Genomic DNA, 115,878 nt, shown 5'->3' on the forward strand with positions numbered 1-115,878 from the left:
AAAATATCTACAACCGAAAGAGAAATTGAGGGACAAAATTAATTCATTTACATAAAACAACCAAGAAAGTTAAAAGTATGCAGTCTGTAATCTAGATCAATTTAAGTTCAACATTAAAGCTTCTGCATAAAAATTCCTTTGTAGTAAGATGACTTTTAATTTTCAGAGGCTTTGTAGCCATTCTTGTAATCATTCAAGGTCAAATGGAAAAAGATAAAGTGAAACAAAGCTTGCCCATCTTTGCAATAAGGTGACAAATTCTCTTTCAATCTTTTCCCTACCTCAATGCACTGAAACCAAGTTTTTGTCTGTTTATTTATTTGTTTGTTTGTTTTGAGACAGAGTCTCCCTCTGTCGCCCATGCTGGAGTGCAGTGGTGCTAACTCAGCTCACTGCAACCTCTGCCTCCCAGGTTCAAGTGATTCTCCTACCTCAGCCTCCCGAGTAGCTGGGATTACAGGCATGTGCCACCATGCCCAGCTAATTTTTGTATTTTTAATAGAGAAGGGGTTTCACCATGTTGGGCAGGCTGGTCTCGAACTCCTGACCTCAAGTGATCCGCCCTCCTCGGCCTCCCAAAGTGCTAGGATTACAGGCGTGAATCATGGCGCTCAGCCTGAAACCAAGTTTTTTTCAACCTAGTTCTATGTAACTATAGCCACTCTTATTTGCCTACCATTAGATTTATTGCAGCTTCAAATAATTTATTGTAGCATTTGAACCCAAAGCAACATCCATTTTATAACAGGTGAAGTTACTTAGTGGTAAAATCTGAGGGACATTAGAATAACTTCCCTTTTATAATCTGAGGGACATTAGAATAACTTCCGTTTGTCACCGATATACTGAAATTCATATGTTAGTGTCCCCAGGCTCATATCCTTACCCACCCCTGCCCATAGAACCTGCTCTAAGTCAGCTGTGGCATCTCACCAGATCTGCAGGGCTAACATATACTAAGTTATCAAAGCTTGGTTCCCAGGCAAAGAGCATCAGTGTTACCTGGAAACTTGTTAGAAATGCAGATTTTGGGCCCTTCTCAGGAAGAATTTTCTTTTTCTTTCTTTCTTTCTTTCCTTCTTTCTTTCTTTCCTTTCTCTCTTTCTCTCTCTTTCCTCTTTTCCTTTCTTTCCTTCCTTCCTTTCTTTCTTTCTCTTTCTTTTCTTTCTCTCTTTCTCTCTCTTTCCTCTTTTCTTTTCTTTTCTTTCTTTCTTTCTTCTCAGTTTCAATTTCTCCTGCCTAATTGTTGGGTGAGACTCTCCTTGAATCTTCACTTTTCCAAAAAACACAATTATTTCTAGGGAAAAATCATTTAAGTTCTCACATTTTTCCTTTGTATTTATTTCCAGAGCCTCTCAGGTGTCAAGAAAGAGTTACTTTTTATTTTTCTCTTTCTTTTTTTTTTTTTAGCCTCTGATCTTATTAAAAGGGAAGAAATATCTAAATAGTATTACAACAAATTACATAAATGTTAGCTTCAGCAAAGTAATGTTTTTAACTGTTCCCATCACCATCACCACCAACACTGAAAGCTGGTGAGAAAATCTACTGAAAGGGGTGAGATTTCAGTAGATCTCACACACGTAATACAATATTACATCTGACCCCTTTCAGTAGGTTTTCTCACAACACAATGTAATATGCACACAACACAATGTAATATTCACAAGATAATTGCAGGATTTATCCTAAAATATTAATTCATGGTGATATAATTCAGTAATAAAAATGCACGTTTCAAGTCACAGAATGCATCCTATCACTGAAACTCTATGTATGACTGTATTTGGCGATGGCACATGTAAATCCAAATTTTACATCATTTGCAAATATAGCTACTCCTACCTATGATAAGACCTTATTCCCTTATTCACTAGCAAATAGATATAGATATAGATATAGATATAGATATAGATATAGGATGTACTTTCTTTTAGAACAAGGAAGAAAAAGATAGATTTCTCCTTTGATCATTCAAACCTCAGAAAAGGGATCTTGAGTCTGAGTTTCTTTGAAAGCGTCATCTCATCAGAAAGAATTTATTAAGTATGCAGTTATTTCTCCCATTCTGTCCAATCGAACAATTTAAGCCCTGAAAACAAAGGAAGAAGCCTTTCCCATGCCAGCCATATCAATGGCAGAGCATAAAAACACATTCATGTTATTCATTCATCTAATGTTACAATAGTAGCAACACAAAGACTTAATTTAATAACCTAACGGATCATCTTTCTTAATTTATTAAAATACCATATAAGGATGATTTAAACTGTCTATGAGGCAATTTTCTAAGAGGAAAAAGTTTGGCAGACTTTTATGGCTCCAGATGATGTCTCATTCTAGCTCTAATGTCAGAGTTAACCTATCACCATATTTCTTTATCTGTTTACAAAATCTATGGTTCATTTTTCCTCAATGTTTCAACTTTGCTAGAAATGCTGGGCAACAGGAAAGAATGAGGTCATGACTCACCAGCTTATTAGGTGACTCTTTGCAGTGACTATAAATGCTACCATCAGTCTCATTTTTATGGTGCTGATAAAGGAGGATAACCTGCATAAAGGAGTTAGTTAAATGACCCAAAATGTCATTGCTCAACACTGGAGATGCATTGATTTGTAGTCCTATAATTGGAAAACAGGATATGAAGTCTTTAGGGGCTGGCTGGCCAGCTGGTCAACCAAAGAGTATATCATTATAACAGCAGAAGGAAATGTCATACAGCTTTTCTCTAAGTGCATCATAGAATTTATTTTGCAAATGCTTTTCTTTTATTTTTTACTGGTTCATTTGCAGCTTTTATTTGCTTTTGCTTCTAGCTCAAACATGCTTTATGATGGTTCTTTCTGAAAATTATCTGTACTCCCTTCCAAAGAACAGTTTCTCTGCTTAGCAATATGAACAAACGTTGTGAACACTTTGAAAAGCAACACAGTTAATGAGCTTACTGTTAATAGCACGATGAAATGCAAGAAGACTCTAGTTCTATGTATTTTCTTCTTGTGACATCATTTGACATCCTATGATCATACCATTTCAAATAGTTATATAAAGCACAAAATGTAAATAAAATACAGAAATTGGGATGTATAAGTATAGAAAACGAAATGCTTTGGAGAATCAAAATCTATCTTATTTTACCTTATTTTTTATTTTTATTTATTTATTTTTTTGAGACGGAGTCTCGTTCTGTCACCCAGGCTCGAGTGCAGTGGTGCGATCTCGGCTCACTGCAAGCTCCACCTCCCGGGTTCACGCCATTCTCCTGCCTCAGCCTCCCAAGTAGCTGGGACTACAGGCGCCTGCCACCACGCCTGGCTAATTTTTTTGTATTTTTAGTAGAGACGGGGTTTCACCATATTAGCCAGGATGGTCTCGATCTCCTGACCTCGTGATCTGCCAAAAGTGGATTCGGCTTTCCAAAGTGCTGGGATTACAGGCATGAGCCACCACGCCCAGCCAATCTATCTTTAGGGGTTTAGGGAAATAAAAATATTGGTAAAATTACAAAAATGATGTCGAATCATGATTTAACAGAGGTACTGGTCAGTGAAGCATTCTTATGCATTTAATGATCATATCAACTACAAATATACCATGGGAAATATTTGATAGAATGAAAGTTCATTAGATTCTCTAATAAGAGGAGTGAAAGAATGTATATATAACTTCATTCAGACCTAAAAATAAATAAACACATATTATTACATAGAAAATCACAGGATGAAAGGGTAAATTTGATTATCCTTGAAAATGAGAGAAACTTTGTTTTTTTTTTTTTTTTTTTTTTGAGACAGAGTCTTGCTCTGTCACCCATGCTGGAGTGCAGTGGCGCCATCTCAGCTCATTGCAGCCTCTATCTCCCAGATTCAAGTGATTCTCCTGTCTCAGCCTTCCTAGTAGCCGGGCATGTGTCACCACGCCCAGCTAATTTTTGTATTTTTAGTGGAAATGGGATTTCACCATGGTGGCCAGGCTGGTCATGAACTCCTGACCTCAAGTGATCCACCCGCCTTGGCCTCCACAGGCATGAGCCACTGTGCCCAGCCTGAAACCTTGATTTTTAAAAGCCTAGGCAGGGCACGGTGGCTCACGTCTGTAATCCTAGCACTTTGGGAGGCCGAGGCGGGTGGGTCACCTGAGGTCAAGAGTTTGGGACCAGCCTGGCCAACATGGTGAAACCCCATCTCTACTAAAAATACAAAAATTAGCCAGGCATGGTGGCACACTCCTGTAATCCCTGCTACTCGGGAGGCTGAGGCAGGAGAATTGCTTGAATCTGGGGGGCGGAGGTTGCAGTGAGCTGAGATCATGCTGTTTCACCCCTGCTTGGGCAAAAGAGTGAAACTCCATCCCCTCAAAACAAAACAAAACAAAAAAACAACTAACTTTGAGTAAGATAGTGTATTAAACTAAAGAAAGGTGGGGGCAAAACATATTTTAGTCATCTTGTGACCACAAGTATAAAGAAAGGTAGGACCAACCTGAGCAAGATTAAAAAAAAAAAAAAACAAGGAAAGGATTATGATAAGAAGATTTCTGAAATGAAATATCAAAAGATTTTCACAGTCAACAAAACCTGGCCGGGCGCAGTGGCTCACGCCTGTAATCCCAGCACTTTGGGAGGCCGAGGCGGGCGGATCACGAAGTCAGAGGATCGAGACCATCCTGGCTAACGTGGTGAAACCCCATCTCTAGTAAAAATACAAAAAGTTAGCCGGGCATGGTGGCAGACGCCTGTAGTCCCAGCTACTCGGGAGGCTGAGGCAGGAGAGTGGCGTGAACCCGGGAGGCAGAGCTTGCAGTGAGCCGATATTGGGCCACTGCACTCCAGCCTGGGCGACAGAGCAAGACTCCGTCACAAAAAAAAAAAAAAAAAAAAAAAAACCTGGGCCCTCCCTGTGATAACTCAGAAACACTGTTTGTCGAAACCAAATTATCCTGTGCTTCACGTGAGAGGCCTTTAATTTCTTTTCTTTTTTTTTGAGACAGTCTCACTCTGTCGCCCAGGCTGGAGTGCAGTGGTGCGATCTCGGCTCACTGCAAGCTCTGCCTCTGGGGTTCATGCCATTCTCCTGCCTCAGCCTCCCGAGTAGCTGGGACTACAGGTGGCCACCACCAAGCCTGGGTAATTTTTTTGTATTTTTTTAGTAGACATGGGGTTTCACCATGTCAGCCAGGATGGTCTTGATCTCCTGACCTCGTGATCTGCCCGCCTTGGCCTCCCAAAGTGCTAGGATTACACGCGTGAGCCACCACGCTCAGCTGAGAGACCTTCAATTTCAAGTAGACGTGTGCAATGGATAAATCTAACTTGCTAAAGTAAATTCTAACAATTGAGCTGTGAAATACTGAAGCCTCTTCACATTCAAGAAATGATTTCTCCATTTCTTTTTTTTTCTTTCTTTTTTTTTTTTTTGAGATGGAGTCTCACTCTGTCACCCAGGCTGGAGTGCAGTGGCGCGATCTCAGCTCACTGCAAGCTCCATCTCCCGGGTTCACGCCATTCTTCTGCCTCATCCTTCCGAGTAGCTGGGACTACAGGCGCCTGCCACCACGCCCAGCTAATTTTTTGTATTTTTAGTAGAGACGGGGTTTCACCGTGTTAGCCAGGATGGTCTGGGTCTCCTGACCTCGTGATCTGCCCGCCTCGGCCTCCCAAAGTGCTGGGATTACAGGCGTGAGCCACCGCGCCCCTGATATGATTGTGAGATTCCTCTAATGATACTCTTTCAGAACACACACTCACTTTATAACTCATGACTCTCCAAGAAGCTTTCCCAAATGTGACTCCCACAATCTCAATCAATTCCTGGTGGAATTCTTGATTCTGCCTCTTAACAACTACATTCAGCCATAATTGGGAAAAAGCTCATGAAAATAATCCTACAGCCTTGTTCCTGACAATCATGAGTGCCTTGATCTTCAGGACAGTGCTATCTAAAAGCCTTTCCAGATATGCAAGGGGTAGGGACCATCCTCCTCACCCTTCTAGATTACCGCCGACTTCCCACCTACCTGGGATTTAGTTTACTGGCAAGATTCACCCCACCCAAGGCCTACCCTACCCAACCTACTTCAAGCCACTAGAAACTACAGTACAGGAGTACTTTGGCCCAACTCCATAAAAAGGGAAACACCTGTGCAAAAATAAACATGGTGATTTTCTTACTGACCACATCCCAACTCAAGAGCACTTTAATATCCACTTCATAATGCTGTTTCCACAAAGGAGGCAGGTATGTAATACCAACTGAAACCCAATCAAATCCAGAAAAGAACCATGAAGTTGTATTGCAACTAATCTTTAAATTCACATGTAATAGATTTAATGTTGTTGGGTTTGCTTGTTTGTTTTTGAGACAGAGTCATGCTCTATCACTCAGGCTAAAGTGCTGTGGCTTCATCATAGCTCACTACAACCTCGAACTCCAAGGTTCAAGGGATCCTCCCACCTCAGCCTCCCGGGTAGCTAAAACTACAGATATGTGCCACCACGCTGAGCTATCTTTTCTACTTTTTGTAGAGAGAGGGTCTCACTATGTTGCCAAGGTTAGTCTCAAACTCCTGGGCTCATGCAAGCCTCCCAAAGTGCCAGAATTACAGGCATGAACCACTGTGCCCAACCCTAATATTGTTATTTTTTAAGTTTTCTATTTCTCAGTTTTCATTTTGAGAATGATAAACATTGATATATATAATCTATATAAACACAAGCTCTTTGGGGCCCCAATTATTTTTAAGAGTTTAAACAATCCTGAGACCAAATGTTTGAGAACCATTTTCCTAGGGAAAAACAAAACAGATTTCAGAAAGAGGGATCTGCTCACTACCCCCAGTGCCCTCCAGTCTTGCTTTCTCTGCTCCCTTCTACATAAGCCCCACCCAAGCAGTCTTTAGAAATGTCAGTCTAGGCCAGGCACAGTAGCTCATGCCTATAATCTCAGCACTTTGAAAGGCCGAAGCGGGGGATCACCTGAGGTCAGAAGTTTGAGACCAGCCTGGCCAACATGGCGAAATTCCATCTCTACTAAAAAAACAAAAATTAGCCAGGCGTGGTGGCTGGCACCTGTAATCCCAGGTATTCGGGAGGCTGAGGCAGGAGAACCACTTGAACCTGGGAGGAGGAGGTTGCAATGAACGGATACTACGCCACTGCACTCTAGCCTGAGCCACAGATAGAGATTCTGTCTCAAAAAACAAACAAAAAAAAAGGCCAGGCGTGGTGGCTTACGCCTGTAATCCCAGCACTTTGGGAGGCTGAGGCGGGCGGATCACCTGAGGTTGGGAGTTCTAGACCAGCCTGACCAACATGGAGAAATCCCATCTCTACTAAAAATATAAAATTAGCTGAGCATGTTGGAGCATGCCTGTAACAGCTACTCGGCAGGCTGAGGCAGGAGAATCGCTTGAATCCAGGAGGCAGAGGTTGCAGTGAGCCGAGATCGCACCATTGCACTTTAGCCTCGATCTGTGCAACAAGATCGAAATTCCGTCTCAAAAAAAAAAAAAAAAAAAAAAACGGCCGGGCGCGGTGGCTCACGCCTGTAATCCCAGCACTTTGGGAGGCCGAGGCAGGTGGATCACGAGGTCAGGAGATCGAGACCATCCTGGCTAACATGGCGAAACCCCGTCTCTACTAAAAATACAAAAAATTAGCCAGGTGTGTTGGCGGGCGCCTGTAGTCCCAGCTACTCGGGAGGCTGAGGCTGGAGAATGGCGTGAACCTGGGAGGCGGAGCTTGCAGTGAGCCGAGATCATGCCACTGCACTCTAGCCTGGGCGACAGAGCAAGACTCCGTCTCAAAAAAAAAGAAATGTCAGTCTAATTCTTCCAGCCATTGACCATCTTCGTCTAGTTTCCCAATACACATCAATCAGTGAGAAGTCATGGTACTGTAGCCACAGGAAGTTCTGCATTATCAGGTTGGAAGTCTGCCCTTCTCAGAAAGTGATCTGACCTGTAACAACAAAACCATCTTCTCACACTAATGAATATATTTTATTTTCCACAATTTTTAAAAAATAATTAAGAACCATGGTTATTTTTCTATGACTCTAACCCATTCTTATTTTTGAATGCCTTATGTTTTGTTAGCTAAGCTGCTCAAGTAGAAGGACGAATATTGAGAACTCTCCTAGTCAATAAAACTTCAGATCACCTCTATGCACATGTTGAACTTTAATTATTGTGGTTTTGTCATGGTGTATAAATACATTAAAGTGAGTGAGTTATTCTAGTCCTGATCAATGGAAGCAAACAGAAAATTTTTTATATGAGCAAATAATATTCTTAATGAAACATCCACCTGCCTAACTTGGCATGCTAGTGCAAACGTATTAACTTAATAGCATGCTGCAGATATGTGTACAAGCATGTTTTCTATATTTCCTGACTCTTCAGTCAATCCACAGTTAAGTTAAATGAATTCCCTCTGCCTTGATTATATTATGCCACGTTGAAATAATTTCATTTCTAAGACATGTTGGCAGTATTTGGGGGCCTCAAATAGCACATTCCATTTCATAGGTACAATTAACATTCATTCTGGCAGATATTATGGATTGGCACATGCAATATCTATGTCAACATGCTTCTAGCAGAGGTTTCAAAGATGAAAGCTATATTTTTTACCCTCCCTTGAAGCTAGGGTTCTGGGTTGATGGAGGTTCTATCAATCAAATGCAATCATGTGGGACTGGGTTTCGAATGGAGTTAAGTTGGGTAAGAAAGAGCAGGAGGCACCATTTTGCTGGTGTGGATCAGGCTGGATCTGATTGAGACTGCAGCACTGTGAACTCTGGAGTCAAGACCCTGAGCAAGACTCCTGGTTTAACAGACAGCTTCTTGATCATGGCAGGAGCCACAGCACAATTCTGTGGGGACTTTGAGAGTTATCTATGGAAGCTCAGCCTAGGGGCTCTTTCTTCTGCTCCCTGTCCCCAGTGATTCTGCAAGCCATACTAAATCTTGCAAGGCATCCCTTTCTGCTTCTGCTAGCTACAGTTGATGCTGTCCTCTCAGTGATAACCAAGATTCCCATGAAAACATTAGCCATCAGACAGAATTTAAAATTTATTTCTTTACCCATATCACAGTTACAGTACATGTAGCTGGCATCATTTAATGATCTGGTGACACAACAGTTTAATCTCCATCTAAATTTAGAAAATACATTATCAGAGGTTGCTAAGTCAATATAGAGATGGGGATTGCTTCTCGGCTTGGGGTTTTATGAGTAACTAGTTTACTGAGAGATCTACTGAACAGACCCTTCTCTGATCACAGCTCCCATGTATCCTGAAGAAACAAAATACCTTGCATTTATGCAATGCTTTTATACTTTTAAAAGTGCTTTCATATGCATTGCTTCAATTATAGTTCACAACAATTGAAAAGCTGAAAGGAAAAGAATTATCACATCCACATTAAAAATGAAAGAACTAAACTTCAAAGAAGCTAAATAGTTTGCTCAAAGTGTGGTAGATAAAAGGTAGAGGTGGGACTAGGACCTAAGGCAACTGTCTGCTAGTCCAGTGCTATTTTTTGAGTACTTCTGTGAAGCATGTGTGTGCTTAATTAAACTTTCCCTGTATATACTGTCACAGGGACCATAACTTGCTACCCAATATCCACTTCCTTTTCCTCTTTAGACATAGAACCCCAGTTTTTTGTTTTTTCAGAGGCAACAGTTTACACATAATTATGAGATTACATTCCCATTCTCCCTTAAACTAGGTAGCACCTTGTGACTAAGTTCTGGTCAAGGAAATACAAGCAGAAGTATCAAATGGGACCTACTAAGAAGGCTGCTAAAAAGAGGCCAACTCAGCTGCAAAAAGAGTGCTTTTATCCTTCTGGGGTTTCTCCTTCCTGCTACTTGGAATGCAGATGTGATGGCAAGAGCTCAATCAGCCATACTGACTCATGAGGCAACTTAAAGACAAATGTCACCGGTTAAGGATGGATAGCAGAAAGAAGGAAACTGGGTCGGTGACTTTACAGAGATATCATAATACTCTTGGACTTCTTACATCAGGCTTTTTATTTTTACATAAGAGAAAATAAATATACATCTTGTTAAGCTACTGTGATTTAGAGTTTCCAATTACATGCAGCAGATCTTAATCCTAACTGATACACATAATTTTCCCAAATTATTTCTATTTTAAGGTTATGCATTTTAAAATAAATGCTTTCACCAATGAGTAATCAGAGAATGCAGTGATTAGCTCAAGATAATAGCAGTCCCAAGACACAGTCAACCTCTGGATACACTATTAGATCCACATTAAATTTTGAAGAGTAGAAGCTAGATTCTCCTGTATACATATTTCAGAATAAAGACTAAAGTTGTGTCAGTGTTTTACATATTAAATATTACTAAGTATCCCCCTAAAACTGAGTACAGAGTGAGCAAAATAGTAATGAGCAACATAGTAACCTTGTGCAGAAATCATATGAGTAGTTACGTGGCATCGTCCATGGAAACACTCCAGTCTACCTGGGCTCATGCCTGATATACTATGGATAGAAGCACCATTGGCCATTGGCCCTTGGGACCTACTCACACTTCTGGCTATGGGTTGGCTAGTTTTCTTTACATTCCAAGATTTCTGATTCAGGAATCTGTTTTCAGTTTCTCTAAAAATTCCCCATAAACATTAAGCTCTGTTAGATTGAGGAATAGGCATCCTTGCTGAAAGCTGGAAGGGCAGATGAGGCTCTCTCTTTCTTTCATAAGATTCCCTGGATCTCACACACAGAGTTTGACTTGGAGACTGCATTTGACCAGAGTTCCCTTGCTCCACACACCTTTGTGCCAACTTTTTAGGGGTTCTTTTTTTTTTTTGGAGACAGAGTCTCACTCTGTCGCCCAGGCTGAAGTGCAGTGGCACGAACTCAGCTTGCTGCAACCTCCACTTCCTGGGTTCAAGCAATTCTCCTGCCTCAGCCTCCCAAGTAGCTGGGATTACAGGCACATGCCTCCACACCTGGCTAATTTTTTGTATTTTAGTAGAGACGGGGTTTCATCATGTTGCCCAGGCTGGTCTTGAACTCCTGAGCTCAGGCAATCCGCCCACCTCAGCCTCCCAAAGTGCTAGGATTACAGGCGTGAGCCACCGCACCTGGCCTCTTTAGGGGTTCTTAACCTATTTTGTTCCATGTACTGCTGTCCGGTGGACCCCTTTCTGAAAATGTTTTTAAATCTATAAGACACAAGATAGCAAACCGATTATATTGAAATTCAGTTATCAAAATATTTGAATTTAATTTTGTTAATATGTTTCTTTATTAAGATACCACATTTCAAGATGTCACAGTACATCTAATAACTACCACAATCTTAGAGAGGAGGATAAATAATATTTTGAGATATCAGTAACCACTGTAATGTAAAAGGAAAATACATGTGATTTCTATTAGTGACTGAATCACAGCTAAAGTTAATTCTGTCGTGGTTTGTGTCCTACATTCACAATGGAAAAAAATACTAAATTTCAGGTAGAGATTATGAAAATAAATATGAGATTTTTTTTTTTCCATCAGATTCATGGGCCCCTCAAGTCCAAGCACAGATACGTTGGGAATCTATGGATCCCAGGTTAGAACACTGCTTTAAATCATGAAAGAGTCTGCATGACTCCTGCATTCCATCAGAGACCATGTAAGAGTTCTGGTTTGTGGTATAATTAGATACTGGCAAGATGGGTCCTCAATTTTAGCACCTTTCACAGTTCAGGAACCTGGTGAAAGCTATAATATATAGATAACTGATTCTAGTCATTGTCATCCAGAAAGGCCTGTGTTGTAAAATGTTAACTCCACTGCAAATGACAAAGGACGTTAGACTGCAGTTACTGGTCAATGCATGGATTAAAGGAAAAATGAACTATCAGTGGGCCCCTTGAGCATCTCCTTTGTAAAGAACTGAGACCCAGGAAAATAGCTATGCATTTACTGTGTACATAGTATGTTTTGGCCAATCTGCAGATAAAAGACATCAGTCTCGAAGGCCTTATTTGGGACATCCCTCTCAACAATAAAATCAAATATGAAACTAAGAAAAATAATAAAAATCAAATTCCTTTGAAAGTTCTCTATAAACATTAAGCTCAAAGCTCTCCCCAAAATCCAATTTAGCAAAAGACATTTCTACAATAAAGTGGTGCTTGACAAGAATAATTTAAGGAAATAGTTCTGGTGTCTTTATTTACTATTAAAGAGACATACACAAATAAAATATGATGAAGTACTTATCACAAATAATACATTTTGAATTATTTTCAAAGCCACAGGAGATTTTAAAAGACAACCTCAGAGTTATTCATGACAATGGACTATAACCCAGTCCTGGAATCATTTCTGAAGCTTAACTTCAAATCAGTTTAGTGAAATTAAGAAAAATCAAAAGAAAGTCTTTCTGAATTCAAAAGATACTTATAAGTGAAGCAAAATTTGAGGGTAAAATTATCTTTTTACAAAAAGACACATTCCATTGAGACAGTTTATTATCATAAATTTCATTAGCAATTGCAGATATTGTATGACAGTTTATAAATGCATCTTGGCAATTTGGGTTTTTTTTGTTCTTTTTTTTTGAGACGGAGTCTCTGTTGCCCAGGCTGGAGTGCAATGGCACAATCTCAGCTCACTGCAACCTCTGCTTTCCAGGTTTAAGTGATTCTCCTGTTTCAGCCTCCAAAGCAGCTAAGATTACAGGTGGCCGTCACCACATCCAGCTAATTTTTGTATTTTTAGTAGAAATGGGGTTTCACCATGTTTACCAGGCTGGTCTTGAACTCCTGGCCTCAAGCGATCCACCCACCTTGGCCTCCAAAGTGCTGGGATTACAGGTGTGAGCCACTGCTCCCAGCCAATTTTTTTTTTTTTTTTTTTTTTTAAGAGACAGGATCTTGCTCTGTCACCCAGGCTGGAGTGCAGTGGCACAGTCATAGTTCACTGTAAACTTGAACTCCTGGGCTCAAGCTATTCTCCTACCTCAGCCTCCCGAGAAGCTAGGAGTACAGGTGTGCGCCATCACACCCAGCTAATTTTTTACTTTTAATAGAGATGGGTCTGGCTATGTTGCCCAGCTGGTCTCAAACTCCTGGGCTCAAGAGACCCTCCCGTCTCAGCCTCCCAAAGTGCTGGGATTACAGGCATGAGCCACCGTGCCCAGCTGAAATTTTGAACACACAAATATACCACATAATACCAGATTTAGAGTCAGAGAAACCTATTTTAAATCTTTGCTCTGCCACATGTTTAACTGTGTGAGCATGGGCAAGTTACTTAGCCACTCTGATCTTCAATTTCCTCATCCATGGGAATAACAATTATACCTGTCTCTTATGGTTGTACTGAGGATTAAGTAAATAACTGTAAAGCACCTAGAACACTTATTGATATACATTAAGCACTTTATAATTTATCATCAAATGATTCTTGTGAGGATTAAATGTAATGCTATCTATAAAGTTCTTGGCATACTGTCTGGCATACACTTAATACTCAATAAATGGTAATTAGTATCAGAAATAGTAGAAGTATTAGTATTATCATTTAATGATATTAGAATTTATGTTGGTATTAGCATTAATATAGTATTGCTGCACTTTGGGAGGCCAAGTGAGGAGGACTGCTTGAGTCCAGGAGTTTGAGACTAACCTGGACAACATAGCAAGACCTCATCTCTACAAAAAAATAAAACATTTAACTGAGTGTGATGGTGCATGCCTATACTCCTAGCTATTAGGAAAGCTGAGGCAGGAGGATCACTTGAGCCCAGGAGTTCAAGGCTGCAGTGAGCTATGATTGCGCCACTGCACTCTGCCTGGGAGACAGAGTGAGATCCCATCTCCAACAAAAAACAATACACACACACACACACACACACACACACACACAGAGTATTGCTGTAAGTATTGGCATTGGTATTGGTTTAGATATCAATAATGGCATTAGTATAGTATGATGTTATCCTGAAATGCATGCCAAAATAAGGAGTTCCTCCTCAAGATGCTGTTGCTCTGAGGAACTCCTTTCCTGCCATGTCTTAAAGAAGGTAAGGGCTGGGACCCACCATCTTTCTTTGGGTATACGACAATCTTAGAAATGGACCCCAACCCAACAATTCCATGGCTATGTACAGTCATGCATGTGGGAAGAATATCTTTGAGCCAAGAACCTTTCCCTCAATCACAACTTTGATCTGGTCTCCCTGACAGAGTATAGAAAAAGGGAGTTCTCACCCTCTCCTGTTGGCAGCAAAAGAAGAAGGAATTGGAAAACTGGGATACTCTCTAAAGACCACAGAGGGAATTATGCAGCCAAGTGTCCCCACTTGGCTGGGGTGGGGGATGCTCCATGACCCAGGTGTTCTTTGAGGACTTCAGTATCAAAGAACCACAAAGTATCGGGAATCAGAACACAATGATAATCAACAGGGTGACTATAGTTAACATTAATCAATTATACATTTCAGCTAGCTAGAAGAGAATAATCAGAATGTTCCCAGCATAAAGAAAAGAGATATATTTAAGGTGATGGATATCCCAATTACCTTAATATGATTATAGGAATGTATCAAATTATCACATGTATCCCAAAAATATGTGCATCTAATATGTATCAATTAAAAATTCTCTAATTTTTAAAAAAAGAATATAATGATCATGTTAAATATGCGAAAAGCAAAGTTATTCTATCAACATGTTCAGGGAATTACCTCTGGCATTGACTGCTAAGGATTGGATTCTGGTAGCTTACACTTCCAGATCCAAGCAAGAAGTTGATGGAGAAAGAGGAGAATACTGGCTGATGCTTCCATTAGTAGGGGAGGAGGTGAGTGTTAACAACCCCTTGTCCCTCCTCCCTCCAAAACCACTTCTCAGGCCACCTGTGGTGGCTCACATCTGTAATCCCAGTGCTTTGGGTGGCCAAAGCATGAGAGGATCCCTTGAGGCCAGGAGTTGGAAGCTGCAGTGAGCAATGATCACACTACTGCACTCTAGCCTGGGCACCAAAGTGGGACCCTGTCTCTAAGTAAACGAATGAGTGCTTTTCTTAAGTGTCTGCTTTTCAGTTAACAGTTTCTGTCTCTAAAAAAAATAATAATAACAACAAAAAATAGCAAAACCACTTCTAAGCCCTTTATCTTTTGCCAGAAAAACACAGCTACCTAGGCCCCCTGGGTAACAGATGCCAGAGCCTTTGAAGAGGCCCTCAGAGTAGTTTCCTACTCTTCTTAATTTTATTTTTCCTTTTTTTGGTTTGGTTGCACAAAATAATTACAATGACACTTGTTAATATGAACTACTTATCATTTATGCCTTGTTATCATGCACTACAATAATAATTACAGCTATCATTAAATGTATGTCTAACTTTATTATAAGTGTTAGTTGATTAGAATTCTAAATTCTGTTCACTGACATTCATATTTCATAATTTATTGCTCAAGTGGCATGATCGTTCACTCATAAGTTTTTTAAAATTAAGAGAAGCATTAATTAAGAGGCCAGGTTCTAGTCCCAACCTGATTATAATTAGCTGTGTGATTTGAGGCAATTCACTTAGTCTTTTTGAGTCTCAGTTTCTTCAAATATAAGATGAAATGATTGAGTTAGAAGGCCATGCATCTCTAAAATTCCACGGTGTTATAATTACACTACTATTGAGCATTCTTTAATGTTATTAAGGCCCATTTTAACCTTATACAACCTCAGAAAACTACTATAAAAGCTGATTATGCTTTGTTCACTCAGCACCATATCTGTCCTAAACACCATTCCCGGCATTTCAGAAACAGTCCCATTTACTCTTCTTAACAAACCTATGAAGTAGATACAATTGTCCGTAAGAAAACTGTGGCTTAGAGCTCCCTAACTCAGCAATGCTGGAATCCAGATAGCTGCACTCTACTGGATTCCGAAGTCTGTGTACTTCAAACTACGTCGCGATGCCCCCAAAGCAATTCTGAATGATGTGATTGAGTTAAGAGTGATGTCAACCTGCCCCACATTTGAAATACACCTTCCAATGTGTGTGTATTGTTCATCCTCCTTCCCCTCCTCCTTTTTCTCCTAATTCTCTTCCTTCTTCTTCTTTAGCTAAATTTCCTTACAATTTGATTTTTAATTATCTGCTTCTTTCTCATAAAATAAAAATGTAGAGTGGCTACAAATATTTCTGTTACTAGAATTAATTGGTTGTTGGAATACCCAATAAATTCAAATTTTCTGATTTGTCCTATATGTTAAAGTATTCTATAATGACTTATAATCTGTATGCAGACAGAGAACTCAGTATAGTGTGGTACATGGGCTTAAGAGCTAGACAAATGGTGCATGTCTGTGGTCCCAGTTACCTGGGAGGCTGAGGCAGGAGGATTGCTTGAGCTCAGGAGTTGGAGTCAGCTTGAGCAATGCAGTAAAATCCTATCTCTAAAAACGAAAAACAAAGAAAAAGAAAGTTCAAATAATAGAGCTTTTCTGCTGGTGAAGAGCTCAGTGGCTTGGCTGTTAGTTACTAAACTTTTCTGGTTAAATTTACTCAGCAGGTAAATAGATGCAACAGTGCCTGCCTTAAAGAGAAAAATAATAAGTCCTGAAGGTAAGCAACAATATCAACAACAGGGGCCGGGCGCGGTGGCTCATGCCTATAATCCCAGCACTTTGGGAGGCCAAGGTAGGCAGATCATTTGAGGTCAGGAGTTTGAGACCAGTCTGGCCAACATGGTGAAACTCCGTCTCTACTAAAAATACAAAAATTAGCTGGGCGTGGTGGTACAAGCCTGTAGTCCCAGCTACTAGGGAGGCTGAGGTGGGAGGATTGCTTGAACCTGGGAGATGGAGGTTGCAGTGAGCCGAGATTTCACCACGGCACTCCAGCCTGGGCAACAGAGTGAGACTCTGTCTCAAAAAAAAAAAAGATATCTACAACAATCAGAGCTGACATTTATTCATTAAGAACCAGGCAGTGTAGGCCGGACGCGGTGGCTCACGCCTGTAATCCCAGCACTTTGGGAGGCTGAGGCAGGCGGATCACCTGAGGTCAGGAGTTTGAGACCAGCCTGACCAACATGGAGAAACCCCGTCTCTACTAAAAATACAAAATTAGCCAGGTGTGGTGGCGCATGCCTGTAATCCCAGCTACTCGGGAGGCTGAGGCAGGAGAATCACTTGAACCCAGGAGGCAGAGGTTGCGGTGAGCCAAGATAGTGCCATTGCACTCCAAACTGGGCAACAAGAGCGAAACTCGGCTGGGCGCGGTGGCTTACACCTGTAATCCCAGCACTTTGGGAGGCCGAGGCGGGTGGATCACGAGGTCAGGAGATCGAGACTATCCTGGCTAACACGGTGAAACCCCGTCTCTACTAAAAATACAAAAAAAAAAATTAGCCGGGCGCAGTGGTAGGCGCCTGTAGTCCCAGCTACTCAGGAGGCTGAGGCAGGAGAACGGGGTGAACCCAGGAGGCGGAGCTTGCAGTGAGCCGAGATCTCGCCACTGCACTCCAGCCTGGGTGACAGAGTGAGACTCCGTCTCAAAAAAAAAAAAAAAAAAAAAGAGCGAAACTCTGTCTCAAAAAAAAAAAAAGAATCAGGCAGTGTGCCAAATATTTTATTGTATTATCTAATAAATCTTCACAACTACATATAAACTGAGTCTTAGTTTATATAAGCTGAGTCATATATTCTACATATAAACTGAGTTATTGGTCCCATTTTTACAAATAGATGACAAAACTAAGACACAGCATAATTAAGTTACTTGCCTAGGTCATGCGGGTAGAGAGTGGCAGGGCCCAGATTTCCACCTAGGCAGTCTCTCTTCAGGACCTAAACTCAAAGAATGGCACCTGACACAGAAGCAAACTTCAATAAAAATTTATTTCCTTCACTTTTATAAATGTTTTAAGAGATTTGTAGTAAGAAACTGGTTAACACATTGTTTACTGAGGTGAACTTGATTCCCAACCTTAAAAGTCCTACATTCTGTAGGGAATATTGTATCCGAATGTTAGAAAGTATAGAATGACCCACTTCAAGTAAAAAAGCTTTAAATAAGGTCTGTTTTAAATAGCATGCCCTAGAGTATTCACCACAAAAATTGCCAACAATTTATCAAGTGGGCTATGAGTGTGTGTGTGAGTGTGTGTGTGTATGAGAGAGACAGACAGAGAGAGAGCATCTCACCCACTGATTTGTTCTTCTGACATTTGGTAAATAAACTCTTGCTGTTACCTTTGTCTTTTATACCAAATAATTAAATAATTTAGTTTGAAATTAATTCTTGAGCTTGAAAGCCGTCAGGGTTAGTCACATTTTTAGGGGAAAATATTTAGGCATCTGAGAACCTTATTAGATTTCTAATTTTTTTTTTTTTTTTTTTTTTTTGAGACAGAGTCTCGCTCTTTTGCCCAGGCTGGAGTGCAGTGCTCGATCTCAGACTCCACCTCCCACGTTCAAGTGATTCTCCTGCCTCTGCCTCCCAAGTAGCTGGTATTACAGACGTGTGCCACCACACTCGGAAATTTTTTTGTATTTTTAGTGGAGACAGGGTTCGCCATGTTGGCCAAATGGGTCTCAAACCCCTGACCTCAAGTGATCCACCTGCCTTGGCCTCCCAAAGTGCTGGGATTACAGGCGTGAGCCACCGCATCCGTCCAAGATTTCTAATTTTTTTGTTGTTACTTGATTTATGTCAAGTGATATTAATCCCACAAAGGGGGGAAAAAAAAGAAAGATAGGAAAGGGAAGGGAGGAAAAGGAAAGGAAGTGAGGAGGGAGAGAGAGGGTAGAGAGGTAGAGAAGGGAAGGACTTGAAAATGAGAGGAAGAAGGAAAAAAGCTTCAAGCTAAGGCAAAAGGATCTAGCCACATATATCCAAGACAATAAGGAGAATATCTGTCTTAAAGATGTCTATCAAATACTTTAAAGATAAAAAGAAATGAAACACCTTACTGAGACAAGAACACAGTGTTCATCTATTTATTATATATATTAAAATTCATGTCTATATTCTGTAGCTCTGAGGATGAAAGAACAAACCAATCTATTCCTGCAAATGAGAAGGGAAAGTAAGTTGTCTTATTGGAAATAAAACGCATTGCTTCAGTAGGAATTGGGGAGGAAGTCCGCAGGCTTGTGGATGCGGAACACTGGACAAGCAATGTTATGAATATGTGACGGCGCAAGTAGTAGGGCAAAGGGTGCTCCTTCTAGTCAGAAATCACTGGTTCTTGGCTTTGGCTCAGCCCTGCTATTTAAGTTTCTATGTGCTTCAGGGTAAATTATTCTTTTAATTCAGTAGAAATGATGATACAACCACAATTAGGCTACACTGTGCATTTAAGATTCTTAATTAGGCCAGGCACAGTGGCTCAGGCCTGTAATCCCAGCACTTTAGGAGGCCTAGGTAGGAGGATCCCTTGAGCCCAGGAGTTTGTGACCAGCCTGGGCAACATAGGGAGACCCCTATCTCTACAAAAAAAAAAAAAAAATTAGCTGGTCAAGTTTCTTCAAGTGTTGTATCAAAAAAAAATAAAATTTAAAAATTTTTTTAAATTAAAAGATTAGCTGGATGTACACGCCTATACTGTTTGCTGATAGCACAAGCCTAGAGTCTCAGCTTCTCAGGAGGCTGAGGCGGGAAGACTGCTTGAGCCTGGGAGGTTGAGACTGCCGTGAGCAATGATCACACCACTGCACTCCAGCCCAAGTGACAGAGCAGGACCTGTCTCAAAAATAAAATAATTAATTTAGAAAAACAATGCAAATAAAATATCAGCCACGTAATTTCTTTCCATTTCTATCTGACTTTGTCATCAGTATATCCAAGATGAAATGAGGCTAAACATATATATTTCAAGTATGATAATTTGCTCTATGTTTGAGGCAAATAAGAAAAGATGCAGGCCAGGCACGGTGGCTCATGCCTGTAATCCCAGCACTTTGGGAGGCTGAGGCAGGCAGATCACTTGAGGTCAGGAGTTCGAGACCAGCCTGGACAACATGGCAAAACCCCATCTGTACTAAAAATACAAAAATTAGCTGGGTGTGGTGACACACACCTGTAGTTCCAGCTACTTGGGAGGATAAGGTGGGTGAATCGTTTGAACCCGGGAGGCAGAGGTTGCAGTGAGCCAAGATCACACCACTGCACTCCAGCCTGGGTGACAGAGACTCCATCTCAAACAAAAAAATAACAAATAATAATTTTTAAAAAAGAAGAGATGTAGATAGTGAATTACTTGCTAATTGGTCTTTTCTCTTGGAGTTATTCCTCATGTTCTAGAAAAAAAGTATGTATAAAATTGTGGAAATACGGAAGTTCATCGGATGGGGGAGTGTATTAGTAGAGAACAAAATAAAAATTCTCAAAAATTACACAGGTTACATTCTCAATTTCATCTTCTTGACTAAAGTTAGATACTAAAAAATTAAAATGCTAATTACAGTGGGATTCAACAGCAGGGAGGAGGAGAAAGTAACCAAAACTGATCACAATTTTATTTTCATTTAAATCACTTTGTTAATTGGGTTAGACTCCTACCGCTAAAAGGAGAAGGACTACAGAAGATTAGTTTATTTTTAGCTTGTTGCTATAAAACTCTCCTGTGCTTCTTTCAGCTCAGAGTCAAAAGAAGAGTAAATGTTTTCAAAAGTAACAGAACGTTAAGGTTGCACATTGGCATCTTTGTTCTAATGAACAGAGTGTGATTTGAAGATGACAGACTTGGGTTTTGTACCATAACTAGCTCCAAAGCTTCTGGCTTATATAGGAGCAAGTTTTGCCTTTCCCATTGGTAATGTGTTGTGGTTGAGCTGTTAACAATACTAAAGCATATACTACATCCTTATATATATATCAGTTTCAAACTATTTACTAGCTCACTGTGTTTTTTTCTTCCATAAATAATGCACAAGAGAGTAAAGTATATGGAAGCCTTTTATTTTTCCATTAACACAAACAAAAAGGTGGGTGAGGTGGGTGATCCGCCCACCTCAGCCTCCCAAAGTGCTGGGATTACAGGCGTGAGCCACCACGCCCAGTCCTTTTATGTTGTTCTTATTGTTCTCCTTGTCTCTATTGTGTGTGATAAGGTCCTCGAAGGTGCTGTCTATCCTGATTCCATCCTTGATTACTCCCCAGGACCAACCTTCAATGTCTTCCACACAGTATACGTTCAATAAATTTTGCTGTCATTTTTCTTTTTAAAAAAAAAAAAGAAATTACACTACCTTACAGATAAGGAAATAGAAAAATAGCAAGACTTGTCCAAGGTCACACAGGTAATAAAGGAGAAAGTGGCAATTTGCAATGCTGTATTATGGTCTTTGTCATTTCATTAAATGGGCCAATAAAATTATCTCCACCATTAAGTGACTTTATCAGATCTTTAAGTGGAAGTTCCTACATTTGGCTGGCTACACATTTGACCTCAGGCCATTCATTGTAAAGCCACAAATCTCATAGTCTCTGAGGTCACTAAGAGCTTTATTTCCTCGCCGGGCGCGGTGGCTCACGCCTGTAATCCCAGCACTTTGGGAGGCCGAGGCGGGGGGATCACTAAGTCAGGAGATCGCGACCATCCTGGCTAACACGGTGAAACCCCGTCTCTACTAAAAAAAAAAAAAAAAATACAAAAAATTAGCTGGGCTCCGTGCGGGTGCCTGTAGTCCCAGCTACTCGGGAGGCTGAGGCAGGAGAATGGCGTGAACCCGGGAGGCGGAGCTTGCAGTGAGCCGAGCTCGCGCCACTGCACTCCAGCCTGCGCAAAAGAGCGAGACTCCGTCTCAAAAAAAAAAAAAAAAAAAAAAAAGCAAAGCTTGATTTCCGTTTTCACTAGAAATGATCAGCACAGGGATTTACTATTTACTCAGATTTGCTTCAAGCAGGATGTCAGTTGTCACAGGTGGATGGGGCTGGGCTGCTCTAACCAGTATTTGGTGGAAGACTTCCAAAAAGTCCAGGTAATGCAGGAAGAGGCAGGTGAATCACTATTAGTAGCCCGCACTAGGAAAGAGACCAAGCTGGAGTATCCTGATCCCAGGGAATTGCAAAACAAGCCAAATTTGGCTTTTGCTCTCATCTACTCTTCTCTGTGCTGCCTCCCTGGTCCTGCTCCTCAAACTGCAGACCTGGTCATCACCATTCTTAGCTTCCTCATGCTCAAACTCTCTCTCCTGATTCTTCAGGCCCAGATATTAAACTGATTTTAAAAATTAAAACAAAAAAGCTCTTATTCTTGGCAAGTCAGTTTCTTCTTTGCTGGGTAACATATATTCATTTCACTTTATTTATTTATTCATTTGAGACAGGGTCTTTCTTTGCCACCCAGGCTGGAGTGCAGTGGCACAATCACAGCTCACTGCAGCCTCAACCTCTTGGACTCAAGTGATCCTATGGCCTCAGCCTTCCAACTGGCTGGGACTACAAGGACACACCAACATGCCTAGCTAAATTTTTATTTTTTGTAGAAATGGGTTTTCTCTCTTGCCCAGGCTGGTTTTGAACTCCCAGGCTCAAGCAATCCTCCCACCTTAGCCTCTGTAAGTGCTGGGATTACAGGCATGAGCCACCATGCCCAGCCTCACTTCTCTATAAGCTTTAGAGCTAATGCCCCTGTTTTAATTCCCTAATCCAAAAATACCAAATAGAGTTCATCTCCTGTTAATTTCCAACCGATTGGTAGTGGGCCCTAGAATGGTGAGCTGATAAGGATTCTGAGGCCATGCATGGGCTCAGTGGTAAAGAGTGCTGGGGCCAGGAGCGGTGGCTCATGCCTGTAATCCCAGCACTTTGGGTGGCTGAGGTGGGCAGATCACCTGAGGTCAGGAGTTCCAGACCAGCCTGGCCAACATGGGGAAACCCCGTCCCTACTAAAAATACAAAAATTAGCCAGCATGGTGGCAGGTGCCTGTAATCCCAGCTACTTGGGAGGCTGAAGCAGGAGAATTGCTTAAACCTGGGAGGCGGAGGTTGCAGTGAGCAGAGGTCATGCCACTGTACTCCAGCATGGATGACAAGAGCGAAACTCTGTCTCAAAAGAAAAAAAAAGAGTGCTGGAATGGATGAGTGGTGGTCCTCTGGGCATAGACATGTCTGCTATACATTTGTCATTTCTGACCTCATAGGAAGTGCTTGCAATGGTAGGAATCTCCCAGACAGGCAGAAGAAAAGGATCTACCATAGCAGTCCCCCATGACTGATGCAGTAAAGGAAGTCAGACTATGTGGCATTCTGCAAATTGTGTAACTTAAGAAGCTTTAAACTCTACCATGTGCAGAGACAGTTTAGGCCAAAAATGCTATACAGCATATACAATGTTCTTATGAGGGTTTTTCATTGTTGCTGTTTTTTGAGATGGAGTTTTTTGCTCTTATTGCCCAGGCTGGAGTGCAAGGGTGCGGTCTTGGCTCACTGCAACCTCTGCCTCCCGGGTTGAAACGATTCTCCTGCCTCAGCCTCCTGAGTAGCTGGGATTACAGGCATCCACCACCACGCCCAGCTAATTTTTTTGTATTTTTAATAGAGATGGGGTTTCATCATGTTGGTCAGGCTGGTCTCGAACTCCTGACCTCAGGTGATCCACCCACCTTGTCCTCCCAAAATGCTGGGATTACAGGAGTGAGCCACTGTGCCTGGCCGAGGTTTCAACTCACTTATATTGCCTAAAAAGTACTGTTCTATTTTTATATTATTTCATTGTTTTGTTCAAAAGTAAAGGTTGGAGCTGTATCTTTTGCTCCTAGTTATAAATTGGCTAATTACTTACTGTCTTCTTTTCTCTGTAGAGTCCCAACTAGACACACTATTTTTAATTTCCCTTTATAAAAACAATGTTATCTAATGTCATCACCTAGCTACCACATACCACCAAGCTGAAAATATCAGAAGAATTGAAAAGCAGCTGGGCGCGGTGGTTCACGCCTGTAATCCCAGCACTTTGGGAGGCGGAGGCGGGTGGATCACGAGGTCAGGAGATAGAGACCATCTTGGCTAACACGGTGAAACCCCGTCTCTACTAAAAAATACAAAAAATTAGCTGGGCGTGGTGGTGGGCGCCTGTAGTCCCAGCTACTAGGGAAGATGAGGCAGGAGAATGGGGTGAACCGGAAGGCGGAGCTTGCAGTGAGCCGAGATTACACCAGTGCATTCCAGCCTGGGAGACAGTGAGACTCCATCTCAAAAAAAAAAACAAAGAAAAAAAGCAAAGAATTGAAAAGCAATCTTGATTTACCATGTAGTTACAGAAATAGTAAATATTTGACAAACAAATGACATCATTTCTTGAGAAAATTAGGGTATAAAAGTGCTCTATTTTACAGAACTGATGTGTTTCCAAGCAAGACCAGGAGCTACATTTTCATAAAAAGACATAAAATTTGCATTTGTTTTCTATTTAGTTTGCAGTGGTGCTGGAGAGACCACTGACAATGGCAGAGCAGCTACTATTGCCAATGTTCTTGTGGCCACTGCTGAGACTTTTGTCCTTGTCGTTAAAGAGGAAGCTGCTTCCAAGACTGTTGCTCTAGAGCTTGACTAAGTAACCACTGTCAGTGTATTAAAACCACATTACCAGCACAGGGGAGCTCCCTGCCTCCACTGTCAGAGCTACCACAGTCACCATGTGATATAGTTTGGATCTGTGTCCCCGCCCACATTTCATGTCAAATTGTAATCCCCAATGTTGAAGATGGAGCCTGGTGGGAGGTCATTGGATCACCGGGATGGTCCTTCTTGAATGGTTTAGCACCATCCCTCTGGTGCTGTTCTCATGATAGAGTTCTCATGAGATCTGGCTGTTTAAAAGTGTGTGGCACCTCCCCTCTCTCGCTGTTGGTCCTACTCCTGCCATGTAAGATGCCTGCTCCCACTTTGCCCTCTGGCACCATGATTGTAAGTTTCTTGAGGCCTCCCCAGAAGCAGATGCTGCCTTGCTTCCTGTATAGCCTGTGAAACCATGAGCCAATTAAACCTCTTTTCGTTACAGATTAACCAGTCTCAGGTATTTCTTTTTTTTTCTCTCTTTTTTTTTTTTGAGATGGAGTCTCACTCTTGTCACCCAGGCTGGAATGCAGTGGTGCAATCTCAGCTCACTGCAACCTCCACCTCCCGGGTTCAAGTGATTCTCCTGCCTCAGTCTCCCAAGTAGCTAGGATTACAGGCGCCTGCCACCACACTCAGCTAATTTTTGTATTTTTAGTAGAGACGGGGTTTTACCATGTTGGCCAGGCTAGTCTCGAAGTCCTGACCTCAGGTGATCCACCCACCTCGGCCTCCCAAAGTGCTGGGATTACAAGCGTGAGCCACCGCACCCAGGTTTTTGGTTTTTTTTCTTCTTCTTAGGCATAGTTTCACTCTTGTCATCCAAGCTGGAGTGCAATAGTGTGATCACGGCTCACTCCAACATCTGCCTCCCAGGTTCAAGTGATTCTCCTACCTCAGCCTCCCAAGTAGCTGGGATTACAGGCATGCAGCATCATGCCCAGCTAATTTTTTTATTTTTAGTAGAGACAGGGTTTTGCCATGTTGGCCAGGCTGGTCTCGAACTCTTGACCTCAAGTGATCCACTCACCTTGGCCTCTCAAAGTGCTGGGATTACAGGCATAAGCCACTGTGCCCAGCTCAAGTATTTTTTTTTTTAAGCCTCGCTTTGTCACCAGGCTGGAGTGCAGTGGCACCATCTCAACTCACTGCAACCTCCACCTCCCAGGTTCAAGCGATTCTCCTGCCTCAGCCTCCCAAGTAGTTAGGACTACAGACGCATGCCACCATGTCCAGCTAATTTTTGTATTTTTAGTAGAGATGGGGTTTCACCATGTTGACCAGGATGGTCTCAATCTCTTGACCTCATGATCCACCCGCCTCAGCCTCCCAAAGTGCTGGGATTACAGGCGTGAGCCACCATGCCTGGCCCAGCTCAAGTATTTCTTTATAGCGATGTGAGAATGGACTAATACAGAAAAGTGGTACTGAGGAGTAGGACATTGCTATAAAGATACCTAAAAATGTGGAAATGGCTTTGGGACTGGGTAATGGGAAGAGGTTGGAAGAGTGTGGAGGGCTCGGAAGAAGACAGGGAGGTGAGAGAAAGTTTGGAACTTACTGGAGACTTGTTGAATGATTGTGACCAAAATGCTGATAGTGATATGAACAGAGATGGCCAAGCTGATGAGTTCATGAGTTCTCAGATGGAGATGAGGAACTTATTGGGAACTGGGGCAAAGGTCACTTTTGTTACACGGTGGCAAAGAGCTTGGTTGGATTGTGCCCCCGTCTAGGGATCTGTGGAACATTGAACTTGAGAGTGATGATTTAGAGTATCAGACAGAAGAAATTCCTAAGCAGCAAAGTGTTCAAGATATGGCCTGGCTGCTTCTAACAATCTATGCTCATATGCATAAGCAAAGAAATGACATAAACTCAAACTTACATTTCAAAGCAAGGCAGAACATAAAAATGAAAAATTTGCCTCTGAGCCATGTGGTAGAGAAGAAAAGCCCATTCTCAGGGGAAGAATTCAAGCCAGCTGCAGAAATTTACATAAGTAAAAAGAAGCCAAGGCCGGGCACAGTGACTCACACCTGTAATCCCAGCACTTTGGGAGGCTGAGGTGGGCAGATCACATGGTCAGGAGTTTGAGACCAGTCTGGCCAGCATGGTGAAACCCCATCTCTACTAAAAATACAAAAAATTAGCCGGGCGTGGTGGCACATGCCTGTAGTCCCAGCTACTTAGGAGGCTGAGGCAAGAGAATTGCTTGATCCCGGGAGACGGAGGTTGCAGTGAGCTGGGATTGTGCCACTGCACTCCAGCCTGGGTAACAGAGCGAGACTCTGTCTCAAAAAAAAAAAAAAAAAAAAAAAAGGAGCCAAATGCTAATATCCAAGACAATGGGGAAAAGGTCTCAAAGGCATTTCAGAGACCTTCACCATAGCCCCTCCCATCACAGTCCCAGAGGCCTAGGAAGGAAGAATGGTTTCCATGGGCCAGGCCCAGTGCCCTGCTGCCCTGAGCAGCCTCACAGCCTCGGGACACTGCTCCCTGTATCCTGGCTGCTCTGGCTCCCACAGTGGCTAACAGGGAACCAGGTTAAGCTCACACTGCTGCTTCAGAGGGTGCAAGCTGTAAGTCTTGGTGGATTCCACATGGTGTTAAGCCTGCAGGTATACATAATGCAAGAGTTGAGGCTTGGGAGCCTCTGCCTAGATTCCAGAGGATGTATGGAAAAGCCTGCATGTCCAGGCAGAAGCTTGCTGCAGGGGTGGACCCCTCATAGAGAACCTCTGCTAGGGCAGTGTGGAGGGGAAATGTGGTGTTGGACCTCACACACAGAGTTCCCATTGGGGCACTGCCTCATGGAGCTGTGAGAAGTGGACTGCCATCCTCCAGACCACAGAATGGTGGATCCACCAGCAACTTGCACTGTGCACCTGGAAAAACAAGGCACCCAGTGCCAACTCATGAGAGAAGCCATGGGGGCTGAACTTTCTATTTTAAGTAGAGACGGGGCTTCACCATGTTGGCCAGGCTGGTTTCAAAGTCCTGACCTTGGGTGATCCACCCACCTCGGCCTCTCAAAGTACTGGCATCACAGGCATGAGCCACTGTGCCTGGCTCAGGTATTACTTTATAACAACGTGAAAATGGACTAATATAGAAAAGTGGTACTGAGGAGTAGGGCACAAAGCCTTGGGCATAGCTGTCAAGGCTTTAGCAGCCCACCCCTTGTACCACTGTGCTCTTCATGTGAGACATGGAGTCAAAAGAGATTATTTTGGAGCTTTAAGATTTAATGACTGCCCTGTTGTGTTTTGGGCTTGCATGGTGCCTGTAGCCCCTTTCTTTTGACCAATTTATCCCTTTTGGAATGGGAGTATTTACCCAATACCTATATCTGCATTGTATCTTGAAGGTAACTAACTTGTTTTTTATTTTACAGTTTCATAGGCAGAAGGGAGTTGCCTTGTCTCAGATGAAACTTTGGACTTTTGAGTTAATGCTGAAATGAGTTAAAATTGGGGGACTGTTGGGAAGGCATGATTGTATTTTGCAATGTGACAAGGACATGAGATTTGGGAATGGCCAGGGGTGGAATGATATGGTTCGACGCTGCATCCATATCCATAGGCAAGTCTCATGTCAAATTGTAATCCCCAGTGTTGGAGGTGGAGCCTGGTAGGAGGTGATTGGACCATGGAGATGGTCCTTCCTGAATGGTTTAGCACCATCCCTTTGGTGCTGTTCTCATGATAGAGTTCTCATGAGATCTGGCTGTTTACAAGTTTGGGGCACCTCCTCTCTCTCTCTCTTGTTCCTGTTCTTACCATGTAAGATGCCTGCTCCCACTTTGCCTTCTGCCATGATTGTAAGTTTCTTGAGGCCTCCCCAGAAGCAGATGCTGCCATGCTTCCTGTACAGCCTGTGGAACCATGAGCCAATTAAACCTCTTTTCTTTATGGATTACCCAGTCTCAGGTATTTCCTTTATAGCAATGCAAGAGCAAACTAATACACCATGTCACCTGAAATGTCACCAGTACAGCCACTAAAGGAGCCAAGGCCAGCACAAGAAAATTTGGAAAGTAGAAAAATGTGTCTTCACTACCGACCTTTATTATCTAAAAAAAAGACTAATTTCTGTGAGACTGGAAACCATGTCATTCTTACTCATTGTTGCATCCTTAATTTGGGTATGTATAGTATATGCAAGAATGCAAGAGTTGGGATTACAATTTGACATGAGATTTGGGTATGTATGTGTATTGCACGAATGCAAGAGTTGAGGCTTCAAAGTCTCATAGTACATAGTAGGTACTCAAGAAACCATTGTTGAATGTGTAGATGATAGATGCATAGCTGGATAGCTAGATATGTAAACAAGTGGATGTTGTTCCCTCCAGGTGCCTTATGTTAACATGTTGGCATAAAACAAACAACAAACCTCCAGATGGCTGCATTCAAGGGGAACATCTGATAGTTTGACACAGGAAGTAACTATCAAGTGAATGAAATTTTTTTTTTTAGTAACAGGAGAAGCCTTTTTGATGTGGCACTCAACCTGAAAGTTGTTTTCTTCCTGTCAGGGTGAGGGTAGTATGGCACTTTGAAGACAAAGAAAATAAATTCCTGGGTATTAGCCAGCAGCTCTAGAAATCAGCACTGGTGAATTTTCCTTGGAGAATGGTTTCTCACATTTCAGTAAAATTTGGATCTGCCCAGTATCAAATAGAAAGGGAATAGCTAAACCTATACAAACACAGTTCATAAAGAATCTCAACCTAAAGTCTCAGGGTAGAGATGAGGGGTTGAACCACAGGGTTCAGCCCCCGCAGCTGCTCTCATAGGTTGACATTGGGTGCCTGTGGCTTTTCCAGATGCATTTTTTTTTTTTAAATATCAATAAAGAAACACTGGAACCTAAAGTCTTATTATGAAATCATGTTAGACTCCATTGTCTATACATGATTTAGCAACCCTGATAAAGTTAGTACTCTAGGATGGATAAGTGAGATGGGAGATGGGGTGGAACTGGGTATAAAACATTTTGAAGCAAAAACAAAGTTTCAGCAAATAGTGTTGAACTAAAAGAGTTCTTTCATAAGTGTTTTTAGCTATGGTTTTTACCGGTATGTCAGACTGAAATATAGGACAGAAGCAGCTTTCTTGAGGTATAATCTACATACCATATAATTCACCTATTAAGTGTACACCTCAATGATTTTAGTAAGTTTATGCAGTTGTGCAACCATCACTACAATCCAATTTTCAAACATTTCTATCACCCCCAAAATTTCTCTTGCACACATTTGCAGTCAATTCCCAGTCTCATCCTAAGCCCCAGGCAATTACTGTTCTGCTTTTTGTCTCTGTGGATTTACATTTTCTAGAAATTTCACATAAATAGAATCATGCAAGATATAGTCTTTTGTGTCTGTCTCCTTTCATTTCTCATACTGTTTTTGAAGTTCACCTGTGTGAACAAACTACTGATGTGTGTGTATATATATACATATGTATATAGATGTGTGTGTATATATATATATAGATGTGTGTATATACATCTATATATATATATACAGCTTTTTTGCTGTTGTTGTTTTTAAGACGGAGTTTTCTCTTGCTGCCCAGGCTGGAGTGCAATGGCATGATCTTGGCTCAATGCAACCTCTGCCTCCTGGGTTCAAGCAATTCTCCTGCCTCAGCCTCCCAAATAGCTGGGATTACAGGTGCCTGCCACCTTGCCTGGCTAATTTTTGTATTTTTAGTAGAGACAGGATTTCACCATGTTGGCCAGGCTGGTCTCGAACACCTGACCTCAGGTGATCAGCCTGCCTTGGCCTCTCAAAGTGCTGGGATTACAGCCATGAGCCACCATGCCCGGCCTTTTAGCTATTTTAAATAATGCTTTTATAAACATTTTTATACAAGTGTTAGCATGAGTATATATACATTTCTTTATTTTCTCAGGTAGACATGTAGGAAATAAATTGCTGGGTCACATGCCAAATTTATGTTTAACTTTTTAAGATATTGTCAAAGTGGCTGCACCTTTTCACATTCTTGTGGTAATGTGCATTCCAGTTCCCCCATACATATGCATTCCAGTTTCTCCACATCTCCTATATTGCTATAGTCAGTCAAACAGTGATATTTCATTATGACTTTTAATTTGCATTTCCCAAACCAAAGATGTTGAGGATCTTTTCATATGTTCATTAGCCATTCATATAGCTTTTTTGTGTGAAATATCTGTCAAATCTTCTGCCCATTTGTTAATAGGGTAATTTGTCTTATTAGTTATAAGTGTTTTTTTGTTACTCTTGATACAAGTGTTTCATCAGATATATGATTTGCAAATATCTTCTTTTAGTCTGTAGCTTGTTTTGTTTTTTGTTATTGTTGTTCATTTTTTGTTTGTTTGTTTTGTTTTTTTAAGACAGAATCTTGCTCTGTCCCCCAGGCTGGAGTGCAGTGGCTCAATCTCGGCTCACTGCAACCTCCGCCTCCCAGCTTCAAGCAATTCTTGTGCCTCAGCCTCCTAGGTAATTAGGATTACCACCACGCCTGGGTAATTTTTCGTATTTTTGGTAGAGACAAGGTTTCGCCATGTTGGTCAAGCTGGTCTCAAATTCCTGGCCTTGAGTGACCCACCCACCTCAGCCTTCCAAAGTGCTGGGATTACAGGTGTGAGCCACCATGTCTGGCCATCTTTTCCTTCTGTTGTTGAGATGGAGTCTCACTCTGGTGCCCAGGCTGGAGTGCAGTGATGCTATCTCAGCTCACTGCAACCTCCACCTCCCAGGTTCAAGCGATTCTCCTGCCCCAGCCTCCCGAGTAGCTGGTATTACAGGTGCACACCACCACATCTGTCTAATTTTTGTATTTTTTTTTTAATAGAGATAGGGTTTCACCACAAGTGATCTGCCCGCTTCAGCCTCCCAAAGTGCTGGGATTACAGGCATGAACCACAGCCCCGGCCTTGTTTTTTTATTCTCTTAATCGTACCTTTTGAAAAGCAAAGGTTTTTAATTTTGATGAATTCACATTTATCAGTTTTTCTTTTATAAATTTTGCTTTTGATGTTGTAACCCTTTTTGTTCTTTTTCTTTTTCTTTTTTTGCTTTATGTTTTTTCTTAATAGTTTTATACCGTCATTTTTTTATTTCTTGCATCTATATTTATGCCTAAGTTAAACTAAATCCACATTTCAAAACAAAATGTTTATCTGATTGTTCCCCTCTTTCATAAAATTACTTGTAAAAAGAACCTCACTAGGTATTTTTTAAGTGAGGTGGACCCATTTAATGGTTTCAGTAAATATTATGTTGCCCCATAGGCCAAGATAATAATAGCTATTTATCAAGGGCATACTGTTTTTCAGGCACTGTTTTAAACTCTTTGCTGGTATTAATTCATTTTGTTCTTTTTTTTTTTTTTTTTTTGAGATGGAGTCAGGCTCAGTTGCCCAGGCTGGAGTGCAGTGGTGCGATCTCGGCTCACTGCAACCTCCGCCTCCTAAGTTCAAGCGATTTCCTGCCTCAACTTCCCGAGTAGCTGGGATTACAGGCACACGCCACCATGCCCAGCTAATTTTTGTATTTTTAGTAGAGACAGCGTTTCACTATGCTGGCCAGGCTGGTCTCAAACTCCTACTTCGTGATCCAACCACCTCCGCCTCCCAAAGTACTGGGATTACAGGCGTGGGCCACTGCACCCGGCATAATTCACTTAGTTCTAATGCTCTCAGGTAGTAGGTACTATTATTATCACTACTCTAGAGGTATGCAAACAGATACACAAAATACTTCAGTAGATTGCCCAGGAAGTAGCAGAGCTGGTATTTGAACTCAGGCAATCTAGCTCTAAAGTATGCATACTCTTAGCCACTATGCTAGACTATGCCAAAGCAATTTCCCCTACAAAATAACTCCCCAGAGAAGATCTGTTTCTGTGAAGGTATGTGGCGGGTGTCCCGTAGTGTCACCCCAGCCCCTCTTCTCTGAAACTGCCTAGTTTGCCCACAAGGAAGGTTCCTGTTTCTTTTGTGTGAACTTCCCATGGGACCTCACCCTGCCCCTCCCCATAACACAGCCATTGCTGAGTAAGCCAACAGTGAACAATAATCTAAGATGAACATATCATATTCTCATTCTTACTTGAGGTTTGAGAAACACTGGGATTGGAAATCAAGTCGGATCATTGGATGGTCAGAGGCTGGGGCCTCCATCAACTGCCACTGCAGTCCCAGGACTTTCCTTGGTTCCATCCTTCCTGAGGCCTGGCCATTCAATAATTCCATCATTTCCTGAGATACCTCTGCATTTTTCTTTTTTTTTTTTTTTTTCTTTTTATTATTATTATTATTATTATTATTATACTTTAGGCTCTATGGTACATGTGCGCAACGTGCAGGTAAGTTACATATGTATACATGGGCCATGCTGGTGCGCTGCACCCACCAACTCGTCATCTAGCATTAGGTATATCTCCCAATGCTATCCCTCCCCCCTCCCCTCATCCCACAACAGTCCCCGAAGTGTGATGTTCCCCTTCCTGTGACCATGTGTTCTCATTGTTCAATTCCCACCTATGAGTGACAATATGCGGTGTTTGGTTTTTTGTTCTTGCGATAGTTTACTGAGAATGATGATTTCCAATTTCATCCATGTCCCTACAAAGGACATGAACTCATCATTTTTTATGGCTGCATAGTATTCCATGGTGTATATGTGCCACATTTTCTTAATCCAGTCTATCATTGTTGGACATTTGGGTTGGTTCCAAGTCTTTGCTATTGTGAATAATGCCGCAATAAACATACGTGTGCATGTGTCTTTATAGCAGCATGATTTATAGTCCTTTGGGTATATACCCAGTAATGGGATGGCTGGGTCGAATGGAATTTCTAGTTCTAGATCCCTGAGGAATCGCCACACTGACTTCCACAAGGGTTGAACTAGTTTACAGTCCCACCAACAGTGTAAAAGTGTTCCTATTTCTCCACATCCTCTCCAGCACCTGTTGTTTCCTGACTTTTTAATGATTGCCATTCTAACTGGTGTGAGATGGTATCTCATTGTGGTTTTGATTTGCATTTCTCTGCTGGCCAGTGATGGTGAGCATTTTTTCATGTGTTTTTTGGCTGCATAAATGTCTTCTTTTGAGAAGTGTCTGTTCATGTCCTTCGCCCACTTTTTGATGGGGTTGTTTGTTTTTTTCTTGTAAATTTGTTGGAGTTCATTGTAGATTCTGGATATTAGCCCTTTGTCAGATGAGTAGGTTGCGAAAATTTTCTCCCATTTTGTAGGTTGCCTGTTCACTCTGATGGTAGTTTCCTTTGCTATGCAGAAGCTCTTTAGTTTAATTAGATCCCATTTGTCAATTTTGGCTTTTGTTGCCATTGCTTTTGGTGTTTTAGACATGAAGTCCTTGCCCATGCCTATGTCCTGAATGGTAATGCCTAGGTGTTTTTCTAGGGTTTTTATGGTTTTAGGGCTAACATTTAAGTCTTTAATCCATCTTGAATTGATTTTTGTATAAGGTGTAAGGAAGGGATCCAGTTTCAGCTTTCTACATATGGCTAGCCAGTTTTCCCAGCACCATTTATTGAATAGGGAATCCTTTCCCCATTTCTTGTTTTTGTCAGGTTTGTCAAAGATCAGATAGTTGTAGATATATGGCATTATTTCTGACGGCTCTGTTCTGTTCCATTGATCTATATCTCTGTTTTGGTACCAGTACCATGCTGTTTTGGTTACTGTAGCCTTGTAGTATAGTTTGAAGTCAGGTAGTGTGATGCCTCCAGCTTTGTTCTTTCGGCTTAGGATTGACTTGGCGATGCGGGCTCTTTTTTGGTTCCATATAAACTTTAAAGTAGTTTTTTCCAATTCTGTGAAGAAAGTCATTGGTAACTTGATGGGGATGGCATTGAATCTGTAAATTACCTTGGGAAGGATGGCCATTTTCATGATATTGATTCTTCCTACCCATGAGCATGGAATGTTCTTCCATTTGTTTGTATCCTCTTTTATTTCCTTGAGCAGTGGTTTGTAGTTCTCCTTGAAGAGGTCCTTCACATCCCTTGTAAGTTGGATTCCTAGGTATTTTATTCTCTTTGAAGCAATTGTGAATGGGAGTTCACTCATGATTTGGCTCTCTGTTTGTCTGTTATTGATGTATAAGAATGCTTGTGATTTTTGTACATTGATTTTGTATCCTGAGACTTTGCTGAAGTTGCTTATCAGCTTAAGGAGATTTTGGGCTGAGACAATGGGGTTTTCTAGATATACTATCATGTCATCTGCAAACAGGGACAATTTGACTTCCTCTTTTCCTACTTGAATACCCTTGATTTCCTTCTCCTGCCTAATTGCCCTGGCCAGAACTTCCAACACTATGTTGAATAGAAGTGGTGAGAGAGGGCATCCCTGTCTTGTGCCAGTTTTCAAAGGGAATGCTTCCAGTTTTTGCCCATTCAGTATGATATTGGCTGTGGGTTTGTCATAAATAGCTCTTATTATTTTGAGATACGTCCCATCAATACCTAATTTATTGAGAGTTTTTAGCATGAAGGGTTTTTGAATTTTGTCAAAGGCCTTTTCTGCATCTATTGAGATAATCATGTGGTTTTTGTCTTTGGTTCTGTTTATATGCTGGATTACATTTATTGATTTGCGTATATTGAACCAGCCTTGCATCCCAGGGATGAAGCCCACTTGATCATGGTGGATAAGCTTTTTGATGTGCTGCTGGATTCTGTTTGCCAGTATTTTATTGAGGATTTTTGCATTAATGTTCATCAGGGATATTGGTCTAAAATTCTCTTTTTTTGTTGTGTCTCTGCCAGGCTTTGGTATCAGGAGGATGCTGGCCTCATAAAATGAGTTAGGGAGGATTCCCTCTTTTTCTATTGATTGGAATAGTTTCAGAAGGAATGGTACCAGCTCCTCCTTGTACCTCTGGTAGAATTCGGCTGTGAACCCATCTGGTCCTGGACTTTTTTTGGTTGGTAAGCTATTGATTATTGACACAATTTCAGATCCTGTTATTGGTCTATTCAGAGATTCAACTTCTTCCTGGTTTAGTCTTGGGAGGGTGTATGTGTTGAGGAATTTATCCATTTCTTCTAGATTTTCTAGTTTATTTCCTTCAGTTCTGCTCTGATTTTAGTTATTTCTTGCCTTCTGCTAGCTTTTGAATGTGTTTGCTCTTGCTTTTCTAGTTCTTTTAATTGTGATATTAGGGTGTCAATTTTGGATCTTTCCTGCTTTCTCTTGTGGGCATTTAGTGCTATAAATTTCCCTCTACACACTGCTTTGAATGCATCCCAGAGATTCTGGTATGTTGTGTCTTGGTTCTCGTTGGTTTCAAAGAACATCTTTATTTCTGCCTTCATTTCGTGACGTACCCAGTAGTCATTCAGGAGCAGGTTGTTCAGTTTCCACGTAGTTGAGCGGTTTTGAGTGAGATTCTTAATCCTAAGTTCTAGCTTGATTGCACTGTGATCTGAGAGATAGTTTGTTATAATTTCTGTTCTTTTACATTTATTGAGGAGAGCTTTACTTCCAAGTATATGGTCAATTTTGGAATAGGTGTGGTGTGGTGCTGAAAAAAATGTATATTCTGTTGACTTGGGGTGGAGAGTTCTGTAGATGTCTATTAGGTCCGCTTGGTGCAGAGCTGAGTTCAATTCCTGGGTATCCTTTTTGACTTTCTGTCTTGTTGATCTGTCTAATGTTGACAGTGGGGTGTTAAAGTCTCCCATTATTAATGTGTGGGAGTCTAAGTCTCTTTGTAGGTCACTCAGGACTTGCTTTATGAATCTGGGTGCTCCTGTATTGGGTGCATATATATTTAGGATAGTTAGCTCTTCTTGTTGAATTAATCCCTTTACCATTATGTAATGGCCTTCTTTGTCTCTTTTGATCTTTGTTGGTTTAAAGTCTGTTTTATCAGAGACTAGGATTGCAACCCCTGCCTTTTTTTGTTTTCCATTTGCTTGGTAGATCTTCCTCCATCCTTTTATTTTGAGCCTATGTGTGTCTCTGCACGTGAGATGGGTTTCCTGAATACAGCACACTGATGGGTCTTGAGTCTTTATCCAATTTGCCAGTCTGTGTCTTTTAATTGGAGCATTTAGTCCATTTACATTTAAAGTTAATATTGTTATGTGTGAATCTGATCCTGTCATTATGATGTTAGCTGGTTATTTTGCTCGTTAGTTGATGCAGTCTGTTCCTAGTCTCGATGGTCTTTACTTTTCGTTATGATTTTGCAGTGGCTGGTACCGGTTGTGCCTTTCCATGTTTAGCGCTTCCTTCAGGAGCTCTTTTAGGGCAGGCCTGGTGGTGACAAAATCTCTCAGCATTTGCTTGTCTGTAAAGTATTTTATTTCTCCTTCACTTACGAAGCTTAGTTTGGCAGGATATGAAATTCTGGGTTGAAAATTCTTTTCTTTAAGAATGTTGAATATTGGCCCCCACTCTCTTCTGGCTTGTAGGGTTTCTGCCGAGAGATCCGCTGTTAGTCTGATGGGCTTCCCTTTGATGGTAATCCGACCTTTCTCTCTGGCTGCCCTTAACATTTTTTCCTTCATTTCAACTTTGGTGAATCTGACAATTATGTGTCTTGGAGTTGCTCTTCTCAAGGAGTATCTTTGTGGCGTTCTCTGTATTTCCTGAATCTGAATGTTGGCCTGCCTTGCTAGATTGGGGAAGTTCTCCTGGATAATATCCTGCAGAGTGTTTTCCAACTTGGTTCCATTCTCCCCGTCACTTTCAGGTACACCAATCAGACGTAGATTTGGTCTTTTCACATAGTCCCACATTTCTTGGAGGCTTTGCTCGTTTCTTTTTATTCTTTTTTCTCTAAACTTCCCTTCTTGCTTCATTTCATTCATTTCGTCTTCCAGGGCTGATACCCTTTCTTCCATTTGATCGCATCGGCTCCTGAGGCTTCTGCATTCTTCACGTAATTCTCGAGCCTTGGTTTTCAGCTCCATCAGCTCCTTTAAGCACTTCTCTGTATTGGTTATTCTAGTTATACATTCTTCTAAATTTTTTTCAAAGTTTTCAACTTCTTTGCCTTTGGTTTGAATATCCTCCCGTAGCTCGGAGTAATTTGATCGTCTGAAGCCTTCTTCTCTCAGCTCGTCAAAGTCATTCTCCGTCCAGCTTTGTTCCATTGCTGGTGAGGAACTGCGTTCCTTTGGAGGAGGAGAGGTACTCTGCTTTTTAGAGTTTCCAGTTTTTCTGCTCTGTTTTTTCCCCATCTTTGTGGTTTTATCTCCTTTTGGTCTTTGATGATGGTGATGTACAGATGGGTTTTTGGTGTGGGTGTCCTTTCTGTTAGTTTTCCTTCTAACAGACAGGACTCTCAGCTGCAGGTCTGTTGGAGTACCTGGCAGGCCGTGTGAGGTGTCAGTCTGCCCCTGCTGGGGGGTGCCTCCCAGTTAGGCTGCTCGGGGGTCAGGGGTCAGGGACCCACTTGAGGAGGCAGTCAGCCCGTTCTCAGATCTCCAGCTGCGTGCTGGGAGAACCACTGCTCTCCTCAAAGCTGTCAGACAGGGACATTTAAGTCTGCAGAGGTTACTGCTGTCTTTTTGTTTGTCTGTGCCCTGCCCCCAGAGGTGGAGCCTACAGAGGCAGGCAGGCCTCCTTGAGCTGTGGTAGGCTCCACCCAGTTCAAGCTTCCAGGCTGCTTTGTTTACCTAAGCGAGCCTGGGCAATGGCGGGCGCCCCTCCCCCAGCCTCGCTGCCGACTTGCTGTTTAATCTCAGACTGCTGTGCTAGCAATCAGCGAGACTCCGTGGGCGTAGGACCCTCTGAACCAGGTGTGGGCTATATTCTCCTGGGGCACCGTTTCCTAAGCCTGTCGGAAAAGCACAGTATTCGGGTGGGAGTGGCCCGATTTTCCAGGTGCCGTTTGTCACCCCTGGAAAGGGAACTCCCTGACCCCTTGCGCTTCCCGAGTGAGGCAATGCCTCGCCCCTGCTTCGGCTGGCGCACGGTGCACTCACCCACTGACCTGCGCCCACTCTCTGGCACTCCCTAGTGAGATGAACACGGTACCTCAGATGGAAATGCAGAAATCACCCGTCTTCTGCGTCGCTCGCGCTGGGAGCTGTAGACCGGAGCTGTTCCTATTCGGCCATCTTGGCTCCTCCCCACCTCTGCATTTTTCTAATACATTCCCATTTTGTTTAAGGTAGGTCAGGTTGATTGCTGCTTGCAACCAACCAACGGTCACTACTATAAGCAGCCATAGTTGAGGCTTATTCTCTGTCATTTCAGGGCCCACAATCTGCCCCGTCACTGCTCAGGTTTCAGGACCTCTGGCCAGACCTGCTGACCTCTCTGAGCCCTAGGGCAGTGAGCACTAGTGACACTTACTTGTCAAGTGTGTCTTCCCTGGGATAGTCTATCTAGGCCTTTCAGGAGACAACTGGTTTAACTGACAAACTAAACTTTTAATAAGAGAACTAGAAGAAACTCTCAGTCTCTCCTTCTTACTCTCAGGTAACATATGTATACTGTAACAGGGGATTTCTGAAGACAGTGGCACTTTTGTTTTGTAAACCAAGAATGGCTTTAATAGTGGCGATTTCAGGTCAAATAAGAGAGAAGAAATATCTCTGGGCAATAGAGGTCTCATTATGCCCCTTATGATTTATCTCCTCTAGGCAGCAGCTTGTTTCCCTTAGCAGAGGGCAGGCTAGAGAGGAAAGAGCCACCACTATATTCCATCAGTGACAGCAGTAGTTCCAAAGTGATTTCAGAACGTGCAGCAGCTCCAAAAGTGAAGCTAGCTCCTGTGATAGTAACAAGTGGCTTGTTTGAGAGAAGGAGCATGGGCTTTGAAGCCAAATCAACCTGTATTCAAAATTCTGGCTCTCTGCACACACAGGCAAGTTCTGAGCCTCTTTCTTTGCCTTTAAAATAGTGTTGATAATAATGGCAACCTTGAAGGGTCGGAGGTTTCATTTGCAAAAAGCTTGACACACTGTATCCCTTATATTATTTGAGTTTCCCCTTTTCAAAAGGCAGCAGCTCCATAGTTCTTTCTGTTGTTTCTCAAACACACACCAAAATTACTCACAAAAGGATCATACTTCTGAGTGTAAAATTGAGACATTTCATGATTATTGTTCTGTAATTATGCAAGACATCAGATACTCAGTACGTGCTTTCCAAAAAGTATGATCTAGGCTACAGGAAATTTTCCTGTAGTTGTAACTATTGGGTTACACAGCAAATACTACCAGACAATTGAAAAACTATCTAAAGTTTCAGAATATTTAAAAAATCACTGTTATTTTCCTTGCAATTTATTTTCCAATGGTTGAGAGAAAGCAGCTGAAAATTTTCTTTCCCAAATATAAAATAATACTTTTATAATTATTCTAATACCTTTGTTCTTTCCATCAAACCTCACAAGCACATCAGAACTTCATACTATTCATCAGTGTCTCTGGATGAACTACCTTTGGCAGATACTGAAATCATTGCCAGGAACCATGGAATTAAGGATTCTAAGTATGGACTGAATTCCTAAAAATCCATGGGAAAATCTATCAATATAACCTTTAAAAGTGAGTCTAGATATTAATAAATGATAATAAAATCAAAGTAACTAACATTCATCGAATGCTGACTAGGAACAAGGCAGTGTGCAAAGGATTTTAAATGGATTCTTTCATTTAATCCTCACAAGCCTATAAAGCCCATACTAGTTTTAGACTCATTTTTTTCTGTGAAGAAACTCAAACTTAAGATATGGAAATAGTGTGAGTTCTCACAGCTAATAAGTTATGAAGTCAGAATTTGAACCCAGCCTTTCTGACAAAAAGCCCAAGCTCTTTCTTAATCAAGACATTCCTTAAAAATTGTGGTAAAATATACATAAAATGTAACAGTGGAACCATTTTTAAATGTACCGTTCTCAGTTGGGCACAATGGCTCATGCCTGTAATCCCAGAACTTTGGGAGGTTGAGGAGGGCCGATGGTGCACACCTGTAATCCCAGCTACTCAGGAGGCTAAGGCATGAGAATCACTTGAACCCAGGAGGTGGAGGTTGCAGTGAGCTGAGATTGTGCCACTGCACTCCAGCCTGGATAACAAAGCAAGACTCAGTCTCAAAAAATAAAATAAGTGTACAGTTCTGCAGCATTAAGTACATTCATGTTGTTCTTCAACCATCACCACTATCTATCTCCAGAACTTTTTAATCTTCCCAAACTTACTCTGCACTTATTAAACACAAACTCCCCTCACCCCAGACCCTGACCACCATTCTACTTTCTGTCTCTATGAATTTTACTACTCTAGGTACCTCATATAAGTGGAATCATACAATATTTGTCTGTTTGTGGCTGGCTTATTTCACTTAGCATAATGTCCTCAAGGTTCATCCATGTTGTAGCATGTGTCAGAATGTCCTTCCTTTTTAAGGCTAATTACTACAGCTGGCCCTCCACATCCACCGGTTCCACATCCTTAGATTCAACTAACCTCAGATTAAAAGTGTTTTTTTAAATTAAAAAAAATTTTAAAACAATACAGTATAACAACTATTTGCATAGCATTTACATGGTATTATTAGATGAGATGATTTAAGAATACAAGAGGATGTGCATAGGTTATAGGCAAATACTATGCCATTTTATATAAGGGACTTGAGCATCCATGGATTTTGGCATCTGCAGTATTCCATTGTATACATATCACATTTTGTTTATCCATTCATTTCTTTGTCAGCACTTGGGTTGTTTCCATCTTTTGACTATAGTGAATAGTGCTGCTATAAGCATGGGAGGGCAAATATCTATTCCGGTTCGATTCAGTTGTTTTGGGTATATACCCACTAACTAAGATATTTTAGGCCAGGCATGGTGGCTGATGCCTGTAATCCCAGCACTTTGGGAGGCCGAGGCAGGTGGATCACCTGAGGTAAGGAGTTCGAGACCAGCCTGGCCAGCATGGTGAAACCTGTCTCTACTAAAAATATAAAAAAATTCGCCGGGCGTGGTGGTAGGCGCCTGTAATCCCAGATACTCTGGAGGCTGAGGCAGGACAACTGCTTGAACCCAGGAGAGGGAGGTTGCAGTGAGCCGACATGGTGCCACTACACTCCAGCCTGGGCAACAGAGTGAGACTCTGTCTCAAAAAAAAAAAAAAAAACTAAGATATTTTAAATACCTTTCTTCTTTTTGCTATTGGCCAATTATTCTTTGCCTTTTGTTTTTTGTGGACATCTCCATTTATGAAGCATTTATAAATGTGTGAACATCTAGGGAGATTCTCGTGTGTCATCTTAGGCCAGTATCATGAATAACAGTCGGAAGAGGCTGGGGTGGTTCACGGCTTGGGCAAATGTAGGTACATGAGGCAGACTGGTGAACCAGATAGAATTTTCAGACCAAATATATTTTAAACATAATTTCCCTCCCTTGGCTAACAAGTTTTTGACATGCTTTTTCAAGCATTAAGGACATGACAAGCTCTGAAGAATTTAGATAAGAGACAGAAGGGGAAAGGGATCCTAGAAAAAAAAAGTTGTGGTTCTGAGGTCTACTATGAAGCAGGAAGGAAATGTGCAAACACATCAGTGATGTTAAAGTCAGTCTTAAAAAAGGCAAAAGAATGTAATTTTTTTTTTAAGACAGAATCTTGCTCTGTTGCCCAGGCTGGAGTCCAGAGGCATGATCAGGGCTCACTGCAGCCTTGACCTCCCTGTCTCAGGCCTCAGGCAATCCTTCCATCTCAGTCTCCCAGGCAACTGGGACTATAGGTGTGTGCCACTGCACCCTGCTAATTGTTTTTTTTTTTTTTTTTTGAGATGGAGTTTTGCTCTTGTTGCCCAGGCTGGAGTGCAGTGGCACTGTCTTGGCTCACCACAATCTTCGCCTCCCGGGTTCAAGCGATTCTCCTGCCTCAGCCTCCCGAGTAGCTGGTATTATAGGCGCGCAACACCAGGCCCAGCTAATTTTTGTATTTTTAGTAGAGACAAGGTTTCTCCATGTTGGTCAGGCTGGTCTTGAACTCTCGACCTCATCTGATCCGCCCGCCTCAGCCTCCCAAAGTGCTGGGATTACAGGCATGAGCCATCGTGCCTGGCCTAATTTTTTTTATTTAATTTTTTGTAGAAAGTGGGACTTACTATGTTACCATTCAAACTCCTGGGCTCGAGTGATCCTCCCACCTCAACCTCCCAAATTGTTGTGCCCAGCCAGGATGTAATTTTAAAAAGAAAAAAGAAATGGACAGAATCAGCTAGCACAGGGCACTGAAAGATACATGCCCTTAGAATGCTGCTCTGCCACTATTAAACTTTGTTATACTTTTATCAGAACCCCACTGAGTAATTGTTTTCTCAAATATATTCACCTTCAGACAAAATAGTCTGCCCACAACACACATCCGGGTACGACTCTTTTTTCTTCTTTTCAATTTGGTAAAGCATCTACCAGAACTATCCTTTGGTAGCTTTCTCCCTATTTAAACCATCCTTCATTACCCCATTATATTCTTCATTACACTGCTGTAGTCAGCACTGTAACCAGATGGAAAGGAATGACCATGAGATCCCCAGAAAGGGGGACCTGGGCTTCTGCCTCAGGCTGACACTGTAGCCCCATATTTCTAAATTAGCCTCCAGCAACCTGTTTTCTAATCTGCAAATGGGAATAAAAATACCCAACTCAAAGGATTTTTGAAAGGATCAAATGAGATAAGTTCCTAGTATGTAGCAGTTGCTTAATTATTAACTACACTTCTTGTCTGGATTTTCAATCCACCTTCCATGTTTTCTTTGCATGATAAAAATATGTGTGTATAGAAGAGGGGTCCTTACTTTTTCAGTCTTGTATTTATATTATAGATAAAGATGTGTAATGTAAAAGCCATCGGATTTTTGCTATGGAGTACTTATGAAGGTATTGACCTGAAGTGATGTCATTTATACAAAAGCTGAAAAATAAGGAAAGACACATCACACACACACAAAAAAATACAAATGGCCATTCACTCAACAAAAGGAGGAGAGACTGTTAGAGAATAAAAGAGATTTAAGGGCTGAGCTCAGTGGCTCACACCTGTAATCCCAGAACTTTGGGAGGTTGAGGCAGGAGAATTGCTTAAGGCTAGGAGTTTGAGGCTGCAGTGAGCTGTGACTGTCCACTGCACTCCAGCCTTGGGCTACAGAGCAAGACCTCGACTCTAAAAAAATAAAATAAAATAAATAAGAGATATTTAAGAGACACAACAATTAAATGTAATGTTTGGATTTGTTTGGATTATGAATTAAACAAACCAACAGTAAAAAGTTATCTTTGGTACAATCAGGGAATTTTAAATATGACCTGGATATTAGATTGTGTTAAGGAATCATTTTTATGTATGTATGTATGTATGTATTTATTTATTTATTTTATTTTTATTTTTATTTTTTTGAGATGGAGTCTCGCACTGTCGCCCAGGCTGGAGTGCAGTGACACAATCTCTGCTCACCGCAAACTCTGCCTCCCGGGTTCACGCCATTCTCCTGCCTCAGCCTCCCGAGTAGCTGGGACTACGGGCGCCCGCCACCATGCCCTGCTAATTTTTTGTATTTTTAGTAGAGATAGGGTTTCACCGTGTTAGCCAGGATGGTCTCAATCTCCTGACCTTGTGATCCACCTGCCTTGGCCTCCCAAATAAGGAATCATTTTTAATTTTGTTACATGTGACAATGGCATCGTGGTTATATTTTTTAAATGTTCTATCTGTGGGGAATGCATACTGAATTATTTATAAGTAAAACACATTGATGTCTTGGATTTTCTTTAAACTACTCCCACCAGAAAAATAGAGAGGATAGATGAAACGAGATTAGCAAACTGAGGTTAAATGTTGAAATGGAATGATGAGGACATGGTGATTCATTAAACTCTTCTATTTATGTATGTTCAAAATTTGCCATAAGAAAAAGCTTTTTTTTTTTTTTTTAATTAACACTGCTATTTAGAGACTAGTTGAGAGGAAGGACAAAGTGAAAGCACATAAATAAACCAGCCAGATAATAAAAATAAAGAAAAGTGGTTAGATTTGACTGACTGACTTTGGAGTCAGTCAGAATCAATAGGATTTGCTGAAGAATTTGCTATGTGGAATAAGGTAGAGGGAAGTGGCAGATTTCTGTTTCAGGGAGCTGGTGCCATTTATTGATAGGAGGATTCCTGGAGGAAGAGCAGTCTTGAAGGAGGTCATCAAGGAAAACTTTCCAGGAGGCAACTGGCTCTATGCATCTGGAGCTCAGCAGAGAAGTCTGAACTGCAGATAGGGATCTATGAGTTATTGGCTATTAGACAGCATGTAAAATCATAGGAAAGACTATAAATTTGCCCAGCAGAAATATATAAGAAAAAACTCCAGGATCAAATTCTGAGGGACTGCAACCCTTAAAGGACAGGAAGAGGAAGGGACAGGCCAAAGAGAAATTGAGAAGGAGCAGTCAGAGAAAGGAGGAAACTGTAAGAATGTGGTGCTGTAAAAACTAAGGGAACAAAAAAACTTTTTTTTTTTTTAAGACGGAATTTCACTATTGTCATCCAGGCTGGAGTGCAGTGGCACAACCTCGGCTCACTGTAACCTCCGCCTCCCGGGTTCAAGCAATTCTCCTGCCTCAGCCTCCCAAGCAGCTGGGATTACAGGTGCCGGCCACCACATCTGACTATTTTTTTGTATTTTTAGTACAGTTGGGGTTTCACCTTGTTGGCCAGGCTGGTCTCAAACTCCTGACCTCAGGTGATCTGCCCGGCTTGGCCTCCCAAAGTGCTGGGATTACTTGCCTAAAATAGACTTTTTTTGAGCTTCCCTAATAATCAAGTAGCATGTTAACGTACTCATGGTATAAACTTTATAGCATTGTTTCCATTGCAGAAATATCTTCAAGTTGCAATCTACTGACAAACGCAACCAATTTTTGAGAACCGTCATAAGCAAAGCAATGTGAAAGTTTAATAAACATTTGTTGAATTCTTACTATGTTTGCACAAAGCATTATTGTGCCAGAGGAAGTAGCAGAAAGCAAAATATATTGATAATCTGTTAGATGATGATAGCCAGTAGTTAACAGAGTGCTTACTCTGTGGTAAGCACTATTCTATTTGTACTGTGAACTCATTTAATTATCACCATAACCCATGGCATAGGTTATATTATTGTACTCATTTTACAAATGAGAAAACTGAAATACCAGAAGTAAATTCCTCAGGATGAGTAGAGCCTGTATTTCGACATGTGCAGTATGGCATCAGAGCTGGTCCGCTTAACCACTACTCTATATTACTTCCATTTTGACACACGACCTATTTTAAATCCTTTTAAAAGGGCTATATTACAAACATTGTTATGAGCATTTTAAAGACTAATAAAAAGGCCAGGCATAGTGGCTCACACCTCGAATCCCAACATATTGGGAGGCCAAGGCAGGAGGATCACTCAAGCCCAGGAGTTTGAAACCAGGCTGGGCAGTATAGTGAGACCCCTGTCTCCACAAAAAAATTTTTAAACATTTAGTGGGGCACAATAGTGCCTGCCTGTAGTCCAGCTACTCAGGAGGCTAAAGTGGGAGGATTTCTTGAGCCAAGGAGGTTGAGGCTGCAGTTAGCGGTGATCATGCCACTGCACTCCTGGCAGACAGAGCAACACCCTGTCTTGAAATTTAAAAAAGAATAAAGATTAATAAAGAGAAACTTTCAAAGGCTAAATAACTGCCAGAGGTAAATCCACTATGATTAATTTGGAGACTCTAACCAAGATTAGAAAGACCTCCCCCTACATTTGATTCTAATCTGTAATGCCTGGCAGTATAGTAGGTACAAAGAAGTTTAAGATACAGTTTCGGTTTTTGAGGATCTCAGAACGGAAAGAAGACAAAAGCAACTTAAGTAAGACAATGTATGATAAGTACCAAATGGAGTGGTACAAACAACAATTATTTGGGAAATTCAGAGAAGGAAGGGACCACTGGGTCTCGAAGAATGACTAAGATTTAGATAAATACAAAATAGAAGAAATTCTCTCATCTTTATAATGGGTCATTAAAACCTACCTCTTGGAATTTGATAACTATTATTGAGATATGTGACTCATACACAGGACTTGGCCATAACTGGAACCAGAAGCTAAATACTATCCTAATAATAAAGTCTCAAGAAATGCTTGACTCGAGCATATTGGGCATATTAGCTGTTTGATTTGGGGACAGCCCAGATTCTGAAAGTATATGTGGTTTTCGAAGATTTTCTTAATTTAAAATTTCTTTGGAAAATTTCATAATAGGGTATATTTTATGAAGTTGGTTTTTCCAATAGTTTTGTGTTTTAACACTCGTTTACATGATGGCTCTGGTAATGCCATTTTCATTTTTATGGTTTTTCTCAGCTAAGACTTGAGATGGGGAGATTTTAAGTATAATCTGTTCCTTGCATCACAGACCTTAGCAATGACAAAATTAGAGGGCTGTTAGATTTATTTAATATGGTGTAGGCAGGTTTGGTGGTCAAGCCCACAACTGCTGAAACTGAGTATAGACAGAATTTGAAATATATCTTGAGACAAATAAGCAGTTATTATAGTTATTACACAGAGTAGAAACATGCCAAGCTGCTTCATTTTTCTTATATATAAGTGCATGGTTTCCCCAAAACAGAAATCTTAGAGGAACACAAACTACCCTAGGAGAGTATGAGTTCTGAGTTGTTTTCTCATAATAGCAATAGTCTAATATGCTCTTACCTGGTCTCCTGTGTGATTAAGTGGTAGAATTTATAAAATAACTGCATTGAGTTTGGAATGCAATCTTTGACCAAGAAAATAGAATGAAACTACTGAAGATGTAATTTTTTTCTTTTTCTTGCTTTCTTTTTTTTTAAGCAGCTGTGTACAAACTAATAACTAGAGATGTAAGCCATGTATTTTTTCTCTTTTGCATCTAATAAGCAGTCTTCTTATTCTTTTCAACTTCCCAACCCAGTCACACAGGGTGTTGCAAAGGTACAGAACTGTATTTATATACCATACACTATATACACATACATAGATTTATATAATACATGCATACACACACACACACCCAACAGAGGGAAAAGCCAGTAAGGAAGTGCCTTGAAAGGATCAAATTCAATATTGTTAATTTGTGAATGAAATAATATACTAATGTTTAATGTTAAGGAACATTAATGTTACTGATAACCATGATAAATTGGAAGTTAAATGTTTACATTGATAATCATTAACTGTCAATTAGGAAAATTATAAATCTGGGTCTTTTAAAAATCCAATTTTGGATTTGCAATAAGACCGCTACTCATATGGACTTTTTAAAATGAAACCAATGAAGCATAGATGTTATTCCTTTAAAGTAAAACTTTTGGCCAGGTACGGTGGCTCATGCCTGTAATCCCAACACTTTGGGAGGCTGAGGTGGGCAGATCACCTGAGGTCAGGAGTTTGAGACCAGCCTGGCCAACGTGGTGAAACCCTGTCTCTACCAAAAATACAAAAATTAGCCAAATTAGCCAGGCGTAGTGGCACACACTTGTAATCCCAGGTACTTGGGAGGCTGGGGCAGGAGAATCACTTAAACCCGGGGAGGCGGAGGTTGCAGTGAGCCGAGATTGTGCCACTGCACTCCAGCCTGGGAAAGAGTGAAACTCTGTCTCAAAAAAAAAAAAAGTAAAACTTTTAAGGAAGTAAATAATATGAAAAATTAGAAATACTGTTATCGGGTTAAATAATTAAGGACACTATTAATTCACTTTCTTTAAAAGGGGAAAAACTTGCTTTGAGCTGCTTTTTGTCCCAGAGACTGAGACATTGCTATTTTCTACACACTATTTTACAACAGTTCTGTAAGGCAGATATTATCACCCCATGTTATAGATGAGGAAACTAAGATTCAACATGGTAATGGGATTTTTCCAAGACCACTAGGTTAATAAGTATAATAAGAGCTGGACTCTGATTCTCACACTCTCTGCCATTTCACACTACCTTAGGAAAAGAAAACTCAGCAAATATATCCTAAATGCCTATTATGTCGAAAGCAACAAATATATCTCAAATGCCTATTATGTGGAAAGCACTAAGCTGTATTTCTTATAAAGATAAGAAATATGATCAGCACAGTGGCTCACACCTGTAATCCCAGCATTTTGGGAGTCTAAGGTGGGAGGATCGCTTGAACCCAGGAGTTTAAGAGCAGCCTAAGCAATATGGTGAGACCCCTGTCCCTACAAAAAATAGAAAAATTAGCCGAGCGTGGGGGCATTTGCCTGTAGTCCCAGCTACTTGGAAGGCTGAGGCAGAAGATTGATTGAGCCTGGGAGTTGGAGGCTGCGGTGAGCCAATGATCACGCCACTGCACCCCAGCCTGGGCAACAGTGAGGCTCTGTCTCAAAAAAAGAGGAAAGGAGAGGAGCGGAGAGGGGAGAGGAGGGGAGGGGAAGGGAGAGGAGGGGAGGGGAAGGGAGCAGAGGGGAGGGGAGGGGAGGGGAGGAGAGGAGAGGAGGGAAATCCTGATCTTATAAGAAATATACATACACACATACACATTCTGATTTGGATTTTAGCTTCTAGTATAGGCAGGACAAGTTACATAATTTGTGGGACCCAGTACAAAATGGAAATTCAAGCTTCTTATTTAAAAAATTATTTAAAACATTAAGATGGCCAGGCACGGTGGCTCACTCCTGTAATCCCAGCACTTCGGGAGGCTGAGGCGGGCAGATCACTTGAGGCCAGGAGTTCGAGACCAGACTGGCCAACATGGTGAAACCCTGTCTCTACCAAAAATACAAAACATTAGCCAGGCGTGGTGGTGGGCACCTGTAATCCCAGCTACTAGGGAGGCTGAGGCAGGAGAATCGCTTGAACCCAGGAGGCAGAGGTTGCAGTGAGCCGAGATCGCACCTCTGCACTCCAGCCTGGGCAACAGAGCAAGACTCCGTCTCAAAAACAAACAAAAAATCAAGATAGTGACATTAGAGCATTAAACCAATCATGGAACCCTTCTAAGTACAGGGCTCTGTACAACTGCATGCATGGGTCATATGCCTGTGAAGCTGGCCCTGAGTACAGGGCTCAGCAAACTATGGCCTACTGGCCAAATCCAGGCCGCCCCTGTTTTTGTGCACCTATAAGCTAAGAACAATTTTGACATTTCTTTTCTTTTCTTTTCTTTTTGAGACAGGGTCTTGCTCTGTCACCAGGGCTGGAGTGTAGTGGCATGATCATAGCTCACTGTAACTTCAAACTCGACTTGGGCTTAAGCCATCCTCCCACCTCAGCCTCCCAAGTAGCTGGGACTACAGACATGTGCCACCACACCTGGCTAATTTTAAATTCTTTTTGTAGAAACAAGGTCTTACTTGTTACTGTGTTGCCCAGGCTGGTCTCCAGCTCTTGAGGTTCAAGTGATCCTCCCACCTCAGCCTCCCAAAGCACTGGGATTACAGGCGTGAGCCACCACACTTAGCCGATTTTCATATTTTTAAATGGCTAAAAGAAAAAAAAAAGAATATTTTGTGACACGTTAAAATTACTTGAAAGTCAAATTTTAGTGTCCATAAATAAAGTTTTAGTAGAATACAGTCAGGTCTATTCTTTATGTATTATCTATGGCTGCTTTTGTCCCACAATTGTAGAGTTGAGTGGTTGCAACAGAAACCATCTGTCTGGCCCACAAAGTCTAAAATATTTACTATCTGGCCCTTGACAGAAAAAGTTTGCAAATCCCTATTCACAGGAAGGCCAAACACAAGTGACAAAGAAAAGCAGCAATAAAATGTTTCAGGGATTCTAAAGAGAAGAGAACACATAAGGTTAGACGTATCAGAAAAGAAGCTCTTTTTTTTTTTTTTTTTTCTGAGACGGAGTCTCACTCTGTAGCCCAGGCTGGAGTGCAGTGGTGCAATCTCCACTAACTGTAACCTCCACCTCCCGGGTCCCGGTTCAAGCAGTTCTTCTCCCTCAACCTCCCGAGTAGCTGGGATTACAGGCATGTACCACTATGCCCAGCTAATTTTTGTATTTTTAGTAGAGATGGGGCTTCGCCATGTTGGCCAGGCTGGTCTTGAACTCCTGGCCTCAAGTGATCCGCCTGCCTCTGCCTTCCAAAGTGCTGGGATTATAGGCTACCGCGCCTAGCCAAGAAGCTCATTCTTAAGAGAAAGTAGATAAACCTTGAATAATGGGCAAGGTATTTGCAGAATGAGATGGAATGGGAAGGGGCATTCCAGGCAGAGGAAATCATTCACCTATGCACAACAAAGAGATGGGGAAGCAAATTATGTGGGCAAGATGAAAAGTCCACTGTCCATTCTGACTGTAAATCAGTTTTAAGTGAAAGGAAAAAGTGAGACACAGGATTTTAATTTTATTTTGGTAGAGTAAGGGAGTAATTGAAGGCTCTTTGAGGAAGGGACTGACTTGCTTGGTATGCTTTAAGATAATCATCTGGCAACAATGTGTAGAATGAATCACAGCAGGAACAGACTGGAGGTCACCAGGCTGCAAAGGTCCAGGAGATGAGTTTTGCCAACCTAAATTTGGCAACTAAAAACTCACTAAGTATGGTCTTAGTTGAAATGGAAAAGAGGAAACACAATGAAAGACCGTGTCGAATTACTATCTAATAGATATGCCAATTGATGGATTATTCAAGAAGAGCAGAGAGCTAAGTGTCAGGCTTGAAGATTGGGTAATTTAAAAGATGGTGATACAATTAACGAAGGAAAAGGAAAAGAAACTGGTTTGGTTACAAAGATGATGAGTTCAGTTTGCACACATGACCAGTGCAAATTGCCAGTGGAATATCCTGGAGAAGAAGTCAAGGAAATAAATAGGAAAGAGGCTCAAACTGAAAAGTGAGTTCAGTGTTAAGAGATGCAGATTATGGTATTCTCTGCATAGTGATAACAGTTTAATACAAATAAGAATGATTTCCAGTCTAATAAGAGAAAATGTGTTTTTAATTAAATAGATTATTTTACATGTTCTCTCAAACTCTAAAAATTCTAGCTTCAATTTTCTAAAACCAATTTCTTTCTGGAAAAAAAAATCAATTCCCCAAAGGACAAAGAGTTTTTCTAAAAAAAGAAAGAAAGAAAAAGCACAGTGTTCCCAGGTAACACTTCTGTGAGCTCAAAGTTTCAGACTTTGAGTTATCAAATTTTTATGCAATAACTGAAAAGTTAGTAAAGTCAAATTTATTTGTAATTCACTCATTCATTGAGAAGTTACAGTAATTCCAACGGACTGCTCTGAAATTTGCCTTTGAAACTTTCATTTAAAAAGGTTTTCTGAAAGAATGGATGTTAAGTGTTCTCATTAAAAAAATGCTAACTCAAGGCCAGGCACGGTGGCTCACGCCTGTAATCCCAGCACTTCGGGAGGCCGAGGCGGACGGATCACCTGAGGTCGGGAGTTCCAGACCAGCCTGACCAACATGGAGAAACCCCGTCTCTACTAAAAATACAAAATTAACCGGGCGTGGTGGCGCATGCCTGTAATCCCAGCTACTCGGGAGGCTGAGGCAGGAGAATCGCTTGAACCCGTGGGTGGGGGCAGAGGTTGCGGTGAGCCGAGATCACGCCATTGCCTTCCAGCCTGGGCAACAAGAGCGAAACTCGGTCTCAAAAAAAAAAAGAAAAAAAAATGCTAACTCAGCCGGCGAGGTGAGTCACGTCTGTAATCCCAGCACTTTGGGGGGGCCCAGGCGAGCGTATCACCTGAGGTCAGGAATTCGAGACCAGCCTGGTCAACATGGGGAAATCCCCTTTCTACTGAAAATGAGCTGGGCATGGTGGCGCGCGCCGGTCATCCCAGCTACTCGGGAGGCTGAGACAGGAGAATCGCTTGAACCTGGGAGGCAGAAATTCCAGTGAGCCAAGATCATGCCACTGCACTCCAGCCTGGGTGACAGAGCAATACTCTCAAAAAAAAAAAAAAAGATAACTCTGTGAGGTAATGTGACAATGTATACATTACTTCAAACGATCATGTTGTATACACAATAAATGCAGACAGTAAATAATTAAAAAAAATTTTTCTAAGGAAATAGAAATTATCGAAATAGGTAATCTACCCAATTAACCTAAATTGTAAAACATTATAAAACACAGAGAACTGTTATAATTCATTTTCATCTATTCATTTAACTTAGGTTAGCTTAGTTTTCAATCACTACATATTCTTAAACGGAGTGAAATTAGTCACATTCCATTTATCTTCCAAATTTATCAACGTTTATTATTTCAATAATAATTTGTACGGGGCCTAATTAAATTATGAACCAAGAAAGTTAGTCTTAAATGACCCCTCAATCCCCACTTTTCCCTGCACTTTGCTCTCTTAATCTCCTCGCCCATCAAAACTGCTTCAAGAAAAAGTTCTGATAAGTTTCTTGTACTAAGGGTAAGAATGGTTAAGTTCCCGTGTTAAGTTCCCGCCCTTTTTGGAACGAGGCATTTTGGAACAGAAAGTGTTTTCTGGTGCCCTGAAGTCACACGATAAACCTACCTGCCTATGGGTAATCCTGTGAAGTGAATAAAGCGTCCAGGCCATGCATTTAAATACGCAATTTATTTTAGTTATATAAATGGCGTTGGTTTAGGTGCAGGGTACAAACTTATTTAGAAATCATCGATTTGATAACTGCGTTTGGCACGGGAATTTGGAAAGAGTTCGCCCGGGTTAAGATACCAATGGATAAAACACTTGTCAATCCAGGAGAAAAGACATCTCAAGAATGGAAAGACTTGCTGGCCCAGGCTCCCTCAGGGAGCTCTAGGTGTAGAAAATGAGCGCTCTCTGTTACTTCTCGGTTACTTTGCCCAGCACAAAGGACGACGCGAATACCAACAGACTGGACGAGTCAGTGACTACAGTTTGCATTAAGAGGCGGCGCCTTTTGGGTTTCGGAGGGTTCCACTGGAACCCACGAGGGTCAGGAACACCGACGCGCGGATTCCGCCCACCAGACAGCCTGGGGAAGCAAGCCTGAAGGCGCGGCGCGGCTAGAGAGAAGAACCTCGGCAGACATGCCGCCCAGAGGCAGCTAAGGGGCCCGTGGGCAGGGCCTGCGCTCCGGCTGCGCAGCAGGCCGGCTAGAGGCCGGCGCCGAGGACCCGGCGCGCGACGACCCCGCCCCCTCGGTTCCCCTCGCCCCGCCCCCTAGGGCCCGCCCCTTCCCGGGCCGCGCACCCGCGCGCCCCGCCCGCGGGCGGAAGCTGGAGCGAGGCTGAACGCCTGACGTCAAGGCGACATCGCCAAACCTCGCCCAGATTCAGGCGTGTAAACCAGCCGGAGCGGCGCGGCAGCGGCAGGACCGCCGTGGCGCCTAGAGTAGCGACCCAGAGGGAGCGCAGGGCGACGCTGGCTGCAGGGACCCGGTGACAGCGTGAGAGGTTCGCAGAGTGAGTGCGTGGCCGCTGAGGGAAGCCGCGGCGGCGGCCGCGCGGGGCGGGGGCCGGGCGCCGGCTGAGGGGAGCGGGTGGGGTGCGGCGAGGCGCGGGCCGGGCGCGGCGGTCAGGGGCCCCGGCGGCGGCAGCCCCTCGGCGCGCGGCAGGTGGCGCGAGGGCCAGGCGCGGGGCCGGCGAGGAGGAGCCGCCGCCGCCGCGGGAGAACAGCGCGCTTTGCGGAAGGGGTCAAATGTCTGAAATATGGCGGAGGAAGTGAGAGCCCGAGGACCCCCCCCACCCGCCCGCTCTCTTCAGCCCGCGTCCGCCGCAGCTTCTACTGCCGCGCTCCTTTCCCCGCCGGCTCCCCCGAAGACTCGCTCCCCGCCGCGAGCCCCCTCGCTTGTCGCCTGGGTTCCCTCCGTGGTATGGGTGGAAGTTAGAACGGAAACCAGAAAGTTGTCCTTTGCGAAGACCCAGCTTCTCCCAGCCCCGAGCTAGGGCGAGGAGCCTTCGGGGGAAACCACTCCCAGGCGCCCCGCGGGCTTGAGCCTGACAGGGAAAAAGTTTGCCTGAAACGGGGCTGGCTTGCTCCATTTGTTGCGGGAAGTGGCAGGAGGAAGGCAGCGGAGAGAGCCCCACCTAGTCTGGCAGCAGCCACCGTGTAGAGAAAAACTGTTAAAGGGGCCTTTCCCTTCGTCAGCAAGAGGAAATCTCTCTTACAGAGGGAGAGAAAATCCAGGAAGTTTGTCCTCTTCTCTTTTTCGCCATCTCGAGGTGTCTAATCCTAAAACTATCAGCGCCATGAATTTTATTTAAAACTACGCCCAATGAACCGAGCCCTCCGGGTTTTTCTTCTGAAAAACACTGATGTCTTTTGGAGAAAAGATCATTTTTGCAAGTTAAAGCAGATGGTTTCCTTCCCTTTCGCTTTCCCCCCTCTCCCACTCTCTTTAATAGTTTAGAAAAACGTTTTGGCCCTGTAACTTCTGATTGGTATGAATAGAAGCAGTTCTGTATTGCAGTAACGGGAAATCACATTTTTACGGGGTAGAAAGTTGACGCTAAATGAAGATTGTGATTTTAGTATTTTAAAATTAATTCCGTCTAATTGGATTTTGGTTTTGCTGGCAGCATCTAATATATGTCGAGTACTTAACAATTTAAAGCTCTGACTCGTAAGTTTATTTTTCAGCTCTTTTTTTTGTAATTAGAATACTGTTTGGACTTGCTCAACAAGACCTTATCTTAACAAAAAGTAACTTATAGAAAAGGGAGACATTCATTTAACTTCAAGCCCATATTACTCTTAAAAGCTGACTCTTGAAATAGTATTTATTGAGTCATAGTGGAGTCATGGGACTTTTTAAGGGCCGGAAGGGACTATTTAGATCATCCAGACCCACCCTGTCATTTTATGGAGGAGGAAACTGAGGCCTAGATAAGATAACCAGTTAGTGGGTCCACTGACCTTTAGGACAGTAGTCTGTCCGTAAGAGACAACATGGAGAAAGAAATACAACATTTTTATAGTGAATTATCATCTTACAAAGAATATTCTTCCCATATCGCACTTTTAAAAGTGGGTACCTTAGTCAAATAGGAAAAACCACTTGAGTAGTTTCATCCTCAGGTTTTAGGTGAGGAAACTGATACTCAGATTAAATAACTTTAAGCACACAGAGCCTGAATGGTAGTCTTACTTGAGCTCATCTGTGCTTTTAATCTGTACTACGTTAGGTGTTTTCACTTGCATTTCCTTGTTTGACGTTGACAATAAATCGTGAAGCTGCCTTATCTGAGGAAGTCCTAAAGTAAATCATTGGAACACATGTAGCCAGTTTGTTGTTTTTAATATGCCAGGTATCAAAATACAACTGCAGAACCAATACTAAACTGACTTAATTTTAAAATGTTGTGTTGGGCATGAAAATGATTGCTCTGGCTGGGCGTGGTGGCTTACGCCTGTAATCCCAGCACTTTGGGAGGCCGAGCCGAGGCAGGCGGATCACTTGAGGTGAGGAGTTCGAGAACAGCCTGGGCAACATGGTGAAACCCCGTCTCTACTAAAAATACAAAACATAGCCGGGTGTAGTGGCTGCAATCCCAGCTATTCGGGAGGCTGAGGCACGAGAATCTGAACCTGGGAGGTTCAGATTGAACCTGAGAGGCGGAGGGTGCAGTGAGCCGAGATTGCACTACTGTACTGCAGCCTGGGTGACAGAGCTAGACCCTGTCTTTAAAAAAAAAAAAAAAAAAAAAAAGGAGATAAGAAAATGATTGCTGTGCTCTCTTTTACGTTCTCCCCTCACCCCCGACCGCGTGAAAGTCATCTCTCTTACCTTCTATGACACACATTATTTCCTGCCTCCTGTTACCATTATATATTATTTATTCCATTGAATTGTGAACTCCAACCACAAGATATATATTGTTTTGTATGCCTTAAAGCGCTGGCATGGTGCCTTGCAATAGACATTCAACACCAGTTAAATGTAAGTACCATGAGGGTAGGGACTTGATCCATTTCATTCTTCACAGTATTCTTCGTAGCGCTTTGCCTGGACACAGTGTAATGGTTAGCGTTTGAGTTTAGGGATTAATGGTAATGAACATTCAAAGAGAGGATACTTGAAGAGAACAGTGTAATCCTTTAAAAAGAAACATTTCCATATTGGCTTTGGAATCCCTTTTACTTGACAAATTGATTTTCGTTTTATCCTCAATCCTTTTCAGAATTCCAATATTTTCTCTTAGCTATATAAAGGTAAAATGACTCCCTCCCATAATAAAGAGCTACCATGTAAGGAGGGTATAGCAAAGAATTAATCATTAAAATAACTAGATCCATTTTTGTAAGGATCCTTTCAAGTGTATCTTCCTATCTAATTCAAGATTGGTGGAAGGTCTGTGCAAAGATTGATAACTTGGTAACTGATTAGACATGTTATTTTAAATGCAGTCTAAGATTTGGATGAAAAGGTCACGTTCAGGTTTTTTTGCCTTTTGTTGTAGGTACTCACTCGATAAATATTTATTGAGGTAGTGAAACTAATCTGAAATTGGATCTGATACAGAGAATTTGACCGATTTTACAAGGTGTCCATTTACTTTTTCCCCATAAGTATTGCTTAAATAGGCTGTTTTATTGACTATCACACAGATCTTACTGATTTGCATCATTTCCTTAAAGATGTAAAATAACCGTGTTTCTCTGTATGTTTGTGTTGCTAAAGAGGAGGTTGGGTATTGATCTGCAGTGTCCAGATTTGACTGGCACTAGGAGTAATTTAGCATTTATGAATTAGCTATTTACTGCTATTTTATAGCAGTGATGTTACATGTTCACTCTACAGAAAAGTTAGGTGAAGATTGGTCTTTCTTAAACTTTCTGAGACATAGGTTGTGACTAAAAATATGCCCTGGGTTTTCTTCCCCCTCCTGTCATTATTGAGGACTCCATGGTCTAAGAGATTAGGCTGAAGTTCTTGTTAGCCTTTTCAAATTGAATTGAATTTCAGAACAAGTTAAGACATTTTGGCTGATGCAATGATTCATTGTAACATTGGACAAAATTTTTAGTTCAGCCATCTATAAACAGGAGTACTGTACCATGGCTCTGGAAGCTAGTGTTTTTCTGTGTTCATAGATTATTTTGCAATGGTATTGAAAGGTACTAATTACCATTTGAGGTCTTAAGTTCTTTGTAAATCTCATGAGTACAGTGGAAGCAGTAGCTACAAAAGAATAGATGAATTTATCCATTTGCAGTAAAAACTGACTTGTATATAGTCTGTTGTACTTTGAACCCAGTTGAGCACTGGATTCTAAAACAAGTCTCTTTGGTCGTAGAGTTTCTATTTTAAACAAGAAAAGTTATCAGGAACTTTTGTGCTGCCTTAAAAACATCACTTTTTAAAATTCACCAGCAACAAAAAATAGTATCACTTACATTCCGTATTTCCTAACATTGGACTATTTATTCCTAATGTTGGTCAAATCAAGGGTACAGTAGCAACTGATTATTTAAGTAGTAATTTAGAAAGATTTTTTTTTCCTTTGAATCAGTAGAGGGTCAAAATTTTTAAAACTTTGCAAAGAACCTTAAAACAGGAAAAAATGAAAATGTAGGGGAAATGTACCAGTTTTTTTTTTAATTTAAATTCCCTAAAATGAAAATATTTACAACATGAATTGCAGAATTTCTGTCTGATTTTTATTGTACAGGAGGACTATATTCTGTGATATCAGTATACAACTCAAAATACAAAAAATTAGCTGGGCCTAGTGGGAGGTGCCTGTAATCCGAGCTGCTTGGGAGACTGAGGCAGGAGAATCGCTTGAACCTGGGAGGCGGAGATTGCAGTGAGCCAAGATCGCTCCACTGCACTCCTACCCGGGCGACAGAGTGAGACTCTGTCAAAAAAAAAAAAAAAAAAATTACTTGATTGTGTATGAGGTGCCTGCATACTAGAAATGTTCTTTTGAGTTACAAATCTGTCTCTGACCATAGAGAGTAATTATTTAATCTTGTGAGTTTGAATTTTATATCAAACCATTTCCTAAAGCTTACTTGTAATTGCTTTTACTTTGTTTTTGTAGTTATACTACTATATATATATACGTCAGGAGATCCAGTCCATCCTGGCTAACACAGTGAAACCCCGTCTCTACTAAAAATACAAAAAATTAGCCGGGCGTGGTGGCGGGCACCTGTAGTCTCAGCTACTCGGGAGGCTGAGGCAGGTGAATGGCATGAACCCTGGAGGCGGAGCTTGCAGTGAGCCGAGACTGTGCCACTGCACTCCAGCCTGGGCGACAGAGCGGGACTCCGTCTCAAAAAAAAAAAATCCAAATTATTTACTAGAGTTTTTAATGGATGCTCACTTCCTTTATTCAGTCTATTTGCACAACAGTTAAAAACATTCAATCCCCCAGTACTGGAAGAAAATCACAAGTTTAAGAGACCAGAATTCAGCTAAAATTTAAAAGGTCTCACTGATACCACGCCTGGCTAATTTTTTGTATTTTTAGTAGAGACGGGGTTTCACTGTGTTAGCCAGGATGGTCTGGATCTCCTGACCTCGAGATCTGCCTGCCTCGGCCTCCCAAAGTGCTGAGATTACAGGCGTGAGCCACCGCTCCCAGCCTTTCTTTTTTTTTTGTTTTGTTTTGTTTTTTGTTTTTTTGAGACAGAGTCTCGCTCTGTCAATCAGGCTGGAGTGCAGTGGCACGATCTCAGTTCACCACAGCCTCCGCCTCCAGGGGTCAAGCAGTCCTCCAGTCTAAGCCTCCCGAGTAGCTGGGAATACTGTGCCTGGCTAATTTTTTTTTTTTTGAGACGGAGTCTCACTCTGTCTCCCAGGCTGGAGTGCGGTGGTACAATCTCAGCTCACTGCAACCTCCGCCTCCAGGTTCAAGCAATTCTCCTGCCTTAGCCTGCCAGGTAGCTAGTACTACAGGCGCACGCCACCGCACCCGGCTAAGTTTTGTATTTTTAGTAGAGAGGGGATTTCACCATACAGGTCAGGCTGGTCTCGAATTCCTGACCTCAGGTGATCCACCTGGCTCGGCCTCCCAAAGTGCTGGGATTACAGGCGTGAGCCACCGTGCCTGGCCACGTTTTGTATTTTTTGTAGAGACGTTTCGCCATGTTGCCTAAGCTCACCTCAAACTCGTGGGCTCAAGGGATCCGCCCATCTTGGCCTCCCAAAGTGCTGGGATTATAGGCATGAGCCATTGTGCCTGGCCCAGCATTTCACTAAGTAACTTTATTTTAAAAATATACAGTGAACTGATTGCCGAAGTGGTGGATTGCCTCTACCTGTTTCCTTTTCTTTGCCTTGTGGGAAGGGAAAAAGATGAAAGGAAACATGTTTTGTCTATTTAGTAGCAATTTTTGGTGAAAGCTTCTGGAGAGGAAATGGAAAATGCTGGGTAAAATGAAATTATAATTATCTGTGTATTCTAAAATTTATCCTTCTCACATTAGAATATGTTTTTCAAAGTTACTTTATACTAAATTCAGGGACTTCCTAAGTTCTCAGTTAATAGAACTGAAAGGGTATCAATAAAATAAGGACTATAATCTATTTTTACTTAGTTTTTATCCGTCAAAAGGTATGTATGTTGCATCCAGCTGTTTGTTACCTTGTATTTTAAAGTTGCAGTTAGAATGTGGAATCCTATTACTACATTGTGCTAACATATTTGTGGCTGATGCTTCTAAGTTATCCACAAGCTTCTCAATACAATAGAAAATGCAGGAATTCCTCTGGAATCTTGAATTGAGGGGTAGGATGAGATATATAACATATGTTATCTGTTGTTTTCTCCTACTGCTCTTGAAATAACAAACTTGAGATAGTGTACTGATTTGTATTTATAAGATTGGCTGAGTTCAAATATGTCTTTTTGATGTTCTTACCAATGTTTAGAATATAGAAAAGTATAAAGAAGAAAATGAGTATCATCCGTAATGCCATCACTACAGTGACTTTTTTAAAGCAAAATGTGTACTTTCCTTCTGAAGCTTTCCAGCCTCCTTGCCTCCTCAGTGAGAATGATGACATACTGTTAGAGTTGTTGAGGATCAAATGCAGTATTACTCATAAATGTTTTATAAACCATAAAATAATATAGTAATGTACTATTTTTTTTTTTGACAGCCTCACTCTGTCACCCAGGCTGGAGTGCAGTGGCACAAACTTGGCTCACTGCAGCCTCAACCTCCCAGATTGAAGCCATTCTCCAGCCTCACTTCTCCAAGTAGCTGGGCCTACAGGCGCATGCCACCATGCCCAGCTAATTTTTGTATTTTTTGTAGAGATGGAGTCTCACCATGTTGCCCATGCTGGTCTGAACTCCTGAGCTCAAGTAATCTGCCTGCCTCCACCTCCCAAACTGGTAGGATTACAGGCATGAGCCACCATACCCAGCCGTATTAGTTCTTGTTCTATAAAGCTTTTTTTTTTTTTTTTTTTTGAGATGGAGTCTGTCGCCCAGGCTAGAATGCAGTGGCACAATCTTCGCTCAATGCAACCTCTGCCTCCCAGGTTCAAGCAATTCACCTGCCTCAGCCTCTCGAGTAGCTGGGATTACAGGCATGCGCCACCACGCCTGGCTAATTTTTTTGTATTTTTCTTAGAGACGGGGGCTTCACCATATTGGCCAGGCTGGTCTTGAACTCCTCACCCTGTGATCTGCCCGCCTCGGCCTCCCAAAGTGCTGGGATTACAGGCGTGAGCCACCTTGCCCAGCCCTATAAAGCTTTTATTCTCCTATGGCATTGCTTAAGAATCCCATTAAAGTATGAATAAGGACTAATAAATAATTGTGAGTTTTGATTAGTGTAACAAATGAATTACCTAGATCAGTATTTTCAAAGTATGGTCCAAGGAATCCTGGAGGTCCCCTAGACATTTTTGGCGAGTCTACAAGTGCAAAACTATTTTTATAATACTGAGACATTTTTTGCCGTTTTCTCTGTAGTGACATTTGTACCTGTAGTGTAAAAACAGTGGTGGATAAAACTGGCGCTTTAGAATAAACCAGGTTAGAGTACTTCACTGTCCTAGTAATCATTGTATTATTCACTGCCATGCAATCACATTTTTTTTTTAAGTTTCACCTAAATGCTCTTGATGAAGAAGTAAAAAAATTTTAAACTAAATCTCTACCTTTGTACACATCTTTTTAATATACTGTAACAAAATGGGAAGTATGCTTAAAACACTGGTGAGGCCATGGACAGCAAGCCTCCCAGCACTTTGGGAGGGTAAGTCCAGCTTGGGCAATGTAGTTAGAGCCCGTCTCTCCTATTTAAAAAAAAAAAAAAAAAAAAAAAAAGTTAGTGTGGTCATGCACACCTACAGCTACTCTGGAGGCTGAGGTGGAAGGATTTCTTGAGCCCAGGAGTTGGAGGCTGCAGTTAGCTGTGATCGTGCCACTGCACTTCAACCTGGGTGACAGAGCAAGACCCTGTCTCAAAAAACAAAACAAAAACACTTGGCAGCATACTGAAATATAATGGTTGTTTCTAGGGAAAGTATTTGTGTGATTGAGTCGCATGCTGAATCAGTCTTCGTATAATGCCATTTTTGCTTAAAAGAATGCCAGACTTGGGCATTAGGCTGACATTTTCCTGAAAACAGTGAGGCTTTGCTTTAGGGAAAATAGTGGTAGTATTTATGGTCGATGATAAAGTTCCTAGATTTTAAGCAAAAATTTTGGAAAGCTTGTATCAGCTGCTGTAAGTATATAATGAAATCTGTCATTATTTGGTTATCTGCATAACTGAGTCAGTATTTCCAAATGATCAATGCATAGTATTATAAAAATCATACATGGGTAAGAAATCTTTCCAAAGTGTCAGCTAGACCAATGGATTTTAATGTTACAGAGAACATAAAGTTTTATCAATAAGGTATCCTATTCCATATTGCGACCAATTGCTGAGCTTTGGTGTAGTGTCAAAGACCAATATCCAGATTTATCTGAAAATGCTATTAAAATATTCCCAACTGTCTGATGTATTTTGTATTACTTATTTTTCCATGCTTTGCTCTCAGTGTTTAATGTCTTCTTTGATTTATTTTGTTTATATTTTTGTTGGAAACAGGAATGGGAGCCATAGATAAATGTGAAGCAATGTTTTCATGTGCTTTATCTTAAAATCTCCTATTAATATATAATCAGTTTAAGTTTAACGTCTTTGTAGTCTTCTCTGTGCAGTCCATTCAACTTTTGGTCTTGGTAATGGATTAGATAATAGTTATTTTTAAGCCTATTTTTGGTTTTAATATTTGTTTTGTATACCTGACTGCTCATCTATAGACAGAATTCCCTTGTGTCCAAAGTCTAACATAATCCTTAAGTAGATTTTTAGTAGTTGACTTTCTCAGTTTTAAAATATTTGGTAACTTTCCCATAGTAAAGCTGTAAGTTTCAAGTTTAGTAATGTCTTTTTGACCTGAGAATTTGGTGTGTTGTCTTACCTTAAGTAGACACTTTTCAAAAACACACCTGTAGAATGATCCTTTTTTTTTTTTTACCTTTCAGGAGAATGCTGTTTCTTGGTTGTTGGTTTTTTTTTTTTTTTTTTTGAGACTGAGTCTCTCTGTTGTCACCCAGGCTGGATTGTGGAATGCAGTGGTGCAATCTCAGCTCATTGTAACCTCCTCCTCCCAGGTTCAAGTGATTCTCTTGCCTCAGCCTCCCAAGTAGCTAGGATTGCGGGCACCACCACCATGCCTGGCTAATTTTTGTAGTTTTAGTAGAGACAGGGTTTCACCATATTGGCCAGGCTGGTCCCGAACTCCAGACCTCAGGTGATCCACCCACCTCGGCCTCCCAAAGTGCTGGGTAAAGCCACTCCATGGCCTTCTTTTTTATGTTAATTTAAAAACATTTGTAGCAATCCTTGTTAAACTGTTTTTATAAACTCATGGGATAAGTCCAAATTATATTTTCCTTTTTTTTTTTTTTTTTTTTTTTGAGACAAGGTCTCACTGTCAGCTAGGCTTGAGTGCAGTGTCGCAACCACGACTCACTGAAGTCTTGACCTCCTGGGCTCAGTTGATCCACCTCAGCATCCTGAGTAGCTGGGACTACAGGCGCATGCCACCACACCCAACTAACTTTTGTATTTTTTGTAAAGACAGGGTTTTGCCATGTTGCCCAGGCTGGTGTCAAACTCCTTGGCTCAATCGGTTTTCCCACCTCAGTCCTCCAAAGTGCTGGGATTACAGGAGTGAGCCACCACACCGGTCTGGTTCCACATTTTAAAGGATTTTTAGACTGTGTTTGGATCAAGTAATCAGTTTCAGATTAGGAAAGTGTTAGGAAGGATGGTTAAGTTACAGTTTGTATTGTGCAGAGTTTCTTGGAAATTTAGTGCCAGTTATTTCCCTAGAGAGATTAAAATGGAGAGAAAAGAGAATTCAGTCTGAACACCAGTGTTGCAAAGAACAAAGTTGACACCAGAGGAAGAAAAAGGTTTAGGGAAGGAATACCTGTGAAAATGCTAACTTCAGGGTAGCTTCAGGGATGAAGCATTATAGAACTCCTGCCTGCCTGAGCTAATCCCATAGAGAGCAAGGGAATTTAACAGGAAGCTTTAGTGCTCCCTGTATTAAATAATTAACTGGTCAGCTGTTCTAGCAGTTCTGAATTAGGGAACATACTGAAATCATATTTTATGTCCAGGACATCCAAATTAGTCACAAGGTTGTCACTGACTATTATTTATAGAGTTTTAGTTGCTAGTTGAAAATATTGCATTAAATCCTTCTATTTTAGTTTGTTTATACTTGTGTTTTTTTCTTCCAGGAGCTCTCAACTTAATCATCTTTCAGCAAAAAATAATTAAGACTAGGTTTGCAAGCTTTTAAGGACAGAAAAAGCATTTATAACGTTTCTCTGTTTAGATGAAAGTGATGATGATTAATGATGGCAATAATAGGCAATGAAGAGGTGAAAGGGCAGGAAGTAGAGCAGAAAAGAGTGACGATGGTGATTAAGAGGTTCTTGTTAAGTGCAGGACTACTGTTAAAAGCAATTCACTTCACAGTTCTGGTCAACAGGAATGATAAACTCAACATTGAAAAACACTTGTGATGCTTTAGTGGTTGATACATCTTACCCATCAGAAGGTCCTATGTAGAGGATAAACTGGCATTATGTGTGAGTTAGCGAGACTATAGACTTAAAATTTCATCACTAAGCAGTTTGACTGGAGAGCCTTTGACTAATTCTGCTCCCCAGCAGTCCCTTATGTACTTTCCTCTGGACCTTCAGGTGCTCAAATTAGACCTTTATTTCATTGTCCTCATATGTTTTAGCTCATTCCATTGGGTGTGAAATAAAATCTGAGAACTCAGGTATTTGTTTTAAGTAGTTAGACGTTTTATTGTACTCTGTTGTCTTAAAAAGCATGGTTTAGTGGTGGTAACATTGATCTAGGTGACAGACTTCAGTTTAGTCTCTGGCACTGGTCATGAAACCTTGAACAAGTTAACTCCTTTCTTAGGACCTTATCTTTATGTAGAGAAAGTCAGACTAAATGGCTGTTAAGGTCTTTTTGGGCTTTCAAATCCTGTGTTTCTGTGATACCACCCTTGTTTAAGCCACAGTCATCTCTTGTCTGGACTCACAGGAGCTTCCTAACTTGTTTTCATTTTTGTCCTTCCCCACGTTATTTTCTACCCAGAATACAAAGTGACCTTTTTAAAAATGTAAAAATGTAAATCAGATCATGTAATACCCTCTGGTCCCAATTTACCCTTAAGAACCAGTTCCTTATCAAGGCCTAGAAGGTACTGTATAATCCAGTTCTTGCTTACTTCACAACTTTATCCCCATTACTCACTAAGCTCTAGCCAGCTGTACTTCTTTCTGTGACAATATTTTGCCAGCCCTCTGCAATTCTGCCTCAGTCTCAACAGTGGATCTCAGTTCAGATGTCACATTTACAGAGTTTTTTCCTGATCACCTTATATAAAGGAGCATTCCTCTTCATTACCTCTGTAGTTCTTATCATAATCAATAATTATATTTATCCATTTGTTTACCTCTCATCCCCTCTAAACTGTTTCAGGAGGACAGGAAGATCATGTTACTTTTCCACCACTATCTCAAATGGTTAGCCCAATAACTGCCTAGTGCTCAAGAGAATTATTTTAGTTAAAAAAATATATAAAGTGTGTAACAGTTTGTCCATATCAATTCCCATAAGCTACTCCTTAAACTGGTTTTTTTCTTTACTCTTTTGATAGCGGCCTGGTCTCGTAATCTTGCCCAGGCTAGTCTGGAACTACTGCGCTCAAGGATCTTCCTGCCTCAGCCTCCCAAAGTGCTGGGATTTACAGGTGTGAGCCACCACACCCAGCCTTAAACTAATTTTTAAAGTTTTATATCTATGTCCAACTATAATTCCTCATTTTTTATTTAGGTCATCTGTCTCTTGAGGACTATTTGATCTGATTGCATGTTATTGAAAGCTAATTGTTCTTAGTTACTATATGTTAGGATTAAATTGAGTAATTTTGCACAAAAGGTTTTTAGCAAAGACATGAAAAGTTAACCAGTATAAAACTGTTAGCAGTTCAGAATATCCAAATGAGCGATATAAATGAGTGCTTATTAGAGTCAAAGGAAGAAGTGAAACCCTTAGGATCTAGTAGTTAGAAAAGACAATAAAAATAAGGTAGAATCTGCATATTAAAGGAGTTTTAGATTAACAGTGAATTACAGTGAGCAGCACTACAGAAATTGAAGTAAATTCAAGAGTGTTTTGCTCTGGTAGATGTTTATAAAATTGATTATAGGGCCATAATCCTTTATCTATATATAACCTTTGGTGCCAGGTATTTTTGGATTTCAGAATTTTGAGGAAAGATTTGTTTTAGATTTTAGTAAGAGTAATCAAACACAATATTAATGTGAAACATGGCACATTAAGTGAGAGAAATAAAAGATAAAAATAGTCTCCCATCAGTGCTCAGATGAAGTTTTGCCATTATATATTAGGTCAAGCTTTGCCACCAACGTAGTTATAGAACTTTGAGTTTTCAGAGATTTTAGGATTTCAGAATTTCTATAAGAAATCGGTTTCAGGCTGGGTCCAGTGGCTCACGCCTGTAATCCCAGCACTTTGGGAGGCCAAGATGGGTGGATCACGAGGTCAGGAGATCGAGACCATCCTGGCTAACACGGTGAAACCCATCTCTACTAAAAATACAAAAATTTAGCCGAGCATGGTGGTGCACGCCAGTAGTGCCAGCTACTCAGGAGGCTGAGGCAGGAGAATTGCTTGAACCCAGGAGGCGGAGGTTGCTGTGAGCTGGGATCGTGCCATGGCATTCCACCCTGGGTGACAGAGTGAGACTCTATCTTGGAAAAAAAAAAAAAGAGAGAGAGAGAAATTGGTTTCAAATGAGTTGAAAAGGCTTTATTCATTACTGTTTGGAGAAGATACCAGGGTCTGAAAATGTTACTTTGAAGCAATTAGCTTTAGAAACCCTCTTTGCCAAGGAATTGTTTGACCCTGACTCAGGATAGAATGCACCGCTGAGGGTGATGAGTCTTTAGGGTATGGGAGAATCCTAATTCCGTAATTGCAGAGTCCAGTTAAATCTTTGGAAATAGTTAAGATTGGTGCCTAACAAACACTAACATTTTTTTAAATGTTTAAATATTGAGAGCTCATAACTTAACCACAGTTTCATCTTGGTAATTTTTTTAGTCTTATAAGGTATTAGGCAGTTTGTTTCCTAATAATGTTTTTAAGAATTATTTGATACATTTAATTGTAAAGTAAGAATACAATAGAAGATTAGAATAGGAATATTATAAATAGGACTAATGTAATCCTCATTTAAAAGTCCTCAAACCAGACACAGTGGCTCATGTCTGTAATCCCAGCACTTTGGGAGGCCAAGGCAGGCAGAGCACTTTGGGAGGCCAAGGCAGGCAGAGCACTTTGGGAGGCCAAGGCGGGCAGAGCACTTTGGGAGGCCAGGGCGGGCGGATCACTTGAGGCCAGAAGTTCGAGACCAGTCTGGCCAACATGGTGAAACCCCATCTTTACTAAAAATATGAAAATTAGCCGGGCATGGTGGTGTGTGCCTGTAGTCCCAGCTACTCAGGAGGCTGAGGCAGGAGAATTGCTGGAACCTGGCAGGCAGAACTTGCAGTGAGCTGAGATCGTGCCACTGCACTCCAGCCTAGGCGACAGAGTGAGACTCCGTCTCAAACAACAACAACAACAACAAAAGCTCCTCGATTGAACCATTTGGTAGTGACAAGGATTGAAGTAAGTATCTGAAGAGGCTTACTTAGAAACTCAGAATTGGTTACAGGAAGTGACTGCTCACTTTCCATGTTTTCTTCAGATGCTCTGGTTATTCTAACAGCCTAGTTAACCACCCAGACTTTGGTTCTCATTGCCTTTATCCATTTGTTTGGTGTATATACTAATGTTCAGTGATGCAAACGTAATGCATGTAATGTTTTTTGGATACCGTCTTATCACTTGTAGAATTGCCATGATAGGCATTTTTTGGAACTACTTTAAGTGCTTGCTGGCCTAGTAATTATGCAAGTAAGTAATTAAGTGTTTATTCATATGTGAAAGCCCAATGTAAGCATTATTTATGTCTTCAGTGAAGTGTGGTGTGCCTTTCATTTTTCTGAGTGGTCTTTATTTTACGGAATTCTAAATGGATCTTTGAATAAACTGAAGAGGGTAGATTATAAAAGGAAGAACTGTTAAATTAGTCAAAAACAACTTTATAACACAATTAGCTGCATAAGCCAGTGCGTGCGTAAGCAGGTAGTATAAATGCTTAGGTTGAAATACTAAAATTATTATTAGAGAAAATTATATGAAGTGCCTATGCTCCCACTATGTTTTGTTACTTGGTTAATTTTTCTCCTCAACTTCTGGCAGGTTTACTGGGGAATTTTCCATTAGGAATATTCTGGTCCTTAAGTTTCATTTTGAATGTATAATCATGCAGATTATGAACCCACAAGCTAAAATCAAGGCATTCTTTTTTAAAGTTTCAGATGAGGCTGGGTGTGGTGGCTCATGGCTGTAATCCCAACACTTCAGGAGGCCGAGGCGGGTGGATCATGAGGTCAAGAGATCGAGACCATCCTGGCCAACATGGTGAACCCCCCCCCCCCCATCTCTACTAAAAATACAAAAATTAGCTGAGCGTGGTGGCACGCACCTGTAGTCCCAGCTACTCGGGAGTCTAAGGCAGGAGAATTGCTTGAATCCAGGAGGCAGATGTTGCAGTGAGCCGAGATCGCACCACTGCACTCCAGTCTGGCAATAGAGCGAGACTCCGTCTCAAAAAAAAAAAAAAAGTTTCAGATGTATTCAGGAGTGGTCATATTAAGCTTGTCATCTGATCCTGGTTATGAGGTTAACAGTAAAATGAAATAAAATACTTTTCTGAGCCGTTTGTTTCTCCTCTCATGGAAGACACTAATTCTGTTTATTTCTATATTCGGCCTTGTGTTGAAACAGACTGTAAAATCATGTTTTAAAAAAGCTTCACCCATCCTTGTGGAGGGTGGTGGTTTGCAAAAGCACCACCCCACTTAAGCATTTATATTGAGAAGATATTTATGGCATTCTTCCATTCATGAAAATGGGTATGCTCTGTTCTGGAGTTCTTACCTTTATTTATCTACTAACACTAAAGTTCCTCACTTCCAATTTCTTGTACCTCTAACCCAACAGCTTATAAACTGCATGTAGTATAGTATTTGCTTGAAATATATGAAAGTAGTTATTTTCCCTAACTAATAGGGATATTTCTGTGGTGATTGTAGTTACTTTGCAACCTGTTCAGCAAATATTATGGGGTGTTTTTGACGTTATCTTTAAATTTTGGACATAACGAACCATGTTGGATAACCTTTTTCCCCCCAGTCTCAGTTATCCCTTTGGAGGTAGTGTCTCATTTTTAATCTGTGACTTGTGGAAGTTAAGACATTTGAGTAGCTTATTTAAACTATTAATAATCTGATTTCTGGAGATCTGAGGAATAGCAGACACCCTTTTCTGTACTAAATTGGGGAAATTTATTTTATAGGCAAAAAGATGAATAAAATGGTCCTAGTAGACAGCCCCTAATATTTCTGGGCTCGGGTAAAGGTCTTAAGGAAGAGGGAAGGTAGTATCAGAATTTTCCAGGGTGTTTTTTGTTGTTTGTTTGTTTGTTTTGGGTGGACAGGAAGTAGAATTTATTGGTGAGTATTAAGAGGGGACAGCACAGTGGAAGCCCTCATGAGTGCAGGGCCCGCCACTTGTCCAGAGGGCCACGATTGGAAATGTACTTGACCCGACAGCCATCTGGGATGAGCCACTTCTCAGCCACCATGTCTTCAAACTCATTGGCATTGAACTTGGTGAAGCCCCACTTCTTTGAGATGTGGATCTTCTGGCGGCCAGAAAACTTGAACTTGGCCCTGCGCAGGGCCTCAATCACGTGCTTCTTGTTCTGCAGCTTGGTGCGGATGGACATGATAACTTGGCCAGTGTGAACCCTGGCCACAGTGCCCTGGGGCTTTCCAAAGGCACCTCGCATGCCTGTTTGGAACCTACACTGGGGTACTGCAAGGTCAGAAACATGAACATCCATCTGAAAGGACTGTCTCCAAGGTCCCTTAGAGCAACCCATACAACAAACAGGCTGCATACACTACCAAGGAAGCTGCTGTTTCCAGCCATTGCACACTGGGCCCCCATGAGGAAAGGAACTCAGTTGGCTTAATAGGCTGCAGCAGGGTGTTTTTTAAAACACACAAATACACCCAATCCCTACCAGAATGAGAGATTTTACTAATAATAGTGTTAGGAGTATAAATGGTTTGGTAGCCAACCACTACTTTAAAATTGATTAGGTCTCCCGGGCTTCTGGGCCTTCACATTTAAATTTGACCTGACCTTGAAACTTCCCCTGTCGTTATTCCCAGCGTTACTTTTGTTTTACCCACTTTTCGAAGTATCCCATACGCAGCTCCTTACTTCACGTCATGCTGGAATGTGACCCATACCAGCCAAACTACATCTAACGGAAACATAATACCTGACTAAAAGCGTCTTTTATCATATAGATAGATGTACAGGGTATATTAATTTATCTTTAGAGAGACTCCCCAGTATACTGAAAAAACAGACCTAAGTTTTGGTAGATAGCCTTGCTTTATAGAAAATGAAAATGGGCCAGACAGTGGTGACTCATTCCTGAAATCCCAACACTTTGGGAGGCCAAGGCAGGAGGATCACTTGAGGCCAGGAGTTTGAGACCAGCCTGGGCAACATAGCAAGACCCTGTATCTGCAAAAAATTAAAAAAAAAAATGTAATCGGGCATGTGGCACACACCTATAGTCCAGTTACTCAGGATGTTGAGGTGGATAGATCGCTTGAGCCCAGGAGTTGAGGCTGTAGTGAGCTATGATTGCACCTCTGCAGTCTGCACAGATCAGTTTTCTGCTGCAGAAACAACTGATACAAACCGAAGCATCTACTGTTAGTGATGTGACAGCAGTTTCCTCACTGGCCAATTTTGTAATACTGTTTTGGGTGTTTGTGGCTATGTTAGCTTCCAACTTCGTTCTTTAGTTTCCACAGTAATTTTGTAAGTTGCTTGATATTTTTTAATGACTTATTTTTATATGTAAATGTGATTTGTATAACTTCCAACAGGAAACCTTGTCCAATGCATGATTTTAGAAAATTTAGCAAAAACTTTTCAAAGGGATATTTATGTGAAGAAAATGGTATCCTTGTGAGAGAAAAGTACAAGAATGAGACTGGGGCAAACTGCTTTTCCAGAAATAGAGAGGCCCTGATGATGACACTGTTGGTAGATGCAAGCTTTTCATGAATATTGAAGCTCTGGATGCCTTGTTCAGTAGTTTCATAAGCAAAAATCCAAAAGTGTAGAAAGAGTTTTAGTTGAAATTAAATAAAATCAAAATTTTAGTTTTACAGTTACACTAACCACATTTTAAGTCCTTGATAGTCATCTGTGGCTAGTGGTTACTATACTGAACAGTCCAGATAGAACACTATCATCACAGGAAGCTCTATTGAACAGCACTAGTCTGGATTCTAATCCTAAATCTACAGTCTTGTGGTTCTGCAACCTCAGGTAAGTAATCTGAATCACAAATCCTTTATCTGTTTTTATTTATTTATTTATTTATCTGTCTGTCTTATCTCTCTCTCTCTCTCTCTCTCTCTCTCTATCTCTCTCTCTCTCTATCTGTCTATTTTGAGACAAGTTTCTGTTGCCCAGGCTGGAGTGCAGTGGTGCAGTCACAACTCACTGCAGCCTCAGTCTCCCTGGGCTCAGGAGATCCTCTCACCTCAGCCTCCTGAGTAGCTGGGGCCACAGGCGTGCACCACCATGCCCGGGTAATTTTTTGTAGAGACAAGGTTTCACAGTGTTTCCCAGTCTGGTATCGAACTCCTGAGCTCAAGCCATCTACCTACCCCAGCCTCCCAAAGTGCTAGGATTACAGGCGTGAGCCCTTGTGCCCAGCCAAATCCTTTATCTAAAGACAGCACCTTATCTTCATTGTTGCTCTGAAGATTGAAATTTAATATATGGAAGGACATGGTAAGAGCTTTAAAAGCACCATACAGACATGTCAGTATTCAGATTAGAAATATATTTATTGGTTAACAAAGGACTTTTCTAAAATAATCTGAAGAGAAACTTCAGAACCTCAGTGGCATGAATACTTTGATGTTAGACTGTGTGTATTTTAACCACTTGAAGAATCTAAATGCACAAAATTAACAGATTAGATTTTCATTTTAAATGTGAAATATATTTTACCCAAGCTGTCCTTTTCAATTTTATCTATAAATCTTAAAGTTTTTATGTGTACTGGGGGCTTACCTTCTTGCTGTAGGTTCCCTTTATATATACTATTTTATCATCCTCATGAATGATCTTAAACAACTCAGTCTGTTAACTAAGTGAATAATGTACCTGTCACATGGAGATATGGAATGAATGTTATAAAAATGATAGCTATCTATGCCAGAAATCGTTGGTTTTGGTAGACAGACTTCAGCATTCAGCAGGATCATTCTCAGTAATTCTTTATAGGTGTTTTGATTTGTTTTGAGGGGGTTGTTTGGCATATATTTTGCAACTAATTAATACATTTTTGTAAAACCGTCAGACAACAGTGCTAGATGTTTAAAATATTCTACAGCAGAAATTTTCAGATGTTTTTGGAATCATTAATACAACCGTGTCTCTCCTTCACTTAAACCACAGTAGCCATTGGTAATTGAGAACTAGATTCTTTCCCTTTGAGTCCTAGTTGATCTCAAAAATCATTCTCAACACTGCACTTAGCTACAGGTAGCTATTAGTATTTGGAGTTGATGACTAAGCTAAAACCCATTTGCCACCTTTGAGTTAATGAGCAAGGTCTATCCTTGTCTCTTCCAGGCTCTAGCCTATAGTGCAAGTGTTGGCAAACTTTTTCTGTAAAGGGCCTGGTAAGTATTTTAAGCCTTGTTAACCATACAATCCCTTATCACAACCATTCTCCTCTGCTATTGTAGCCTGAAGCCAACCATGGACAAGACACAACAAATGAAGTATGTTCCATTAAAACTTTATGAGTGTGACTGTGTTCCAACAAAATTTTATTTACCAAAAAAAAAAAAAAAACCAAAAACAGGGAGCAAATGGGATTTGGCCTGGGAGTTCCAGTTGGCCAACCTCCCCTCTAGGGCAAGAAACTGGTTTTGATTCATTCAACAAATAATTGGGTGTCTTCCATATTCCAGGCACTGTGTTAAGTTTTGATTATATAGCAATAATCATTACACATAGGCCCCAGGTCATGAGGTATTTAACCCTTAACTGAGTATGGTTTTGGGGCTTTTTGCTTTTTTGGTTTTGGGGTGTTTTTTGTTTTTGTTTTCTTGTTTTTTTCAAGGCAGGGTCTCACTCTGTTACCCAGGCTAGAGTGAAGTGGCGCTGTCACAGCTCACTGCAACCTCAACCTCCCCAGGCTCAGGTGATCCTTTCACCTCCCATCCTCCTGCGTAGGTGGAACTACAGGCGCAAGCCACCACGCCTGGCTAATTTTGTGTATTTTTTGTAGGGATGGGGTTTCGCCTTATTGCCCAAGGATTACAGGTGTCAACCACTGCATCCAGCCTGAATGATTTTTTTCATGTGCTTTGGCAGATTCGAAGGACTTTTTTGAGGGAAAAATGGGGCCTGCCCCATACATCTGCTTTATTTGTTAATACATGTGAGGTCGTAGGCAAATACCCTAAGTGCTATGTTCTGTGATAGTGGTATAACTAAATGTAACTTCAACGTGCCTTAGATATTAGATGCCATGGTATCAAAATTAATATCCTGTTATAAAAAATAGGGAAGCAAAAATGTTTGCATATGATATCTGCACTGGCTGCACATAGCAGATACTTAATATCCATATAATATTGAATAAAGCTGAAATTACCAGTTTCTTAACTATCCTTATGTCAGTTTCTTGCAGTTTCTTCCATTTGGTATGCTATTTCTGACCTCATTTTTTGTTTTTCACCATTTTAATACAGGTTTTTGTTGCAAATCAACTTACGCATTTTAAAAATTACCACATATTACTCATATTTTAATGAAATGCTTACCATGCCTAGATGTATTGTTCAGCCTTCTACTGTTAGAACTTCTTTCGTTAATTTAAAAGTATCTTTAGTTTTCTCAGTATTCGTGTTTATCTTCAAAACGTCTATTGTTGTTGCTTATTAAATGAGTCAGAGCTCTTCACTGATACTCAGAGATCTCCTTAATCTTAACTGAAGATTACTGCTATTTTTATTTTCCTATTCCTTTGTGCCCTGTGAGCCAGTCAGACTGCTTTTTCCGCTATAGTCTAATTAATGTTCCCATATTATGCTGCCTTTTGTGCCTTTGCTCTCACTTTTCTTATCCCTGGTATGTTCTTTCCTGTTGAAATATTGTAACTTTTTTTTTTTGGCCACCCTCTTCATAAATCTCCTGATCTCTCCTTCTGAACTCCCATAGTATTTTGTACATCTCATGATATTTTTCATATTTTTATGTCTCCATCTTTTCCTACAAAATTGTAAGCTTTTTGAGAGCAGGTATGTTTTGTCCATCTTTCAGACTATGAAATAAGAAGCAAATTCCTGTCAGAACATATTCCAACTAAAATGGCCAACCATTCTTGTTTTCCCAGGATGGAGAGTTTCCTCAGACATAAGACTTTCAGTGCTTAAACCTGGACCGTTGGTCACCCTGATTCCACTTCATGATGTAGCCATCTTTTTTGCATATCAGTAGTTTACTGCAGGTTTTTTTTTATTTTTTAAATAAACACATAAAATGAACCTGAAGAGAACAGTTTTTTGGGTTTTGGATTTTGTTTTGTTTTTTTTCAGACAGTTTGGCTGTCACCCAGGCTGGAGTGCAGCCACAATCTCAGCTCACTGCAACCTCCGCCTCCCAGGTTCAATTCTTGGGCCTTAGTCTCCTGAGTAGCTGGGACTGCAGGTGTGTGTGACCATGCCCGGCTAATTTTTGTATTTTTATTAGAGACAGGGTTTTGCCATGTTGGCCAGGCTGGTCTCAAACTCCTGGCCTCAAGTGATCCTCCTGCCTCAGCCTCCCAATGTGTTAGGATTACAGGCATGAGCCACTATGCCCAGCCAAACAAAAATTTTTTTTAATTAACAAAGCAAAATTACTTGTGCCTTTTAAGCAAATGTTTGGAAGATTATACTTATACGTAGAAATGTAAAGATCAGATTCAGATGATAAAAAAGACCAAAATGTGGGAAAATTTTGACTAAAGTTGAAAAAGAATGATGTCGTTTTCACAAGCAGAGGGACTCTTCAGTAGGTTTGGTTTATGGTTAGTAGACACAGTCTTTTTTTAGAGTAGACCCTATAAAAGAATGTGGAGTAAATGGTGGCAGTGGTTTGACCACAACAGTGGTGTCTATTGCTAGAGAAATTAAAAATAAGATATAAGACACTTAACTCTCCTTTTTACAAAAGGCTTCAGATAAAGAGGAAATGGGAGCAAATCCAGAGATTATAGGCACTGTGTGGGCTAATGATTTTTTTAGAGATGATGCCTCACTATGTTGTCTAGGCTGGTCTGGAACTCCTGGCCCCAAGCAATCCTCCCACTCAAGCAAGACTCAAGTAACTGGGACTATAGATGTGAGCTATCATGCCCAGCTGGCAAGTGATTTTTATATGTTATGGTTTATTGTACAATACAAGCTATTCACTGTGTGTTTTATTGTGAGAAGCTCACTAAGAAAGGTTTTCAGTTTCGTGCAGTATTTTTTTCTGTTCCTATTTCTTTTTCTCATAAGCTGGGAAAAACATCATCAAAGTTCATTGGGTGACATCTTACATCTAAAACTTTAAAACTAAGTTGAGATTTATTATCACAAAATAAATTCCCCCATACCTCCACCGAACCCCCCACCACCCATGACTTGATGACTTCAGTCATACTCATCCCGTTCCCCAGAGCGCCCTCACTTTCCAAGTGAACTCCCCTATTCCCTAATGATTTATATATCCACTGGTCTGGTTTAAATATCCACTTAGGAAGCCTTGCCTGATAGTTCTTTATAGGTAGACAATTGTTCTCTTCTCTGCATCCACAGCAAGCACTTTATTCTGTAGACCCTGCTTGATTGTGAGCTAACACAGCGCAAACACTGTGAACATTTTAATTTATAAAACTAACAGAGTGTCTTCTGGGCTTTAATATGTAGTTGTCACATTTGCTTTTCCTCAGATTTCTGGGCCACATAACCTCTGTCACAGTTAAAACTAATATCTCGGCTGGGTGCGGTGACTCACGCCTGTAATCCCAGCACTTCGGGAGTTCGAGGCAGGCAGATCTTGAGGTTAGCAGTTCGAGACCAGCCTGGCCAATGTGGTGGAACCCCGTCTCTACTAAAAAATACAAAAATTAGCCGGACATGGTGGCGTGTGCTCATAGTCCCAGCTACTCAGGAGGTTGAGGCAGGAGAATCACTTGAACTTGGGAGGTGGAGGTTGCAGTGAGCTGAGATCATGCCACTGCACTCCAGCCTGGGCAACAGAGTAAGACAATGTCTCAAAAAAACAAAAAAAACTTAACATCTCTAATCTGGTCATTGAAATTGAGGTGTAAAGCAAATTAATGTTTTCTCGTTGCCTCTTGTATCCTCCTCTTCCTGTGTAAGAAATAATAAGGCCCAGTATAAGGTAGTGGAGTAGAGAGAAGGGAATTGATTGCAGAAATACCAAGGTGGAATGAATCAGACTCGATAATGGAGTGGAGAGAGAAGAATCCATGACAACTCCCAGGTATACAGTTACCTATTAAAATAGTATGCTGTTGAAGTCCTTTAGGTGTCTTCAGCACTATAAACACCTAGATAGATGTAATTTTAAAAAATAGCAAATTAACATTTACTGGCTACTTCATATGTGTTACTCATTGTGCTACACATTTTGCATAGGGTAAGTTATTTCATTTGAATCTTTAAGAACTGTAAGAAGTAGATACTTTTATCTCCATTTTCAAATGAGGAAATGAGACACAGTTTAAAATAACAAGACCAAAGCCACTCAAGTAGAACTGATTCCAACCCAGACAATGGGATCTAAAGCCTATACTGAGTCAGTATGCATCCCTATAGATTTTACTGCTAGTTCAGATGACAGGGAAAAAATGACTTTTTTTTTAGTCACATCTAGAGAATTGGGAGCAGGGAGGAGTTCTACACAAATACAGCCTATTTGGAAAGATCTGATAGAAACTAATAAGGTGATCTTGAGCCTGTATTATTATTATTATTATTATTATTATTATTATTATTATTTTACCTGTTTTTGACATTGTTGGTCTCTCCTTTTTAAAAAATCTCTTAACTATTTTGCTTATCTCTTGACTCAGCTGAGAAATTTATTAAACTGGCTCTTCTGCATTTGTCAGATTATTGATAAATTGTATACTCTATATTCTACCATACATGATCAAATACTGAACTGAAAAGGTAACTATAGAAATAAAACTGGAAAAGCTAACCTTAACGTTGCATGTCAAATTATATGTTGTTGAATATTTCAGGGAGAAAGTTGGTGTGATTAATTGAAAAAACTTGATTTACTAGCAGTATTAATCCGTGAAAAGGGCAAGGGAATTTTTTCTTTCTTGAGGTATTATAAATATGATCAGAATAGAAAAAATGCTATACACAGTTTGATCTACAAATTTTGCACTTTCTAGATTTAGAAATCTTGTTCACAGGAGATCTTTCTTGGCATAACGAATAAGATTGGAAACATTTTCCATGTGTCCTCATTATGAGAGAGGCAGACAACTCAAAAGTAAATATGATAAGCAGTCTTCATTTTAGCAGCTTTCTATTTATTTTATAGTTCCTTGTTAGAAGTTTTATTTTTAAAAGAGGGTAGGAGAGGTAGTGTTTGGGCCCCTTATTTTTTCCTTCAAAAAGAATTTTTAAAGTCTGTCATTGTGTTAAACAGATTCATAACAGGTCCTTCTGACAGTTGAATTAGTTGATTTTATTTGGGAATGAGAAAAGGACACAGTTATCCTCTTTAACTGTTAAAGTATTACTTTTGGAGTTGGAGGTGGAAAGGAGAAATCAAGTATCTGCTCTTCCAGAAAGTGCAGTGAGAGAAGTAATGTTACCTGACTTCAGGAACCAGTATTTAAGGCCTCTTTTTTTGAGACAGTCACTCTGTCACCCAGGCTGGAGTGCAGTGGTGCGATCTCGGCTCACTGCAACCTCCACCTCCTGGGTACAAGCAATTCTCCTGCCTTAGCCTCCCTGATAGCTGGGATTACAGGCGCCTGCCACCTCACCTAGCCAGTTTTTGTATTTTGGTAGAGACGGGGTTTCACCATATTGGCCAGGCTGGTCTCGAACTCCTGACCTCAAGCAATCCACCCGCCTCGGCCTCCCAAAGTGCTGGGATTACAGGCGTGAGCCAGCGTGCCTGGCCTACTTAGGCCTCTTTTTATAATTTAAGATCACAGAATTTCAAACAGGGGTTGGGGGGTGAGTGTAGTAGCTAAACAACTTGAGATTGGAGAACTGCTTTTGCAAAATTTCCATTTTGGTTATACCCATGCAGAGATTTTTTTTTTTTGTTACCAAGTCTTGCTCTGTAGCCCAGGCTTGAGTGCAGTGGCAAAATCTCTACTTACTGCAAATTCCGCCTCCCGGGTTCAAGCGACTCTCCTGCCTCAGCTTCCTGAGTAGCTGGGACTACAAGCGCCCGCCACCACATTCGGGTATACATATATATATATATATATATATATATATATTTTTTTTTTTGTATTTTTAGTAGAGACAGGGCTTCACCATGTTGGCCAGGCTGGTCTCAAACTCCTGACCACAAGTGATCCGCCTGCCTTGGCCTCCCAAAGTCCTGGGATTACAGGCATGAACCATGACACTCAGCTATTTTTTTGGCATATTTTAAGGGACAGAAATTATGCTTTTTAAATGTTGCTTATTGCTTTTCAAGGATTTGATTCTTATAAGCTACTTTTTTATTTATTAATGAGATTTAAGAAATAAATCAGGTTACAAAGTTAAGAGCAATTGTCTCTGGAACCCAGAAGTTGGTTTTAACACTAGAGTTTCTGCTGCAGGGCATTTCTACTGGACTGTGATTCCTAGAAGGCAAGTTTAAGAACTGTTTTTTTGTTTGTTTGTTTTAGAAACAAGGTCTTGCATCACCCATGCTAGAGTGCAGTAATGCAATCATAGCTCACTGTAACCTCCAATTCGTGGGCTTAAGTGATCCTCCCACCTCATTCTTTTGAGCAGCTGGGACTCTAGGCACGTACCACCACACCCAGCTACTTTATAAATTTTTTGTAGAAGTGTGGTTTTGCAGTGTTGTCCAGAATAGTCTCGAGCAGTCTTCCCACCTCAGCCTCCCAAAATGCTGGGATTGTACAGGTAGGTGTGAGCCACCACACCTATCCCTACTTTTTTTTTTTTTTTGAGGCAGAGTCACCGTTCAAGCAATTCTCCTGCCTCAGCCTCCGGAGTAGCTGGGCTTACAGGTGTGCACCATCATGCCCAGCTAATTTTTGTATTTTTAGTAGAAATGGGGTTTCACCATGTTGGCCAGGCTCATCTCGAACTCCTGACCTCAGGTGATCCACCCACCTCAACCTCCCAATGTGCTGAGATTCCAGGCATGAGCCACCACACCCGGCCTGTCCCTACTTTTTTTAATGCCAAGATTTGTGTAGTTCATCTTCAGTTGAGATTCATGGCATCTGTCAATAATTGATGTGAACTTAAATGGCAATTTACCTATAAAAAGGTAACTTACTATTCTTCTTTTTAAAGTCTATATACTTCTGTCATTTGCTGGAAATGAATTATTAGTCTTTATTCAGCAAACATTTATAGACCAAATAGTGGATACCAAAATAAGGACTACCCTGCAGCTGCTTGATGATGGTAATAACTAACATGTAAATCTTTAATAAACAGTGTACATTCTTATTTAATCTGTCCATCAACTCGGTACAGTCAGTATTATCGTCCATATTTCACAGATTAAGACACCAGCCTAGAGGCCGGGTGCAGTGGCTCACACCTGTAATCCCAGCACTTTGGGAGGCCCAGGCGGGTAGATCACCTGAGGTCAGGAGTTCAAGATAAGCCTGGCCATCATGGTGAAACCCCACCTCTACTAAAAATAAAAATTAAGCCAGGTGTGGGGGCACGCACCTGTAATCCCAGCTGCTCGGGAGGCTGAGAGAGGAGAATCAGTGGAACCAGGGAGGCTGAGATTGCAGTGAGCTGAGATCACACCACTGCACTCCAGTCTGGGCGACAAGAGTAAAACTCCGTCTCAAAAAAAAAAAAAAAAAAAAAAAAAGATGCCAGCCTAGAAATAAATGACCACCCCCTGGTAAATTACGTAGCTAGTTTTGGTCTCCTTATTTCCAGATTTCATGTTTTATCACCCTGAGCTCCAAAGATGATATAGTATTTACTTTTAAGTGTATAAGGAAAAACCGAGTTTGGGCCTCAAACCAGCCCCAGGATTTCTTTATTTACCAATTATGAACTAGCCTCACTCAGTTCAGGAAGTCTCTTAAAATGTCAGTTATTTGGTTTCATCTTAAAATGTAGAATTGCTTTATATTATTTAAATATGGGTCCTTTTTTTAATGAGTTAATTGTTTGCTTTTCAAGATAATTTTGGATTCGAAGTTTTTAAGGTAACCTTGGATGCAAATTTTGCTAACTGGATTAATACAAATTTAAAGTTTTTAAAATTCCATTGTTCAACTGTGTTTTATCCTGGATAGGATTAAAGCAGTCTTTAAAGGTAATCGGTTGTTGGCTTTAATGTTTTATAGTACAGTCTGGTGTCACTTGGCTCACTAGTCCACATTTTTTGTATATTTGGTATATAGATTTTTTCCTTGGTATTCACTTGTTTTTAACTTCTTTTTATATTTTACTTCGCATTCTTAATCTCTGTAACCAATTTGTATAATCCCTTATACAGTTAGTCTCTTTATTTGTGGTATTATTTGAAGAGAAGTGTGTTTCCTGAGAGAGGATGTCATGTCCGTGCCCTAATTTTTAGTTATATGGCTTTTATTGCATAAAGCATCTTGGACTAGCATGCGAGAAGGTAAAAGAAAATGTGGTTGCATCTTGTCCTGGTTGAGTGCCCACTAGTCTTAATGGATTTTCCCAGTTGTGCATACCTTAAGAGTAAGGATGTTGTCTTACGTTTATTTTCACTCCTTTTTAAAATGTGTATTGTTTTTGAAAGATAATGACTCCAAAATATCTATAATATCAAACCACCATTATGAAGTTAGAGAAATAATATTTAGATTATCATTAAATTTTATTACCAGTGCAATTTATATTTTTTATAGTAATTAAGGAATCTAACTTTTTTTTTTTTTTTTTTGAGACAGAGTCTCACTCTGTATGCCTAGGCTGGAGTGCAGTGGCGCGATCTTGGCTCACTGCAGCCTCGGCCTTCCAGGTTCAAATGATTCTCCTGCTTCAGCCTCCTGAGCACCTGGGATTACAGGCGTGCACCACCATGCCTGACTAATTTTTGTATTTTTTAGTATAGACAGGGTTTCACTATGTTGGCCAGCTAGTGTCGAATTCCTGACTTCAAGTGATCTGCCCGCCTCAGCCCTGCAAAGTGCTGGGATTACAGACATGAGTCACCACGCCCAACCTAAGATGCTTTTAAAATTCCATTTATGTTTAATTCTTCAAAGTCTGGTACATGTAACATTATTGTAACAAAACATTTTATAATTGAAAGGGACTTTAGGGATCTAGTCGAGAAGTCAAAAACTGCTGGACCAGGGTTCAGATCTCTTATCTCTCAAATTGATTTTGTTGGTTTATACAATATTCATAATTTTTAGAATTCAAATGACTTTACCTGTAAAGCATTCACTCCCTACTTGACCACAGTCTATGTTATTACCTAATAAGACCTTAACTGCTTCAGACGTTTACATGGTTACCTGGCTGATGTAAGGCATCTGAGTGTTCAGTATTTCCCGCTTCCCTCATTCCATCTTTTTGTAGACAAGGAATCTGGAAACCAAGAATTCAGTGATTTATCTCAAGATATACAACTTTTTAAATAGAGCTTCTTAAATTCAAAGTTAGTGTTACTTTCTACAGCTTGTTGTCTCCTTAGAAAATAGTACAAGGTAATACATAATCAAGTCCTAAAGTATTTGGTATAACTTGTCATGAAGGAGAATGATCACTGTGGGCTGAGTTAGTGCAAGAATGCTTCAGAGACATTTCCTTGACACTAACCTCCTAAGAACTGCATCTTGAAATATGCTGTCCTGATCTGTGTTGTTTTTGCTACACAGCTGAGGAAAAGAGATACATGTCCTCCTGTAAAGAGCTGGCACGGGAACTCACCAAAGGGCATTTTGTACATATTGAAAAACAGCACCTCATAAGACCAACTACATTTAGACGTCTCCAGAAATCCCATTTATGCCCCTTTTTGCAGAGGAAGGGGCTGGATAAATCTCTTGACTCCCAAATCCAGATTTAACTTCAGCCACAAACTAATTAGCATGTCACCCCACCAAAGATTTTTTTTTTTTTTTTTTTTGGAGACTGAGTCCTGCTCTGTTGCCAGGCTGGAGTGCAGTGGCACAATCTCAGCTCACTGCAGCCTCTGCCTCCTGGGTTCAAGCGATTCTCCTGCCTCAGCCTCCCGAGTAGCTGGGATTACAGGCATGCACCACCACACCCGGCTAATTTTTGTATTTTTAGTAGAGACGGGGTTTCACCATGTTGGTCAGGATGGTCTCCATCTCCTGACCTTGTGATCCACCCACCTCAGCCTCCCAGAGTGCTGGGATTACAGGCATGAGCCACCGTGCCCAGCCCAAAGATGATTTTTTAAATGCTTAACAGGACAAAGCCTAATGGTAGTCTTTTGTTAAAAACAAAATTTAATATCAATCCATTGACAGGACTCTCTGTGTACTGAGCTATATAGTAATTTCACCTTAATAGAAGTCCTTCATAACCACCCCATATAAAACCATCCATTCTTACCTCCTTTTTTTTTCCTCCATACTGTTTATCACATCTGACACTTCATATTGACTTTGTTTCCCCCTCTATACCCTTCACTCCAGATTATAAATTCTGAGGACAGGGTCTTTCGTTCACTGCTTTATATTCCCACTGCCTAGAATAGTGCCTAACATATATTAGGTACTCAGTATATATTTATTGATGTCAAATAATTGATTGCTGTATTATAGTAGTGTTAATGGAAGGTGTCATTTCTTAGATTTTCGTTTCTGACCAGCACAGTTCTTGGGATGATGGAGTATGTCCTCAATAAATCTCAGCACCAAATAAACAAGAATTTTCTTTTTAATACATGAATTTATCATTTTGTTATGCTTTTTAGTTTCCTTAGTGATTTTTTAGAATAACTCTTGTTCATAATTTGGATCAGTAATATCTACAGTTGAATCTTAGGAAGAATGTTATAGGCAGTCCAGAATGTTGGATAATTAAATCAGTTATTTGCATTTTGATGTGTAATATAGTGAACACATTCAGACCAAAAAAAAAAAGCTACCCCATAAGACCAGTTTTTATTTTGTTTGATTCATGTCTTCAGGATTTTCTGTTAACTCAGAATTATTATAGCATTCATTATTGTTTTGTGAAAATACTAGTTAATAATTTCCGGTTAATGAAATAATTATCTTAGATAAATTTACTGAACTTAATGTAGAATATGATTGTTTTTCTTTCTTTCTTTTTTTTTTTTTTTTTTTTTGAGACAGGGTCTCACTTGTCACCCAGGCTAGAGTGCAGTGGCACAAACATGGCTCACTGCAGCCTCGACCTCCTGGGCTCAAGTGATGCTCCCACCTCAGCCTCTCGAGTAGCTGGGACTACAGGTGTGTGCCACTACACTTGGCTTAATTTTCATATTTTTTGTAGAGATGGGGTTTCACCATGTTGCCCAGGCTGGTCTTGAACTCCTCCTGAGTTAAAGCAGTCTGCTTGTCTCTGTCTCCCAGAGTGCTGGCATTTTAGGCATGAGCCACCACCCCCTTCTTCCACTTTCATTTCAAACAGTTACGAAGCAGCCACTGAAACTGGACTGTCGACGATGCCAAAGGAGGTTTTCTTTTCTTGTCTTTCCATGTCTTTGCTGTGGTTTGCTCTGAAACTAGAATTAAACAGCTTTTTAAATTGATAAAAAAGAACCAACGCAAATAAAACTCCAGTCTGTAGAGTAAATGGATAAAAGTTGTAGACGTAATAATAAACTACTTTTAAACAAATGAGTAAGGTAGTAGGTATTTTGCAAGAAGTAAATAGCCAAGTGTAAAAGCTGTCAGTTACTTTCATCAATCAGGTTAGTTGTAGTCACGCAAATTTTAGGTGATTATATAAGGAACTCAAATTAGGAATCTTTAAATGTAAATGACCTAATATTAAAAACTACCCAAAAAATATATTCAAAGATAAATAGAAGAAATATTTATGCATTTGAAAAAATCAGTGCATTCCACAGTTCCTCTGAATCAAAGGTAAAAAAAAAATTAAAACAGTGTAGAAAATACTTTGAACAGTAGTGGAATTTTTAGTATTTTGATAGCTTTCTTTAGAAATTTAATTGATTTTCTTCATCTGTAATCTAGATTGTGTTGGAGAGGCAATGTGAATCATGCATAAAGTTTATAATTGTGTATGTGCCTACATGATGTAGAAATTGCACCTTTTTGCTGATGAAGTATCGTATAGTTGCAGTGTTGATAACATTAAGTTCATTTCGCATATATGCTACAGTCTTCTGTTTAACAGATTGAGTAAAATGAAGATCCAGGAGTCCCTCATTAGTTGGTATAATTGGTTGATTCATAGACTAAAGATGAATACAAATGTACTACATTTGCAGATTAACTCATACATAGGCATATTATTGTTAACTAGCAATTCTTAACTGAACAGATAGTTTCAAACTGCATCCAGTTTTTACAAATAAATGCTATTGTTTACAAAGAGTACCATAAAGAGAGCACTTGTAAATGAACAAAATCTCATCACTTATACTGGAAATTCAAGCGAGAATGATATAAAAAAAAAAGTTGTTAAAGGCAACACGAGGTTAAATGAAACTGAGTTAGCAATGAGAGATATTGGCTAATTTACTGTGCCTAAAATTACGGTGCTATTGGTCTACTGTATAATTATTATTTTTAATGTCAAGAATGTGTAATACAAGGGCCAGAGCTTCCTCCTGGACTCAATTTTATAAATTCTCGGTTAGTTGGTGAGGCCAATAGGGATACTTTTTCTTGTCTAATTTGGTTTCTGGGAAAGTTTCATTCAAGTCCTCAGTGGTCATCTGATCAAATGAAATTAAGTTCTTCATCTTCTCCATCTGTTTCTCATTCTACAGTCCTGGCCTTTGAGAGAGACACCCACTCAGCACAAGATTTCACATCTTCTTTTTCTTCGGCATCCACCTGCGCAGTATATTTATCCTCTGGCACGGGAACCTTCAGGGCACTAAACTTCTTCTTAAAGTCATCCACCAAACCGGCCTTGGCCACATTGGCCTTGTAGTAAGCCCAGTCGATAGCTGGTGGATTCTCAGGTAAAGCAGCCAACCTGGAGGTGAGGGTCTCATTCCAGGATTTCAGGGAACTAGCAATGGCCTTTTGGTTCTGGGGTATGATCTCTGCAAAAGCTACTCAGTCAGTGGTTTTTAGAGCAAGTTTTCGCCCAGCCATCTTGGGATTCTTCACCGACCCTGGCTGCCCACGGTCCACTGCAGCTGCCTTTAACTTCTTGAAGGTTGTTCATTCTAAAATTTCTTTCAGAGTTTATTTTTCTGTTGATTATAGTTTTTGTTTTTCTTCCAAAATCTCTTCACTTTAAATGGTAGTACATGGCAGTAATACCTTCTAATAGTCAGAACTCTTAATAATTTATAATATCAGGTATTCTAGTATTACTTCCTATCCTCTTTTTGACTTAATCCTTATTTTCTACTGATGTACAAGTAGTTAAAAATGAGCAAGCTTCTCAGAATATAATCATTTACTTGTGGCACACCAGTTAAAGTACTAACTTAAGTCCTTTGCTACCTACCGTATTTATCTTTTCATTCTAGATAAATTTTTGGTTGCTAATTGTAAATTTTGCATTGATATAAGATAGGTATTTAAAACGTCAGTATTTACATTGAGTATTCCTTTTTCTATAAAGCACTTAAAATATATTTAATGTTGTAATTTTCAGTAGTTAAGCATCTCTTAGTCCTTTTTGAGAAGTGTTTTCTGAGAAGTAATTAAGACTTAAAGAATAGAATTAAACTTTAATTGATTCTTTTATGCTTATCTGTTTATTTCTTTTAAAAGGTACCCTCACCAATAGTTTATTAATCCAATACTTTTCCAACATCAATATTTTATAGTTACTCTATAAGTTGAGTGGCTAAACTTGGTATTTTTGAGTTTTCTAAAGTCTACTTCTTAAAAATGCCAGTAATTATCAGTATTCTTATGATAATATTGGGGTAGTTATAGAACAACTTCACAATTCCTCTGTTAACTTCAGTTTTTGTTTCATTTGTTTTATAATTTTTTCTATTTATTAACAATAGAACTGTCAGGAAAAAAAATAAGGAAAAGAAAAACAATTCCCTATCCCACCACCTTGTCATGTATTTTTTTTTCTTTTTTTTATTCCAGGGAATTGAAATTCATTTTCTATTATAATCTCAAGATTTTTTCTGTACCCTTGAGGTAATGTAATAATGAGATTCCTCCTAGGCTGTCAAAATTACAGTCTGCATAACTTGAGGTACAATAGATTTCATTAAGACTTCTGTGATTAATATTAGCGGTCAGAGACAATGCCAGTATTACAGGATTTTTGTTTAGTAATGTGTTTTTTAAATACTTAAAAGAGGGCTATTTCCCAGTCATTATCTCTGAACATTTTTAAATGATTCAAAATACTGATGTATGCACAGCTTTTTGCTTTTTTATATTGACATGAAGGGTTCTTACATGTTTTTGAGCTAGTAGATTAAAGAGTGGAACAGTGGGCCGGGCGCAGTGGCTCATGCCTGTAATCCCAGCACTTTGGGAGGCCAAGGCGGGCGGATCACAAGGTCAGGAGATTGAGACCAATCTGGCTAACATGGTGAAACCCCGTCTCTACTAAAAAAATACAAAAAATTAGCTGGGCGTGATGGCGGGCGCCTGTAGTCTCAGCTACTCAGGAGGCTGAGGCAGGAGAATGGCATGAACCCGGGAGGCGGAGGTTGCAGTGAGTCGAGATCACGCCACTGCACTTCAGCCTGGGTGACAGAGCAAGACTCCGTCTCAAAAAAAAAAAAAAGTCGAGCAGTGATTCTCAACTGAAGGAATAGCAGTTCTCTTTAGTGTACTGAGTGGCAGCTCAAACCATTGCCATTACTCTTATTTTAAAAGTTACTTTTTTTCTTTTTTTTTTTTTTGAGATGGAGTCTTGCTCTGTCGCCCAGGCTGGAGTGCAGTGGTGCGATCTGGGCTCACTGCAACCTCCACCTCCTGGGTTCAAGCAGTTCTCCTGCCTCAGCCTTCCGAGTAAGTAGGATTACAGGCATGTGCCACCACACCCGGCTAATTTTGTATTTTTAGTAGAGGCTTTGCCATGTTGGTCAGGCTGGTCTTGAACTTCTGATGTCCAGTGATCCAACCGCCTCGGCCTCCCAAAGTACTGGGATTACAGGCGTGAGCCACCACGCCTGGCCTGAAATTTATCTTTTGTTGACGAGTATGTGAAAGGTGTAGTGTCAGTGACTCTGAAGAATTACTACATTTCTTTCCTTGTTAATTCTTTCTTTAATTTATTGATCACATATTTCAGGCACAGTTTCAGGTTCTGGGAATATGGCAGTGAGTAAAACAAAAAAAAATCCCTATCCTCATGGAGTTTACACATTCTTTGTAATCCATCTCACAACCTTTTCATGTAGCTGTTACTATCTTAATTTTACCTGGAAGGAAAGTGAGGCTCTGAAAGGTTTCATGACTTTCCCAAGATTATAGAAAACCACGATTTGAAACTTAGGTACCATTAGCCACTATACTGTGCTGTCAAAATTGTCCCCCCATGGGGTTCTGTGAAAGAGAACAATTAGTCTCAGTGTCTCAAATAGTTGTCACAAATGTCTTTGAAAATCTGATGTAACTATTCCCATTTTTAATTGTGCATGAAATTTTAGGGAATTGACATATTTCAAAGTGCTCATTCTTAACCTGAGCTAAGGACTTCAGGAAAAGAACACTTGAACAGAAAGGTTATGCCTAAAGATCACAAATACACTATACAGATACAGGTGCTACAACTCTTTCCCAGTCCCTACCAGCACCACAAGCCAATTATGTTGCTTATTGAACAGAGTTGTCTTTTCTGCAAAACTGGATGCAACCACACCATCCTAAAAACAGGATAATGGCTGTTGCCAGTGAGTCGGAGTTGGCATTTGCAATAAAAATCTGTTTGTTATTTCAGTCTTTTCAATGCTGGTGTAGTAGAAAGCACAGATTTGAAAAATACTGATTCAGATCTTGACTATTGTACTGTTGGGGTTTTTTGTTTTGTTTTCCTCTTTAAGGTAACAAAAATACCCTGATAATATCCCCAAACTGGAAATCAGCTGGTGTGACTGGGTAAAGAAAATATCATGTATTCATATGGTATGTTTTAATCAATAGTAATAAATGAAAGGAGCAAGTTACTGATAGATACAATAATATGGATGAACCTGACTCATTCTAGCAACAAATAATGCTCATTCATGGATAAATGAAGCAGCTGGGAAAAAGAGTCCCAATCACCTCACTAAGAAGTATAACTCCCACATCCAACTCAGCCACCTTTGTGAAATAAGAAAGGCATACGTCTCTTAGAAAATCACCTCTGATAAATGTATAGTTTTTATATTCAGTATTTTAAAATTGTAGTTTTTATGTTGTTTCGGTCAGTTGTGTTATGTTTGGAGGTTTTAGTGAATATATATAGTTAGGCAACCATCAATCACTACAACCAGTTTTTGGTGGTGGTGGTTTTTTGTTTTTTGTTTTTTGTTTTTTTTTTGAGATGGAGTCTTGCACTCTCACCCGGGCTGAGCGATCTTGGCTTACTGCACCCTCCACTTCTCGGGTTCATGCGATTCTCCTGCCTTAGCCTCCCGAGTAGCTGGGATTACAGGTGCCCGCCACCACGCCCAGCTAATGTTTGTACTTTTAGTAGAGACAGGGTTTCACCATATTGGCCAGGCTGAACTCCTGACCTCGTGATCCGCCTGCCTCAGCCTCCCAAAGTGCTGGGATTACAGGTGTGGGCCACTGTGCCCGGCCCACTACAACCAGTTTTTAGAACACTTCCATCACCCCTAAAAGGTTTCCTGTGACTATATGCAGTCAGTCCCACTCTCACCCCCAGTGGAGGAAGGGTGGAGAATTGGATGCATTTCCCTTGGAGCAGCAATATTGAACAGATTTGGGGTTATTGTACTTCCATTTGTTAGTGAACATGCAACATCAGTTCCTCCTGTGGCTCTGTTTGTACAAGTAGCCTCATCTGTGGGCTTTCATTTCGAAAACAAAGACCTTTTTAATTAGTTTTTTCTAGTTTGTTTGTAAGACTCTGAAAATCTCAACCATTGTAGATTTTTTCAGATTACCAATTTTCCGTTTTAAGTTTCCTATTTCAGACCTGAACCCATATACAAAAAGAAAGGCCATCTCTTTACCTTAGCTGTTGGGTCTGTGCCAGAATACTTTTGAAAATTTCCTTAAATCAATTTTTGTTTTGTATCCTATTGAATCTTTTTGAGACAGAATCTCACTGTGTTGCCCAGGCTGGACCCCAGTGGCATGATCTCGGCTCACTGCAACCTCCACCTCCCAGGTTCAAGTGATTCTCATGCCTCGGCTTTGCGAGTAGCTGTGATTACAGGCGTGTACCACCACACCCAGCTAATTTTTGTCTTTTTTTTGTAGAAACAGGGTTTTGAAGCCGGGTGTGGTGGCTCACGCCTGTAATCCCAGCACTTTGGGAGGCCGAGGCAGGTGGATCATGAGGTCAAGAGATCGCAACCATCCTGGCCAACATGGTGAAGCCCCGTCCCTGCCCCCACCCCACCCCACCCCCCAAAAAAAGAAAAAGGGTTTTGCCGTGTTGGCCAGGCTGGTCTTGAGCTCCTGATTTCAAGTGATCCACCCACCTCAGCCTCCCAAAGTGCTGGGATTACAGACATGAGCCACCACATCTGGCTGAGTTCTTGATTACCTAAGCTATCCTGGTCAGATACACTGCTCTTTTTTTTCCTTTTTTTTTTTTTTAATTTCCCCAACCTTGCTAGACTGCTGGTCTTACAGGATTTTGGGGAATTAGGAAGTTCAATGGTTGGCAGACTTTCAAAGACAGGAGCAGGTTAATGTTAGCTATAGAAGCACTGTCACTCAAGTGAGACAGTTGTTGATTGGTTAGCTTTGGGATGTGTCTCTTTAACAGGCCATTTTTGATTGCCTGAGTTTCAGAAGTAAGGAACCCTCATTAATTGGTTAGTTTGTAGAAGCATATCCTCTGAGGCAAATTGTTATTAGTTGATTAAAATAATTTAAGTCAGTTATAGTAGCTTTGTTAACCATGACCCAAAAAACTGTCATTTCTTGATTAGAAGTTTTAAAACCTGTTCTGGTGGCTACTTTTGTACCACTTTACTGACCCTTTAGTTTTTTTCTAGGAATGTAGGAGCCTGTTATTCTCATGTAATGCCCCTACCCTGGAATCCTTTAAGACCTTCTGTCTATTGTTCGTATACTGAAATTTTATAATGATAAGCCTTGGTATGGATTGTTTCTTTCTGGATATATTTTGTTTTTATTTCTACTATTTCATCATACTAAACATTCTAAGTAGACGTTTTCAGTCTGGGAACTCATATTCTTCAGTTCTGTCTCTGATTCGAGACCATTTTCAGGTTGTCTGTACGTCCCCCACTTCAGGAACAAATATTTGGTCTTCTGCTTCCTCTACCAACATATTATATTTACCATTTATGTATGCCAGGGCTTGGCCAGATACGTAAATATTTAGGTTCTGTTGTAACTACTTTGCTGTTATAGCGCAGAAGAAACCACAGACAATACACAAATGAGTGTATATGGGTGTGTTTGAGTAAAACTTGATGTAACAAAACAGGTGATAGGTTGGATTTCTTTTCAGACCTGTGCTCTATCCTGGATCTGACTCAAAGTCCTGTCTGTAATTCTGTAGTTTTCTTCTACCTCTGAGCATCTTTTAATAAATCTGCTTATAGGGTGCTCCCTATTAGGGTTGTATAGTAATGATTTTAAATAAATCTATTTTCCTGAATGTTTTATTTCTGTGAAAAGCACAGGAATACACAACTCTACTTAGAATTCTTTTTTTTTTTTTTTTTTTCTCCTTTAATAAGGTACTAGGTTTTGACAAGCTTGCATCATGCGTGAGTATAAGCTAGTCGTTCTTGGCTCAGGAGGCGTTGGAAAGTCTGCTTTGGTAAGTCATTCTTACTTTACCTAAGCCTTTCACTCCAAGATGTTCTTTTTCTGTTGTTTTAGGTTTTGATGATTTGTCTTTGTTAAGATAAAATCCCTTAATGACTTTAGAAGCAATATAATATTTTTCTTGTAATTTTACTCAACTTTTATCTGGGTGGATCATATTCTTTCTGGAACATTGACTCCAGAATGACACGAGTTATGCTGGAATACCATTTGAGCTAAGCACAGAGATTGAGAGCATACAAATACATGTCTTTTTGCATTCGCATTTCAGAGCCAGATAGGAATAAATTTTGGTCTTTTTATTTTTATTTTTTTTTTGAAACAGGGTCTTACTCTGTTGCCCAGGCTAGGGCTCAAGTGATCTCAGCCTCCTGAATGCTTGGGACTACAGGCACGTGCCACCATGCCAGGCTAATTTTTAAAATTTTTGTAGAGATGGTGTCTTGCTATATTGCTCAGGCTGGTCTTAAACTCCTGGCCTCAAGTAATCCACCTTTGCCTCCCAAAGTGCTGGAATTACAGGCATAAATCACCATGCCTGGCTTGCTCTTTCTTATGAATAGTCTTACCCTATACATTTTATGTTAGAAAATATCAAAGCTTATAAAAAGTCTTCAAATATTACCTTTGACTGTCCAGTTTTACATTTTTTAACGGCATGTTTTCTGCATCAAGGAATGGTATAGCAAGAATGAAGACATAACTCGGTAATGAGGGTTGGGAAAAGAGAAAAACATAGGGAAAATAATTTGATGAATAGTTCAAAGCTTAGCAAAGCCTCACAAGCAAATAGATTGACCTTCTGTCTCACTCATAAGATAAACCATCTTGGCCACTTAGAAAGGCCACCTAGCTGAGAATTGTCATGCTTGGAACAAACTGAGAAGTACATAGAACGTAAAATGAACTGCTTTTTCATTTGTATCCAAAGTGATGGGGAGGTCAGTTGATCCTGCATTTATGTGTGTATACATAACAATTAGTCAATTTCTAATTTAAAAATCAAATTTAAGCTCTTAAGACTGAAACAACGCCGGCACGATGGCTCACGCCTGTAATCCCAGCACTTTGGGAGGCTGAGGCAGGCGGATCACCTGAGGTCAGGAGTTCAAGAGCAGCCTGGCTAATATAGTGAAACCCCGTCTCTACTAAAAATACAAAAATTAGCCAGGTGTGGTGGTGCATGCCTGTAATCCCAGCTACTCGGGAGGCTGATGTGGGAGAATGGCCTGAAGCCGGGAGGCAGAGGTTGCAGTGAGCCAAAATTACGTCACTGCACTTCAGCCTGGGAGACAGAGCAAGACTCTGTCTCAAAGAAAAATAACAAAGGACTGAAACAAGAGACATTAAAAATTTTTTAATATATGATCTCTAAATTTAGAATTACCCAATAAGGAGCATAGTGATTATTTATTTAAAAATAAAAAAACAGCTTCCTGAGGTAATTTTCTTACCAAATGTACACATTCGAATGTAGTATTGGCTGTGGTTTTTTTCATTGATGGTGTAACTCCCTGTGTGAAATCAGTTTACAATTTAAAGATTGAATGTACTCTTTTCTTTAGAAGTATAATGGTTTCTTAATTTTTTTTTTCAGACTGTACAATTTGTTCAAGGAATTTTTGTAGAAAAATATGATCCTACGATAGAAGATTCTTATAGAAAGGTATATATTACTTTGGAAGGCCTTTTGCTTTTGATTTTAATATAAATACTTATTTTAGCTTTATAATTATTGAATGTTTTATACAAAGTAGGATGGAGGCAGAGTTAATTTACAAAATTAGTGGGAAAAGTTTACACTTACTTTCTGGCATTGCATATTTACCAGTTTAAGAGGATCATAAACACCCATACTCTCACATATTCACAGAATTTTTTGTAATTTGACACACAAACTTTAAAGCAGACCATTCATTTCAAGTAGTAGCCCCATGTTACTTCCAGTCCCCTACCTAGCAAGACTGATTACTCTCAAGCTCCCTTCTTTTTAGCCTAGAAATAGGTGGACACAAGTCTTCCTAAGCTTTCTACTTACTAACCTCTTGAGAAAGTGCCACCACTCACAATACAGGTTTTATATCCCTTATCCGAAATACCTGGGACCAGAAGTGTTTCAGATTTCAGATTATTTTCTGATTTTAGAATATTTGTATATACATAATGAAATAGAATGGGACCCACATCTAAACAATTCATGGTTTCATATACACCTCATACACATAATCTTATATAATATTTTTAATATTCTTATACATGAAACAAAGTTTTGGCTGCATTTTGACTGTGACTGGTCACATGAGCTCATGTGTGGAATTTTCCACTTGTAGCATGATGTTCCACACATGGCTCAAAAAGTTTTCGATTTGGAACATTGCAAGTTTTGGATTTTTAGATTAGGGATGCTCAGCCTGTAGAAAGGTGAATTCCTGTGTCCACTAACAGCATGTGACAATAAAACAATGTGTAGACATTTTTAACTTAGTAGGGAAAGACGTATTTCCCAACCTTTATGAAGCAGCCAACCTGGCCCCGCTATTGTACAAATACTGTGTTTCCGTTCCTCCCTCCATGTGCACAGTCTACCGAAAAAAACTGGAAAATTTTGCGCCCCAGCTGTGAGACAGTATTACTCTTTTCTTTCTACATCTAATTCTAAATACCTATTTTTCCCTAGGAAATATTAGATGGAAAGGGGTAACAGGGATATATGTGTAATTTATTTAATAGCTGTGGCACTGCTTCCTTAATACAAGAAATCTTGTTCCAGTATGGTGAGGGCATATAGTTACCTAGAGAAATAAGGTATATCTAAAGTATCATGGGAGAATTTAGACAGAATTACTTATGATACTGTTGGAACTATTGATGGTTTTGTTTATTTATTTGAGCTATTTTGAAACTATTTTTTCTCTAGAATTAAGTGCTGAGAGATCCATATTGAGACTGGATTGTGTAGGTTTCCCTGTGTTGACTTGAGAACACATGGCTTTTGAACTTGATTACAATTTGGGGGTCTTTGAATCTTGATTACTTAGCTATTTTTCCTCCTGCTTTGTTGAAGTATTGCTTGATACTAGTTTGTAAAGTTGTTATAATCTGTGTGTCTTATTTTTGATACATTAGCTTTTTTGTGTATATTAAGGTAGTTTTATGTACATTTAAAAAATGAACATGTATTTTAATTTTTCTACCAGCAAGTTGAAGTAGATGCACAACAGTGTATGCTTGAAATCTTGGATACTGCAGGAACGGTAGGTAAAACTAAATACCAAAGTATATGCACTGTTTGTACAGTATTGACTTCATAAATGCTAGTACTCTATAGACAAATATTAGTTAAGCTTATTTAAAAGTACTGCTTGCAGCCGGTTGTAGTGGCTCCCACCTCTGTTCCCAGCACTTTGGGAGGTCAAGGTTGCCGGATCACTTGAGGTCAGGAGCTCAAGACCAGCCTGGCCAACATAGTGAAACTCCATCTCTACTAAAAATACAAAAATTAGCCAGGTGTGGTGGGGGGAGCCTGTAATCCCAGCTACTCAGGAAGCTGAGGCAGGAGAATTTCTTGAACCCAGGAGGCAGAGGTTGCAGTGAGCCAAGACTGTGGAGACTGTGCCACTGCACTCCAGCCTGGGTGACAGAGCAAGACTGTCTCAAAAAAAAAAAAAATAAGAGTACTAGTTGCTAAACTTTAAATCTTTTGTTGTTGTTGTTCCGTTGAATCCTTAATTTTATATTGGCCAGGCGCAGTGGCTCACGCCTGTAATCCTAGCACTTTGGGAGGCCAAGGTGGGTGGATCACTTAAGGTGAGGAGTTCAAGGCCAGCCTGGCCAACACAGTGAAACCCCATCTCTACTAAAAATATAAAAAAATTTAGCCAGGCTTGGTGTTACACACCTGTAATCCCAGTTACTTGGGAGGCTGAGGCAGGAGAATAGCTTGAAACCCGGGAGGCGGAGGAAGTATATTGCACTTTTTGTAATTGCAGTGGGTCAGTTATTGAAAAGTTTAGAAAATATGTTAGAAGAAAAATTTTCAGTCTCACTGGTACTTTTAAAACAATATATTACCATATTTCAAATAATACAGGCATACATTCATTTCCTCAGCAGCTGTGTGAGTATTTTGATTGAGCTGGGTATGATGGCTCACGCCTTGTAATCCCAGCCCTTTGGGAGGCCAAAGTGGGTGGATCACCTGAGGTCAGGAGTTCAACACCAGCCTGGCTAACATGGTGAAACCCGTCTCTATTAAAATACAAAAATTAGCCAGGTGCAGTGGCAGGCATCTGTAGTCCCAGCTACTTGGGAGGCTGAGGCAGGAGAATCGCTTGAACCCTGGAGGTAGAGGTTGCACTGAGCTGATAACACACCACTGCACTCCAGCTTGGGTGACAGAGTGAGACTCCATTTCAAAAGAAAAAGAAATATTTTGATTGGTATCTGTTCTCCTTCAATGTATTTATAGACAAACTAAATTTGTAGGTATGTGAAGATGAAGGGAAGATTTGTTCTTGGTGTATGGTATTCATTCAGCTAATGTTTGAATACCTGATACATGTCAGGCACTGTGTTGTTACCTTCGAATGCTCACAGTCTAGCGAAGACAAAGTAGTGTGGGAAAATGGGATGGTCTAGATGATGCTGATGGAGCCCTACAGAACTACAGCATTTGAGTCATAGCTATATGGATTAACTTGGCAGATACAGTTGGGGTGCTTTATACATTATGATATATTTTAAAAGCTGCCTTTAGTAACTTTTGGGAACAGGATATTTCTGTTCCACTTGAGTATATTTTTTGTATTTAAATCGACTTTGGTGTATTATTTTTAAATAGGAAACCTATTTCCAGCTGGGCGTGGTAGTTCACGCCTGTAATCCCAGCACTTTGGGAGGCCGAGACGGGCAGATCACAAGGTCAGGAGATGGAGACCATCCTGGCTAACATGGTGAAAGCCCGTCTCTACCGAAATACAAGAAAAAAATTAGCCGGGCATGGTGGTGTGCGCCTGTAGTCCCAGCTACTCGGGAGGCTAAGGCAGGGGAATCACTTGAGTCTGGCAGGCAGAGGTTGCAGTGAGCTGAGATCGCGCCACTGCACTTCAGCCTGGTGACAGAGCAAGACTCTGTCTCAAAAAAAAAAAAGAAACTAAAATGCTAATTTTTCAAATAGTATCTTGTCATAGATTATAATTTTAACAAAGTTACATAATACTACAGTATTCTTCATTGAGCTATAATTATAGACTGTGAAAATTGTAAAAATAACTGTCAAAACATTCTTGTTTTTTTAACGTTCCTTTCTTTGTATTGTAGGAGCAATTTACAGCAATGAGGGATTTATACATGAAAAATGGACAAGGATTTGCATTAGTTTATTCCATCACAGCACAGTCCACATTTAACGATTTACAAGACCTGAGAGAACAGATTCTTCGAGTTAAAGACACTGATGATGTAAGCTGACTTCCTAATAAATATATTTTATTTCAAAACCCTGATTATAATTGTTTAAGTCTAAATTTAAATTCATTTTAAAGCTCGTGTATTTTGGTGGGGAGGGGGGTGTTGGTTTTTTTAAACTTTTTCCTTGAAAGGCAAAAATACCCATACATGTTTTCAAATATGTATCATGTGGAAAGTGAGAAATTTCCTCCTTTGCCATTATCCTGTGAAAATTAAATGTTACACCCTTCCTTTTTTTTTTTTTTTTCCTTTGAGATGGAGTCTTGCACTGTCACCCAGGCTGGAGTGCTGTGGCGCGATAGCTCTACCTCCCGGGTTCACGCCATTCTCCTGCCTCAGCCTCCCGCGTAGCTGGGACTACAGGCACCTGCCACCATGCCCGGCTAATTTTTTGTATTTTTAGTAGAGACAGGGTTTCACCATGTTAGCCAGGATGGTCTCAATGATCTGACCTTGTGATCCGCCTGCCTCGGCCTCCCAAAGTGCTGGGATTCAGGTGTGATCTACTGCCCCCGGCCTTTTTTTTTTTTTTTTTTTTTTTTTAATTTTTATTTTTTGAGACAGAGTCTCACTCTGTCACCAGGCTGGAGTGCAGTGGCATGGTCTCGGCTCACTGCAACATCCACCTTACTGGGTTCAAGCAATTCTCCTGCCTTAGCCTCCCGAGTAGCTGGGACTAAGGCGCGTGCCACAATACCTGGCTAATTTTTGTATTTTTAGTAGAGACGGGGTTTCACCATGTTGGCCAGGATGGTCTCGATCTCCTGACCTCAGGTAATCCACCCGCCTCGGCCTCCCAAAGTGCTGGGATTACAGGCGTGAGCCACTGTGCCCAGCCAATAATAGTAATTTTTAAAGAAAGGCAACAAATACATTAGATTCTAACATTAATTTAGGTGCCCCTTCAGAGTCTACCATAATGGAGTTTAATTCTTCATCACACTAAATATAGCAGTGGTTCTCAAAATTGATTTTGCATCAGAATCACCTGTAGGACCAGTTAAAACATAGATTGCTGGGCTGAGATCGCAGAGCTTCTGATTCAGTAGGTCAGCAGTAGGACCCAGGAATTTGCATTTCTAACAAGTTTTGAGGTGGTGTTGGTGATGCTGATCTGCGTACTGTAAGAACCACGCTGGGCATGGTGGCTCACACCTCTAATCCCAGCACTTTGGGAGGCCAAGGCGGGTAGATCCCCTGAGCTCAGGAGTTCAAGACCTCCCTGGGCAACACAGCAAAACCCTGCCATTACCAGAAATTAAAAAAAAAAAAAAAATTAGCCAATATGGTGGCACGTGCCTGTGGTCTCAGCTATTTGGGAGGCTGAGGTGGGAGGATCGCTTAAGCCTGGGAGGTGGAGGTTGGCAGTGAGCTGAGATCACATCACTGCACTCCAACCAGGGTGACATAGTGAGACCTTGTCTCAAAATAAATACATAAATAAGGCTCATTGTACTGCAGTTTAATTTTAGCAAATATTGTGAGAGCTGGGAGACACCCATGGGTAAATGCTTTTATTTTCTGGACTTCTGAAACAAGGGAATTTGGGGGGACCCTACATAATTACAGCAACCTCAGGGAACATTTTTTAATTTGTAATCCATTTAATTAAGTGGCTTGATTTTTAGTAAATTAAGTTTGATTGGCTTTTTTTTTTTTTTTTGGTGACGGAGTCTCACCCTGTTGCCCAGGCTGGAGTGCAATGGCACAGTCTCAGCTTACTGCAACCTCTGCCTCCCAGGTTCAAGCAATTCTCCTGTGTCAGCCTCCCAAGTAGCTGGGATTACAGGCGTGTGCCACCACACCCAGCTAATTTTTGTGTTTTTAGTAGAAACAGGGTTTCACCATGTTGGCCAGGCTGGTCTCCAACTCCTGACCTCAGGTGATCCATCCACCTCGGCCTCCCAAAGTGCTGGGATTACAGGTGTGAGCCACTGTGCCTGGCCTTGATTGACTTTTTTAATACAAGACTATGAGAAACTAAAAATTCTATTTTGGGGGCCTTCCAAATTTCTCCTTTTCGTGTTGTGCAACTGAGAATGCTGAGTTTAATAAATGCACGTCAGGAAACCAGAAAACTTGAAGTTGATTCACACCCTTTAGAGAAACATTTTAAAGTGCTGAAATATATTGGATTTTCACAGTAACACCCTTTCATACTTCCTTTTAAAAAGTTTATATGTTTTGCTTACTATAATTAGTTATAAGTCCATTATGATAAAATTTTAAGGTTTTTTCCCCCCCATCTCTCATAACAGGGTCATAGCTTGTTTTCTCAAAATTTTATGTAAAAGTGCCTTATTTATGTCTACATTGACTAGGTTGTGTTCATTTTACTTAACATATGAGAGTTTTCTTTCTCTCTTTTCTTCCCTTTGGCGTTATCGTTTGACATCTCCATGAAAAGAGAAGGCAGTGGAGATAATTGACATCAAAGTTAATACCTACGTTTATGTTACAGATTAAATTAAGGCTGTACATTTTATTATATATTATTTAATATTTTTCTGTGGCATTATATGAAAAGTAATTCTTAGATTTGACTGTTAGAATTCTTTTGATTTGAATTCATATAGCATATTTACTTATTTATTTTTACTCTCACAAATGTATTTTTAGGTTCCAATGATTCTTGTTGGTAATAAGTGTGATTTGGAAGATGAAAGAGTTGTAGGGAAGGAACAAGGTCAAAATCTAGCAAGACAATGGAACAACTGTGCATTCTTAGAATCTTCTGCAAAATCAAAAATAAATGTTAATGAGGTATGGTCAAATGTACTTACAATGGGTCTTCATTTGAAGTACCACATTGAAGATGAATGGAAAATGTCTTAACCCCAAGTTAATATGTACTCAGAGTAATATGTTGATGTTACAGGCAAAAAAAAAAAAACAAACCTCTTATGTTAAATGTATCTATGTAGTAAATAAACAACAATACTAATTCAGTCTCTATTAAATACTTGTACATTGATATTTACCATGAAAAAGGAAGACTGGACAGAAAATACAGGGATAGGGAAGACAGATTAAGACTTCAGGTATATGAAGGATGTTATATAAAAAATAGAGACTAAAATTCCGAAAGGTATGCATGGTTTTTGAAAGGCTCCAAGTCGTGTTGTAGAGCAAAAACTTATAGTTTTTAAAAGGATTTTTTCTTCGTGTGATGGTAAATGTTCTAATTGAACTAAGTTAAGATCTCTGCAGCTCCTTCAACTAAGTATTTTAAGGAGCACAATATTAACACTCCCCAAAAATTTGAGTTTGGCAGTTATAACACCTGATTTTATTGTCATTCCTTAGCTGAACAATTCTGGGGATTAATTTATATCTATGGAGATTCCTGTTTTTTTCGATTTACTTTTTTCATTGGGGGCGGGGGGAGGTGTTCCTCCTGTAAATTAAAACAAATTATTGTATTTGCAGATCTTTTATGACCTAGTGCGGCAAATTAACAGAAAAACTCCAGTGCCTGGGAAGGCTCGCAAAAAGTCATCATGTCAGCTGCTTTAATATACTAAATGCATTGTAGCTCTGAGCCAGGTATGTTCACTTATCTTTCCTCTAACTTTTAATCACTCAACCTTATTAAGGGCATTCTGTCATGAAAGCAAGTACAGAATTCTTTTTGTTGGTTCTGAAAAATAAATGGTTTGTTTTTATAAGATATCCATGAGTTAGTATGCTATCTTATTAATTAATTATTTACTTATCATCATGAGTAAAGTATTTCACGTAAGTATTCTTTTTTTGAGATGGAGTTTCACTCTGTCACCCAGGCTGGAGTGCAGTGGCGCAATATCAGCTCCCTGCAACCTCCGCCTCCCAGGTTCAAGCAATGCTTCTGCCTCAGCCTCCCGAGTAGCTGGGATCACAGGCACATGCCACCATGCCCGGCTAATTTTTGTATTTTTAGTAGAGATGGGGTTTCACCAAGTTGGCCAGGCTAGTCTTGAACTCCTGACTTCAAGTGATCCACCCGCCTTGGCCTCCCAAAGTGCTGGGATTACAGGCATGAGCCACCACACCCAACTAAGTGAATATTCTAAATAAGTTCATTCAGTATACTGGTTGGTGCTGGCAATACAGTGTTGAACAAGACCAACCTTCTCTCCTTGACTCTTAATTACTTTAAGCTAATTCAGGTATACTGAAAGAGAAAGTTAATCGCAAAACATGATACATTCTGTATTAAGATAAATACAGGGTAGTGTTGCTAATAAAAACCCCTAACATGGCCAGGTACACTGGTTCATGCCTATATTCCTAGAACTTTGGGAGGCTGAGGCAGGATTGCTAGAGGCAAGGAGTTGAAGATCTGTTTGGGCGACATAGCTAGACCCCGTCCCTAATTTATTTATTTATATGTATTTATTTATTTTTGAGATGAATCTTGCTCTGTCGCCATGCTGGAGTGCAGTGGTGCGATCTTAGCTCACTGCAACCTCTGCCTCCTGGGTTCAAGCAATTCTCCTGCCTCAGCCTCCCTAGTAGCTGGGATTACAGGCGCTTGCCACCACGCCCCGTTAGTTTTTTTGTATTTTTAGTAGAGATGGTGTTTCACCATTGTTGGCCAGGATGGTCTTGATCTCTTGACCTCGTGATCTGCCCACCTCGGCCTCCCAAAGTGCTGGGATTACAGGCATGAGCCACCGCTCCCAGCCAACCCCGTCCCTAATTTAAAACACATACACACACACCCACCCACCTCCCCCCCCCGCCATGTTCATCATGTGCCAGTCACTTTTTTTTTTCCTTCAACTTTTAAATTCCAGGGTACATGTGCAGGATGTGCAGGTTTGTTACATAGGTAAAGGTGTACCATGGGGTTTGCTGCACGGATCTCGCATCGGTACCTGGCACATAGTTAACACTCAACTATTAGCTGCTGTTGTTTGCCAATGATAATGATTTCCTCTTCAGCTGTCATTAAACTGTTAATTGTTAAACTGTTTATTCTTAAGAACCTTTGACATTGCTGACTCTTATTTCTTCCTATGTTAATTGACTCAATGCTGCCATAGCACTTTGATTCTGCATCTTTTCAGAGTTTTTATTCCTGCCTTCCATCTAGGGCTTTCTGTTTAGTAGTATATCCTCTCATTCTGATATCCTATAGTTCCTGACCACATGCCCATTCTTAGCAGCACACATGTGCTTGAGCTCACACACTTCCATCTGTCCTTTTTAATTTGCAACAGTCTGCTAGGATTTAGAAAACTTGATTGCAGACCTCATTCAGACTCAGAATGAGGACCTAAAGTTCTAGGCATTTGTGAAAATTATTTCAGCAGCCACATATATATTAACAACTCTTCTGGAGCTTGTAACAAGTCTGATCACCAGGAAAATATAATAGGAAACATTTTTTTAGCCAAGGCATATATGCAGAAAATTATTCAAAGTACATATTTAACAGTTCTAAGTTTACTTTTTAAAAAACTTTAATTACATGTGATTTTAGTATAATACCACCTTTTTCTGACATCAGTCTTAATAGAATGTTTAAATATGGAATTAGGAAGTATATAATGTGATTGTAAATCTGTAAAACACCATCATGAAATAAATTCTATTTGTCTGCTTCTCTGAACGAGCTTTTTAGCCACTCTTATTGAAAGAGTGAGGAAGAACTTGATTATCTGATACTAGAAACATTGGTTAGATGTGCATTCTGTACTTATGATCTAATTCTAGGAGTACATTATGATTGTGTAAACACAGGATCACCCATTTTGTTAATATTGCTATCTGACTTTTAAATCCTAATTCTAATAAGGTTGACTTGACTAACAATTTTAATGTGATTTTTTTCCTTTTTAATCCTTGGAAGGTAATGCACAAAAATTTGCACAAGGGTACTTTCCCTTTCTGTTCCTAAGATTTTCATTTAACTGACTTTCAAGAGGGCAGCAGAATAGACTTCATCTTTTTGGAATGAAAAGATGAAAAGGTCTGCCATGAATTGTGGTGTGTTGCCACTAATGTAATGCCTAGAACAAGAGCCTAGATTATATTCATTTCTAACACTTTTAAGACTGTTTCCTTAACTGTTTCCTTTTGGGTCTTTACTTTTTCTAGCCCATGTTTTTAATTAACTTTTTTCCTTTTGACAGGTCTGAAGAACTGTTGCCCAATTCAACAGTGCCAGCATTCCAACTTTGTTAAACCTACCAACATCTTAAATGGACTTTCCTGTGGTGGTACCCTTTAAGAGGCGGATGAAAGCTACTATATCAGTTTGCACATTCTAATCACTTTCCAGTATCACAAGAGAGATTTTTACTTATATAATAGTCCTAGAGTATGCAGCTGGTAAAACCAGAGGCTACATCCAGTATTACTGCTAAGAGACATTCTTCATCCACCAATGTTGTACATGTATGAAAATGGTGTACTGTATACTTTAACATGCCCCATACTTTGTATTGGAGAGTACAATAATGTAAATCCTAAAAGCACCACTATTTTAGCATAATAAAAGAAAGTCCAAAGAGCTCCTATATAGACTACTCCAGATAACTTCGCTTCTTTGATACTTGTAGCTTATTGTAATTTTTTTTAAGAAATTCAAGGTCATTATTATTGTACAAAATAAGCGCTTTGATTAACACAGCTATATAGTTTTTTTAATTTTTAAAAAACCTGTGGAGACAGTGATCTTGTCTTTAAAATATGATAGTCCTTTCAGTATAATGTCTTAGATTAAAGACGTTGCCTTTAATATCTGTTGGGAAGGAAATGTCCAGACTTTTCAAATCTCTTATTATATGTTTCCTTTTTTTGTTTACATAGGGAACAATGTTTATAGTCATGTGTACAGTGGGGGTCTACAACAAGAAGTGTATATTTTCAAACAATTTTTTAATGATTTAACAATTTTTGTAAATCATTTTCAGGCTTCTGCAGCTGTAGATTCTCACTGTGAATCCCTTGCTTGCTCATGCATAAGTGTATTTGCAATACCAAATATACAGGTTTAGTATTTTTGCCTGTTAGTGATTGTTTCACATGTGTAACGTTTTGGTTGAGATGTTAAATGGTGGACGAGTACTGTGGATGTGAATGTGGGAAGTAATTTTAATCATATGTAATTGGTCACAAGGCCTAATTTGCAGTAACTATTGCTGTTTTATTTAACAATGCCTTGTTGCTTTGTATGCATTAATGTTTGGATGTAAAGATTGTGTGTCTATCCAACAGGGAGCCACAGTATTTAAATTGACCAACCTAATGTTACAACTACTTTGAGGTGGCCAAATGTAAACTAAAAGCCTTAATTAAAGTGGTGCAATTTTGTATAACTTAGCATCAGTAGTTCAATAAATTTGGATTGCCATGCAAGGGCTTGCATTATAATTACTTGCCACTTGAATGTGTTTTGTGTAATGTTTTAACAGTGCTAGTAAATAAATACGGGTTTACCCTGGTTTTAATTGTAATAGGTGCGTTTTACACAGCGTGGTTTCATAATTTAACATCTGGGCAAGCCAGACTCATTAATTACAGGAATAAGGAAGTAGTGAGTTTTCTGGTATTGTTTGAATATCCGCATAACCATCTTTTGAACTTTTCCTTGAGAAATAATTTTGTAAATCAAACAGTATTACTTATGAACAAATGCCTTTGGGTAGTGTTCAAGTAGCTCTTTGATGAGGTAGGTAAAAGAGGAACGATTTAACATACTTTGATGGATGTTACACTATGGATTTTTTAAAATATAGGATTGAAGTTAGAATATTGTGGTTATAAAAATCTTTGATGTGGATTAAGCACTTTTAGAGAATCGATATTTTTCTTAAATGTGCTATAATTCTGTAAGAACTGAATTCTTACAGAATTATTTTAAAAATGTTTTTGAAAATTGTAAAGCTCTTAACACAAAACTTTTTGAAAGTATTTGCCAGCTACTGGAACAATTAATTAGTGATAATATCTAATAGAGGGGTATCTGCTAATCCCCTAAATACATGCTGTTTGAATGATACATTTTTAAAGGCTTTCATGTTAAGAAAAAAGTCTGATTCTTTACAAAAGGGACTTGTTTTGGCAGAACTGGTTTTATTTATAATCATTTGGGAAAAAAATTAAGCCCAAAAAACTGGGACTGTGAAACACTAAAATTACTTCAATTTACCATGTCCTGTTACATCCATTGATACTGCCATTAATTCAGTAATTACTTTTAATAAATGTTTGCTGCCTACCAGCTATGTACCAGGCCCAGTTCTAGGCTCAAAACAGCTAAATATTCATTCATTGGACAAATTAAGTACTTAAGTATAAAAATCGTTCTAGGCCTAAGGATGTAGCAGCAACCAAGATCAGCTATAAAATGCTGCCCTCCTAGAATTTATATTCTATTGAAGAGTTTCTCAGTCTCAGCACTATCGATGTTTTATGTTTGATAATGTATTCTGGTGACTCTCCTGTGCATTATAGGAATTTTAATATCTGCCCACTAGATGCCAGTAACACCACCCCAGCCTCCAAGTTGTGACAACCAAAAATGTTTCCAGACATTGCCAGATGTTCCCCAGTTGGATTGTTGGGGGACGAGGGAGGTGAACTTGGAGGGCAAAATCACCCTGGTGAAGAACTACTGCTGTGGTGGGAAACAACACATTAGTTACAGATGAGTGTTAGGGTTACAAGATGGATGGTTTATGATATAGTGAATAAGAATATGAAGTTTGGAGCCAGACTTCCTGGGTTTTTGATCACAGCTCTTCCAGTTTCTACTGTATGCCTTGGTTTCCTCATCTGTAAACTGAGAATGATAATATCTGCTTCATAGGAGAGTGAAATGAATGCCAGTGCTATCCTCTAGGTCGATAGATAGATAGATAGACAGATAGATAGATAGTACATATATAGAGTACATATATAGTACAGTGGAGGTCTGTATATATATTAATACTATATATAATTTTTTTTTAATGCTGGTAGGAATAAGGCTGTGGTTTAGCAAAAAGCACCATTTTCTCCTATACAAAACAGTAACTGCAGTTTGGGAGCACAACTCATGTAGATTGACTTTTCTGGTGCTTAATGGGAAAAGACTAAAATAATTGAGTCAGAAAAGGCATGAATTCCTTTTCACGTCCCCGAGGATACTTGAAGAAACTTGAGTTTTAGGAGAAAATCAGAGTGGTCTTTCACTTACATTTTTCTAAAAAGTGTAAAAACCCTGTATTGACTTTCTTGTTGATTCAGTTGTTTCTTAAATGTAAATAGCTCATCTTTACCACATGTGGGCATTACAAATAGAAAATTTTTAAATTCCATTTATAAAATGAAGTTTTGCTGTTTTTTTTAAATCATTCCATCTTTAGTTGTGGGACAGCAAACTTAGAATCGAAACTCATCACTACAACTTTTCTTTGAGTTAAACTCTTAATCTGTGTTTTCATTGAATTTAATCTCCATCTATTGTATCTCTTCTTAAATCTTGGAAATGTAAAAGGGAGTTATAGTGTTTTACAATTGATACTCTTACTATTACCTTAGAAGCCTTAAAAGTGTTTGCAGGCTTGTCTCATAATCTGTCAGTGAGCCTTAACATTGTGATTTGTAAGACTAAAATTTTTTTTCAAACAAATCTGACAGCCTGGGCAACATAGACCCCATCTCTACAAAAAAAATCTTTTTTTAATTAGGTGGGCATGGTGGTGCACGTCCGTACCTGTAGTGCCAGCTATTCAGGAGGATTGCTTGATCCCAGGAGATCAAGGATACAGTGAACTCTTCGCGCCACTGCACTCCCACAATAGCAATAGAGTGAGACCCTGTCTTAGAAAAAAAAAAAAGATAAATAAGTCTGTTCTATTTGTTACAGTGCATCAATACATTTGAATTTTCTTTTTTTTTTTTTTCTTTTCTTTTTTTTTGAGACTGAGTTTCGCTCTTGTTGCCCAGGCTGGAGTGCAGTGGTGTGATCTTGGCTCACCCCAACCTCTGCCTCCCAGGTTCAAGCAATTCTTCTGCCTCAGCCTCCCGAATAGCTGGGATTACAAGCATGTACCACCACGCCTGGCTAATTTTGTATTTTTTGGTAGAGACAAGGTTTCTTCATCTTGGCTAGGCTGGTTTCGAACTCCCGACCCAGGTGATCCGCCTGCGTCAGCCTCCCAAAGTGCCGGGATTACAGGTGTGAGCCACCACACCCAGCCTAATCAATATATTTGATATTTCAAGAATACATGAGAGAAGAGAGGTAGATTGAGAACAGAACTAAACTTTATGTATGTTTCCTTAACTATTTGGAGGAAAATGGATGAGTCTGTGTTGGGATACTGTTGAAACAAGACTACTAAATAGATTAATCAACTAATTCCATAGGCTTGACATTAGTTTATCTTTGAAAAGTAAAGTGCTTATTGCTAAATAGGTCTGTATTCTAAATGCTGCCATTTTTTTAAAAAAAGTATTCCATGTTACACACATTTTAAACTTGCTTCTTAAAACATCCCTGTTGGTGGCCTGTAGGTTACTGACCTTAGGAATTACAGGCTTTATCCAAAATTAGGCATATCTACCTGACTTTTGTATCTAAGAATCAATAAATGCATTCAGTATTGTCTACCGTGTTTCAGGCGCTGTTTACAATATCAGAGGTACAGCAGGGATTTTCTGCCCACATGGGGAAAACACACAGCAAATGAACAAAGCTCTATTGGTAACAGTCTGTTAAACTTTCTAAGAGCTTTCCAACTTTCTAAGAGAAAATTGTAATGATTTTAGAAAAGTGAGCTGTCATTTTTCATATATATAAATTTTTTTATTCATAGGTAATCTAATTTTTCTGATTTCTCCAAAAGGGTACGAAGACAGTTTTTACTATGTTGTTTTACTGTGAACCTAGTTTAACCTGACTTTCCTTACAGACCCACATAAATGAGACAATTATCCAAATTTAGCATTTGGGTCAAAATGCAGGGTTTTTTCCTGAAAACTAAACAAAACAGCACACACATATATTACAGGATTTTTATGTGAATAATATATTCACTTAAGTCAGGTTTCAGTTTTTAAATAGGCAGAGATCAAAAGCCTCTAATGTTTTTGTCATCTGTCATTATTACCCATTCAAATTTCTATTTATGTCTGGTAGTTAAGTCCCCTGTGAGCACTAATTTCAGAACAGGAAATTCTATTACTGTCAAACTCTAATGTGCAGTGCAGTAGGTTTGGAGCAGAGGGGAGTAGGAAGGAGTAAATGATATAATCCAGTCTGGCTGGGCATGGTGGCTCACACTTGTAATCCCAGTGCTTCGGGAGGCCGAGATGAGTGGATCACTGGAAGCCAGGAGTTGGAGACAAGCCTCGCCAACATGGTGAAACCCCGTCTCTACTAAAAATACAAAAATTAGACGGGCACGGTGGTGTGTGCCTGTAATCCCAGCTACTCAGGAGGCTGAGGCAGGAGAATCACTTGAACCTGGGAGGCCAAGGTTGCAGTGAGCTGAGATTGCACCACTGCACTCCAGCATGGGCAACAGAGTGAAACTCTGCAAAAAAAAGAAAAAGAAGAAAAATCCAGTTTCTGCTGGCAAGGTGTTTAACAAGTCAATGATGGGAAAGACCAGTCAAACTATCAGATCTAATAACTTGTCTAACCATAGGTGATTCTTCTTCCATTATCCATACTAAAGCAAGTGACCCGTAATAAAAAATTGTATTTTGTAAAATATATGGACTGTTTGATTTATATTCCCAACTATTACATCTAATTGACTATTAACAGGTCAATGTCAGATTTCCTGAGCAAATCAACCAATGATGAAAAACTATGTGGCTGGCAGAAAAAAATAAGTGCGTGTGGTGGTGCTTGCCTGTAATCCCAGCTGCTTGGGAGGCTGAGGCAGGAGGAATTCTTGAGCTCCAGTGGTTTGAGGCCAGCATGGATAACATAGGGAGACCCTGTCACTTGAAAAAAGTATCTTCCCCTACTGGAAATGGAATAGAATCGGATGGGTATGGTACAGCAGGTAGTTATGGGGAGTCCTCTACTGTTCTAAATGAGACTAATAGTAAATGTTACGTAACTAAAGCCACAGATTTGCCAGCTGTGTGAAAGATAACCCAGAGAGGGGTAATGGTAGAGTCAGAATTAACACAGCCAGCTTGTCAGCTACCTTTGAACATGTGTTTTCTGTGCAGTCAGATTTGAATGGTTGGACCTTGGAGTTACTGACATCGGAGGCAACTGAAACCATGAGTGTGAATGAAATTATTTTCATAAGAATTACGTGGGGTTAAAAATAGTAATAAAAAGGAAAGCCTGGCCTAAACAGGCTTGGGATGGGGAGAAGGGTTGGAGTACAAAGGATTGCTATTACAAAGACATGGGCAGAGAACAAGGCAAATAGCTAAGCAGCAATTGAGAATACAGCATCTTTTATGGCAAAGAGCAAAATACTATTGTTCCTCTTCTAGTATGCTATAGACCAGCAGTAATTTTGTGCTCTAAAATGCTTCATTATTTTTATCTCTCTGTATATACTTGCTGGTGAATTTGCTACAAATGTAAGGAGATGATGGGATAGTTTTTGGAAATACCATCCTCTAATTAGTACCAGGTCTATGTATATCTGCAGCAACTATAAAGTCTGTTTCAGAGCCAGTATTGGCAAACTTATATTTAAATTCAGCTGTAACAGGACATCTTTTTTTTTTTTTTTTTTTTTTTTTTTTTTTTTTTTGAGACGGAGTCTCGCTCTGTCACCCAGGCTGGTGTGCAGTGGCGCGATCTCGGCTCACTGCAACCTCCACCTCCCAGGTACAAGCAATTCTCTGCCTCAGCCTCCCGAGCAGCTGGGATTACAGGCACCTGCCACCACGCCCTGCTAATTTTTCTATTTTTAGTAGAGACAGGGTTTCACCATCTTGGCCAGGCTGGTCTTGAACTCCTGACCTCGTGATCCACCTGCCTCAGCCTCCCAAAGTGCTGGGATTACAGGCATGAGCCACTGCGCCCAGCAAGTTGTCTTTCAAATATATGCCTTTGCAGTATTTCTCTACTTCCCCAGTAATGTAAACTTTATTTTCTCTCAATTTTCACAAGTGGTATTTTGGTGCTTTACCCAAAATATTAAGGAGAAAATTCTTCTTTTTAATTGGATTCTCGTATGTTGATCTATTTCTATTGTTTTCTAAAAAAAAATTAGTGTCCTAGTTTAAAAGTATATATTAGTTTCCTAGGGCTGCTGTAACAAACTATCACAAATTTCGTGGCTTAAAGCAACAGAAATGTACTCTTTCACAGTTCTGAAGGTCGAAGTCCAAAATCAAAGTGTTAGGATGTACTCCTAGAGGCTCTCGAAGAGAACCTGTTCCATGGCATTATGCCACATCACATGTGCCTCCATCTTTGTATCTCCTCCTCTCTATAATCTTTCTCTTATAAGGACAATTGTTTTGACATTTAGGGCTTACCCACATACTTCAGGATAATCTCATCTCAAAATGCTTAATCACATCTGCAAAGACACTTTTTTCAAATAAAGTTAACAGAAGTTTGGGGGTTGGGATGTGGACATGTCTTTGGGAGCCATTAACAACCTACCAAAACATTTTAACAATTTTTCAGTACCAAGACTAGTATGGGTCTGCTCCAGGATAACGCAAAACATTCTGAATTGAATCAGCAGACCCTCAGGTCTCGCTAGAGAGATCCTGAGCACCTAGGAAAGCCCCAGAATTAAGCTACTCTACAAGGATTCTGAGGGAAGTCTGGGATTAGGTGAGACTTTTAAAGAATCCATCAGAGGTTTAGTATGGACTAGTTCTACAATTCCAGAAGCAACATACTGGGTATGGAATATTGTTAACCATTGTCATCCCACAGAATTACCTTCTACTTGTGTCAGTATATATCCTGCCTACCTTACATATTTTATATTTATCAATGATGACAGAAACTTCCCCCCTTTTACTTAGATCTAATAGTAATATAACAAACTTCTTTTCTTTGTTTTTCATTTTCAGACATATCCAGAGGGTTTTCTCTTCATCTCACCCGTCCCACCTTTAATCAGACATATGTGATTCATATGAGAGAAAATTAGTGTTTCTGAGACCAAATGGTGGTGTTTGTAAGATTTTGCTTCTGCACTGAATTCAATGTTTTATTTACTGCTTGGTTATTTTGTTTTTGTTTTTTAAGGAATGGGAGGAGGGTCATATCTAGAGGTACATGAAAAAAAGAAATGGGAGGAATGGACAGGCACAGAATTAAATGATAAAAACTCATCTGGTTGGAATGAAGTACATTGAACATTTGAGGAAGTTAGAGATTAATTCAACCCAATGGGTTTTGGGGTTTTTATATGTGTTAGTACATTCAGCATTAGGGTTGGGTTTCCTGTCTCTGTAATCACTTCTCAAAAATGAATTTGGGGTTCTCCAGATAGCCTTTTTATCCATTTATTATTTCAAGTAATGGTATAAAGAAATTGTAACCATTTGTGTGCTTTACATGTTTAAGATACAAACTTACAGTTCCCAGAAGTCGATTCAGTCATTCTCTATAAGAGCTGTTGTGGAAAAAGTTCTCACTTCACTTACTCATTTCTTTGCATTTTCCAACTTTAGTAAAGCATGACTTCATGCCTTGGATCATACAGGATTTCAACGGGAGATTTATAGTCTATTTTCTTAGAATAAAAAGCAATAATACTTCCTGAAATACATCTTGGGCTCCTTGCAGAAGCTGAACTATCTGGTAATTACTATTTAGCAAACAGCTAACAGCTACCTCTTAATTTTTCAGAAATAAGAGGACATCATTGGCCACTATCATACCACTAATTTTATTCCACCAATGCTTTCACAGAGGATGTCACCAAAGAAAGAAGTGGCGTCCACTACCCCTCCCCCATCCTTCCACTCTGAACCAGTACAGGATATTCTCATGGTCAGGGCATTCTCTCCTTGGCAGGATGTAGTTAATGACATATGCAGAATTAATGACTTGGTTGCCCTAGGCCCCCTGTCAAGGCTTTTGTTCAAGGGAGAGTAAAGAGGACAGGTCTCAGGATGTCATCCAAACAGGATGGATACAGAATGCCAACCAGGTTAGTCCTGGCAAGTTAAGACATTTTACAGTGCCACTACCTACCTCCATACTGTGTCAGAGGAGCCAGTTGCACAGTGTTGATCTCCCTAAGACTATTATAATAAGGAAGAGGTTTTTTTCTTAGCCCAGTTACTACTAAAACTCACTCAGAGGAGCAAGTGGAATTTGTCACAATTGGCTCAACTGCTTTATCTCACTTTGAAAAAGAAAAGTTACAAATTCTAGTAAGCAAAAGATTTTTTGTGACCAGGTCTCCCTGACCTGCACAAAATAAACTCTTCATGAGTTAAACCAAAACAGATTTAATGTCTAACCTTAAATCTAGTTTGACATTAACTTCTTTTCCAAAGAGAAATAACGTTAACAATCTGAAATCATCCCTGCACAGACTGTCTCGGCTCTTCTTTTCTGCCGTCCTATGAATCACAAATAGAAGTTTAAGAAAGCTGTCAGGTAGGCTCCCCAAATTCATTTAAAATGGGGAATGATGAAAGAATAAGAAAAACCAGCAAATGATAGCTTTCTTATTCAGTTATTTGGCTTGATACTGCTTGAAAGTGACATTTCTAGATTAAAGATCTGATAAGCTCTGATAGTTGGGAAATAATAATACTAGTTATTTCTTGGACATCCTAAAATGTGCCACCATTGCTCTAAGCACTTTACATGTGTTGTTCAACCCTCACAGCAATGCTATGAAATAGAGGCTGAGTCTCCTAATAGAGCTAATGAATGCATTATATCAAAAGAATGAAATGTTAAATATAGACACTGGAAAATAAAATTATTTTTGCTTGTATTATAAGTGAATACCTTGAAAGCTCAAAAAAATCTATTAGAAGTATTCAGGAACTTGGCTGGATATAAGATAAGCATGCCAAAAATCAATAGCTTTTCTTTGTATTTATGAAAAATACCTACAAGTTGATATGATAGTAAACAGGACAGATAAAAACTAAATGCCTTAAGGTATAAGGCTAAGAAAGAACTATTATAAACTCTTATTGAAGGACATAAATCAAGATCTGAACAAATACACTGAATGGGAAGATAATATCATAAAAATATCAATTCCCCCAAATTAGCACGTTAATGTATAATGATTACAATTTAAATTTCAACTGGGTGAGGTTTTGTTTTTGTTTTTGTTTTTTTAATAGACTGGATGTTGGTCTCAAACTCCTGGGCTCAAGCAAGTGTCCTACCTTGGCCTCCCAAAGTGGATTATAGGCATGAGCCACCGTGCCAGACTTGGGTGAGGTTTTGAAATTGAAATTAAGCAAAATAGGCCGGACACAGTGGCTCACGCCTGTAATCCCAGCACTTTGGGAGGCTGAGGCGAGTGGATCACCTGAAATCAGGAGTTCAATATGGTGAAACCCTGTCTCTAATAAAAATACAAAAATTAGCCAGGCATGGTGGCAGGTGCCTGTAATCCCAGCTACTCTAGAGGCTGAGGCAGGAGAATCACTTGAACCCAGGAGGCAGAGGGTGCAGTAGCTGAGATTGTACCACTGCACTCCAGCCTGGGTGACAGAGCAAATCTCTATCTCAAGAAAAAGAAAAAAGAAAAGAAATTAAGTAAAATGATCTTAAAGTTCAAGTGAAAGAACAAATGACAATGATTAATCAGTAGAGTAGAACTGAGTCCAGAACTAGATTATGACAAGTTTATACGTGACAAAAATATATTTCTTTTTCTTTCTTTTTTTTTTTGAGACAGTTTCACTCTTGTTGCCCAAACTGGAGTGTAATGGCACGATCTTGGCTCACCGCAACCTCCACCTCCCAGGTTCAAGTGATTCTCCTGCCTCAGCCTCCCGAGTAGCTGGGATTACAGGCATGCACCACCATGCCTGGGCTAATTTTGTACTTTTAGTAGAGATGGGGTTTCTCCATGTTGGTCAGGCTAGTTGCAAACTGCCAACCTCAGGTCATCTGCCCACCTCAGCCTCCCAAAGTACTGGGATTACAGGTGTGAGCCACCATGCCCGGCCAACAAAAATATATTTCAATAGAAAATAATATCAGTAAAATGCTAGCACAACTAACTATCCATCTAAAGACAATAAAAGTTCAACCCCTATATCATGCAAAAAGCACTTTCCAGATATATTAAAATTTTTTCAAGCTATAAAGTAAAACAATAGAAGTCTTAGAAGAAAATCTAAGAGACTGGAAATCTAGAGATAGGGTAGACCTTCTTAGCCAATTTTTAAAAATGAAGCTATATTTAAGATATATATTTCAAGTAAATAATAAGTGTGTGTATGTACACACAGATGCTTCTTAGCTTACAATGGGGTTATGTCCCAATAAGCCCATCAGAAGTCAAAAATGTAAGTCAAAAATGCATTTAATACCCTGATAAATCCATCACAAAGCTGAAAAATTATAAGTAAAACCATAAGTCACAGACTGTATATATAAATTTAAAATTTGGCAAAATATATTGCAAAGTCAAATTTGGGAAAGTATAGCACAGATAAAAGATTAAACTATTCACGGCCAGGCACGGTGGATCACGCCTGTAATACCAACACTTTGGGAGGCTGAGGCGGGTGGATCACCTGAGGTCAGGAGTTTGAGACTAGCCTGGCCAACATGGAGAAACCCCATCTCTACTAAAAATACAAAATTAGCTGGGTGTGGTGATGGTGCATGCCTGTAATCCTAGCCACTCAGGAGGCTGAGGCAGGAGAATCGCTTGAACCTAGGAGGCGAAAGTTGCGGTGAGCCAAGATGGTGCCATTACACTCCAGCCTGGGCAACGAGAGTGATACTCCGTCTCAAAAAAAAAAAAAAAAAAAAAGATAAACTATTCAAAAGATAAATGGTTGAAAGATATATAACTAGGCAGTTTAGATAAGAACAAATCCAAATGGCCCGTCAACATAAAAAGATGCTCTAACTGTAGCCAGAGAAATACGAATCGAAGTACCAACGAGCCCAACACATGGACGAAAACTGCAGAGAACACTACAGTCCCAGAAGAGAGGTAAAGGGCAAGAAATGAATCATTTATTGCCGATGGAAATGTGCATTGTAGAGCTGATATCTGTTCAAATTAAATATGCATATTTGACCTCAATTCTACTACTGATATCTACACCAAGGAAATGAAAGGATATATGCACAAAATTATTTATTGCCACACTCTAGAGGAAAAACAGAGTGTATGCCCATCAATAGAATAGTTGAATACATTATGATTCATGCATAATATAGAACATTATGCATTCATTTAAAAATGAGTTTGATGTTTAAAGGTTGACTTAGAAGGATTCCTGTGCAAAGTGAACAAAACAGAATACCAAGAAGGATGTATGTGAGGGATGCATGTGGGCACCTGGGAAAGGAGATGAAGAAAGCAACTGAAGGATATTTACCAAGTTGTTAATATGCATTACCTGACATGGTGATATAGGAGTAGGGGTGAGGAAGTGAAGGATCTGAGTAGGTGGAAAAAGAAAAGCAAAAGTAAAACAGTGGGAGAAAAAACAGGATGACTCGTCTAGAAGAGACATTGTCAGTAACAAGTAAATAACATTTTCTGGAATACAAAAAAAAAAGCTATATGAATGTCATCATTATATGTAAAATATGAATGTAAAATACATGGGAGGATAATATGCATTAATAAAAATTATTGTGCTGG

General features: G+C 40.1%; 2 protein-coding genes, 1 non-coding gene and 1 pseudogene across 12 annotated transcripts; 1 reads left to right on the forward strand and 3 right to left on the reverse strand.

The window, feature by feature from the left end:
* Positions 1-53,710: 53,710 nt before the first annotated feature.
* RAP1B (RAP1B, member of RAS oncogene family) lies at positions 53,711-104,500 on the forward strand. 10 transcript variants are annotated; one of them, XM_063711526.1, is made up of 9 exons: positions 53,819-53,963; positions 85,516-85,713; positions 91,579-91,661; positions 93,267-93,335; positions 94,867-94,923; positions 96,989-97,129; positions 99,758-99,901; positions 100,568-100,684; positions 103,258-104,500. In XM_063711526.1, the coding sequence occupies exons 3-8, from the start codon at positions 91,605-91,607 to the stop codon at positions 100,652-100,654; spliced, it is 555 nt and encodes a 184-aa protein (XP_063567596.1). In that variant the 5' UTR covers positions 53,819-53,963; positions 85,516-85,713; positions 91,579-91,604; the 3' UTR covers positions 100,655-100,684; positions 103,258-104,500.
* On the reverse strand, positions 69,616-74,715 carry LOC100445493 (large ribosomal subunit protein uL16-like). Its single transcript, XM_009248008.4, has one exon. The coding sequence runs from the start codon at positions 70,166-70,168 to the stop codon at positions 69,755-69,757; it is 414 nt and encodes a 137-aa protein (XP_009246283.3). The 5' UTR covers positions 70,169-74,715; the 3' UTR covers positions 69,616-69,754.
* On the reverse strand, positions 70,119-70,253 carry LOC112135962 (small nucleolar RNA SNORA70). The gene has a single exon (XR_002917179.1). It is a non-coding gene; the product is annotated as a small nucleolar RNA SNORA70 (small nucleolar RNA).
* LOC100936822 (ATP synthase subunit d, mitochondrial-like) lies at positions 85,295-85,849 on the reverse strand (annotated as a pseudogene).
* Positions 104,501-115,878: the final 11,378 nt, after the last annotated feature.

The sequence above is a fragment of the Pongo abelii genome, chromosome 10 (assembly GCF_028885655.2).
Source record: "Pongo abelii isolate AG06213 chromosome 10, NHGRI_mPonAbe1-v2.0_pri, whole genome shotgun sequence".
Lineage (NCBI taxonomy): Eukaryota > Metazoa > Chordata > Mammalia > Primates > Hominidae > Pongo > Pongo abelii.

What these genes read in the sequence shown, in the direction of transcription:
- LOC100445493 (XM_009248008.4), bottom strand. Translation starts at nt 70,168, where the DNA reads ATGCAGCCTGTTTGTTGTATGGGTTGCTCTAAGGGACCTTGGAGACAG.
- RAP1B (XM_024256080.2), top strand. Translation starts at nt 91,605, where the DNA reads ATGCGTGAGTATAAGCTAGTCGTTCTTGGCTCAGGAGGCGTTGGAAAG. An exon ending in GCGTTGGAAAGTCTGCTTTG is followed by an intron (nt 91,662 to 93,266) that starts GTAAGTCATTCT and finishes TTTTTTTTTCAG; the next exon opens with ACTGTACAATTTGTTCAAGG. An exon ending in CAAAAATAAATGTTAATGAG is followed by an intron (nt 99,902 to 100,567) that starts GTATGGTCAAAT and finishes TTGTATTTGCAG; the next exon opens with ATCTTTTATGACCTAGTGCG.